The following is a 121,896-nucleotide window of genomic DNA, read 5'->3' on the forward strand; positions in this document are numbered from 1 at the left end:
AAAGACACGATAAGAAATAATGGTATCAGCTTCAACACAAATTGTAAAAATGTAGAATTGTAGCAAAACAAAGATAAACATTTAGGCAGTGGCTCCTTAGCCAGTAACCGGTCAAATAGTCCCAGGGGCTATTTAGCCGGTAACCTATTATTTAACATTGAGGGAATAGGGGATTTTCTAAACTATTCAACCAATCTTATCGAAATTTGATGTGTTATTGCCAATTGATAGATTTTAACATTAGGTGAATAGGGATTTAATGACTATTATTTATATAGGCTATTTGACCGGTTACCTGCTAAGGAGCCACTGCCAAACATTTAAGTACGTTTTGTATGAATGCGTGGCGTGTTTACAAATTTTTACATACATTTTTATTTTTATGTAAAATAGCACATACTATCATGTGTCAATGTCACTATGGGGAGCTCAATCGTAGACATGAGTTTTACAACAAATTTGCACAAACATTAATTGTATCCTATTGCGCCTTGAAGCGACAGGTAAACTTCTAACAGAACCAAAAAGACGGACAATCCGAAACCAAGAACAGCAAGAATCACAGTTTTTGTAGCCTGTCAAATATTGCTCAGCTTCTATTAGGACTCCTTTCGTGGATCATTATTATTGAGCGATCTTTATTAGTACCGGTTGTCAAGACAAGCAAGATGAGCTTAGAAAAACAAGATGGGCAAAATGAACGTTAACTTTCTAGCAATGATACGTGTCTTCCAATAAAAGAATGAGGTTAAAAGACGTACTTGTAATTAAGACATGGTAGCGCAAGAGTGTAGACCAAGGCAAACAGAGCAATGGCAAAACAATAACTCCATATATCATCAATTCTAATGTCATAAAGCCTATTGTGGTGCTTTTAGAAAAAGAAAAGCTACAAATTAATTAGATGCATAGAAGTGCCATTGGATCAAGATCTATATTTTGCAAGACAAACATATATGAAATGGGGCACAAAATATTTTTAATACAGTTTCAACACACCTTGGGTCAAAGTGTAAAATTTGAACTATTGGCTAGGTACAGTCAGTACAAAAGTAAGTGAGTACACAGCCCTGAACTGATTGTGATAGAAATAATGAAACCAGTATATATCTAGCCATGTTTCCTTCAAGCTTCATAATAAATTTGAAGAAAAACTGCCCAAGTATGTACATAATCGTGCTACTAGCCTGTTTCACTGTGAAGCGTTTGTGGTTTTTGGTGATAAGCTCCGGTATTTGTATATTGGATGGGATTATAATACATAAAAGTTCCAACCTGGGTTTCACCAGACCATAATATACTCATATACATGTAATAAAACTGCCCTGGTATTTCTTACTGGGGTTAATCAGTCTATACATTGTGGCACATTCTAAATTGCTTTTCAGTTTTGCAGCCACATTAAGGTGTTTTTTATTTTTTAATTTCCTCTCAAAAAGAGCTGCAACAGTTGCTTAAATTTATGGTGGAAAAAGATTGAAAGGCTATTATCATGTTCTCATTTTTTTATTTCACAACAACCGGGCATCTGGACAGGGTTGTGTAGTCTTTTATATCTATGGTAAATGTAAAATTTACAGCAAAAAAAAGTGAGAACTCATGCTCTTTTAGCTACTCCTACAAAGTTTTCTATGTACAAAATATTCAGACATACAACTATGATGTTCTTCCCTGAGGAGGGAATAAGTAAACTAATAAACTGTGTGTTCTTCTGTGCTTGTGTGTGACATACAGAAACTGTTAGTTGTCTGGACAAACCCACTTATTAGGACCTCGGAGGAATACAGTTCAAAACTATCCTTTGTTTTGAAGAACTAGCAGAGAAATATTTCCCAGGTAAGATTTTTTTTAAAAGCGTTGAGGACGTTCTTATGACTGAGAGACATCCATGTAAAACTGCAGCTTGACATCAGATCTGTTCTTTAAATCTGTTCAAGCAAATAATTATTAGAATTGGTTATAAATAGAAATGTGATTCAGTTAACTGGAATGCCAATATCATGCGGTGCGCGCAAGAAAGCTAGTACTGATGATAATAATGCTGCAAGTGAGAGAGCGTCAGTGTCACCATGCTAGCAGCCAATGTACAGCGTGCAGGTGTGCAAAGGTCACAGAAGTAAACACAAGGAGGTCGGGGTGTTGGGGGATGTATGGCGGGGCTAGCCTTGCTCATCTCCTGCCTCGGCACCTACATGGAGTGGAGCCAAAGTATCTCCATTGCAGCGAGAGGTGGGCTCTGCTTCCTGTGGTTGTGGCGCTGTCTCCTCAGTGGTTTCCACAACTGGGTTGTTTATTTCCATGCCGACTTCCTGTGCTGTAGCAGCAGCAGGTGAGGCAGGGTCCGCTGTGGCCTCCGGAGGCACGCTGTCCGATACTGCGGTCGCTGTTGGACTGGAGGTCGTTGTGTTACTTTGCTCGGTTGCTCTCAGTCTCTTCATGATGGTGGTCACTCGCACAGCTTTCTGTGGGAAGAGAATTTGAAAAACAGCCCGTTTGTCAGTATTCTTACCAAAATGTGCCGTTACATTTCAAATCAAAGGATTTGATTGAAAGTAGGCACTTGGGGCTTACCTTCCATTTGGCTCGTGCAAAGTTCTTCTCTATTTGTGCACATACGTGTTCCTTTATGTTTTTATCTGAGGCTGCACCACCAGAGATCCTGTGAAATAATAATAAAATAAGGACACGGAAACCTAGAATTTCTTATTCAATTTCTCTGCTCATGTTTACAAAGAATGAGATTCATTTGGTCTACACCATCTACACCATCTACCATTCATGATTAATAGCTTCCTGGGCTGTCAGTCTCTGGTCTTGATCCACCTCCATCAGACGTGTAACCAGATTCTTTGCTGTGATGGGGAAATGAATGGAAACTTTAAAAAGTGGCTGATTCATTCCTCTGGTGGGTGTTAGGATTGATCTTGGATTTATTTCTTTTTTTTTAAATTAATTTTTACGGGACAGAATCTGTCACATTTTCATTGTGTCTCATGTCTTCACGATCAAGATACCTGAATCTGAGATCTCGTCCCAGTATGGAGAGTCAAACTCATAATCTCCGGCAAGGATCTTTCGGAATAGGTTCTTGTCATGATTTTCATAGTCGTCTTCATCACTTTCATCGTAGAAAGGTGGGTTACCTGAAAGTCTAGGTTTGAATATAGAGAAGAAATTGAAAGTCGTAAGTAGTGCCATTTGCATTTTAATAAAAACATTATCTATGATTAGCAGTAAACCAGTTGAGTTTGTAGCTTGTCAGCCCTATATATTGAAAAGATAAGCGGCTGGATGGTGAGCGAATGAATATAGAATACTTATCATGGTATCGAACCTTTACATTTTGCAGCACCGAACAGTCTCTCACACATAATTTATGAATGTCAATACTCACAGGATGTACATTATGACACCTGTTGCCCAGCAGTCTACAGGTCGACCGTATCGCTGTCTGCCGACGACCTCAGGAGCTGCAGAAGAATAACGAAACGGGATTACCTATTGCTGTTAAAAGGAAAAAAATATTCGCACTGTTTTGTTTGGCTCTTTAAAAATCTCACCTAAATATTCAGGTGTCCCACAGGGGTCTTTGATTAATCCATTTTCCAACTTGGCAAGATGGAAGTCACTGATGACTATTTTAGAGTGCTTCAAGCGATTGTAGTAAACCAGGTTCTCCAACTATAACAGATTCACACTTTTAGAGTCATTTTTAAAGTAGTAGTCATTCACAAACACATAAGCCAATAGCAACCCGGACTGTTTTTTTCCGAAAGGACGACTATTTGAAGTATCAGACCCCAGCTTTATTTGTAATGCTGGCATTAGTGTGGGTTATTCTGGGCTCTAGTCGAGAAATGCAATCTGCTTACAAACAAACCACACATTTCTTAAACAGCACCAGAAAAAAATCAATTCCTCGAAATTTGTTGGCTGCTTATATTAATAGCGATAGAGAGATGTGTTTTACCTTGAGATTTCTGTGCACAATATGCAGAGAGTGGAGGTACGCAACAGCTTCCAAGACCTGGCGCACCACATTGCTTGTGTCCCGCTCTGAGTAATAGCCTTGATCCAAGATCCAGTCAAATACTTCTCTACCTGTTGCGCTGACGGAAGAGATGCATTCTCTTAAATGGAGCACATTTATGACAGGCATGTATAGATTTTGTGATATCACCATAAACAATGGGAAATTCTAAGATGAATAAAGGGGCTACCTAGGAGTTCAGAAGGACAAAAGACACTACAATTCTCACTTACAGTTCAAGAAAAAGGAAATATTCCTTTTTTGTTTCAAAGACATCCACCAGCTGGAGAATATTAGAATGTTTCACCCTGAAGGGATTAGGAATCAGAGTGAAAAATTAGATACTGTTGGAAGTTTTAATCTTTCACTCATTGATACCATACAAACTGTAATTAAATAATGTTTCTTTCACAAAACTCAATGCAAAGAAACTAATCGGCATGATTAAAAAGCTCTTGCATGTCAGGAGCACAATTGTGGTTTCACCTAATGATTAAAAATATTAGATTAAGATTTGGATGTGAGACTCTTTGGCTCACTCATTCAATGTTCCAGCTTTTAGTCTTGAATATCAAAAAACATCCACTACTTACACCATAGTCAAAGCTTAATTACACAACAAGATCAAGTGTTTAAAAAAAGTACAGCCTAAGCAGCGATAATGAATACAAAACAGCAGTTAGTAAAAATATAATTCAAAATTAAGTGAACAATAAAATGTATATACTACTCACATCTTCAAAATGAGGATTTCATTTTTTGCAGCTTTGCGGACTTTTCTTCCGTCCTTTTTCATGAACCTTTTACATGTGTACATTCTTGTTGAATTTTTGTCCTTAGCCCTGAATAGCTCACAAAACTCCTCCCTGAAAACAGTTTATATGTGAGAAGAATGAATAGTAGTACCACTAAAGATTAAAACCCATGAACTGGTCTTAAATGTAAAAAAATATATATATTTGACTTATCCTGCATGCAAAGATGCTTGATTAGTGAATGAAAGAAAATCTAGGTAAAATTCATTTTGGTTCGTCTTAAAATTTTAATCCAAGATCCCAAATTTTTTGTGAGTAGTGGACAATCATGCTGTGTTTTTTTAATGATAATTTACTGAAAATGTCCTTAAGACTTCATTTGTGACTCTTGTTTAAGGTTACATATATATATATATATATATATTAAAGCAGTGGTCCCCAACCACCGGTCCGTGAACCTAGTGCCGGTCCATCAGATTAAAAAATGTCAACGTTTTCAATCTCAACCTACTTGAAATGTTGTTATAATAATAATAGATAATTGGTATTATGCTTGGGACTTTTTTTTTTTTGCTGTCGTGGGTGTCATACGTGCACCGACCCCACCCCAACACAATTTTAGCGGTCCGCGGTGAGAAAAAGGTTGGGTTTGACCACGGAATTAAAGAATATATTACATACATATATTGTGTATATATATATATATATATATATATATATATATATATATATATATATATATATATGTATATATATATATATATATATATATATATATATATATATATATATATATATATATTAATGTACTCACGATTTAACAATTTGACCCATGTCATATTTGTCCGTTACATCTGAAGGACTGTGATAATCCTTCTTTTCGCCAATTGTTAAACAGCCAAAGGGCATGGCCACACCTGACCTGTATGGACAAATAAAGACGGGAGAAAATAATGATTCAAAAACGTGCATAGTCTTTTCTCATCAGCAGCAAGCGGCATGTACACTGTACTTTCTGCATGTGGGTGACCTTTCCTGGCTCTGCATCTTTTCGTGTCACTTTCACTATAGCGGCCATGTGATGAACGCTTTTGCTCAGCAAAGTTGCATAAAAAGAGCAAACGAGTATTTTTGTAATGTTCCTGACAGAGGATGCAAGCAAAAAAAACAGTAAACTTTAACAGTGCACGGATAGTATTTTTTTGAAAAGATCAAATATAAAGCAAAATGATGCTTTGTAAAAAAAAAAAAAAAGGTCAAGTCTATTAAAAGAGAAGTTTAGACATAAATAAAGTTCAGTCCGAAATGAATTTGTCCCTTTCATGATGGAAGTCAGCATAAGCTAGATTCTCGGATGACTGACTATGACATGTAATGAAACAAAACCAAGTTGTTACCTGTTATTTGTGTGGTTGATATCTTTTAAAAATTATGTGTCTATAATCTGGCATGAGGCAGAAGTCTGCAAACGGTCTTAATGTTGTCGTGAAAGGCCTTATTATGAAGAAAAGGGGAAAAAGGTTTATAACACTAATGGCACCATTTGTTCTAACCACTCTCAGCTCCCTTTGAGCATTATTACTACTCATTCTGTTATTATTTTTTTGGGGTGGACTGTGACCAATCAATTACTGGCAGCACTTCATTACTCATTTATGTAACCTTGCTACTACTGTAGATCTGAGTGCAGTATTTTTAAAAAATCATGTGTTCAATTGTTATAAAGATGTTGCTATAGGTCCTTGTAACCTTTCAAACTAAATTTATGACTTTGGAGAAGCAGAATATAATACAGTATGTCAAGGTTAACGTTGTTTTCTTGTACTTGATCAGAGTATTTACTCTACTTGGAATTATTTTTCTTCCTGCAAATATTGAACTACATCTTCAGCAGTCATTTAATATCATTGCAGTTCTTCAACTAAGGACATCAAATTATTAGCTGGATGCAATGCATCAACATCAGGAAGTTTATGAAAACATTAATTGAATGTTCATCTTTCAAAGCTCATCCCTTTCTTTACAGTCCTCTTAGCTCAGCAACTCACTGAACTGCTGACTACTCCAAGCCAGTGCTGATTTAGTGAGGTGAAGTTAAACATTGCTGAGCCTCAGCATTTACAAACATCATTTTATAGAAAGCTTCGCTCGCAAACAAGATGAAAAGCCTTTTTATCCGTGTTTACAATAGCAAAGGAAACAAAACATTTTAGCCGTAAAAGTTCAAATTAAAACTCCTCAAAGTAATCCTGACATTTTGCTTCAGTCCGTTTTTTTTGCCTTTTAAGCCAAAGGTTGAGTTTTTGCTGTGTAATAGCACAAAGACAAGAACAATACAAGTTGAATTTTTATACATAAATGCAGTGGCGGTCCGTGCATTTCCTAGTGACGCCTTCAGCAAAAACTATTTTATGGCTATAAAACCTCTACTGCAGCTACAACTGCGAAACATAAAAAATAATCAATAATAACCTCATACAATTGAAATATTATTTAGGAATATAGCCATATTTTACTCACCAAAAATCCTTTTTAACTGTACACAATATCCATCCTCCTTTCTTTCTTCCTTCTTTTCTATCGCCATCGAAGCTAATGCTGAAAGTCGAGCCTGTCCTGTCGTATTTCTGGCATGCGTTTTTATTCGTTTTAGTGCTGAAAATGTTTGTTCCCGGTTGTGACAGGCTTGCTTTGGAGTTGTCCGACCTTTCTTAATGACGTCCAGCTTTTTTTCTGGAAAAGTCAATCTTGAAAATGGCTTTAAATCAACACAACAATATATTTGCTTGTGCAGCTCGCTCCAGATACAGTTTGGTAACTCTGGCTAGTCCACTCTATCACTAGCCAATCATAGTTGGTGAAAGCGATGACGTATCCCTACGCCTGCGAGAAGGCAATGACGTATCCCTACGCCTGCGAGAAGGCATTGTGGTGTTGCCAACCCGAAATCTGATTGGTTAAAGCAACAGTCTTATTGACGCTTGTTTAATGCAGCAGAGCCTGCAGAACTGATTGTGAAGGCCTTGAGGCAGATTTCTGACCCTGGCAACAAATAATGGCTGAAATGTGATTGGTTAAATGCTTCAATATGAAAACACACATCTGGAAGCAGTGCGACCAGGGGGGAAAGCAATGAAAGGAAGCTAACAGACAATTTGGAATTATTTAATAAGTATTCATGGACAAAATATAATTAAAATCAGTCTGTGATTCAGATATTTCTTAGGCCAGCAGAGAAGGCCTTGAAGGCCCTGACGGCACACCACTGCATAAATGGCTTCCAAAACTAGACTTCTTTTTCACTAGCCACATCGTTCTGCTTCGGCGCAGAGAATCAAAAGCACAATGCCGATAGATGCAAACAATTTAAATCATATTTATGTAATTGCAAAGCCAGTGAACAGCAACTCAAGAGTCAGCTGGCAATAAATCACAGATAGAACAGCATGCACAAATTCAGCTCAAAACCGCTTTAACCCTGAGAAACAACTGATGGTATTTTGTAGTCTTACACAAATACATCTTGAAAACCAAGTTCTATGGTTTTGTTCCATCAATTATTAAACTGATTTATTATGCTGACGCTGCTTATGATGCTTGCATTGGTTTGCCAGTGGCAATGTTTCTTTTCATGCATTTACATTCTGGAATACAATTTGTATAATTGTACTTCCTTTAACCTCTAAGCATCTAGGCTCTTGGGCTTAAATTTCAAGATAAATTTACAGTAGTGAGCGGGACAACCTGGACTGCCTCTTAATTACATTGTATGTACTGTATAGACAAAAATTCACATGCTTTTTTTTCATCAGAAAAGCAGACGCACCAGCACGGGAACTCACGCTCAAAGCTGTTAGATTCGAACCTGCATCTCTTTTCCTGTGAGGAAGACTTACTAATAAATTTTCCTCTTTGCTATCTGTGTTTAAAATCATTTGGAACGTATACATGTATTGAAAGGCGCCCTCAAATGTTGCCAAATATGAGTTGTGAATATAATAGAGCACAAAGGGAAGATAATAAGGTAAAACTAATGACATCAAAAGTACACAAAACTCCACCATGTTGAATGCTTTTGAAATTTTTATAACCTCAGGCTCCAGTGGAATTGATTGTGTATGACACCCAACTCCACTGATTATCATGACATTAGAAATTAGACGTGAGTGGAAAAACCATGTTACACCATTTGATTCTAAAATAATTTCCTCAAATGCCGTGATAACCAGCACGAGACCTTATTCCGCATTGTGTCTCTGCGTAGGTGGTAAGATGCATAATCAAATTAAATTAAATGCCAAGCATGTTATCCCAAGTTTATTCCTCTCTTTTCAGTCCTTATCTAGAACGCCTGCCACCTCTGACTTTAATATTCTCTGATCTAAAGCTTCTTTCTCCAACAGCAAAGAAAGGGAATCGATTAAGAAGTGAAACTAATGAAATTATCGGTTGTTGTACTTGTGCTCCCTTGTATATTTTGATATACGTACTATTCTCCACATCTTTTATTATTGTAATGTACAGTTTTTCCCTGTCATATTGGTGAATGTTACTGCACAGAGTGAATTTTACACTAAAATTTGATATATATTGATATCAGCGGCGGTCCGTGCGTTTTCTAGCGAAGCCTTCAGCGAATCAATCCAACCCTCCAAAACTATTTTATGGCTATAAAACCTCTGCTGCAGCTACAGCTGCGACACATAAAAAATAATCAATAATAATCTCATACAATTGAAATATTATTTAGGAATATAGCTATATTTTACTCACCAAAAATCCTTCTTAACTGTACACAATATCCATCCTCCTTTCTTCCTTCTTTTCTATCGCCATTGAAGCTAATGCTGAAAGTCGAGCCTGTCCTGTCGTATTTCTGGCATACGTTTTATTCGATTTAGTGCTGAAAATGTTCATTCCCGGTTGTGACAGATTTGCTTGCTTTGGAGTTTTCCAACCTTTCTTAATGATGTCCAGCTTTTTTTTCTTGAAAAGTCTGTCTTGAAAATGGCTTTAAATCAACACAACAATATATTTGCTTGTGCAGCTCGCTCCAGATACAGTTTGGTATCACTAGCCAATAATAGTTGGTGAAAGCGATGACGTATCCCAACTCGAAATTTGATTGTTTAAAGCAACAGTCTTATCGACGCTTATTTAATGCAGCAGGGCCTGCAGAACTGATTGTGAAGGCCTTGAGGCAGATTTCTGACCCTGGCAAAAAATAATGGCTGAAATGTGATTGGTTAAATGCTTCATTATGAAAACACACATCTGGAAGCAGTGCAACCAGGGGGAAAAACAATGAAAGGAAGTTAACAGACAATTTAGAATTATTTAATATATAATAGTATTCATGGACAAAATATGATTAACATCAGTCTGTGATTCAGATATTTCTTAGGCCAGCAGAAAAGGCCTTGAAGGCCCTGACGGCACACCACTGATTGATTATATATATATATATATTTTTTTTCATAGTGATCATCCAGCATGCATTTTTATTATAAAGAGAGAGCATAACTTGTTTGTGGGTTTGCATCTGTGCAGAAAAACAGTTGTTGGTGACCTCGCAGATGGCTTACCAAGCGTTTGATTCAGAAAACCATGTGACTAAAAAGTTCACGTCTAGTACAAATGCCACATCTGAGCCCCGTCACCATGGTGACGCGGGTGAATTAGCAGCAAGAGAATGCCGCCATCCACCAGGGACAACATATTCTTTGATATGAACAAACTTGCCCTGCTGCTATCCACTCATGTAACTGGGGTTAGCCCTTGTCTTGATGTCCTACTGTGACCAAAAAGCTATTAGGGTTGGTGAGAAGTTCTCCACATGGCCTTGACAAGCCCTAAAAAATGGATTGTCCACACGAAAACAACTAACAAAATGATACTGTTCAATCTCCTACAAGACACATGACAAAAGCCCCCTGGTGAAAAATCACAAACATAAAGAAACTAAATTGCCATGTCATCTCAAGTTTGTTCTGAGGAGATTTTAAATAATAATTTCCTATTATCTGAGACAAGTTTTCAAAAGGTTCATACTCTCAAGAAGAAATATTTGGGAAAATGTGTTACACTAAGAAATGTTGACCCCCAAAAGAATGAAGTCGTATTTCTTTTTTTCAAAGGCTTCATATCAGTTTATGCCTAATGCGTTTCAAAAATCACATTACAGTCTTGCTTCCACTTAAAGTATAACTGGTCCTCTTCTGTGACAACCCTGGCGAAAAAGAAACGCAACACTGCGGGCAAAACACAGCCAATTTTAACTAATTGAATCAACGAAAGCAAACAAGTTGCTGTAACACAATGTGTGCAGGCTAAACTGGAAACGTAACACTAAAAGCCCATGGGGTCGGTCCTCTGATGCGTGCTTGGCCTTTCTCATATAAACTAATGGAGCTCGAAGAGTAGACTCGGCACGCTACAAAAATCTTCTATCGACCAAAAGGCTCAACTCGAGCTTCTTTTCCTCCCACGTCAATGAGAAAATGTAATCTCAGAGGCCTTTGGCCAGTCAATAGTAGCAGTCTGTACCTAAATATACTTCCTTCTGTTTTTCTGCCTCTTGTCGGCAATGATGCAGTTAATCTGTTTTGTTGTAATGCGGTGTGTGCGGTTGTTCAATGAGTAAAATAATGCTGTAACACACTGAGAGAACAAGCCATCTTCAAAGAAACATGGCAGGAGGTCGGTTTGCTGGTCGGATGCTTGAGCGTCCACCTCAAACAAGTTGGTACGGGAATCCCGCACTTTGCTTAACTGGAATGTCGGAATGCTTTTGAACTGGAAGTCTCGCGTAACTCTTTACATCAGGGGTGTCAGACTCGGGTTGGTTCGCGGGCCGCTTTAACGTCAACTTGATTTCACGTGGGCCGGACCATTTTAGATATAATATTTAGATTTTTTTCATTAATGGATTAAAAGAACAGGATTAAAAACCCTGAATATTCCGTTTTTTATAGATCTAAAACAATGTTTATTTTAGCTTTTTTTAATATATTTTTAGATATTACAAAATGATTTTTGAACGAAAAACAGAAAAAAATGATTAAAAAATTACAAATATTGATTTAAAAGGGGGGAAATCAGGAAATTTAACATATAAATCTATACTCTTCATTTTAATTTGATCCTAAAACAGAAAGTCGGCACTCATGATTTACTTTCCCAGGCCACACAAAATGATGCGGCGGGCCAGATTTGGCCCCCGGGCCGCCACTTTGACACGTGCTTTAAATGATTTATTGAAACCCAATTTTATAATTGTATGAGATCTGGTTGTCATTGTGTAATCCCACTCATCAAAACTACACCGCGTAGAATCGGCTTGTGTATTACTGTAGTGATATAGTAGTAATTCAAAACAAGCTTGGCTATTTAGCTTAACGTAAAATTGGAATCGGTTCCTCTTCACACCTCAGTCGCTAATCTGACCATTCTCTGTATAGATGTTGTTGGTTGCCATGGTTACAAAATCCTTGCGTGTAGTATGGCAGTACTGTACTGTTACTGCACCATGCAATTGAAATGCAGGGGAGTGGGTTCATGTTTAATGCTGCAGAAATGTAGGGCACACTTATAGTTCTTGTTTATTGTTTGACGGTCCAATTGGAGACAAAACAATGAGGTCCATCCCTTAATCATTTATCAAACTTATTCCCTACTCACTATTTGCGCCAAAGCAGCACTAAGTTGGATTTGTTCTAGAACACTGTTTCACTTACTGACGGAGGTAATTACTGTACTATAGTTATCCAAATATGGATTTCGGATCAGTTGACTGTACTAAAAAAATCTTCAAAGTATTTCTTTGTTCCCTTTTAAGGCAGTGTTGCTTTGACAATGCCGATTTGGAGCGAGAATACTAACTTCTGAGAACAGCAATTAAGAGTAGTATATCATTTTCAAGAATAACCCAGAGTCCAGCTAATAAGGACTACAATGATCATTATTCCCAATTTAGAGATAAAATTAAATCCACTGCAACCCATTTTCACAATCTCTGAATTTATAGAGGAACATGCCAACAGTCTCAGTGTAAATCAACGGTAAGGTGAAATATTAATAAATTTTCATTTAGAATTCCCCTTCAAATATTCTATTTGCGGATATACTAGAATGGCCCTTTGAAGCTCTGTGATACGATTTGAGGATAGACAATCCCTTCCAGTTGATTGCTTGACATTTACAGTTAATGGTACTTAAAATCAATGAGATGCACTTAATAAATCCATCTCAATTTGTGATTGGTGTGCAATGTATGTGTAATAAAAAGAACAAGCAGTGAATTGCCATTTATTTAAACAATTCTTGATTAAGAAAACGATTTTTCTAGCCAGTCTGTAAACGGTACTCGGTCGATTGGTCGCCGGTCTTTTGGTCGCCGATCTTTTGGTCGCCGGTCTTTTGGTCGCCCGGAAGGTAAGTGATAATTACCATTTAAATCGTTGCTCAAATTCCCTAAATACAAACTACGAATTACTATTTAGTCATACTTAATGCCCTAGTAATTATTAGGCTAAAGAAAAGCTCCAAATTTCCCGCACTTTTATTGTTTTTTGTTAGAGAACTTGTTAAGACCCTGACTGACGTACCTTCTTAAAGACAATGCATGTACATACAAAGTCTTATACACTCACACGTCGGCTCAGTGAAACTGCTCATGGCCATGATTGACTTTTATTGATGTGTAGACCGTGTTGTTTTACCTTGTTTTGTCGCCGGTCTTTTGGTCGTCGGTCTTTTGGTCGCCGGTCTTTTGGTCGCCCGTTTTCGCGGTCGGGGCGACCAAAAGACCGGCGACCAATCGACCGCACACGTTGTAAACAGTTGGCAAGATTGTTGCCACCGGTAGGCATAAGTCTCAGTCTTCAAGCTAATGTATACATTTTAAATCAAGAATCCTTATATGTGTAGTTGAGAACTACAATGACAAGCCTACTCAAATTAAAATGTTTTCTTAATAAAAAAATACTTGTCGAATTATATACAGAGAATAAAAGTCCACACGCTCCCATTCAAATAAAAGTTTTTTTTGGTGTAATTAAAAAATGAGACCAATATGTACTTTTAAAAAATGATACTCATAAATGCTACTTACAGTATGAATGGTACAACATATAATTCCAAAATCATAACTTTAAAAAACTCATGACTAGGATATGATTGAACAAAATAAATTAAAATAAAACAAATAAAAAATAAAATGAAAGTCATTAGCCCACAACACAGCCCCCCATGCTGAAAAAAAGGCTTTTTATATCCACTGCAATTGTCCTGTAATAAATGTGAGTCAATTTTCCAAAGCCTCTTGACAAAACAGAAGTGTGATGCAAACTGTTCCATCTGTTTTATATCCCGCCTACTTTATTTGTTTGGATATTGTAATTCTCTGCTTTCGGTTTGGGGGTGCCCGAAAATGAGCAGCAAACCACTCAGGTGACACATTTCCAAATCCTTGTTATAAATGTTATTGTCATCCATCTGTTGAGCAAGATATTTTTCACTCCCACCTACGTGTCCAATAGTCATTGTTTTGTGCACAAATCTTTGGCTCGTCCTTCCAAAAATGTTTAATTTGAAAAAACAATAATACATTCGCTTGCTTCATATTGAATTGACTGAGTAAAAATGTTACAACAACAATGTTGAAATGAGGAATAACGTTTTGTCCAGAAACACAAAAAGAGAATGCAAGTTCTATGATTGGTACTTTGCATGAAAATATGTGTGCATGAACAGCTCTATAAAAGAAACCTGACTGCAAGAATCTCTTATCAGTAATGTCCGTCAAACACCACTGCCACAAATAATCGATTGAGTCTATCATAGTATTTATAGATGTATTTTTTTTCTAAATCAATGCAGTAGGAAAGGAGGTCACGTATGGACAACCTCATGTCATCTGTCTATGATCTGCTTATATTTTCTCAAACCAAACATGTGACGAATAGAAACCAGTTTCTTTTTCCGTCATTGCGCAGGTGTCAAAGCTGCGGCCCGGGGGCCAAATCTGGCCCGCCGCATCATTTTGTGTGGCCCCAGAAAGTAAATCATGAGTGCCGACTTTCTGTTTTAGGATCAAATTAAAATGATAGATATAGATGTATATAACATTTCCTGATTTTCCCCCTTTTAAATCAATAATTGAATTGTTTTTAAACCATTTTTTCGTTGTGTTTTTAGTTCAAAAATCATTTTGTAAAATATAAAAATATATAAAAATATTTTCTGTTTTCCACTTTAATATGGAACATAATGATTAAAAGAGATTTGCCTTTACTAAGAAAAAAAAGTTCAAATAAACATTGTTTTAGATCTATAAAAAAATGGAATAGTTAGGGCTTTTGATCCAGTTCTTTTCATCCATTTTTAAAAAAAATTCTAAATATTATATCTAAAATGGTCCGGCCCACATCAAATCGAGTTGACGTTAATGCGGCCCGCGAACCAACAAGAGTCTGACACCCTTGCTCTATGGCAATAAATTTAGCCAAGAAACAAACAATTAGCCGGTCAGTAACAAATCAAATAGCAATAAAAACTCAAATGTCACTTTTTTATGTTTGTTTGTTATCTCGTTTTTAAGGCTGTGCTTTGTACATTTTATTTTGAATATTTGTTCCCTCCACCAGTCAGTAAAAAAAATGACAAAAATACAATCTCAACTTTAAAAATTATATTAATTTGGATAATCAGACAGTTTTATCATATTTGGTGTCTGCCTGGCATCATAGCTGCAATAACGGAGTGTATTGAGTATGCTGCACTATTCCTTCAGTGCTCACAGGTTGGCAATAGTTTACTGCAATATACTTAATGGCTGAAGACTCACTAAGGAAACATTCCATTTTTAATAAGTATATGAATATTAAAATCCATTCAGCATCGCCAGTTAAATATATACACATTTTAAACAGGGGTTAGACAGTGTGGTGCAACTGTATGTATAATAATGAAAATACCAAGTTTAGAATACGTTCACTGGCATCATAATCTTTGGATTTACTCTTTGATTAGTCATTTTGAAGTCTGCTGCCTCATTTGCAAAGCAATCCAACCAATTGAATCATGCAATCTATCATGCCAAAAGTGCAAAGAATTAAAGAGCACTTGAAATAGATATTTCTCCCTATGCATCCAATTTCATTCGAATTACTATATAGGCCATAAGCATAGATAGACCTCTGATAGGGCTCAGAAAATCTTGACATCTAGGCTCCATTGGGACTGCCTCATCTAAATAGGCCGTATATTACCGTACATCGATGAATCAAACTCCCTGTGGAAATGTTTCTATAATGTTCATGTATAGAGGATTTAATCAGAGAGAACGAAAGTTACAAAGACAGAAAAAGAAAATGATGTTTTTGTTTTAAAGAAATGTGGGATGTTGCATGGTTACAGTGTAAAGAAGCCATTGTAAGAATGTGCAATGTCCCCAAGCTAATACTCCAGAGAACATGAACGAGTCAGACAGATTAGTGTCAGTGTGGCACAGGCAGGAATAGTTTAAAAAGAATGTTTTTTAAAAATGTGTCAGCTCCCGCATAGCGACGGTAGGAGCATTACATTTACTCTAATAAACTCACATCTACTCATAGCACAACGCTTCCCAAAACTAAATTATGTAAACTTCATCAATTCCAGTCCTTTCAAAACACTACTTCCAAAAATGTTTGTATCAAAGAAAAAAAAGAAAAAAATGAGATTTTTGTAAATGATCTTTTAGAAGAAATATTTAAACAGCGTGGCCACAACCAAACTGAACAGCACACTAAATAATAGCGATTTACTATAGGAAATGTAGAAAAAAGAATTTACAGCGCCCTGTCACTGTCTCCCTTCTCACTAATGATGAATTAGACGAAATTTACTCACGTCTATTACTCAATTCATTTGGAGCAACTGAATTGCAGCATCAGCATCACCATGAAAAAGCAGCTCATGTGGAAGAATTTGTAAGTAACATACATGTGTGTGTCAATCTTATTGCAATCACAAACTTGTGTCTTGGTTTTATTCCAATTTACATTTTTCCAACGAGACTCAACAAATTCCCATAATTTCCTCATAATAAACTGGTAGTATAAAACAACTTACCTCAACACCAAATTCCGTCTTGAAATGACCTCCAGCAAAAAGTTGAATTTCTCCTCGCGATGTAGCTTTCTTGACGCTACACGCGTGTATCTTGCGGTGCGCGCAAAGTTGAGTGGAAGCAAAAATCTGCTCTAGCAGTGGAGTGTATAGTGCACCATCAGTTGTGCCACTGTGCGTCGAGCAGGCTGGAGGAGGAGGAGGAGGAGGAAGAGGAGGAGGAAGAGGAGGAGGGCACGCGCACACGCAAAGCTACGTCATCTTTCCAGTTTCTTTTCACCACCCCAATAGTTTCATCACCAAAAAATGATGCATGGTAAAGGTTGACATGGTTTTCAAGTTCTCCGCGGGGTGCTGGAGCCTATCCCAGGTGACATCGGGCACCAGGCGGGGGACACCCTGAATCGGTGGCCAGCCAATCACAGGGCACGAGGAGACGGAACATGCATAGTTAAAACCTACCTGGGTGCAAACCCTCGACCCCAGAACTGTGAGGCCGACACACTAACCACTCGTTTACTAACCACCCTGTTAACTAACATTTTTAAAAATACAAACAAGTAATGCAGTATTCTGCAAATGAATGATAACATTTTGCAATTGGGAATAAAAGTGTAGTGCCACTATGCGTCAAGCTTGTTGATCATTTGACCCTTTTGTGCTTATTTGTTTCCATTTTTTCTAAACTTAAGTAAATATTTTCATTTTATTTTGCTTTCTCCACTGATTTCCCTGACAGTTGAAACTTTTTCCCTCTTTTCCTAACTCAAGGGTTTCAGACTCGGGTTGGTCCATGGACCGTATTAACGTCAACTTGATTTCATGTGGGCCGGACCATTTTAAATATAATATTTAGATATTGTTTTAAAAATTGGATTAAAATAACTAAATCAAAAGCCCTAAATATTCCATTTTTTATAGATCTAAAAAAAGTGTTTATTTGAGCTTTTTTTCTTAGTAAGGGAAAATCTCTTTTAATCATTATGTTCCATATTAAAGTGGAAAACAAAAAATATTTTTATATATTTTTCGATTTTACAAAATGATTTTTGAACTAAAAACACAAAGAAAAAAAATGGATTAAAAATTGCAATTATTGATTTAAAAGGGGGAAAATCAGGAAATATAAAATACATCTATAATCTTCATTTTAATTTGATCCTAAAACAGAAAGTCGGCACTCGTGTTTTACTTTCCCGGGCCACACAAAATGATGCGGCGGGCCAGATTTGGCCCCCGGGCCGCCACTTTGACACCTGTGTCCTAACTGCAATATATTATATGAAAAAAAAATCCTGCTGATTCCTCCCCCGCATGCGTTCAAATTGGTTGAAGATTTTTAATAAGCCACTCAAATGAGTATCCACTGAAGACACATTGCAGTTACACCTTAACTACTGGAATTAACATTTTTTACAAACATGTTAATTCTTGTTAGGCTTCTGATAAGTCTAAAGAAGTTCTTTGGGGTTGTGTTTTATTTTTATGTTTTGTTTTTCATAAATTTACCAACTTGATGAACTTGATCAACAGACTATAATTGTTAACCTGCTTTTCGGCATCTGTTGCAAAGAAATTTGAAAATGCTTTTTTAATATCCAGTGATGATTATTGAGTCCCTTAAGTAATTTATTTTCTTTTTTCAAATGAGGTTTCAGCTCTCTGAAAAACGTTTTGTTACACATTTAATGGTACGGCATTGTAACTGTAGGCTGTATAATAACATTTATATCAATTTATATCATATTGGCCAGGCTGAATTCTTAAAATAACAATTTGAAGAAAGGTGAAATAATGCTAAATTGTTCAAAAGTTGGCATAGCTTCATAGCGTGTCTGATAGGTTTAGAGCTCATAGTGAGTCATTCTATTTCCTATCATGATTACATCGGTGTGTCAATGATGCAAAGCTTCATTCTCTCTCTCTCTCTTTCTCTTTTTCTCACAGCTGTCATTTCTTAATTCTGCAATAAAGATAGCATCTGGCAATATATTAACAATACGGCGATTCCATAGGGCGATTCACTGGTTCTGCTCATGGAAGCAGACTTCCTTGAGTCAGAGGCAACACTAAGTCGGATTTGATGGTCTTGGTTCAGCAGGAATAGTACCAGTTAGGTCACGGTGATTCTCAACTAATTATTGGAGACATCCTGCTCTCCTTCCACTGCTTCCTGCCACAGTTTTGCTCGCAAGCCTTGTACTTCTAGTCACAGAGCGACCTGCTGTTTTCTCTGCATGTGCCTGATATCACAACGGCAGCCTTGGCCCTGTAGTACCACAGTGTTCATGTTGCCGTTGCTATAGCAACGGATGCTCGGAAGCTTTATTTCTCTTCTTTGCGTGCATATTGAGACATTGATGAGGAAAATCTAGAATTTTGAATCCGTCACCGGCAAGATAACTCCCGTAGAACGTACCATCCTGTTATTATACCTGGTCATGGAAATAAACAGGAACACAAAAAAAGCGATGCAATGTTTTTAATGCGAGTCTCATTGTTGGTAATCATGCGTGACTGATGTTTCTTCTTGCAGAAAAAGTGTGGCATAGCACGATCGCCGCAAACAAGCTCTTCAACAGGATGTGAAATCACAAAGGACACAGCATGATGTGATATCTCCCTCTTCAGAGGGAGGTACTGCATGCTGACACTTTAGAAATGCTTTCAAAGGTCACAGCTGAAGGCATTATGCACTGTAAAGTAAATGTGTGTGTTGCAGGTGATTTGCTTACGGCTATGATACAGTTGACGTCAAATTTCCGCATTTTACGGACTATAAGTCGCACATTTGAGTTTGGCTGGGCCTGTGAATATTTTCAAGTGTGACTTATGTATGTGTGACTTATATATATATATATATATATATATATATATATATATATATATATATATATATATTAGAATATTAAAATAAAATGACATATATATATGTCATTTTATTTGTTTCATTCTAACCTTCTTATATTGTGATTTATGGGTTATATTTATCAAAAAACTGCTAGTACGTAACATTAACAGATGCGTTTTGGTCTCTTGTTCCCTACTTTACTATTACTTTAATGCATAATGTTGTACTACATTGCAACTTGTTTGTTTTTTTCCCGTTCATTGTGCATTCTTTTGTTGATGCGTCTTATACTCAGATGCGACTAACAGTCCAAAAAATACGGTACTAATCGTTCTATTTTCTATAAAAATCCCTGGAAACTAAGAGAAGCCAAAGAAGTGTGGTTATCACAATAAGTCAACTATTATAATGTTCATAAATATCCTGTCATTTTACACAAATGACACAAAACTTTCCTGTCCTCAGCCATATCATGACCACAGATTATAAAAATCATGTGTTTTAAATCAATGCTTTCTCATGATATAAACCTGAATACATTTTAAATAACCTGGGGGAAAAGAATTGTAACTTGCGGAAATCCATTGTATGTGTATTTTCAATAAAGAATATCAAGATTAGTCCTCCTACTGTTTATCAGGTAAGCATTTCCATGCCAGGCCTTGGGATGTTTCCAGTGCAGGCATGCATCCAAGTCAAAGGGCTGTCCAAAATTCAAATGTCTTCATGCCTAATTATCTATGGCAAGTGTGTGTATGAAGACTTGCCAAAATGATCCAGGCTAATTCTGTCATCCTTAAAATAAAACAACGTTTTTTTTGTTTGTTTGTCTGAATTCTTTTTGTTTATTTTTTTCCAAATAGAAAAAAGTCCATTCAGTTTGCCTTAATGAAGATAAAATACCAACAAGCAATGAACTTTCTTGGCATTCTAGCTTTGTTTATTTTACTCGTGCAAGAACACTATGTTACATTTTCGCTTGACCTTGTAAGGCTAAGGGAATAATAAGGGGAAAGAAAAATGGCAAAGTATTTTTGGTGTGTGAAAAATAGCTACTAGTGGGTCGGGAAAAGTCTCTAAATATAGCCTCAAAGTCTCTATATTGGCAACACTGGCACAGAGAATTTGGTGCAATTGTATTGTTTGGCTTCCACTTATAAGAGGCTTCATCCTTTGGCTGAAACACATTTTGAGTTTTTTCCTCACATCTCATTAAAGAACAAACCATTAGTGAATTGACATTTTACAGTGAGGGCCATAAATACTGCAACACTGGCATAATTCTTGTCCTTCTGGCACTAAGCACAACACAATTGAATTGAAATATAACTAATGAGACTGCTTTAACTGCAACTGTCAGCTTTAATTTTAGAGTATTTGTTCAATCCAGATGAAAAACAGTTTGAATTATGCAAATGATTTATTTGACCAAAAGTCAAGGTACAGTCAGCAGTTCCGCTGTTCCATGCCCAATCCGACATTTATGACTGTAAAATGAACTGGCTAACCACTGTGTATGAAAAAAGTGACTACCTTCAAAAGCAGCGATATTTTTAAAGAATATTTAAATTGTGGTTTTCTAGTTTCTAAATGTGCCAGCAAAATTACTAAACATTGATTGTATAAGGAATTTCTCTTTCAGTCGTTTCTGTGACGAGCGATCGCAAACTTTTTCTTACTACCAACATTTATATCATTTCATAATGACATAACTCTAATGCACATGTGTCAAAGTGGCGGCCCACGGGCCAAATCTGACCCGCCGCATCATTTTGTGTGGCCCGGGAAAGTAAATCATGAGTGCCGACTTTCTGTTTTAGGATCAAATTAAAATGAAGAGTATGGATGTATATTAAATTTCCTGATTTTCCCCCTTTTAAATCAATAATTGTAATTTTGTAATCATTTTTTTCTCTGTTTTTCGTTCAAAAATCATTTTGTAAAATCTAAAAATATATAAATAAAAAAAGCTAAAATATACATTGTTTTATATCTATAAAAAACTGAATATTCAGGTCTTTTAATCCGGTTCTTTTAATCCATTTATTTAAAAAAATCTAAATATTATATAAAATGGTCCGGCCCACGTGAAATCAAGTTGACGTTAAAGCGGCCCGCGAACCAACCCGAGTCTGACACCCCTGCTCTAATGAAACTGCCATTTTCACTCATTTTGCAGCAAAGCATTTGTAATAGTATCCTAAAAAATCTGCTAAGCTCCAGTACAAGTCACCAGCAGCTCTTCATGCAGCGCTCTTCAGCTCCATCTGTCAGACTGACATCACACCAATGGATCGGACATATACCCACAATGTGATTATCCTGTTGTGCAGGCGGAAGTGCGATGGCACTGTGCCACCTTGGCAAATCATTACGGCATTAATATGCACTTGGGGTGGATTGCATTAACTAGCAAATCAACAATTGAAACAATCACCAACAAAAGATCAACATTGTTTCATTTGTTTTTAAAAAAGTGTATGTGCATACATTTAAATGAATAACTACTAAATGATGTACTTTACAACAAACAGAGCCTGATGTCAACAGGATGGCTTTTAAGGAGATATTGGTGATGATTCCTACACACGGTATGTACAACTGTGAGGCTCAAAAACCAGGTCACCCATGTGGTAACGGCTGTTCCTTATTGCCATCCTCCTCATATACAGCTCCGGGCAGGAGAAGCATGTGTCAAAGAGTCTTCATGGCAGCATGCGTGCATTGAGTTGTTGTGAAGCAAAAAGGAAATGGCAGTTTATCCTACGGTCTCCCAGGTTGAGCTTTGGGTGAAGTTTTCCTCGAGCTTGATGTCGTTCTCACAGCTGTGAACCCATTTGACATCAGATCAGTCATGCCATGGTGTGCTTCTCAGTCTGCTTCTCTGGTGTAGATAGAGATAATCGGACAATATGAGGCGGATGATTTGATGTGGAGAGCCTTGCGGATTTACACTACAGGAATCAGGGGAATAAATTAAATTTGACCTATTGTGGTCCTGCCGCAGGTCATGCCAGCGTGAAGGAAGAAACGGGGAGTCGAATACCCGAAGATAAATAGTAAATGAAAAAAAAAAATAGAATTTAATCTGATTTCCTAGTCTCAAAGTTACCTTTTCAATGTAACTGTGGCAACACTCTTGTTTGTAAGGTAAATAAACCTCTCTATTTTCCCATCAGCACTTTCCATCTGTAAAGGGAGTGATATGTTTAGAGCAGGACACCATATGTCAACTCTGCATTCAGTACACACGGCAATCACATGATTGACTCCACATGAGCCATTCCGACATAAATCCATATAAAGGCCACTAAAATAGGAACATTTGCCCAGTGTATTGGCAGGAAATACAAAAGCTACTTGGGTCTCATTTGTGCACATCTCTGTTCTCAAAATGTATGTAGATATAATATTACTATATATTTAAAGTTATATACAGCCTGCATCCTGAATGAGTTGCCAGCCAATCGCAGGGCACAATTAGACATACAACTATTCACGTTTACAATAATACCTAAGGACAATTTTGAGTAATCCCAAATTTCACAAGAAAATAATATTTATTCATATATAAGCCACAGGTATACTAAAGGAAATTCTCAATGCAAATTTGGATAATAAATTTTTAATGCATTTTAATCAGGTTTTTTTAATGAACTCTTTCATGATCCTTCGATGATAGATGTGCAATCATGTGACTCTTAAAATATAAAGAAAACTCTTTAAATGAGTTTATCATTAGCAGACTTTCGATCCATTTGAACTGGGAAGTATTCAATCTTGACGACAAAAATGGACCATTACGTCACATTTTCTCTTTAAAAAAGTACAGTTTCATGAATTACATAACTTTGTGAATTGAATCCATTCAGTGAAATGTGTTTGCAGGTTTTTATAGATAAACTAATGTGCGTAACCATGGTAACCGGGTATCCGGAGATGACAGGGTGTTGATGTGGCGACTAAAGCAGCCTGATTGTGTAATCCTCTAAGCTTATATTTATGAGGCACGCTTAACATCTTCATACCTGATGTGACTGAGCGCGTGATTTTAGGTAGATGAAGAATATGACTAAAACATTCATTTAACAGAGACGATTAGATAAGCAGTGATGCATTTACTGTTAGTGTACAGATTGTACTCGCCACTTTATTTGCTGATATATATGTCACAAATTTATGTGTGCATGTGTGTGTTATGAGCTGTTGGCAGTGGTGGGTGGGTGCAACAAAATAACACGGATGCCACTTTAACATGCAGTGTTTTGTTATTTGTGCTCATCCTTTCTCTTCCCCTATTTGTAGAAAAATGATTTTCTCTCCATCGCATAATCACTTCTTGTTAGAAACAGGGCATGTATCAAAGTTAGGTTTTTTAATCAATACAAATTTGGCCCTGTGTAATGGACTCCAATTCAGAGCCTGACAGTACATGTCTCACTTTTACAATGTTTCGTACTAGTCATCATTTCTGCATAGGATGGACCCGATCGGAACATTCACCTTGAAATTGAAATTTAGTGTATAAAAATAGGTAATTGGATTGGATTGGATAACTTTATTCATCCCGTATTCGGGAAATTTCATTGCGACAGTAGCAAAAAAGGGCATAGTTATAAGTTAGACAGTACAGTCGCAAAGGCCACAGAACAACAAAGCAAAAGCACAAAGTAAAAAGCAAATCAAAGTAAATGGGATCATTAAGAATCACCAAATCAAATCATTAAGACAGAAAAGCAGCAAAAACACAAAACGAGCAAGAATGGACGGAGCTACCGCCACCGGCTGCCACTTGAACGGCGCCATTTTGGTTGCGGTAGCAAAAACGGATACAGACTCAAAAGACGTAAAGTTGGACAAAAACTGGATGTGTGACTTCAGCCACAGGAAAGAGTAAACCAAAAAGATTCACACATGCCGAGTGAGATTATTGCTGGCGCTGTATTTGGCCACCCACTGTGCCTGGTAGGTGCATTTAAAATCCAATCTAAGACACAAATTCACAACCGTTTGTATGATTACCAATACCTCAGCATGAATGTTCTCTAAATTGATGGCCTTGTCTTGACCAGTAATTTATACTTCTGCATGATATTCTCTATGTAAAAGATTAGTGGGTTGCTCTTCCACTAGCTCTATTAACTGCACTCTGAAAATGTCGATTACAGAGTGTTGCACACAACAAGCACATGCAATTTTCTATCATATTCCCATAGGGCCGAGGGGAAAAATGATTTATTTTAAGTGAACAAGCAGCTATTCATTCTCCGTTCATCTCAAAATGGTTATACTGGAAATGGATTTATCTATCTATGATTGCACATCTCCAGAAGCAGACCAAAGCAGACCACTGTGATGAGGTGTGTCAAGTGTCAATGCTTCAGCTTTATTGGACTGTTAATCCCAAGCATATTGGTCTCAGATGTCAGCAGCCATTCAAGAAAAAAATAAATAAAAAGCTGCACGCCTTGTCGTCCAATGCAAAAGGACTATTCATTGTATCATACTAGAATAAAAAAATACTCGTCATGTGTTGTAATGAAAAAAAATATTGATACCCCCAAAATGAATACTTTTTAACTTCATTGAAATAACCATGAACATTATTGATGAATTGTATTCACAACTTTAAACAAAAAAAAACTACCAAACAAATATTTTTGCATAGGCAGATTTCAAAATATGACATGCTTGTGGCAATAAATGAATCATCTCTAAATTGTATTCAAACCAACCTTCCAGTGTTATGGAGGAAAACTCTCTTGAGACAACAAGAATACCAAATAACTTGGAAATGCCTCGGGTTAAGCCCATCCCTACAGAGCCCCTCTGAGAATCAGACCTATTGGGAACAGAGAAATAGCACAGTGGGTAATATTTCAAGTGTGTTCTCCCTTTACCTTGCAAAAATTAACATTTCCAGATTTTGTTATGTTGGCTTTGTGTTAAACTAGAATGTAGCCTACAATAGCACATTTTAATGGATTAAAATAGCCTTAAATAGAGATTTTCTTTTCGGAATGAATGTAATAAAATACGACTGCACTACACCTGTCCAATTGACGCATGCAACATTTGTATACTATACAGTACCTTATATGGCTTTATGATTCCTGGTAACTAGGAGGATTTAGCTTCAGAAAATAATATAACCATTTTCAAATAATCAAAAGTGTTAGTGTTATGACCTACTTAACTCTGATTTTGTGCCCACTGGACACAAATTGTTTATGCTTAAGTGTGTCCAGCTGCAGCAATTGGAGCTTGCTGGAAATAGACTGTCTCTTAGAATATATAAACTTATAAAATATAAGTTAATTTCAAAACTTGCTGACTTTGGGCAAGTCAATTTCAACTACTACATCAATTTAATGGAATATTCATTTTGAAGTGATTAAAACTGGGTCCAAAACATTCCTTCCCTTGATGCTAATGTAGATATAGACTGCATACAAAAACAGACACCAACTATGTGGGAAAAAAAGCGACTACACCTGACCATTATTCATTTTTCCCAAAAAGTAGATAAGAAATATAGTATACATATCCTCCGGCAGGCTTCCACTTTGGTTCCTAGGAGGACGTCTGTGAGCTTGGACTCCAGGGTCATGCCACCATGTGCTTAGAACACGCAAGATGCTCCATTGAATTGAGAGACTTGAGAAATTGAGAATATGCGGAAACACATTGTAACACTGAGCTTGACGATGAATTAAACTCGCAAACCCCCACACAGTGTCTGCATCACAAGCAGCTGGTAGGTGGTGGGTCGTGTGCTTGTGGGTAGAAGAGCAGAGGGTTTCCATTGACTGGGAAGGAAGATCGTCTGATATTGCACAGACAAAAGTTTCCACATGAAAAGAATACGCTGTCAGAAAATGACTCATTCCTTACAACAGACTTAGATGTGATTGTTATTTACCGTAGTACTCACAATAGATATTTTTATCAAACGTTCCTTCCGCACATGTGCATTAACATCCCCCTGAAATAGCAAAAGCAATTTATTAAATATATATACACATTAAAAAGCTCTTAATTTGAACTATTTGGATACTTTTCGTGGTTTACGTCATGAAATTGTGCGTAAGAGCGCACGTTTGTTGCGATCAATGAAAACAAAGGGAATCCATCTTTAAATTCTTGGCAGTTTCCAACAGCGTCCTCAATCCAAAATTCACAAAAGCACCATTTACTTACTGTCAAATCCAATCCCTTTTTTTTCCTTTTCAGGTTTGTGTACGAAAAGTCCTTTTTTTGAAGCTATTGTACTATATTTGAACCAATTCAACAATGGTGCAATCGACCAAATCCTCTTTTCACAGTTTGGGCGTTTGATATAGCAGCATTATGCTAAGCCAATTGTGGGGAAAAATAAATTTTAAATCTTTCCCTTCTCTGCAAGCTTAATCGGTGCAAAATATTAGTCCGTTCTAATTATAAATATGTTTACAAGGACAGACAAAATGCTATTTTTGCGGTCGTAAAAAGAATAAAAGTGTTGATTGGGTTGATAGGCTTAAAAATTACCATTGGGATCATGTTTCTCAGCAATATGAGCGCAACTTAATTCATCTGACTGCACAGTAGAGTGAAAAAGAAGGGAATGGAAGTCAATATCCTGAAAAAAAAATACAACATTTAAGTCACAGGCTTGTGAACATTTTCATGGCAACATAAATATGTCAGGAGGGTCACAAGTGCCCCAGGGTTAGGGTGCGCACTCAGGTGGGTGGCTTGAATGATGGCTTGGTAGGCAAGCCTGTAGAGTGGCACTGATTGTGGCACTAATGCTTTTCAGGAAGAGGAGAGCTACTATGAGGACTCTCCATCGTACTTCTGTCAGGGTCGTGATCAATCAGGTTTGCACATAATTGCATAAGACACCACTCGGCAAAAAAAAAATGCTGTGCTTTTTAACTTTGACCAAGGACATGAGGTCAGTGGAATATGGAAAGCCAAAGACTCACTTGTGTCCTAAAAATGTATAAATATATATGTGAAACAACAACACTCATATTATATATTTTTTCTCATTAGCAGCAAATGGGATGTTGTATGACCCCTATTGCAATTGCATCACTTAATAGGTTACATTATTTATGAACTATTTATGCAGCCTAGTATAGTTTTAAAAAAGTGCTTCAATCTATTTTTTTCCTTTCACAAATTGCATCCCCATATCTGTTTCATATTGAATATGTGAATAAAGTTACGTAATATTCCATCAGGGTCTTTGGAGAACAGCTTTGAGGGGTGTGAGTTACATGAATAAAATATAAATTGTGTATGTCTTCTTTTTCAAGTAATACACATTTAAACAGAACAATCAATTACTTCAAAGAATAACTGGATGAATAAAATTGTACCCAATGTGGATTTCATTTTTCTGTTTAGCAATGAAAAGTTAAAGTTTTGAATTGTAAATAATTGCCCACTCTTGAATGTTAATAGAAAGTCAATTTTAAGGTTATTATGGTCTATATCACAGGTGTCAAAGTGGTGGCCCGGGGGCCAAATCTGGCCCTCCGCATCATTTTGTGCAGCCCGCGAAAGTAAATCATTAGTGCCGACTTTCTGTTTTAGGATCAGATTAAAATGAAGAGTATAGATGTATATTAAATTTCTTGATTTCCCCCCTTTTAAATCAATAATTGTAATTTTTAAACAGTTTTTTTCTGTTTTTAGTTAAAAAATAATTTTGTAAAATCTAAAAATATATTTAAAAAGCTAAAATAAACATTGTTTTAGATCTATAAAAAACTGAATATTCAGGGATTTTAATCCATGTATTAAAAAAATCTAAATATTATATCTAAAATGGTCTGGCCTACATAAAACCGAGTTGACATTAATGCGGCCCGCGAACCAACCCAAGTCTGACACCCTTGGTCTATATCGTACTGAAATAGTTGTCATACAGTTAAAGTACAGTATTTACTCAGTTAATATGACTAACTAGAGTCAAGGTCATTACTGCAGTGACCCTAGGAGAAATACATTTTGTTAGTTCAAGGGTCAACAAAAAAAGATTCTCCACAATCCACTCACTTTATTTCAGACTTTTATTGGACGAGAGTTCGCAATTAGAGTGGACACCCAACTTGTGTGTGTCCCCTGGGAGCCGCCGAAGGGAACTCCCACTCAGCCATTAATGTTTAAACTACGCTGACCGAGTTGAATAATTCAATGAATCACTCATCCAGTGCAGGTAAGCAACTCCCAATTGGTTTGCTCCTCCGGTTCTGGTCAACATGACTTATAAAGGGACAGTTGCAGCACTCGGGGCTGAACGGACTGTAGCCCTATTGCAATACAGTACATAAATATCATGTTGGAGCCGAAGGCTCATTAATCATCTTTTAGTGACCCCCAAGTTGACCGTGATGATTTATCAAATTAAGAAGACATACCCGAACCGGGGCTGCTACAGTAGAGCGTGTGTTTTAAAGTATATGAAACATTTGCTTCATTATTTTAAAGCATCACACGTTATTCTGCATGTGGCCTTTGGTCAAGGACGGACATTTCAACACTTATTTCTTAGCTTTAAACCCTGCAGTGCTCTATATTTAGATATTACCACACCGTTTTTCACCCATGAATTTAATTTTTGGGGCCTGCAGATATAAACTAGCTAGCTGGATGCTTAGGTTCAACCAGAATATTAAATATGATGTGCAGGTTTGGTTTTAGTTTGGTTGGACCTTTTTACGGACAATAAAAACAAGAACGATAATGAAATTCTGCTGTTGTTTAGATGTGGATGCTTTTTACAATGTAATGTTTGACATCTTTGTGTTATTTTGGGGGGCAAATCAAACAATATTTTTGTATCTTGCCTCAGGTACTGCGGTATCTTCACTCTTCACATTGATTATAATCTCTAAATCATCCTTGTTGCATTTCTCACAGGCACTAGGTATGTTTTTGTCAAAATATTTTTGGCCCTTCAAATCGGGTACGTTTTAATTAATCTGTTTCAATGTGCCACTTATGTGAAGCAAAGCACGGATTTACTGCCGCATCCTACACATTCTTGTTGTGAAAACAAGAGTTACCCTGGCAACAAGCATATCACAATGAGTGCACAATAGGAGACAAACAAACTCTACCTCGCAATCTCGGACTGTGATATTTTTATATAATCAAGGACATTTACTGCACAGCCTGTCTTCTCAACAGTAGGCCTACTCTTGAAATGCTTTTTTTCTCTTTTAATAAGCTTCTTGTTCGCTTTGTTGGCCGCTATAGTACCAGTTTAGTTAGATAGGTTAAAAAATGGATAAACCCAGTAAAGAAAAAACAGGGGTAATTGTATATTTCTATGGGCCACCAAAAGATGTCACATTTAAATGAAATTTACAACTCCAAGCTGTAACTAAGTAATCAACACATGGTTGCAGCTGGTTTTATGAGAGTAACAATATGTAAAATGATTGTCATAAACCTGCCATATGGTGCTGCATAATGTGTCCTGACTATTCTGCGCTGTTTCTTTTTCTCTAATTTTTTTATACATTGGGAAAAATTTGTTAGTACATTAGTAGTAATTAAGTTCTTGGTTTTGAATTAGAGTTTCAAATGATGGTTTATAACCCAGTTTGGAGTTCAAACTAGGTTTTTAAGACAGGGATAGGGTTCTGAATTTGAGTGTCAAACTAGGGTTTCAATTTATCTTTACGTCTATTCTCTGCTGATTGGAGATTTATTTTTTCATTTCTATTAACACGCTATCCAATTAAGTCGTGTGCGGTCGATTGGTCGCCGGTCTTTTGGTCGCCGTCTTTTGGTCGCCGGTCTTTTGGTCGCGGTCTTTTGGTCGCCCCGACCGCGACAACGGGCGACCAAAAGACCGGCGACCAAAAGACCGGCGACCAAAAGACCGACGACCAAAAGACCGGCGACAAAACAAGGTAAAACAACACGGTCTACGCATCAATAAAAGCCAACAATGGCCATGAGCAGTTTCACTGAGCCGACGTGTGAGTCTATAAGAATTTGTATGTACATGCGTTGTCCCTTTAAGAAGCTACGTCAGTCAGGGTCTTAACAAGTTCTCCAACAAAAAACAATAAAAGTCCGGGAAATTTGGAGCTTTTCTTTAGCCTAATAATTACTAGGTCATTAAGTATGACTTAATAGTAATTCGCAGTTTGTATTTAGGGAATTTGAGCAACTATTTAAATGGTAATTATCACTTACCTTCCGGGCGACCAAAAGATCGGCGACCAAAAGACCGGCGACCAATCGACAGTGTACCAATTAAGTAGTATTAGACCATGAGGTTTAAGATCCTAATTTTCTTTCACACCAGGCATATGGTCACAAATCAATTCCTGGAAAAGCCTGCCAGAGGAGCGTTAAATGTGCTGAATTGTGCTTCAGAATGAGCTACTAGTATTAAATTGTGGTTTAGAATATTTAAGTCTACTTAAATTCATGATGTTTCCCTCGTATAACCTGAATGCGCCACACGTAATTAAACAAAAAGCAATTTTCACTAACGAGCATAAAACTATTTTACTGGCAGGCAGTAAAGTGGGCTTCACTTACTGCAAGCAAATACATGCATTAGACCAATTGGGCCAACAGGTTTCAGGGTGGAACTGTTTTATTTTTTTATTTTTGCTGACCCGTGTCTCTTGTTTCATACATTTTAATGATCATGTTGGAAGACAGTTAGAGGTTTTTAATCATTTCATAGCCTTAAAATACTTTGGACACCCAAGCACTCATATTAGACTCCAACACCATGCAAAAGATTATTTTCTCATTAATTTGCTGCCCTATTTCACTTTAGATGAATAAAATCTGACAAAGATGCTGAAATTGTGATCACCCCGCATTTTAAAATCATTTTAAAGATGTCCCTGTATCCCATTTGTGAATTTAAACACTAGGTTTTTTGTGCAGTTTGATTGTTAGAAAAATATTTTTCAATTTCCCCCCCAAAAAAGCCAAAGCAAAAGTGCATCTGATTTTCATCTATGTTAATATCACTTAATATCATGAAGTGATTTTGTTTCTTTCTAAACATTTGTGGGCTATTAAATCAGTTAAATGCTCAAACTATATAGAGAGCTGAATACTCCTGACCAGTTTTCTATAGTATGTTAAATAATTCACTTGACATGAGTTTGTTGTGCGATCCTCCCCCGGTGGTTTTTTTTTTGGTATGTTGTAATTATTATGCTAATTACCACTGCAGGGTTTAAAAGAGCATCAGGTTTTCATTAGATTTTAAGATGAGTGCTAATTTACCCAGTCGTGTGTGTGAATGCACCAATGGCTGGCGTGGGTGGAAACTGCTGCCACGACAAAGACAAGAACACTGCACGCACTTTAGGACTAGGTCGGTTTTAAAGACTGGAGCTCCTCCCCCTGAGACTCAAAATACGCAAATTACTATAAATCCTAGCTAGTATGTCATCTCATGTTTTGGACTCTGTTAGACCTGTGGCTTATAGTTAGATGTGTCTTATGTTGATTTTGTGTGTGTCCCCCTCCTCTCTTTAATTGAATTTGGTCGGTGCGGCTTATAGTCTGTAAAACGTGCATGTATTGGTGCTCCTGTCATTATGACATCGCTTTTTGTTTCATATAAGTTGCCAGTTGTTTGGTACTTTTTGAAAAAAAACTTAGAAATTTGTTCTACCTTTGTTTGTTGGGTTTTTTTTTTAGCTTTTGGCCCCGATTACTCACGCTCGGTGGAGCCATAATAGAATTACTGTCATATTCGGCTTTTTTCTTTGCTTGTCCTTTGTGCTTTGCTTCTTATTCCCCAAAAGTACAGTGCTGTGTATTTTCAGTTTCTTCTCAGATTCTGCATTCTGTGATTATCATTTTTCCTTTTTTGTAATATCCACCTTCAATCTTGCCTTGTTTCCCCAAATCCTTACATTTTGGGACCAAAAACTCCACAATATCGCTCATTGGTAAATAAAATGATCTATCACTCACAGTTACAGCAAGCTGCAATGGTATTTCCTGCCACATGCAACATAGTCTATTAAGGTTTCACATAGAAAATATGCTACTATATATAATTGTATAATTGTAGTAATTGTGATATTGTACATACATAACAGAAATGTGCATACCAGTGGTGTGCCGTCAGGGCCTTCAACGCCTTCTCTGCTGGCCTAAGAAATATCTGAATCACAGACTAATGTTAATTATATTTTGTCCATGAATACTTATTAAATAATTCCAAATTGTCTGTCAGCTTCCTTTCATTGCTTCCCCCCTCCTTGCACTGCTTCCAGATGCGTGTTTTCATATTGAAGCATTTAACCAATCACATTTCAGCCATTATTTGTTGCCAGGATCAGAAATCTGCCTCAAGGCCTTCACAATCAGTTCTGCAGGCTCTGCTGCATTAAACAAGCGTCGATAATACTGTTGCTTCAACCAATCAGAATTCAATTTGGTGACACCAAGGCCTTCTCGCAGGCGTAGGGATACGTCATTTCCTTCTCGCAGGCGTAGGGATACGCCATCGCTTTCGCCAACTATGATTCGCCAGTGATAGAGTGGACTAGGCAGAGCTACCAAACTGTATCTGGAGCGAGCTACACAAGCAAATATATTGATGTGTTGATTTAATAGCGGTTTTGTCAACCTCCAATGGCTGAAGGAGGAGAAGAAATGGATTTGTTAGCAGATTTACTGGCAAAGCCATTTTCAAGACGGACTTTTCAAGAAAATAAAGTTGGACATCATTAAGAAAGGTCGGACACCTCCAAAGCAAGCAAGCCTGTCGCAACCGGGAACAAACATTTTCAGCACTAAATCGAATAAAAACGTATGCCAGAAATACGACAGGACAGGCTCGACTTTCAGCATTAGCTTCGATGGCGATAGAAAAGAAGGAGGAAAGAAAGGAGGATGCATATTGTGTACAGTTAAAAAGGATTTTTGGTGAGTAAAATATGGCTTTATTCCTAAATAATATTTCAATTGTATGAGGTTATTATTGATGATTTTTTATGTGTCGCAGCTGTTGCTGCAGTAGAGGTTTTATAGCCATAAAATAGTTTTTGAGGGTTGGATTGATTCCGATAGCTGAAGGCGCTACTAGAAAATGCATGGACCGCCACTGGTGCATACATATTTTACTGTATATGTTAAAATAAAGCAACTTTTTCACATTATTGTTTGTGGAAATTGAGTATGGCCATGATATGCCAATTTCTCTGGAAGTTCTTTCTCTTTTTCTTGTGTCATCTTTTCAGGCTATCCGGTGAATGCGTCTCCTGAGGGAGAAAAACCTGCAAGACATTATTGTGGCGATATTGCATGGGGGCACAAATGTGTGAAGTGAAACTGCAGTTAAAAGCCCAGTGTTGTCCTGGATGTCCAAATTGGTTTTATCACCTTTGGTTTATCAACAATAGCACATCACAGCAAGTTGAAGACCCCAATTTAATGATAGTGTCTCTTTCTGTTGTTTAAAGCAGAAAGGTGTAATCTCACTGAATTACGAGCCTTTTAAATGTGTTCATAAATACATTCATTAAAGTATCTGCTCCAGTTGGCTTTCACGTAACTGGAACGGAGTGTTTCAAACCACTGAGACTACTCCTGTTGCTGGCAACAACATTAGGATCGGCATTACAATCTAATGTGATCTAAAAATTCTGCCTTTGATGAGATCAGTTTAACTTGCCACTGCCAGAACGAGCATTCATTTTTCAACAAATTTCAAACACACTCAATAAACAAATGGTTAGTGTGGCTGGAGTGATGTGAAATGTGCCATTGCATCATTCTGAAAGGTTTTGAGAGAGTCTACTGAAATCAGAACCCTTCTGCCAGGAGATATTTTTTTCTCTACAAAAAATGACGGCAAAGGTGCTCACATCTAAGTAAACAAAAGCAAATGGGTATTCAAAATATGCCATCTCTTCATGTGCCACCTGACAGCTTGACCATGATCCAATAACAAGAGAAAAAAAATCCTGCAGGAAAATGGACAGTAAGCAAACAGGCTTGTAAAGAATTGTGATTCAAACCAGCAGGAGGGTCGGACAGTGTGATGTGTTTATGGTCATTTTTAATTGTGAGCGAAAGCATGAGATTACTCCGATTAATCGCATTTTGACAATAACTCATTTTTGTTCAATCAAATTCTATCTCAGCGTTATGACGTGAACTTACCCAGCCTTGGTCAATTTCAAAATACTAGTATTTGGAAAAATAATCTTGAAAAAATTAAAAAATGTTTTCCTTGCTAAACCCCAAAGATTAAATCAATGAAGGTCTTTCAAAGGGAAATCATGTCAAAAATGAAGCAAAAGATAGAAAAAGTGGGGGCTTGTTGTGAACACCTTATGTAATTGTCACATCGCCATGCCACTCCACAGATGGTTGAGGAGAGGTGGGCAGTAACAACAGCACTTTTTTTTACACATTGCGGCAGTAAGAGCACTTATCCCTCTCGGTAAACCCACACTCTGACAGGAGGCTGAGATACTTGACAAGCAGTACCAATGCCACACACTGTACTATTATTAAAAATGGATGCTGATAGATACGAGAACATCAGCGAGAAGATCCTGTGACGTGTTCGGCCCAAACGTCAGATAGTTGTCATTGGAGATGTCACTTATTGGTAGAATATTGATTATGATGAGTGAGGAGCGCTTGCTGAGAGACCGGCTGATCCCTGAATAGATATATACATGTATGTATACAAAATGAACGCTTTCCTTTGGGTGTGTACAGCCTCTGCATATCAAGGACACATATTAAGGAGAATATAGTTTGAATGGGCTGTGGCTTGACTCTGTTTGTGTCTGGCATTTCGCCCCCGGTTTATAAAAGTTGCTGACTCAGTTCAGTACATTACCAGGAAAAGGTATAGTACTGTATGTAGTCTAACTCAAAGAAGACAGACAGTCTACTTGAGATATGTGGTAGAGCCACAATAAAACCCAGAAAAAGAAAAAAAACAGACGTAATTTATAATCCCAGAAAACATGCTGTTTTGGACATGGAAACACTGCTGATATTTTAGTCTTCAAATCAGCTCTAAAGGCCACCATGCACTGCCACCACTCAACAACAATGGGCACATTTTACACTCCCGGCGGCTCTGAAATGGCTTTGCATTCACTCTCACACTCTCTCAAAACAGATTTAATGACACTGGCTCTCATTAATTTGACGATGAGCCGATCAGTCCCTGTACAATCAAAGCAGGTGCTTAGATTTGCGTCTCCGGCATTAAGTTGAATAAGTCGCACTGTAGTGTAAGTCTGAGAGTTAGTTGGGGTGTTGGTTTGTTTTGTTATGATTTTTTTGCCTGTGTGTCCTGTCCGAGTGATTGCCCATTGTATTCACCTGTCATTTCTCCCCCCTGCTTGCTCTCTCTTGTGTTACCCAGGTGTTCCTAATTGTAATCAACCCCTTTCTGTCTATTTAAACCCTGCGTGTTTGTAAGTCAGTGTCAGATCGTCAACTGTGTTTACGTCACGCCAAGTTATCATGCCTTGTTCCATGTATCTCGTCTCCCCATGTCTTCCCATCAAGTTTTATTTTGTTATTTGATTCCAAGTCATTGTTATTTTCTTGATACCCCTGCCACGTTTTGATAAAAGCTTTGTTAGAGCACACCATTTACTCGTCCTTTGACGGCTTCCCTGCATTTGGGTACAACTACTGCTTGCCGTGACAGTAAGTTGCATTTTTTTAGGGGGGTTTCTTTTTTTTTCGTTTTAATTTATCAGAAACCATGAACAAACATTGTAAAAATTAATAGTAAAATAGGGACCAACAGAAAAAATATGCACCTGTTAATGTAACATCTCATTTTGTGAACCGCTTCATCCTTACTAGGGTCATGGGGGGTGCTGGAGCCTACCCCAGTTGACTCCGGGCCAGAGACAGGGACACCCTAAATCGGTGGCCAGCCAGTCGCAGGGCACAAGGAGAAAAACAACCATGCACACTCACACCCATATCTAGGGGCTATTTAGAGTGTCCACTCAGCCTACTATACATGTTTCTGGAATGTGGGAGGAAACCAGAGTACCGGGAGGAAACCCACGCAGGCCTGGGGAAAACATGCCAACTCCACACAGGTGGACCGACCTGTATTTGAACCCAGGACCCCAGAGCTGTGAGGCCAACGCGCTAACCACTCGCCCTACCGGGCCACTTAATGTAACATATTAACATTTTTTTTTATCCCGTGTATAGCCTATAGAAAACGACATGACCTGTTGGCAGTCAGAGTACAGGACTTATAATAAGCCTCAAAAAGTGCAACTTTAAGTCTGGAAAATAAAGTTTTCAAATTGCGTTAGCCTTACACAAAACATTTACTGCCATTTCCTCTCTTGGCCATCTAATCCTGATGAGAAGTCATGTAATATTTGAGTCATTATAAATTTTCTTCCGTGATGAATATTGATAAGATACTGATTTGAATTGGGTTAAATAAAGTTTCCCCTTTGTTTAATCAAGGTAAGGAAACTTTGAGTGCATTACAATATGATGAAGTGAACTTTGGCCAGAGTTGGCTGACATTTTGCATAAAACATAGCATAATGCTCAAACAAAAGTCACTTAGGGACAATCATTTGGACATGAAGAAAGCTAAGCAAAACAATGTACAGGGTTGATAAGAGAAAAAGTATACGTGAAAAGTCCCCCGGCCAAATAAATGTTGGAGAATTTGTCACTGCACTTGGAACATATTGAATTAATGATATTACGCCCAAAGCTGGAAGTTTTTTTTTCCTTTTTCTTACTATCTTGGGAGCTGCAAAAGAAAGATCCAATTCTTGTCTATTCGGGGAGAAGGAACAATAAAACTTGGATTATCACTCGCACGCACTGAAAGTTAAGCGAATCCCATGCTGTGATTTTTTTTTTTTAGCATCAGTGCCTGTTGTCTCATTCACATTTCAAACAGTTCAAACATGCAAATTATTTTCATTACTCGTTATGCCATTTAATTATTATGGCCTTTGGTTAGAACACACATGATGCAACTCTTTACCAAATATAATACCTTTAGTACTCCTCCCATATAATACAAAAAGATGAGATTTTATACCAAATGTATTACATTAACAACATCTCTGCATGAGACATTTTGTCAGAACCCATCTGCAAGTCTGACTATTTTTAAAAGGCTCGGGGCAGGAATTAATTGGTCTGCAGTAGTAGGCAAAAATTGTGAAGCAATGGCAGTATCCAATTGCCTCAAATTGAAAAGATTAAGATAACACCATTTTGTTTAACATCGAGTACCTAAATTGCACTAAGAGGCAAACAGTGTGATCAAGCAGAAAAACAACAATAGCAATCATTATACTCTTTTTGGAGGGAATAGGAGGTCTTTGAGTGAATCATTTTTAGATTCTAATTAATATATGGGCGGCTCGGTGGATGAGTGGTTAGCGCGTCACCCTCACAGTGGGAGACCTAGGTTCAAATCCAGGTTGGTCCACCTGTGTGGAGTTTGCATGTTCTCCCCGGGCCTGCGTGGGTTTTCTCCGGGTACTCCGGCTTCCTCCCACATTCCAAAAACATCCATGGTAGGCTGATTGGACACTCTAAATTGCCCCTAGGTATGAGTGTGAGCCTGATTGGTTGTTTGTCTCCTTGTGCCCTGCGATTGACTGGCCAACAATTCAGGGTGTCCTCCGCCTCTGGCCCGCAGTCAGCTGGGATAGGCTCCAGCACCCCCTGCGACCCTAGTGAGGATAAAGTGCTTCAGAAAATGAGATGAGATGATCAATGTTCCCTCTAAGCTGCGTGCGTGCGCAATTGCGCACTACTCTCGTCTTCCCTGCGCACAGCAAATCATATGGAGCGCACAACATAAAATCCCAATTTTTATTTTTTATTTTTTAGCTGTGAGGCCGACGCGCGAACCACTCATCCGCCGGGCCGCCCATTCATAGATATTAATCATTACATTTTATTATTAGTAAATAATTTATGTGTAGTAGACATGCACCTGCTTATGGCAGGTGTGATACTGGTGTGTGCCCATAGCGAGCAATGATGATGTTGCTCACACCGGTATTCAGTGTGCTCAGGGAGGTTGTCTTTCTACCCAGACAAACAAAAAATTAGAGGGAACATTGGAGATGATTAATATATTGCATGTTATGGGTAAGTGGGGAAGTTGTGGAGTTCAATTCTTGACAATAGTAACGTTCTAAACAGAAACCACATGATGTACACTCTAATTATTTTTTATTTTGTGATTTGTACATCACATTTCCTTACTTGCCACATTCATTTCCAATATCTTAGGTATATATTATTCATACCACCTATCTTAGAATACAGTGTTATGCAAAAGTCACCATTTCATCCTATAAAAAATCTGCTAGTAATGCAAGAAAATAGACATATAGAAAAAAAAGGAGGTGATATTATGTGCACGAGATTGCCATCAAAAGACTTAACAAAAAGACCTTTTGGTGAACTCGACTGGAGGAAGACGCTTTGAGATGCTCACACAGTTGGGTGCAGCAGTCATTTCAAGTTTTGGAAATTTAGCTCCTAATGGCATAGTGGAGTATGTCTGTATTTCAGCAAAAGTCAAAGATTGTGGCATCTATTCTAGCTTCACATTTCCCCCATCAAAGGTGCCACAAGTAATTGGCAAGAAAATGCCTGATGTTTATCTCCCTCTAGTTTTCTTTGTCAGTTATGGGCATGCAGAGTAGCACAGGGAATCAGTGCCATGCTGGTGGGGGAGGTGTTTCAGAAAATGACAGAAAATGAGTGCTTGTCAACTCACTGCTTAATTTTGTCTTTTAATTAATTTATGTTACGTTTGTTAAATCCCCAGGATAAAATGCATGAGTAAAGTATAAGGTTCTTAAATGGTGTATCTTCAGGTCTGCTTATAATTACCTATGCATTGTTTACAATAATGGTACAATAATCAGTTTTAAATTACATTTAGCTCGTCGGCCTCACAGTTATGGGGTCCAGGGTTCGATCCCATGTCGGTCCTCACTGTGTGAAATTTGCATGTTCTTCCCGGGCTTGTGTGGGTTTTCTCCAGGTACTCCGGTTGGAGTCTCCCTGCGCCTTGCGATTGGCTGGCCACCAATTCAGAGTGTTTGCTCGGTTAGGCACCAGCATCCCCCCGCGACCCTTATGAGGATAAGCGCTTCGGAAAATGAATGAATGTTTCATCCTTCGCGCTAGGGGCCAATAACGTACTTAACGCAATCATGACCTCTAGTGGTCAATTTAATACTACACGTGAGGTCAAGGCAACACCCAAAGGATTCATAACATAACACATTTATGAACAAATAAATATTTTTTTAATTTAGTACACTATCTCAAGGACATATGTCATTATTAACAACATTAGATTCATTCTTACAGACATTGTAGTAGGTACACAGCATAATTTTTTTAAAATCATTTTTTAAAGGCTGAACTCTGGATCAGCCGAGTGATTTATTACTTTATGCAAGTATATACCTATATGTGATGACTAGTAAGTGCTTCAGTACAGAATAAAATAAAATAGTTGCTATACAATGTTGTGTATTTTTGTACCACAAAAGCTACTAAGGACTGCATACTGTACTGGATGTTGAACAATACACAAAACAGGATTTGCAGTTCACCAAGCTATAGTCCTTTACTATAGATGGAAGTGTGTTATGAAAGTCTTGCTGTACCACAAACGCAAGGTTTTGCAAACCTGTAATTTCAGCCAATGTAAGGTCCATTTCTAGGGATTGGATCAGGAAGAGACAGAGCCCGAGTCACTCTCAGCGTCCGTGGTGTCTCCACATTCATCGGCAGACTCGGTGAGCGCAGGGTAGGGCCTGGGCTGGTCCAGGTTGACATATGTGACATTCAGACTGATGTAATGTTCTCCCTCCAGACTTAAGAGGATGGTGGTAACCGCCGACACCAAAGTAGCAAAGTTAGGCCTCAATTCTGGATCAGGATCCCAGCACTCGAGCATAATGCTATACCTGAGGTCGGACGTGAAACAAAATGAATGGCTCATCTATTCTTAGCTAAAACATGCAACGGGATTTGTCATTAGAATATTTTGTAGACCAAAACGTGAAAACGGTAACATTTCTCCAGTCTCTGTGTGTGTCTAATATACATATTAACTACAAAACTTGCTGAATTGCCAAGTAGTTGACCAGTTATAGATTTCCCACTATTACTGAGTCACCATATATATAGCAAACTATGCTTTTTCTTTTGTGTGCATGAAAAGATTTTTTTTTAAGTATTATTGGGGAAAAGCCATGCATTACAGCAAGAGTGTCAGACTCGGGTTGGTTCTCGGGCCGCTTTAACGTCAACTTGATTTCACGTGGGCCGGACCATTTTTGATATAATATTTAGATTTTTTTAATAAATGGATTAAAAGAACTGGATTAAAATCCCTGAATATTCCGTTTTTTATAGATCTAAAACAATGTTTATTTTAGCTTTTTTAAAATATATTTTTAGATTTTACAAAATGATTTTTGAACTAAAAACACAGAGAAAATGGATTAAAAAATTACAATTATTGATTTTAAAGGAGGAAAATCAGGAAATTTAATGTACATCTATACTCTTCATTTTAATTTCATCCTAAAACAGAAAGTCGGCACTCATGATTTACTTTCCCGGGCCACCTAAAATGATGTGACGGGCCAGATTTGGCCCTTGGGCCGCCACTTTGACACATGCATTACAGAATAGCAGTCCTTTTTATGTAATACTTACAAAGGGGCAGGACAATACTGGGGCTGGGGCAGCCGCCTGCCTTTCAATAAGTAGTGTGTTATATCATAAGGGTCCACTTCTGGGTAAGGGCTTGCTCCTCTGGTCAGCATCTCCCACATCAGCACACCAAAGGACCACTGCTCAGGCACCAAGTGTCACAAAATATCAGGGAATTCTCAGCCAAGCATGTTATTTAAATCACATATCACACTTTTCTATCCTGGTCATGTTTGTCATTTTTTGCTTACCACGTCAGACTTTGACGTGAACTTCTGCGTCCGTAGACTCTCAATAGCCATCCATTTGACGGGCAATTTAGCCTTCCTGTGGTCTTGAATACTGTAGTACTCCTTGTCAAAAACATCTCTTGCCATGCCGAAATCTGCCACCTTGACTGTGTAAGACTCGTCCAGCCTAAGAGAAAAGGAAAAAATATGCCATCTGGTTTAGTCAGCAGGTTTGTGGAGAAATTTATCTTCACAGATCTTTCCCTCACATGCAGTTGCGTGCAGCCAGGTCTCTGTGGACAAACTTTTTCTGAGCCAAATACTCCATCCCCTTGGCAACTTGTAGTCCAAAGCCTATAAGATCCTTCACGGTCGGGTTCTGAATTCAAAAAGGAAAAACACATAGTAGTCACACTGAATAAAAACAGGTGCAGGTCTTGTATTGATGGCATTCGGAATATCCACAGTTGGACATCACACCCTCTTCTCGCAGCGTATAAAGTGGCGCAGGTCTCCATGTTTCATGTATGGCAGAACTACCAGTGGGAGACCTTCTTGAGGTAGAAGGATGCCCAGCAGAGAGAGGACATTGATGTGATGGAATCCCTTCATTAAAATGCCTTCTTTCAGAAACTGTTCCACCTCCTCTACATCTGTTATTCCTAATGAAAGGCAATATTTTTCAAGATTCGCCATCACTTACTTGAAATTTCAGTTTGCAGCCATCACAGAGAAACACAACTTACTATTCAAAGACTTGACAGCACAATGTATTTCTCTGTTGCTATGGTCAGTGAAGTAGCCATGATAGACTGTTCCAAAATGACCTACAAAAAACAAAAGGCACAAGGAGAGAAATGTCTTCTCCCAATAGACTGTACAAAATACAGTGTTTTACCTTTCCCAATGATCCGATGGTGTTGTACGAGGAGCATTTCGGCAGGAATAAGAACATCTTTAACCTCTTCTAACAACTGTGGCCTAAAACTGGAAATGGAAATTTTCTCTGCAGCCATAAGAGGAGTGAGAGTAACGTCTATATTGCTTGCAGCGTAAGCCAGGCCGGGGAAGGCCACAAGCCCTGCAGTAGGAGTTGGGGGACTCATGGACACTACTAAGAAATAGAGAAAAGTTTATTTAAAAATAGCATCTGTAGTCACACAACCAAATTATCAGCATGCGTATAAAAGGAAGACAGAATGTCACCTCTCCTGTAGTCCCCAACCGGGGATAATTCTACATTATTTGTCGCCGAACGACTAACACTGTGGGTCAAACGAGTCTCCACCATGGAAGCTGAAAAACAGGACAAATCGTTTTAATGATCAACCGCCGGAGAAGTGTACAGACAAATATAGACAATGAGACACCAAGGATGTTCTGCTTGAAAGACTACTATATTCAACAACATTTTGAGGCAGTAGCCCTTGCATAAACAGGTCTGATCAAGGTCCGTGTAACCCACCTTTCTTTTTCTTCCTCAAGTGCTTCATGACCACAAAGGCCAGCACTGCCCCGGCCACCAGAGCAGCGAGGATCCCCAGCACAATCCCCACCATGTAGTGGTTGCTCACCCTTATAACGGTGCCCACGTTGTGGACTTGGCCGTTAATGGAGATCTAGAAAGTCAAACATTTTGAAGAAGCTGTTTTTAGTAACATGTCCATAAAAGAGGAGTTTTTAACTAATTGTCAGCCATTTAAAATGTTTCTTAACCAGAAAAGTAGGCAGTGAATTCTATTTTTGAGGAGTGCGATAGACATCAGCACCTTATTAACAGTCAATTTTTTTAAAATTGTGTTTTTAGAGTAGATGCCACTTCATTGGAGACATTTCAAGTACTAAATGAAAGCTCCCAGAATGACCAAAAAATGCCTGATTCGCTCTTCAGTTCACTATTTAATATGTTTTGTTTTAGATAATGGACAATCTTATAATTTCAGCTTGTGACTGCTTGTGGTATTTTTTCAGTGACTTCATGAAATCTTACAATATGACGTTTTGAAATCTTTGACTTGACTTGATTTAATAAACATTTGTGTTTTGCACTGCAATTATAATCACTGCATCATTTGGCATCATCGAGTTAATTATTAAACAGTAATACACCATCAGAAAAAGCCTCCGACTAACCTTCACAGGTAGTCCCTCACTTGGGATGGTTATATTTTTGGGTATCCTGCAGGTGATCTCATTATCCAGGACTTTAGCATCACAATCCACACCTGCTACTGTCATAATGATGGTCATACAGGAGCTAACCAAGTTTAGTTTCTGATGCTAAAGACAGTAAAGAAAGTCCAAATACATTACGATTGGAAAATCAGCCTATTGACGGAGAGCCATTCATTCTTACATGCAGAGAAACTTCATCAAATCCAGGGTATAAATGCAGCTCATGTCCTTCTGTTTCAAAGGGGATCGGCTTGGCGTAAGGGTGATAGGAGAACTCTTTGTTCCAAAGTCCCACCGCTCCGTCCATATCGAAGGAAAGCTCTCCTTCCTCGGTCTCATCTCTTGGAAATACAGGAGTGATGCATTGCATCCTTTTGGACATGGCCTTGCCAATGCACTCCTGCAAAAAATAAAATACAAAAATTATATATATATATGATCATATTTGAAAGGGTATTAGCACTCGGGGATGAATGAGTGATGTTTGCAAACATCCTAAAATCATTTTTCTGTGGAAAAAAAATCTCCAAAGTTTTGAGCATTTGAAATTGCTAGATTAATAGGAGTTTGATGTTTTCCCTTGAATAGTGTGAAAGCATTCAAGGACAAATCCGAAGTGTATTTATATTCATGAACCCTTTATCAGTACCCTTGTCGCAGGCTTCAGGTGGCTCTCATTGGGTTTAAAGTGGATGATGGTACGATAAACAGAATCCAGATTTTCACCTTCTATCAAAATATTTGATCCCCTAGAGTTCATACACAGACACATGTAGACATTATTATCTTTCAATACACTTAAGCCATACTGGAGTCTATTTTTTGCTATTTGAAAAGCCTACCTGTCAAAGCTACAGTCAGGCAGTACGGCTGTGATCTTGGGGTTTTCTTTGTAGTAAAAAACTTTGGTTGTTAGAACGGGAGACTTGTCGATGAAAACATTGAGAGGTACATCCTGCACCTCTGAGACGGGCTGGGACAAACAGATGATGGAGGACATAATGCCTTTAGGCTTAGTGACGCTGGGGGAAAAAGGATATATTTGACATAGATAGATTTTTAATAAGAATGTTTTCTATAAATAGTAGTATAATAATATTTACCAAAAAATATCCCTTTCATAGCCCTAATTGGCTGACAAAAATGACTTTGGTTGCCTTGCTCTAGGTATTTTTGGAAGAACTTTTTTTTTTTTTACAAATCCCTCAATCAAATGCAGCAATATGTCAATCTGTAAATGATTACAAATAAGTGGGCAAGATAAAAACCTTTGTATCGGACAAGGGACATCATTGAGCGTGACTTTCCTTGTCCGTCCAGCATCCAAGTGAGCTCCAGTCACTGTGATTAATGTGCCCCCGATAAGAGGGCCGTAGTTGGGCTGAATCTCTGTGATGTTGGGTATCTGTAGGAAAATTTATCAGTCAAGACCAAAAATATTTGAAAATATCCTCAGGGCCTCACACCCTAATAGTTGAAATTACCAGAAATGTAAAGCCGGGCATTCCTGCCTTCCCGTCAATCGCATAACGTCCCTCTACCTTCACGCCTCCCTCACTCTCATGCACTTCCGCTGTAACGTTGACTGGTTTTGACAGGTCAGTGGCCCCAGAGCGAATCTTACACACCAGGCTAAAAAAGAAATAGCGCATATTTTGATTACTATGTCCTTAAAGTCAGAATGGCAGGGGATAAAGCAAATAAAGTGTGTGATTTAGTCCTTAAAGTCAGAATGGCAGAGGATAAAGCAAATATAGTGTGTGATTTAGGGGAATCTCTATTACTACAATCGTAATCAAACTTGACTCACTGAGTGTTGTTACTCTTGAAAGGAATAACGGTGCATGATGCCTGTCCCAGTTTAACCTGGTGGGTTCGTGACGTAATGGCAGGTCTTAGGGGTGACTGGAACTCGCTTCCACAGATGGTAAACTCTGTTTGACCATCAGGGGGAGCAGTCCGTGGAAAGAACTGCGTCAATAAAGCAGAATTTATAGCGCTACTTTTATATGTAATTCCTATTGGTTTTGAAATGTGCTACTATTTTAAACTAGCAGTCGAAATAAGATTCACCCCGGTGATCTGTGGTGGGCAAGACTCATTCCTCCAGGCACTTGAGCACTCGCTTTCCCATGAACACACTCCTGAGCACCAGCCACATTCCATGAACTTGGGGGCTGTCAGGCACATGGCACAAGTCAGGAAATGTTGGCATCCCGGTCCTCTCTGTGGGACCTGAAACATCTGGATGAGAGACAAACGATTTGTGGCAATTACAGTATTCGTCGTTTCTGAAAAGGATGAATCCGCTTCTTTCAAATGCATTCCAAAACACCTTATTGACAGCTTTTTAAGTCAGATATTGTGAATTTCATCCTAAATTCACCATTATTACTAAAATGGCAGAGTGATTACTTAAGGTCGCTGCCTTGCATTGCTGTCACTTGCTCATGTCTGCCAATACACTGCTTATAAAGATATATATTACCTTGTCTCCAATCACGAAAAGGAGATACTCTGATGAGTAGACTGCAGCAATAGATGAGATCCTTTGGTTCTCCACCAAAGAATAATTAGCGAAGATAATTGGATTCAACCTTGTCAGCACAAGCTACAATCATAATCCAAAATAATGTCAATACAAACAATTCTGTCAATAAAAACACTGGGAAAAAGGAAATGCATATCAATGTTAAACATACCTGCAACAGTCGACCTGTGGACGTACCAATATGGGCAACAGTCTTGTTGTCGATTGTGGTCACGAGCAGTGAGGTGAGAAGAACATTTGTCATCTGTCGATTGAGGAGGTCCACTCTGTAGTAGGGCTGGGAAACCATGGTTGGGTGGTCTCTGCAAGTGGCGTTGTTTTCCATGCTCTAAGAAAAAGGCCAGACGCAGCAGACCATTGAGAACGGACAATTATAAGAACCAAGCCTTGATCAATCCAAGAGTTACAGATTGATCTATCCCACAGGTGTCAAAGCGGCGGCCTGTGGGCCAAATCTGGCCCACCGCATCATTTTGTGTGGCCCGAGAAAGTAAATGATGAGTGCCAACTTTTTGTTTTATGCTGAAATTCAAATGAAGATTGTAGATTATTTCCTGTATTTCCTCATTTTAAATCAATAATTGCACAAATTTGTACTAATTTGAATGTCCAAAAATGATCTATCGATTAGCACGATCGAGAAAGCTGTCAATTTATTAATCGATTAATTTTGGCAGCCTAGTTGGAAGACATAATGGCCCTCTAGATGTAATCGAAACTACCATGTGGCCCGCGACAAAAAATGAGTTTGACACCCCTGATCTATCCTGTTCAGGATTGCAGAGTACATGACACTACCCTGAAGATTATTTGACTTTCAAATTTTGCACTTTAGTAAGAGATGCATTGCTTATTTATGCGGGCACAAACATCCAACGCTCAATTACCTAAACATGTAAAATATAACTACATGACAAAAGGTGTCTGAATGAATCCTCATTTCCTTTTGGAATATGAACATAGTAGACGCAACCACAGAAGCATTCTTGCAAGAATTTACAAACTGACGCATGTGGAAATAGCATACAACAAATATGTTTTTATAATATAATCATCCCATCATTTATTAGCGCATGATTAATAACGATGTACTGCAAGGGAGACAGAAAGATTACACTGCAGCTATTTAGGCAGAGCAGCATATCGTACTATTTAGGAGTACATTCTTATCTACAGGCTATTAGGGCAAAAACATCTAGGTGAGTACAAGATAGGTAAATAAAACAAGTTAAAAATGAACTACGACTGCCTAAAGTCAGCAAGGAAACATAGAAGCACAACCAAAGAGAATGCAAATATTATTTTCTCACGCTACTTAAAGTGTGATTAATCATTACAAGTATTTCACTTCTATGAGACCTGGAAGATTTATTTGTAGAATTGGCCCATTACATAGTTATTTATCACATTTGGTCCAATTGCATCAACCAACCACTCCTGACTACCCAGACCCAAACAGATGATTAAAGTGTAACTTATTCATCATTGCAAAATAGCATATATTTCCTTTTGAAAAAGTATTTATATTAAGAAAAGAATGTTAAATGAAAGAATTATGAGGGGGGAAGGAAATGAAGTCATTTAGCTCTGCAAACGCAACATGTGGGTCATTGTAATAGCATTTCTTACCTCGTGAGGACAACTTTCACATTGCTGGAAATGACAAAGCCCCCTGGAGAGTTGCTCTGGTCCAGACTCACAGCAGTCGTCCACCCCGTCAGCGATGGCCTCATTCACATTGTCCATGGGGAAGGCGCACACGGCGGAATCATGCTCCGTCACTCCATTGTCGTCCACCACGGCAAAGACGCCGTAGAGGATGTCATCCTCCTCCTCCGCCCCCAATTCTTCGGCAAGCTCCCTTCCAGCTTTGCCAAAATGTGCTGCCTGAACTACATTGTAGACCACATCCTTGTAGGGTTCGCTAGCCACGTTCCTCTTCCGTCGTTTAGGTTCAAAACGACACTCTAGAATGACTTCGCGATAGCGTTTCATCTCCCATTCATTCCGTGGAAGGCGGCCGAGGCGCGTTTGAAAAGGAGATGATTCTTGGTCCGGGCTCTCTCTCTGCACTGAGACAAAGTACACAAACTCCTGTGTGAAAAAGCTGTAGACGTACTCGACGTGGTAAGTCCTTCTCAGCCCAGGAAGGACGGTCAGGCCACGAACATCGCTGTAGAAGCCGTCTTCCGTCGCCAATGGTCGACGGATGGATATAGACTTTCTTCCATAGCGCTGAGTTACGCTTTCATTAACAGTGGCGGCAACAAAGAAGTAGACCGTCTGACCCTCCTCCACCATGGTGACTTTGGTACCAAGAGAACTGGCGACACAGTCAGGACAGTAGGCAGCGGAGTTGGCATCGGCTCGAAACAAACACTTGGAAATAGACGGTGGCTCTCCGTTGCTGTTGAGTTGATGGAAATAACACACACCGTACTGCGAACTTCCGCAGGAATACAAGTACATGAAGAGGGTGTCGAACAACAACACCTGATTGTTTGTGTCCTCCAGGAAGTTGGGATCTTTATCAATTTGACACAGATCGCACACCTGACACTCTGGACTTCCCACCGGCCCGGTGCGGAGTGCCCAGGTCTTTTCCAAGCTTCGGTTGACAGCCTCGATCACATTTTGCGAGGCTACGTAAACTTCCTGGTACAATGAGTTGTTGACAATGTTCTGGATAGGACCATAGGCTTGGAAGAAGGGCATGGTGTAAACCAGGGAGAAGTTGACAGGGTTTGGGGCCAGTGACGGACAGTTGGCCAGGGCAAACGCTAGCAGAGTCTGAAGCCAGACGCATGTCCCCCACTGGGGGGTCCAGCTGGCCATCACCGCTTGGGAAGCGCAGGGACCAACAGCACACAGGCTCACCTCCAGGTTCCAGACCAACTCATCTTTAACACCAGCCCAGCATATCTGGAGGAAACAATTGTCATAAATATGGTATACACCAAGGGTGTCGAACTCGGGCACATTAACGTCACCTCGATTTCACGTGGGCCGGACTTTTTATTTATATATATATATATATATATATATATATATATATATATATATATATATATATATATATATATATATATATATATATATATATATATATATATATATATATATATATATAAAATCAGATTAAAAGAAATGGATCAAAAGCCCTAAATATTCCGTTTTTAATAGATATAAAACTGTTTATTGAGCTTTTTTTTCATTTCAAAAGGGAACTATTTTTTTTCATCATGTTCAATATTAAAATGGTAAACAGAAAATATTTGTGTACATTTCTTTTTTAGATTTTACAATGCTTTTTGAACTATAAACACAAAATTGGATTACAAAATTGCAATTATTGATTTAAAAAAGGGAAAAATTAGGAAATATAATATACACCTATAATCATTGGAATTTGATCCTAAAACAGAAAGTCGGCATTCATGATATACTTTCTTGGGCCACATAAAATGATGCGGCGGGCCACATTTGGCCCCCGGGCTGCTACTTTGACACCTGTGGTATACACTGTTTATCTTGCCATCAAGCCCCAATATGTCATTTTTGTACAATGAATTATGTTCAGGATCACGCCAAAATTTGCTGGAAGTCACGATAAATAATCTTGTTCACAGTTCCCTACCCTCAGCAACCTGTACTAGCATGGCTCTCTGTTGTATTATGTAAATATTACCTCACGCAGCGGTGTAGTAAATCAGGCATATAGTACTGTACTTTTGTCATCAGTAGATTGCCTGTCATAACCTGTGGTTTCTGTTTCCTAAAAGAAAAATTAATGTTGCTCATTTTATCTCTTATAATCAGTAAAACGCAGTGGCAATAAAGTATTCCTATCCATAGTGACAATGTAGGTTTTCATATTTGTATTTTACATATTTTGGAACACAAGGCAGTTTTTGAAACATCTCAACTATGAGCCCACTTTACTTTGTTAATCATTAACTTAGTGCATCACACTTAGGCTGTACTCAAAGACCCAGGCATGTCTAGTTGGCATTCATGTCACAAACGTTCCGTGCCTCGTGAGGGAAATGATGTCCACGGGCTGATGCTCTGACAAAAGTCACGTTCAAATTGCCTGTTTAATCATGTCCCAGCATTTCATCAAAGAAAAGCAAAGTAAAAGCAAAGTATACTTTATTCCACCTTCAATTTTGAAAAGTGAGTCAATTAAATTGTGTTCAAAGTTAATAAGACGCCTGATGGTGTAGAGCAGGGGTGTCAGACTCGGGTTGGTTCGCGGGCCGCTTTAACGTCAACTTGATTTCACGTGGGCCGGACAATTTTAGATATAATATTTAGATTTTTTTATATAAAGGGATTAAAAGAACTGGATTAAAAGCCCTGACTATTCAGTTTTTTTATAGATCTAAAACAATGTTTATTTTAGCTTTTTATTAAATATATTTTTAGATTTTACAAAATGATTTTTGAACTAAAAACTGAAAAAAAAAAAAAAAAATTACAATTATTTATTTAAAAGGGGAAAAAATCTGGAAATGTAATATACATCTATACTCTTCATTTTAATTTGATCCTAAAAGAGAAAGTCGGCACTCATGATTTACTTTCCCGGGCCACACAAAATGATGCAGCGGGCCAGATTTGGCCCCCGGGCCGCCACTCTGACACATGTGGTGTAGAGATTCACTCGCCTGACTTTGATGCGGGCAGGCGCACGTTCGATTCCCGTTGGTGGTGGTGTGATTGCAAGTGCGGATGGTCGTCTGCCTCTCTGTGTGCCCTGTAGCTGACTGGCGACCAATCTAGGGTGAAGTCTGCCTTTGGCCCAAAGTCAGCTGGGATAGGCTCCGGCAACCCCCGCAACCCTTTCAAGGATGCGCAGTACAGAAGGTGAATGAATGCATGAATGTTAATAATTCATGGAGTGCTACTGATGTTACTCCCATTACATTTTAACAAGTAAAAGTGAAGTCAACGCTATGTGACTGAAAGTCGAGGGCTGATAGAAGTTGATTGTAAGGCAAAGAATATTGTTAGAATCTGCAGTTAAATAAATGAATGACGCTGAATTTCCAATCTGATAATTCTTTTTAAAATATTATTTAGAGGCCAGATTGAAGGTTTTACTAGAGGGTTATTACCTGATAAAGAGAGTCTAGGGAACCATAGACTTGTCTAAATATCACATCACTTTTAAGATAAGATTTGGACATTTGCAAACACAATGGAACACAAATGAGTCTGTTTCCCCTGTCATCATTTGTGCTATCCTACAAATGAATTTTCCATTAGAGGGCTTCTTGTTGGGTTGTTGATTAAACAAAAGCGGATCACAAGTCTCCATCAATCAATAGCGAGGTATCCGCAAGGATTTCAGGAGAAAAGCTAATGTGGCAAAAGCCATTATATATTCAATGTGAAATGACAACTTGGATATTGATTACAAACCACCAAAAGATGCACTCAGCTATTTATGAGAAATATTATACATATTAGATTCTAATTGTATTATATATAATAATTGAACAGAAACTATACATTTGTTTACTTTACACTACCACTCTAGTTTAAGTTTCCCGCATCACGTGACCACAATTATTAGTCCTTGCAATACGTTATTCATATTACATTAGCGTAGCTAAACTAGACTTAAACCGTGCTTATGTATCATTCTAAAACGTCTTACACACAATAAGCAACATCAAAAAATGTCCTCAATCATTGAAATACATTTTGATCGTTTGACTCACCTGTACGGTTCGTCAATTTGAATCCTGTTCAACCGTTCTGTCACCGCAAATGATCGATTCCCCTGACTTCGGATTTGATGTATATCTGTTGGTCGTCAGGTACTGTATACGATACTTGGACGAGGATTCGGGGATAGTTTGAATTTGTGTCATCGCACCTCTTCTCGAGGTTTCCTGCTACTTGCTCCTCCTTGCCACGCCTCGCACTTTTGGCACATGCCGGCCAGTGGTGACCAAAAAGAAAGTACTATACTAGTAGTATACAGTGTATACTTACTTTGTGCCGTTTAGTAAGGAAATAATACATTTCTACATGATAACATTCATTCATTTATTTATTTTATTTGCAGAGGCGGTCCTAGCTACTTTTGCGCCATGGACGGAAATATAAGCCCCCCAGTCAAATTGTCAGCGTCATACAGCCACATCTACAGATTATTGAATTTAGTGTATACTGATTGGGCACACCGCCCATCTTGCAGAAAATTTTAGACTTTTAAGTGCGCCCTATGTGAATAAATATGTGCCACGTTGCATTTGTATGGTTTTTTTTTAATCGCTTAATAAGGGAAATTGCAATCATTAATAAGGGGACCAAGGTTGACACATGAAATACAATACATTGACAAACAGAGATCTAAAATTAACCAGGAATTTCAGTGTTTTCATATTTTAATAGTTTTATTAATATGGAGTTTGTTTTTTTCTATACTGTACAACAACCTTGTCTTTAAAATGCAGAGACAGAAAGTGGGACACCTCACCAATGGATTAATTTACAGAAATATAAACTTATTAAAGCATTTAATACATAAGTCCAGTCGTATATGAATTAAAACACACACAATTATGACATCCTCACAAAAAAAGAGGAGACTTCATACAAACCACAACCGTAATCTGTGACATTTCTCTTTGGTGTGTTTTTATGCTTGTGGCTACAGTAAAGTTGAATTACCATAAATGTCCCTGCAATTAATGTTCGTCAAGTGCAGAAAAATACCACAAATGTAGTTACTCATAACTTTACTCCATGGCTCTTTAGCTTAATTCCAGTTATTGCTGTTGTTTAACCCAAAGGTCCATTAAATTAAAAACGATTTAACACCCTATAAATGTCACCTGGCATATGTAATCAGTGCTGCTTTTAGCTGCAACCATTCCCAACCAAAGTAAATGTAAAAACAAAACCTGAATTTTACATTTGTACTATGCCTGCCTTAACCATTAGTTATAGCCTACATTCAGGCACAATTCCAATTTAACATGTTCAGGATCTTTGCAGGGACACGTCAATAAGTTAGATGACTCAGAATAAAAAGACGATCCTCTTCTTTCCGGATCCACTTGAGTAGTTTGTTGACACCAGAAACAGCCAACGCCTTTGTGCCCAGGGGACTGAGGCACATGTAAAGTTCAAAGCCGCTGGTCACCTGCCGGTTTGGGGAGGGCAAGATTGTTGGCTATTTGCCGGAGTGATTCACACAAAATCCCATTTCCACTCTAATCTATTGGTTAAAAGGCTGCAATTATCTGACACACAGACACTTACTTACCCATGCCATCATGTTTTCAGTTTCACCACAGCGGTAGAAAGAGCGTGAAGGTCTGGTTGGATGGTGCACATAGGTGTGCAAGTCCTGGTACAAACCCATAAGCCTCTCCTGCTCTTCATCTGACTGGTACACTAAAGGAAACTCTGGACTGCAAGCAGAAAAAAAACTATTACTTTTTGTTATTGTTATTGAATCTTAAATAAATGAACGATAAGAGGGGAGGGTTTTTGATAGCCTTTGCAAGTTATTGTGGTTTTCCACACTTCTGTGCTTTTAGTGGTTCCCATAAAAAGACCATTTGTTGCACTTGAGCAGGATGCTTAAAAACATTAGGAATTCATAAATACTATAATGAAGGTTTATATATATATATATTTATAGCAACTCCTTTTTTTAACCATTTGCAACTGCTGGTTTGAAACGTTAAAGTTGATCTTGATTTCTTTTTTACTTTTACTATATGCAGTGAACTTTTTTCATGTTAAGGACTATGCATGTCAATACCTTGATTTTGACCAATGATCATACCAATTAAGGCATTATTCTGAAAAAGATATATGATGGCTTTCAAGATTTTAAGGATCCGCAGGAACCCTTTTCCCCCCAAGAAACATCACTACACACCCGTGGCGGGCCACCATGGCCTTCAAGGCCTTCTCTGGTGGCTTAAGAAATATCTGAATCGTACATTATATTTTGTCCATCAATACTTATTAAATAATTCCAAATTGTCTGTTAGCTTCCTTTGATTGCTTTTCCCCCTGGTTGCACTACTTCCAGTTGTGTGTTTTCATATTGAAGCCTTTAACCAATCACATTTCAGCCATTATTTCTTGCCAGGTTCAGAAATCTGCCCCAAGACCCTCACAATCAGTTCTGCAGGCTCTGCTGCATTAAACAAGCGTCGATAAGACTGTTGCTTTAACCAATCAGATTTCGAGTTGGCAACACCACAATGCCTTGTCGCAGGCGTAGGGATACGTCATCGCTTTCGCCAACTATGATTGGCTACTGATTAGCCAGAGTTACCAAACTGTATTTGGAGCGAGCTGCACAAGCAAATATATTGTTGTGTTGATTTAAAGCCATTTTCAAGATGGACTATGCCAGAAATACAACAGGACAGGCTCGACTTTCTGCATTAGCTTCGATGGCGATAGAAAATAAGGAAGAAAGAAAGGAGGATGGATATTGTGTACAGTTAAAAAGGATTTTTGGTGAGTAAAATATGGCTATATTCCTAAATAATATTTCAATTGGGGGCCTGGTTCTGATATCTGAAAAGCTCCAGTGTTTGTATTTAAGCTCCAGTGTTTATATCTAATCACTAAATGCTGCTAGGAAGTGGATTTTACCCCATTTTAGTACAATTTTTGCCGTTTCGCCATTGACGTACATCGCTGTCTTTTCCTGGGAAAATCACCCCTGCCCCGGTTGTAATGTCTGAAAAGCTCCAGTATTTGTATTTAATCATTAAATGCTGCTAGGAAGTGGATTTTACCCGTTGAAGGCGCTACGAGAAAATGCACGAACCGCCACTGCTACACACCTGGTATACAACCCAGAGCTCTTGGATTTGTACAGGAAGTGCCTGAGTTCAGGGATCCCAACTTGATCCACAGAATAGCTGCGAGAGTTCAACGCCTCCTTCAGGGCTCGATAGGCACTGCGCTTACTCAGCCTCTCGAGAAACTTTTGCTTACAATCAGACATGTTAAAAAAGTCCTCTCGATCAGTTGAAATCAGAATAAGGCACAGCTCCGACGTGGGTTCCAAATAGGAAATGTGAGCATGGAAAAATCCTGCGGTATTGAACTTTGGCAGACAGATGGGGGTCCAGCCTTCACCCTCTCGAAACGACGTCGAGGAGCCGACCAGGTTGAAGACCAAGTGCAAGTCTATGTGGTGCAGAAACTGGTCCTTTTTCCTGACCAGTGTGACCAGGCGGTCTCCTGCCAGCAGAATGGAAAAGACCAGGTTTTTGGATTTAGCTGCTTGGAGGCTTGACGAAATGACATCCCTGGAGGAGCTGGCGAGAGGCAGGCAGGTGACGGCGCTGAGCAGTAGGCCGGGGTCGCGGTCCAGCCGATGCAGAAGGTTGTCGGTGAGATACTCGGAGCCAGCCAGAAGGCGCCGTAAGTCGTAATTTTGCTTGTGCTGGAAGATGTGGTTGAGCTGGGTGAGGGTGAGCAGGCTCACAATCTGATAGTAGACATACTGCAGCTCCCTCAGTAGCTCTTTTTCTGACTGAGACGTACGGGACACACCCACCAGGACAAGCGGTCTTTTGGTCAGGAAAACCACTTTACAGCCATCTGATGAGAGATCACATGGACACAGTTTGGATGGTGTGAACCTGAATAAATTTAAGAGTAAAACATTTTGGAGATAAAAAAAAATGATGTTCTGTCCATTATGTGGACTCCTAATGAGCCAGATTTGGGCCTGCAGAGCTGCCAACTTCTCCGGAATTTCAACTGCCCAGTAAACCGAATGAATCCGGTAACACGAGGGCGTTGTGAATCATCCGAGTTACAAGTTCTATCAAATAATTCGTCTTGTGTGACTTCAGCGTGGGAATGGATTAGGAATCGATCGCATAGGTAGCCTCTATGACTTTAGCGTTTTTGTTTTTTTTCATAATGGAAGTAAGTATTATTAAGGCTCACTAAACCACCAGTCTTTTGTTTTGAAACAAACCCTTTTTTCCGGGGTTGTTCTAAAGCAAGGGTGTCAGACTCGGGTTGGTTTGCGGGCCGCTTTAACGTCAACTTGATTTCACGTGGGCCGGACCATTTTAGATATAATATTTAGGTTTTTTTTAATAAATGGATTTAAAAAACTGGATTATAAGCCCTGAATATTCATTTATTTTTAGATCTAAAACAATGTTTATTTTAGCTTTTTTATATATATTTTTAGATTTTAAAAAATGATTTTTGAACTAAAAACACAGAAAAAAAGATTAAAAAATTACAATTATTTATTCAAAAGGGGGAAAATCAGGAAATGTAATATACATTTATACTCTTCATTTTAATTTGATCCTAAAACAGAAAGTCGGCACTCATGATTTACTTTCCCGGGCCACTCAAAATGATGCGGCGGGCCAGATTTGGCCCCCGGGCCGCCACTTTGACACGTGCTCTAAAGGAAGTGGATGACACAGCACTGGTGAATCTAATCAATATGGCGGCTCGGGATAAGCAAAAATGGATGACCAATGCAGCATAAATATTCATTAATGAGTCTTATAATCGTGTCCCCCTTATGTATGAAAATAAACTTGTACATTGATGGAAACGCCTTTAGTCCGAACGATATGGTATTCCTCATCTCAAGGGAACCATAACAGAGAATAATTTAGAAGAGCTTGGTTCCCGTGTTACCCTTCAAGTGCATTCCTACCTGCGTGGATGGAACGGATGATGTTGTTCTCGGCCTCAACAAAAGACACGAGGGCCATCATGACACCCATGGTGCTGGACAGAGCCTCCTCTGTCCCATAACGCGTGTAAATTGGCTTTCCCGCCTCGCTGAGAACAAACATGTGCTTTTTGTGGCTCCTCCATGCATTGCTGCACACATCTTCATCTTTGTTTCTGCAGTCCGTGGTGATATCGTCTTTCTCCCCTTTTTTGCCTTCCACCAACTCGCTAATATCATCCACACTCTCTTGGCTTTTGAGCAATTCTGCCTCCTCTTCAGCCTCAGTGTTTAGATACTCACAGGACTGCGCAAGGACAAACATGGAGCTTTTCTGACCAGCACCTGTGTAAAGCAAAGTCATGCTTATTTACTGTCATGTATTAAACTGAATACAAGGTTGAATATAAGAATCACATCAAGCTTGAGGATAATTCACTATGTTTTTAAAAAATTTAATGTCAGCGGTCACTTTAAGGGAAAGTGAGGGTTAGCCCTTTCACCAAATCTATCATTAATAGGCAGATTTTAAATCAGTGTTAAATAATTGTTTATTTTTGCATAGGAGGTTCTAAATTAGTTTTCAGACTATGGACTAATTCAAATATATTGACGAATCAAAGATTTGACATTAAATTTGACAGATTTAAATTTGTGCATTATTAGCGAACAATGCCTGTTACGTTTTAAGCAATGGTTGTCACAAACACCATATTATTCAACAAAAAGCCAAAAATGATAGCTTACTTTCTAACAAGACTGAAAAAGACAAGCGTTACTATAATTTGTAGAAGGTTAATCAGTGACAATGTCACTTAGTATGCATGTTTTGTCGCACAGAACAACGCGTACTTTTCCCCCCAACCAACACTTGTTAAAATAGGAAAAGCACTGTTGGAACATTGAATACTAACATGAACTAATGATGACTTTGTTCCATTAATGTCTCCCATAAGTGTGTCAGAGACTGAGCATGCATAATAAGATCCAGGAAAACACAACTGAATGCGATAAATATTAGAATACATAGTAACATTAGGGAGTGTCTAGTTTTACAAGTGATATCAAATCCAGAAATAAGGTGTAATTGTCCCTTATGCCTAAATATCAAATTGTCTCTGAGCATCTTTCTCTACACCACAGGTGTCAAAGTGGCGGCCCGGGGGCCAAATCTGGCCCGCCGTATCATTTTGTGCGGCCCGAGAAAATGAATCATGAGTGCCGACTTTCTGTTTTAGGATCAAATTAAAATGTAGAGTATAGATGTAGTATATTAAATGTCCTGATTTTCCCCCTTTTAAATCAATAATTGTAATTTTTTAATCATTTTTTTCTGTGTTTAAGTTCAAAAATCCTTTTGTAAAATCTAAAAATATATAACAAAAAGCTAAAATAAACATTGTTTTAGACCTATAAAAAAACTGAATATTCAGGGCTTTTAATCCAGTTCTTTTAATCCATTTATTTTTTTAAAAATCTAAATATTATATCTGAAATGGTCCGGCCCACATGAAGCCCAGTTGACGTTAATGTGGCCCGCGAACCAACCCGAGTCTGACACCCTTGCTCTACACTGAATTCATTAAGTTGAAATAGTACTCCAACTAGAGGAATTAATGAATTGCAAAATGAAAGATGGCATCAGAGGCTCACCTGGTTCTGTTCCTTCCACCAGACCTGGTGTGGGACTGTCAGATCTCTCCGTAATAAGATGGTGCACAGGTGTCAGGGCACCATTCTCCCATGGCACAGTCGGTTTTACGCGTTTCTCATCCATCGCTATTGTGGAGAGCATGGACACGCACCTTGAAGACAGCACATCCAAGAAACTACATTGACGAGAATATCTTGATTGATCTTACAATTGGCAAATCATACTATATGTACTTGTGATTTGGTTCTCCTGTCCAATCCAAAATTATGAGATGTCTGCTTCTACAAATAAGCATCTTTACTTGGAATAACAAAAGTCCTATTTGAACGTTTTGAGAAAACAATATTGTTTATTTTTATTGAAAGAGTAAATGTATTATACAAAAAGTATTCTAGTCTTGGTACAAAGGCAATGAGGTAGGATGAAGCCGCATATATTTCAATTTGGCCTAAATATTATTATTTAGATAATTATGCCATTGGGCTAACGATCAGCAGCAAAGCTGTATGATTTCCTTGGACTTGTATTTTCACAATAACGCTCAAAATGACGATGACATCACAGCCTCACAAAGTTATCACAGCAAATTAATTTATAACACTGGGTAATGTACAACAACGTCAATACTGTGGGTCTACTTGCGTCATCAATTAGTTACAATACAGGAAACGCATAAGCTTTTTCAAATTTAAACTGAGTTTGTTATTTATACAAGAAAAACGTCAGATTCGCGGTGGAAGGAACACACTTGACTCGATCATTTGACATCTGATTTAAGATTTGATCGGCGAGGTTAGCACGAAATCTGCATGCTAACTCCTACTAGTGTCGCTGTATTCATATCGCCCCCCCAAAAGAAACATGAACTTGAATTTTAATAACTACCTTTCATTCCCAGAATTGTCTTCATCTAAGGCACCATCTGTCTTCAACTTGATTTTGTTGGAATCGTCTCCTCAGCTGATTCCTGCATGTCAAACGTAAACATTGGGCCGATCTCATTTGCAACATTGAAATATTCCTTCTCAGCGAAACGAGATCTACCCATTATGACAAGGAGGATGCGGAAGTGTGAATTGTGGGACATGAAAATCTCTTCTTTGCGAATATTTACAAAAATAATTCCCGCAGTGCATTCCAACTAGGGAAAACAATAAGAATTTAATTTAAATTCCGAATGAATAATAGAGGATGACACGTACTCCATACAAAGAATAGCACACACCGGTTGAACTTACTTGTTGACAGCCCCTGAACGCACCATAATGGGCGGGGCTACGTTGTATTTGAACGTAGAGCAGCCTCGAGCAAGGAGCAAATGTGCGCTAAATTCGGTTGTCGGAAATTTCAGTTGCCCAAACTGAACTGAATTGAGCCCTTATGAAACATCAAATAACACTTTACATATCACATATGGATTTTGTTTAATACAACGTATGAAGCATTACTACAGCGTCATCTTTTGGTAGGTATATCAACTCGTGTTTAGGTTGAAACACTGTTAGCTAGCACTTGAAGTAGCTCATGTAGTACGTGCGTACATATTAGTAAAAAACTGCATTTTTATTGTGCTAACTTTGTTTTTGACTTGCGTTACAGGGTGGTCTTCAAGAAAATAAGATGCCTATCCGAGCATATTGTATAATTTGCTGCGATTTCTTTGATCACTTCAAAGATGTTGCTGCTATCCCTTGTGGACACACTTTTCACAATGACTGGTAACTTGATCTAACATTATGATTGAGTGTTTTCATTTGTTATTATTAATTTTATTTCTCTCACTTTCTAGCCTTACTCGTTGGTTTCAAACAGGTCCTACAAAAACATGCCCACAATGTCGGCAGCAGGTGATTTACTCAATACTTTTTGTCATTTACACACACTTTGCTGCAAAGGTTGATATTAATAAATAATATTTTCCTTCTATATGTAGGTTAGCACTCGGCACATCATCACCAAGCTCTTCTTTGACATGGGAGGAGAAGAACCGCCATCTGCAGACCCAGAAAGCATGGCGGTACCAATGATACAGAAAGAATTCCTCCAAGATTTCCTCCAAAACATTGACATTTAATCTGTGTTTTCCTCAGAATGAGCTCAATAGGTTGAGGGCCCTTTTAAACGCCAAAGGTGACAATAAAACATTGACTAGTAATCAATAATTATTTCCAGCGAATTAAACATCTTTGATCTCTTTCAGACAAAGACTGTCGAAGCAAACAGAAAAAAGTGGATGAATTGAAAGACTCTGTGGACACACAGAAGAGAGACTTGGACAATATGCGAAAAGAGGTTTTAGAGAAGGACAAGCTGTGTTCTGCACTCAGAGTATGTGTATAAATGTGTTTTAATTTTTTTGACTGTCCACATTTTTTTAAATGTTACTTTTATGCCCTCAAAGACACAAATGACTTTTCTGGAGACTCGACGTGATGATGCTCAGGCGGCCAAGGACGAGGCCCGAAGACTGAGGACCAAAATAAAAACCTTTGAAAGGTAACTACACTTCAGCTCTATTCAAATTGAGTCGTAATTCAAGAACCTTCTTAGTAAACTTGTTCTTTGATGTTTGTGTACTATGAAATTTGGCGCTTACAATGCTGGGGTGTCCCCAGTCTGGATGTTTTGTTACAGGGTCAAAGAGTAGAGGTGGAGTCGATGATTACAGATATGGGTGTCAGCCCGTCTGCTGTAGAGCAGCTGTCAATCTACTGCATCTCTCTTAAAAAGTACGTAGGACGAAGACTGACTTATTTTTAGATGTCTTCAACTGGAGCTTAACTTGGATTTATGCTTCAGGTCCGAATGCTCAATTTCATTGTATTTGGTTTCCCTCCATTCTCATTGACTTGTACATTTTAAATGTGGCCGATCTGGTTTGTACACAACCCCAAAATGTATCAAGCCATAAGCATGCTCAAATTGTCCATTTTAAGTCAACAGAAATGATAGAAATATTTAATGTTGTATCCTGCATACCTGATTTGGGCTGGAAATCCAACGTTTCTTTTCTCTCGAACACACACCTTAAATGTAGAAGGTTCAAACCATAATACAGTAATCCCTCTATTCTCGCGGTTAATGTAGACCAGACATGGCCGCGATAAACGAAAAACCGTGAAGTAGGGTCACCCCTATTTAAAAATAATAATAATATATATATTTTACTTCAGTGCTGAGTCCTAGTAGCAAACGAAGGACAAGTGAGTGGGTTCCGCTTGCGAGTTTCAGCGTGGATTTTCACATTTTTATGGACTTAAAAAAAAAATTCCCCCAGAAAAAAATCTGCGATGTAGTGAAGCCGCGATATTCGAGGGATTACTGTGTTGACAAATTAACATAGACGAACTTCATACTTGGAATAAGACTAATTCCATCCTGCCTTATTTGAACAATCTCCCTCAAGCCAGAGTGTAAATCCAACATAATTCTCCATTATAAATACTTGTCTTTTTCTGCACATTTACTGCAAGACTTTTGTTTTAGAGAGTATGATACCTTAAAGGGGAGCTTAAAGTCTTCTGGCGATGTGTGTGAACGGCTTAGGAGAGAAGTGCTCAGCGCCAACAACAAGGTTACAACAATTTAGTCAGTGAGTCATGAAAAGAGATTACTAGTTATCATATTTTTTCTTTTTCCATTTAGGTCCAAAAAGCTTCTGTTGAAGCAAGCCAAACAAAAGAGGACATGAAGTCTCTGCAGAAAGATCTTGCCAATGCTGACAAAGAGATATCTGTAAGGCACAGCCATAAAATTATTACAGTGGTACCTCGAGATACGACCTTAATGTGTATGTCGATTTACTCGTATCTCAAATGAACTAAAAACAAATTAATTAGTTCCAACCCTCTGGAAAAAGAAAAAAAAAAACAGGATATTGGATTGGAAAAACATTTATTTGTTCTAATTCACCATCTATTAACAGAGTAGCAAATAACTAGTGGTTTAATAGTACTAAAATGTGTTCAATAGTACTAAAATTACCATATTTTCACGACTATTCGGCGCATTGTATTTTAAGCCGCAGTGTCAGTAACGAGTGCTATTTATGTATTTTAGACACACAAAGCACGCACCGTTTCATTACACGCATATATATTATATATGGATGAACATCGAAACGCAATAGCGCTGGCTACCGGAAGCAGCCTATTTCCGGGTTCCGGTGCGCAGTGACTGCTGGGAAATATAGTTCTTGCACGCTACACCCACACGCTAAAAACATGTTTTAAAAAGGCAACGGAAGCAAAACTGAGTTCGGTTGTACTTTATTTAGACATTTACTCACTCACGTCATCATCACCCACAAATCCCTCAAAGTCCTCATTTTCTGTTTCCGAATTAAACAATTGCCCAAACGAGCCTTCCAAAAAGCCGGTTCCCCTCTCTTCGTTCTCAGAGTCACCGTCATTTCCATCAATCCATTCACAAATCGTAGCGTAAGAAGCCCGGCGCTGCCTGCCACTTTTCGTGAAGCCAGACATGGCATATATATATTATTTATGGATGATTATCGAACCGTAATAGCGCTGTCTACGAAAGCAGCCATAGACACTATTTCCGGTGCACAGTGACTGCTGGGAAATATAGTTCTTGCACGCTACACCCACACGCTAAAAACATGTTTTGAAAAGGCAACGGAAGCAAGACTGAGTTCGGTTGTACTTTATTTAGCCATTTTACAATGTACTCACGTCATCATCACCCACAAAACCATCAAAGTCCTCATTATCTGTGTCCGAATTGAACATTTGTCCATCGAAAACGCTGAGTTTAATACGTTCGTCCAGGCGGCCACAATTCATTCCCAAATGGTAGCTAGCGTAACTATTCCAAGGCTGTCTTCCATGCTTCGCAGCTGTGTTGATGGCGATCGCCAGGCCACAATTCGTTCACAAATAGTAGCTAGCGTAACTAGTATTCCAAGACTGTCTTCCATGCTTCGCAGCTGTGTTGATGGCGATCGCCAGGCCACAATTCGTTCACAAATAGTAGCTAGCTAGTATTGATGCCGATCGGCAGGGCACAATCCATTGGGTGTATTGACAAAAAAACTACATATCCCAGCAGTCACTGCGCAGTACTTTATCTACAGGAAAATAGCAGAGTCTGGGGCTGCTTGCCATAGTTGTCCTATCGACGGATGTATTTTATTTTATCGTGATAACAATTTTAGTATTGGTCCATCTATAAAGCGCACTGGATTATAAGGTGCCCTGTCTATTTTGGTGAACATTTCAGACTTTTATGTGCGCCTAATAGTCGTGAAAATACGGTAGACGGATTTTGCGGAGAGGAGAGAGAGACTTTTTGCATGCCAACGCACTCGTAACATAACAAACAAATTTAAATGAATTTGGATTACGATACAGACAAACTCAAAATAAATGTAATCTAACCTTACACCAAACTTAATTCTAATTTTGTTTTACATTTTTATACCTTTCTTCTCCCGGGTCAACTCTATTTTCCCCCCTATTGAGGGTTGTTTGCTTTTGTCTTGCCTTCAAAATATTCCGAAAATGATGCTCACAAATGTCGTCACAACAGGATAACGCACGACCACTTGCCAACAAGAAGTAGTATATACTCCTCTCCACCATTCTGCACTGACTAACGGGGGGAAAAACACTGAAAAAATTGAACGCTGCGCCCAGTGCTCGTAGAAACATTACACGTGGGAGTTGTGACGGGAAAGACAGTGCCCATGATGTTCTTATGAGCAGCCTCTCGTTTCCTCTGTATGCTCGTATATCAAAATTTGTCTCAAATCTCAAGATAAATATTTGCTCAAAATTTTACTCGTATCTCAAATCGTATGTCGAGTTATTACTGTATTACAATCCGGCATTAGAAGACTCGTGTTTATATGCCTGCATCTCCGTCTTTCTGCAGAGTTTGAAAAAGAAGGTTGAATTTCTTCAGAAATCTCTGAGCACTCCAACTAGAACGAACGAGGTGCTTAAACGGCTCGTTTTTGAGAGGTACAGTGTTCCCATTCCATCGCCGCGCCGTACATTTCAAGTTGAAGTTTAATTATTTTTTTCATTTATTTTTGGGACTCATTTGTTTTTTCGCTTTACCCTGTCAGCCCTGCTCCGGTGGTGCTGAAACCCCACCTCCACCGGCCCGTCGGTGGCGACGATGACATGGATCTCAATTTAACCTATGAAGTAAATACACCTGATGATACGGCCAAGAGACCAGTAAAAGTTCTGAGCAAAAAGACGCGCGTTGACCAGCCGTATGTATTTGTACATATTTTGGGGTTTGGTCTTGGATTCACAGCTAAGTAACAGACTTGAATTGAAGTTGAAAATGCCTGATTTTGCCAGGTTGTCAGTTTCCATACAGAACGAGAAGGCTTCAACGTCAAGCAAGGTAACTTCAAGTAATGCTTCATAATTCTTAGAAATTCAGTGTTTTTTTTTACTTTTAAGATTTTTTTTCTGCCAGACCCAAAAGGAAGATTCAGATATGGATCCTTTTTTAAAGAGCTCACTCCTATTCAGAAAAAAGACTTTTGGCAGCATGCTGGAGCCTCAGAGAGAGTTTGGCACTGTACGTACCAAAGGACTTTTCATTTCAACGTTTTTGAGTCTAATTGGGATGGTGTAGTCGTTTGATCCGTTGCTTCTGATTTCAGGTGAAAAGTGGTTATGATGGATTAGGAGGTCGAACAAAATTCATCCAACCTGTATCCTTCATAATCGTCAAATTTCTTCATGTCATCATTTATTGGATTGGATTGGATAACTTTATTCATCCCGTATTCGGGAAATTTCATTGTGACAGTAGCAAGAACAGGCGTAGTTATAAGTTAAACAGTACAGTCACAAAGGCCGCAGAACAACAAAGCAAAAGCACAAAGTACAAAGCAAATCAAAGTAAATGGGAGCTTGTTTTAGTTTTGTCTTTGAGCTTTAAAGCGTTTAGTTTAGTTCTTTGCAATCAGCTTTCATCTCGATAAATACCATTTTGTTACAAAAGGTTTTTATTACTGAAATTCACTGTAAATGTAAAAAAAATGTTATTCTATAACCGCACCAAATTGGTGGATAACTAATTCTAAAATTCCATGTGGACGAAAAAAGTTTTTATTCAACGTCCTTCCATTAATTTATAAGGGGAAATGTGTAATACATTTCATTATTAAAAGTAAAGGCTACTTTGATTTGTGTTTTAACAAAGACTATGATTAGACAACTGATTCTTGTAGTGTGTCACACAGTGGATGGTTTGAGCACCACAGCATAGCATGGATATCTCAAATGATGAAGTGGAGAAGAAGAGATGATAAATGGTAATGTTCCTTAACCCAACACTACACTTTAGTCACCATTAGCAGAGATTCGCCCTCTCGTGAAAATGAGAAGAAAAAAAGTGAGCAAACCTCCGCCCAAGAAGATATTGTGCATGACAATGGACTGCTTTCTTGAGTGACCAATCTCATGAAAGAATGCAACAGTTCCATGAAATGACATGATTTCCCCTCATTTTGAACAAGTGCAACCTTTAAACTTTAAAAGTAGTGGTTTTACTACCCAATTGATTTTTTTTTTTGTAAATGCACATTTATTTTTTGTATGTGTTGTCTATTAAAGAATGTGTTTATTAAACGAGATCATGCGATTCACAAAGGTTAACTTGTAGATCTCCTTTGATTTAACATGTATTAATTGTCAACAGTGGTGGACCATCAGGGCCTTCAAGGGCTTTCTCTGCTGGCGTAAAAAATATCTGAATCACAGACTGATGTTAATTACATTTATAATTACAATTAAATAATCCTGGACTTTCGCAAACAGTACAGATCTGGCCCCACTCCTCATAAATGGAGTATGTGTAGACAGGGTCCAGTCCTTCAAATTCCTGGGGGTCCACGTCACGGACAAGCTCTCCTGGTCTACCAGTGGTGAAGACGGCCCAGAAACTACTCCATTTCCTGAGGGTACTCGGAAGGAACAACTTGGACACTGAGCTTCTGGTAACCTTCTATACAGCCACTGTGGAGAGCATCCTGGCATACTGCATTACAGTGTGGTATGCTGGAAGCACAGCAGCAGACAAAAAGGCCATGCAGAGAGTGATTAACACTGCCCAGAAGATCGTCGGCTGCTCTCTGCCCTCACTGGAAGACATTGCCTGCCCTCGTTACCTCAGCAGAGCCGGGAACATTGTCGGGGACCCATACCACCCTGGTCACAACCTGTTCCACCTGCTGCCCTCTGGCAGACGCTACAGGTCTCAAAAAGTACGGACAAATAGGCTTAAGGATAGTTTTTTTCCCACAGCCATCAGGACTCTGAACTTGCGGTAGCACGACACACAATCCCTTCTGTGTAATAACTTCGGGGTGAGGTAACATGAAGGATGTTGGGCGGTGATCTGCCTCCTACTGGCTGACTGAAGGTAAGTGAGGAGACAGTGAGAGGTGAGTGATCTGTTTTTTTTCCTTTGTTGGCATCTGCGAGGCAAACTTTTTTTGCAGTCGCCGGGATTTGGTTGCGCTCGGGGGGTGATGCAATGTATCCATCACAGCAGAATGCCAACGAGTCTGAAATTATCACTTATTTGGGCCTTTTGCCGGGAAAGCGCACCTTGTGGAGAAGCACTACCAATTAAGACTTTCAGTATTAGCTTCGATGACGATAGAAAACAAGGAGCAAAGAAAGGATGGCTTTTGTGTACAAATATAAACGATTTTTGGGGTGAGTGAAATGTGGCTATATTCCTAAATAATATTTAAATTATGTGAAGTTATTATTGGTGCTTTTTATGTGTCGCAGCTGTAGCTGCAGTAAAGGTTTTATAGCCATAAAATATTTGAGGGTTGGATTGATTCAGACGTAGCAATACTGAAGGTGTACATGTAAATGCACAAAAAATACTACATTGCTTTCATTATAACGTATTTCTAATACACGGTATTATGAAAACAATGTATTTTGGGGGTTTCTAATTTTAATAGGCACGGCCGAGGTCAGAGTTCAAATCGCCGCCACTATTCTTCAAAATGGCAGATGAGACAGGAGCCAGTATGCCAGCTGACTGCAGAGCAGCTCAGAAGTGAAGATTTACCAAAGAAAGACCTGATAAAGTTCTTACAGGACAATGCACCACATTCGGTACGTTGTCATTTGAAGATTTCGAGGCCACAGTTCTCATTTTAAGAGTGCTTTTTGACGGGAGCATGCTTCGATCGCGTGCTATAGCCCCACGTGGATGGAGATCGAAAAATGTTTGCAAACAAATTGGCTACATTGCGTTACTTCTAGTTCTTTATGTTTAAAAAGAAATCATTCCATTGTGTATTTCAGTTCCTCAACGAGCAGAGACTGCTGGGAAAACGTCAAGAATGTGGCCAAAACAACAAAAAGGAGCAACTTGTCGACGCCTATAACGAGCCGTTTGTCATCAACGTGAGTCATTTTTTTAATAGTTTCCCTTATCAATACTACTGCGATAATTAAATGTCAGTGTTCAGTGTTCAAGGCATTGCTCAATTAGCGTGTTTTTCATTATAATACATTCAAATTTTGAATGAAATGATTTTTAATAATTTATGTATCGCAGCTGTAGCTGCAGTTAAGGTTTTAAAGCCATAAAATAGTTATTGAGGGTTGGATTGATTAAGGCGTAGCACGGCCTGCCACAATTCTCAAATTGTTTATTGAGGTAATGAAAAGGATAGATATAACTTCCAATCACATCATTTCAGAAGTCACTGTGGTCCAGTGGCAAAGACAATGGGTCAGAACTTCAGGTGGGCTCAAGTTCAAATCAGGAGTGAGTTCAATTCCACTCTTTGCAATTCTCAAATTGTTTATTGAGGTAATGAAAAGGATAGATATAACTTCCAATCACATCTTTTCACAAGTCACTGTGGTCCAGTGGCAAAGACAATGGGTCAGAACTTCAGGTGGGCTCAAGTTCAAATCAGGAGTGAGTTCAATTCCACTCTTTGCAATTCTCAAATTGTTTGTTTAGGTAATGAAAAGGATAAATATAACTTCCAATCATGTATAGGCGGGCCGCCTCGTGGTGTAGTGGGTAAGTCACCTGCCTACGACGTGGGTGTCGAGGGTTCACGTCCCGGTGTCGCCAGTCAACGACTGTATGGTGTCGGCAGTCGGCCGCAGGCCGACTGTCGAACACCACCAGGGATCCCCCCTCCCAACTGTCTTCCGGTCCTTCGGCTGACCGGAAATATTGTTTTGCTGAAAAAAATGACTAAGTCTTTATTTGAATGAAAAAAGGATTACCCATTTACTGAACTACTAGTGTAGTGATTAGTCAAACGAGAGCGGGATTCGAACCCCCATTTCCCACATGGCAGTCAAATCCACTAACTTGAGGTCTGTCTGACCCATTGTCTTTGCCACTGGACCACAGTGACTTCTGAAATGAGATGATTGGAAGTTATATTTATCATTTTCATCACCTCAATAAACAATTTGAGAGTTGCAAAGAGTGGACTTGAACTCACTCCAGATATGAACTTAACTTCAATTTCAACCCATTGTCTTTGCCACTGGACCACAGTGACTTCTGAAATGAGATGATTGGAAGTTATATTTATCATTTTCATCACCTCAATAAACAATTTGAGATTTGCAAAGAGTGGACTTGAACTCACTCCAGATTTGAACTTGTGTCCAACTCCAATTTCAACCCATTGTTCTTGCCACTGGACCACAGTGTCTTCTGAAATGATGTGATTGGAAGTTATATTTATCCTTTTCATTACCTCGATAAACAATTTGAGAATTGCGTCGACAATGGGCATAACCATGCCCATATTGTCGCCATATTGAATGTGGAAAAAATGGTGGCTTGCTTACGAGGTATTCAGCTGCTCGGCCGCGCAAATTATTATTGATGCTTTTTTTATTTTATGTGTCGCAGCTGTAGCTGCAGTTAAGGTTTTAAAGCCATAAAATAGTTATTGAGGGTTGGATTGATTAAGGCGTAGCACGGCCTGCCACTGGTTTTCAACTGTAAACCAAGTCCAAGAATAAAGCTGTATTTTTTTCTCTGCTCTTGTTTGTTTTGTGCTTTCTCCAGCAGAGGGCGACAAAACTTTCCTTAATATGGGGAGCGCAGAAGGCTCAATTTTGGGAAGCTTTTTCTGGTTAAAATATGTTCAGTGTGTGAGCATCATAACGACAAAAAAGTAACAATTTCTCGTCATTTCCTTTGACAAAAGCTAGTGTTATGTGTGAAGAACTCGGTAACAAAACGTTTTTGCTTGAACAAGTTCAAATACTTTGTTTCAATGACAGACAGTTTGAATCACAAATGCACAATGTTTTTTTCCAAACAACATTCAGAGTAAATAGTGGTATAAAAAAAAATCACTCCAGGGCCAAAATTACAGCACAAATCCATGCAGTGCTTTTGAATCCAGTACATAATATTCATAATCAGGTACACATCGTCCTGTGGATGAAAGTTCTTGTTTTTCCTTGGCAATGTGTCCCAAGGTAACTTTGCATTAAGTGTGCATCCTTGAATGGCAGTAAAATAATAAATAAGCATGCCTTATACCACTTGGCTTTTTTTTTCTTCACAAAAAGTTGGGCTTGGCATTAGGGTGAAATTTCAGGATGGCTAAGAATTGACTTTTCCCCTTGTTTGATTTTTGCTGACAATTTATTAAAAGTGCCTTTCTATTCCGGGCAAAGGATCAAACACTGCACTGTGAAGGAAACCACCACTGAGACTTACATGTTGTCAGTAGTTGGCACAGCGATAAAAATGAAGAGATGTCCTTTTAAAAATAAACCACTTTTGAAGTCTGCATTTAGAGAAAAGTCAAGTCATGCAAAATGTATTGAAAAACTGAATCGTTGGACTTGTGTGTTTGCAAGTAAAGAGGTCAAAACAAGTTGACACCCATTATGAGGCTTAGAGTGCATAAGTTCATCCTGAAAGTTCACCTTAAAGCCAAATTTCTTCTGTCTGCAGTGTACAAAATAAAAAAGTGTTATTTCAAGTTCCTCTGCAATGTTTTCAGCCAAGTTCTTGAGAGGATTGTTTTAAGTTTTGTCATTTCCTTCAAGGTGAGCTCTCGTTTTTCTTTTTGTTCATCAGCTCAGAGTTAAATAGCGACAAGGGAAATCAGGATCATCGCTGGTGTCGTACCGAGAGGAAAGATCACTCGCCGACTGGTCGAGATAAATGTTGTTGTTTTTTTTCTTTGCCTACCTTTCTAAATCATGTCAATAAGAGCGCTTGTGATGTCATGTGTTGGATTGTTTTTCTTTGGAGTCATCACTGCGATCGGTCTGGCTCAATCTTTGACTCGCCGTTCTGTTTGTCATTGGATTTTTGCGAGAGGTGCGTAGAGACCGTCGCCGCCTGCACCACGGCTTTGAAGCTGCGCTTCCGCTTCTGCACGTTCTGCTCCGGGTGGAAGATGATGACGTAGACTTTGGGGACATAGAGCATGCCGAGAGACACCGTGGCGCTCAGGCTCATGGATACTGTCAAAGTAGTGGTCTGGATGAACATCTGGAAAAGAACCAGGGACAGGTTAAAAAAAAAACTATATATTGTATATATAGATACATATAGATATATATATATCTATATGTATCTATACATATAGATTGGATTGGATAACTTTATTCATCCCGTATTCGGGAAATTTCGTTGTCACAGTAGCAAGAGGGTGATGTATATCTATATGTATCTATACGTAGATATATAGATTTTTTAACCTATATATATATATATATATACATACATATATACACATACACACATATATATACATATATATATACATACATATACATATATATATATACATACATATACATATATATACATATATATACATACATATATACGTATATATACATATATATACATATATATACATATACACATACATATATATATACACATATACATATATATATATATATACACATCTATACATATATATATATACATAACATATACATATATATACACATATATATACATATACACACACATATATATACATACATATATACATATACACATATTGAGCAAAAGAGGTTTTCCAATTTGCCGATTTTGAGCGACATCCACTCTCAGGCCAACAGCAATAATGAAAGTTGACTTCCCCTGAGATGGACTCCACTGAATTATGAACTCATTATTCAGGCAAAATGTGCTGCGTATAAATAAAACAACACATGTGACATCAATAAGATATATTTATGGCATAAATAAGTCATAAATTGTATGCACACGTCTTCAGAACTATTTCTGGTTTAATATCCGTTACTTTATCAGATCATCCATGCTTTTTATCAGTCAAACTCAATGCCCCCCCCCCCCCCCCCCCCACACACACACACACATACACACACGCACCCTACCCTCCTGCTTCTAACATATGGATGAGAATCATTTGCTTATTGCCTAAGGCAAGCTGTTAGAAAGCCTCAGAAATGGTGAATGGTGCCTACGTGTATAACCGCAGGAGTGCAGACAGGTAGAAGCCTCCACTTTTCTACATGTTGGGAGGATAAATACTTTGAGACATACAAAAGTCTATATTTAGAACCCTTTTTTGAGTGATGATTTATTGAAATGGTGTTGAACCAAAAGGGCTCGTGTCCATCTCTCGGTTCATGTGACCTATTTTCCTCCTCTACTCCTTTCCTTATTTCTCTTTATTCCTATTTAGAGGAGATGAAAAGATTCTGAAAGCACTGCAGGCTTCAATTGTTTCGGCCTCGCTGGTTTATAATGCATTGCGCCATTATTCAAAGCATATGTGATTTTTTTTTTCAGTATTTTTCCAACATTGCGTTCATTGGGACAAAAGAAATTGCCTTTAAGGTAGAGGAAATAAGACTATTTCAGTAGGAGGAGGGAGGGAGGATATTTTCTAAGTGTAACAGGAAGCATTCCTTAAACCAACAGCGTGTGGAATCTTTTATATTTTTCCTCGCTTCCATCATTCATTTTACTGTATTTTTTTTTATTTAGAAATAAGTAAACCTGGATAATTAAAAAAATACAAGTAGAGGGACACTGCATTTTTGTACAATGTAGGGGTAAATGGCAGTTTATGGGTTTTTACAGTGGACATATTTTTAGACATATTTATCGAGTAAAGTCTGCAGGAAAATATGCAGCATGATCAACAGCATGAAGATCTTTTCAGCCATTCAGCATAATATATTCTGCTTTTTGACATTTTAATATGTGTTGTTGGCCCAGAGGAGGGAGGATCTAACATTTTTAGTAGTGATTTGTGTTCCTTTTATAGGTGTTTTAGTGGGTTGAGCTAGTGGCATTACGATGGTTTTTAACGAAGTAACATGCTCATTTCTGTAGTCTCCCACTTTTTGACAGTGAGATGGAGCCAGTCAGTTATCAATACGATATTTTCTGCAATGCTATGTTAATGAATGGGCACCACTTTACATATCATCCGCCATATATTTTATTTAATACCGTCTTGCTTCAAATAATAGCTGCCAAAAATGTTTATAGCTGTGTTAAATTACTACAAGTTTGATTTGACTGCAGTACTGATTACGAGTGAATGTTAAGGTGGAAAAAACCCAAGGCTTAAACACAATTAAAATGATCGGTGCTTATTCAGAACCTTTTTAAAATGTTATCCAAACACGCTAGATTAGTAGATGGACTTTGGTGACCCCAAATGAGATAAGTCCAAATGACAGTACCAGTATTCTTTCCGCTAATTCCCCTCGGGGGTCAGACGCGCAACGCTAAACTGTTAAGCGGAATATGGCATGAAAGTTTGATTACATCAAGTGCCATAAAAAATCGGTTCGAGGGCCCATTCAGTGCTGTTTGCAGCTTAAATTTGAATTGGAATTAATGAATGAGTTAAATCCCTTGTATTAGTGTGAGGATTAAACTGTTGATTACAGTATATATTCAATAAAAAGATGCAAACTGTATCTATCTACTGTATATTTGGGGGGAATTTTTTCCCTTTACTGTACAACTAGGCTCTTAGTCATGGGGTCTATTTTCATTTTTCTTTACCATTCCAACCACAATTATGTTTATCACGAGCCATTCCCGAACACTGCACAACGTCATTTATGCTCACTAATGAATTTGCGTAAACATCAATGAAGGAAAGTATTGCTACTGTTCTTCCCATTGCTAAATTTATGTGATATGATGTTGTTGCACTTTACCACGGTAGGATATTAATATGCACTATCCAAATGTATTTTGTTTCCTTTTATAAAAGGGGTTCAACTTTTACTTCTAATATTTGGCAATTCGGCTCCTTTTGACCTTGCAAAATGATTAAACACAGTATATAAATGAAGTAGTAATAAATAGTAAGTATCATGTACAAAGTAAGGAGTATGATTAAACAAATTTACGTATACGCAGTAGTTTGAGCTTGCCATATATTAAGACTACATTAAATGTCAAAGACTCCCGAGCTGGCGTCTACCTGGATTTAATACAAAGCGTCGTAACGTTCATTTTAGGGTAGCGGAACATAATGCTGGGAACGTACCTTCTCAGTAGATTGCGCGGTGCCAAAGAAGATGGGTACAAAGGCCAGCCAGATAATACAGGTGGTGTACATGGTGAAGCCGATGGGCTTGGCCTCATTGAAGGTCTCGGGAACTCCTCTGCTCTTGATGGCGTAAACCGTGCAGGTGATCATCAGAACGATACTGTAGCTCAGACACAGGATGAGGGACAGATCGGACATGTCGCACTTGAGGACCCCTCGGGCTAACTCGGGATTCGGAGGCTTCTGCTCTTCGTAGTCGATGATGGTATGCGGGGGCATCACGCCGAACCAAATAAACACGCCGAGCACCTGAAAGACAGCAGCGCCGCGAGATGATTCTTCGCTGAAATGTTAGCGACCCTACACAAATTGCCGCACGTCTACCTGCACGGAGATGAGAATGAAGGTGATAATAAGCTGAGAAGTGGGACTGATGAACTTGGGGGGCGTGACCGACTTCTTCCCTTGTTCGAAAATGCGGTAGATCCGATTGGTTTTGGTCAGCATGGCGGCGTAACTGATGCACATGCCGAGCCCCAGGAGCAGCCGGCGGATGGCGCAAACGCCGATGCTGGGCTCGGCGATCATGAGGAAGGTGATCAGGTAAATGAGAAAGATGCCCGTCAGTAGCACGTAGCTGAGCTCTCTGCCAGAGGCTCGGACGATGGGGGTGTCATTGAACCGGACGAATGTGGCAATGACCCCCGTGGTGGCCAGGATGCCCAGGATTGCCAGGAAGACCGGGATGATGGCCCAGGGAGAACTCCACTCCAGCTTGATGATGGGCGTGGGCCTGCAACCGGTGCGGTTTTTGAGGGGTCTCATGTCGTAGGGGCACATGTCGCAGCTGAACTCGTCCAGGAGATACTGGTAGCCATCGCAGAGCTCGCAGTGCCAGCAGCAGGGAACGCCCTTGACCATTTTTTTGCGCTCGCCGGACTCGCACGGGAAGCTGCACACCGAATCGGGGATGTTGCGGTGTCCGCCTGACCACTGCATCTCCTCTGGCTAGGAGAGAAGTACGATTTTAGTATTCTGCTTGACATGTTATGGCTGCCAATCATACAATGTGACAGAATTTGTCAAATCGGCTAATAGCATTTGATTGTCCAAACAATTAACAGCATATCATCTTGAAATCAGCCTGCCCAAGATGGCGCCGTTCACGCGGCAGCCAGTGGCAGTAGCTCTGTCCACTCTTATATTTTTCGTGTTTTACAGCCCTTCTATCTTTTTTTTTAATTACATTTTAATATTTCTTAATACATTCCTTTTTACTTTACTTTGTACTTTATACTTTTTACTTTAATGTTTTTACAACTTTCCTTGTTCTGTTAGCCTGGCTTCTTTCCGCTACTTCTTTTTTTGGAACCATTCAGCCATGCCTACGCTGTCATACACATGGGACTAGCTGTTATAACACGCAGCAGAAGGAGCAACACCTCAATACCGCTGGAAATTCGGAGCTGGACAAAAGTGCCGGGAGAAGAAGCAACGCTTCTGACCAACCATTCCGGGATGAGATGGAAGAGCTGTCGGCGCTTACCAGGCCGGAAACGGAGTCGAGGAGTTCTACTCTGCTACTGTTGTCTTCAGCTCCAGACTACTGAGGAACAATGTGGATAAGCTTGGAAGAGTGACTCTGCATATTCTCTACCTCGGCCACAGTCTGCAGAAGTTCCCCATCTTGTGGAAGACTTGTGGTTCCAGTTTTTGTCCAACTTTACAACGTCTTTTTGAGTCTGTATCCGTCTTTGCTACCGCAACCAAGATGGCGCCGTTCAAGTGGCAGCCGGTGGCGGTAGCTCCGTCCACTCTTGCTCGTTTTTGTGTTTTTGCTGCTTTTCTGTCTTAATGATTTGATTTGGTGATTCTTTATGATCCCATTCACTTTGATTTGCTTTGTACTTTGTGCTTTTGCTTTGTTGTTCTGTCTAATCACCCTCTTGCTACTGTCACAATGAAATTTCCCGAATACGGGATGAATAAAGTTGTCCAAGTGCAATCCAAATTCATATCATCTTTGATTTACACTTTTGCTATCCATGTATACAAAGTGCAGGTCTAAATTTAAACGTTTCATTCTTTGGGGCATTACTTCTCTGCAAACCCAACTAGCAAAAGATAATCATCTCTCAATAAGTATGTTCTTGTTGTGAAAAAAACAAAACAAATATTTACATTTAGTCGGAGGTGGTTTGTCCATTGACCAATGTCTTTATATCCAGGATTACTGACATTGGAAAGCTGGTACTGGAAGATGTCATAGCGACCGGGCGCGTCTCCATTTTCGTTGAACATCACGCCCGTTCCCGCACTGCCTGTTGGAGGGAAATAGCATTTTATCAGATACTATGTAATGTACAAACTCGCAAAAGATACACCCACGTGCTACTGAATAAGCTAATGCTGGCTTTTTGTGCCATATTGTGAAAGCTAAGTGCACGATGTGCTTTATTGAAGGCTTTCGTGCACTTCAACAGCCTTTCTTTGTATACTTTGCTCCGTTGCCCTAACGTGATTGGATGTTCCCTTCAGTTAGTTGCCTGTAGGCGAACAATAAAGAAAAAAAACCATTCATACATGCCAAGGTCATCCCGCAAGAAACGAGCAGTACAGACGCTTTCATGAAATACGTTTTTCCTTTTGCAAAACTGTGACTCTTTACTTGAAAACGGTTGAAAAGCATCGAACATGGAGGCCGCCGCAGGGACGTACAGTGTTCTTGTTGAGTTCTATACATTATCAGATACATCTCAAGGTCCACTGACTTCCTTTTGCTAACTGTTTTCCCTTATTATTGCTCCATCCTAAGACCAATCATTTGTTTGTGAGCATTACACAAGAAGAGTCAGAAAAAAAAGTACCGTTGAAATTGACGGATCGAATGTATTGGAGGAGCATGCGTCCCTCCACGGGGTCCATCTTGTCGCAAACGCCCATGGAGCCGGGGCACAGGTCCAGGTGCATGCTGTGCAAGGCATGAGCCATGGCGTACACGGCATCGATCACAAACTGTACTTTCCCCTCCTGCTCGTACTGAGAATCTCGACTTATTCTTTCCTCACCTAGAAAAACCACAGGCAAAAGTGTTCCTCAAAAAGCGACATTTGAAATTCTCAGACTTAAAACTCACCAGTACATTTCCTTCTGTCGGCTTCGTATTTAATGCCCGGCCGTGTCAGTTTGCACTTGAAGTCATCCTCCCAAAATTCGGCAAACCAAATGTTTCTTCTGTTGTTTTCCAGGGATCTTGAGGTGAAGTACTCATCAAATCCTTAAGGGATTTGAAAAGTTCATATTCAATGTGAAAAATAAAATATATGTAAACTCCAATCTTTTAATAGTGATTTCAGTGTACAGTGGTACCTCGTCATACGACCGCTTGTCATACAAAATTCTCGTCTTACGGCGGAAATTTCGATCGAATAATTCGCCCGTCATGCGATCAAAATTTCGTGATGCGACCAAGCCAGGTCTTTTTTGCATATCTTTCGTGTATAACAATATTTACGAGCACGGAACGATTAATTCGGACGAGTTTCTCCTAAGACCAGGAAACGCACAACGCGCATGCGCAGGCAAAAAGAGGGCTTTCTGGGTAATGAAGTATACTCGTGCACACAACACCCATAGGCAATGGCAACCTTTCTCAGAATAAAACTTCATTACCCACAATCAATACGTGGGTAAGCTCAACTATTGTATTTCCTGTTATTCTTTCTAAGGAAAGAAGCTCCCGCGATCGTTCTTTAAAGACTATTTCTCGTTGGCAAGTGGTCGTGCGTTATCCTATTGTGAGGACATTTGTGTGAATCATTTTGGGAATATTTTGAAGGCAATACAACAGCAAACAGCCCATCGATAGCGAACGTGAGCGTGGAGGCGTGGCAAACCGCCAACCCGGAAAACGAAGGTAACAAAAGATTACAACAAAATTAGAATTCAGTTTTGTGTAAAGTTACATTAAACGTATGTTTGAGTGTCTGTATATATTAATCCAAGTTAATTTAAATTTGTTTGTTCCGTTTACGAGTGCGTTGTCGTGGAAAAAAAACGGATTAAGCTCGTATCTCGAGGTACCACTGTATTATTACCATATCGTTAAAAATATTGCTATTTTGATTTAAAAAATATTTTATATAGTATATATACACATACATATACACATTTTGTATATATACATATATATATGTATATACGTACAGTGGTACCTCGAGATACGAGCTTAATCCGTTCCGTGACTGAGCTCGTATGACAAGTTACTCGTAACTCGAGGTAAAGTTTCCCATTGAAATGAATGGGAAACAAATTAATTCGTTCCAACTCTCTGAAAAAAACACCAGAAACAGGATATTGGATTGAAAAAAAAGTTTTATTTCTTATAATTCGCCATATATTGACAAAGTAATAAATAACGAGTGGTTTAATAGAAATAAAGTGTTTAATCTAACTAAAATTGGGCAGATTTCGCCGAGGGGAGAGGGGCACAAAAGGGGCGGGGGGCTTCGTTTTTTTTCTTCCACAAAACGCACTCGTAAACGGAACAAACACTCCACCCTCACGTTCGCTATCGATGGGCTGTTTGCTGTCGTACTATTCCCTTCAAAATATTCCGAAAATGATGCACACAAATGTCCTCACAATCGAATAACGCACGACGAGCAGCAGTCTTTTATCAGCGATCGCGCCGCTGCTCATGTTGTTGTTGTTGTTGGGCCACCTCAGGCGCTTGAGGATTACCCTCAGCAGCGCTAGAGCTGTCACTGGAACGCGGATTAGTTCATCCAGGGGGTAGCCGGAGGTGTGGGGCAGTGCGAATATCTCCGGCTGGATGAAAAACGTAGGGCGCCACGTTCCTGGGTGGCAGCTCTGGGTGGTTTTGTTGGATTCGCATGGAAGCTTCGGGGCCGCTGGCTAGCGGCTCCTTTTAGCTTGTAGCATCTGTGTTCGCATCCCCTCGAACGGCGCCTAATGCCATTGCCTGTCGGCGTTGTGCGCACGAGTATACTTCATTACCCAGAAAGCCCTCTTTTCACCGCGCATGCGCGTTGTGCGTTTCCTGGTCTGAATAGCTCATCCGGTGCTCGTAAATATTGTTATACACGAAAGATATGCCAAAAAAAATGCCATGGCAACCTGGCTTGGTCGCATCACGAAACTTTGACCGCATCACGGGCGAATTATTCGATCGAAATTTCCCCCGTAAGACGAGCATTCCGTATGACGAACGGTCGTATGACGAGGTACCACTGTATATATATATATGTATGTGTGTATATATGTATATACGTATATATATATATATATATATATATATATATACACACACATGTATATATGTATGTGTATATATATGTACATATATATATATATATATATAAATTAATTGCAGCAATAACTATTTTTTTCAGTTGATTTCTTTATATATATATATATATATATATATATTTTTTTTTTTAAGAAATCAACTGAAAAAAATAGTTATTGCTGATATATATATATATATATATATATATAAAGAAATTAACTGAAAAAAATAGTTATTGCTGCAATTAATTTTTGATTTTATAGCTGGGACAGGCTCCAGCACACAAATGAATATTAGCTAAATTATTCATTTTAATTTGACGGTATTTGCTTTATGTCATTTTATCGATGCTGTGTGCTATATTTCAGATATTCACTTTTAGTTTCAATAAAGAGTGCATATTTCTGTCTTTCACATACCATCAATGGAGGCTCTTTTTGGCAAGATAGTAACAGCCCCCTCCGCCACCTCCTCCTGGTCTTGGATGGGAGAGTTCTTGGCCCCCCAGCTGTCGGAGCCAACAAATAGAAAGTGCCCGGTCAAATTGGCCTTTTTGGCAGCTTGTAAAACTCGCCTGGAAACAAACAAAAACAAAACCAGATTGGATGGCATTTCTAATTCCTTTGTTCAATTTATGGGACCATAAAGCACAAGCAAATCCAGTACATCTTCAATAATATGTTGCTTAGAAAAAAATATATAAACTTAAATATAACTTTATCTGCCTCACTTCTCATTCCAATTAGCCCATTACTTTGCAATCTGAATTAATCAGACACCGTGACATTTTCCTTTGCGCCATAAAAATGAAAGATTTAATTAAGATACATTTTGTAAGTAATTGCTTCAGGGCTAATCAAACCCATTATCTTCATACTAATGCAGTAGCCAATCCAAATCCCTTGAGTTCTCCTCTGTCGTGATTTGATTCTGAAATATATATTTTTTTCACTTCAAATGATGCTTTCACTGATTGTTTCAATTCAATTTATTCCCACCCATAATTATTATCAATACTGAAGTCCTACATTTCATAACGCTGTATAACCAATTCCCTTGATCTTTTAAAAGTAGGCATTTCATCAGTTTATCAAACCCATCTTTCAAATGCATCTGCACTGGACCATATGTCACCATGAAGATGAATAATATTTCCACTGAACTCACTTGATGTCGTCCTCATTGGCAAAGATGATGACTCCGCGAGCGTTCGATGTCTCCATCAGTCTTTTGATGATCTTTTCAAACTCCCCTGGTCTGGGCTCTCTGGGAATTTTGATTGACTGTGCAATACACAGCCCCCCTATGTTGCACAGACAAAATGTTATGAAATACCCAAGTGTGTGTGCATAAACATATATACACACAGTGTATTCCTTTATTATTTTTTCCAGTATACTGTCAAAAGTCAAGTTTGAAATTATTAAGACCGCATCACTATGAATTGCCTTGACAGACAAAAAATATATATAAAAAAATACAGTATACATATTTAGAGCACTTTAAGACAACTCCTTTTCTTTTCAAATCAAACCTTACTTTTTATTAGATCATATGTTTTTATAATGTGATATGTACCTCTTTAAACATAAACCTAGACTATAAAATGTTATGGCATTAACTGCAAACTGTTTTCCACTCGTGACTGTCTAAAAATATAGACTTAACATTTGCTATATATTTTGTTATTCAGGTATGGTTTTTACTCGGATGCTCTCACTCACTGAACAAAACATTTTTCTTAAGTGAAAAAAAAGCTCTATAAAAATATGTGTCAAAGTGGCAGCCCGGGGGCCAAATCTGGCCCACCGCATCATTTTGTGTGGCCCGGGAAAGTAAATCATGAGTGGCGACTTTCTGTTTTAGGATCAAATTAAAATGAAGAGTATAGATGTATATTACATTTCCTGATTTTCCCCCTTTTAAATCAATAATTGTAATTTTTTAATCCATTTTTTCTGTGTTTTTAATTCAAAAATCATTTTGTGAAATCTAAAAATATATATAAAAAAGCTAAAATAAACATTGTTTTAGATCTATAAAAACTGAATATTCAGGGCTCTTTTAATCCATTTATGAAAAAAATCTAAATATTATATCTAAAATGATACGGCCCACATGAAATCGAGTTGACGTTAACGCGGCCCGCGAACCAACCCGAGTCTGACACCCCTGCAGTAAGCCATATGTAATATTCACAACAAACTGGGGTGCTCAAGCCAGCACAGCCGAGTACAAGGCAAAAATAATGTTTTTTTTTACTACGCGTGGTTGGTTGAGTGCACGCGCGTGTATGTTTAGATATCAGGTATCTGAACTCTGATAACATCTCAGGAGCTGGGGGCTTTGCCCTGTGTGCTGAATATTGAATTAATATTAATGTGACTGCAGTGCAGACTCAAAAACACAACCTGCTTCTCTGGAGATCTGGAGGAAAGCATCAACTCCACTCTCTCCGTAGTTGCCCTCCGACGCCAACGTTGAGACGTAGTTCCAACCCATGGCTTTAACGATGTCCACCATGGCCTGGGCCTGGTAAGAATCAGGTGGTACCACGCGGGAGAAGAACTCGTACCGACTATTGTCACTCAATTCCGGCGCAGTGGAGGCATAGCTGATTTGGGGGATCTGGAACACACAAAATAAGATGCTGTTATCTTGTTCTGAAAGGGGTACCCCAGGGATCCATTTTAGAACAACTTTTGTTCTACTGTATGCCTAGAATGTTTGTCTGAATGTTTACATATTAAACATTGTCTTTTTAACCCAACATTAGGAGTTTTGATTAGAGATAAAACTAATTTCTAAAATAGTTAAAATGATTACATATGAACAATTTAGTTTGTAATCCAAAGTGACCTTTTTTATCTCTTTCATTGTGCATTATTTGGCTAGAGCGACAGTACTCAGGTGCGATTTATTGTCCGAAAAAACACACAAATTGATTCATGTGACGTCTTACCGAAAGATGACGGATACAGACTCAAAAGACGTAAAGTTGGACAAAAACTAGAACCACACAGGAAGTCTTCCACAAGATGGGGAACTTCTGCAGACTGTGACCAAGGTAGAGAATATGCAGTTTGTTTTGTGCAATCAATTGTATCTATAAATTAAGTGTCAAGGTCTTAAGGAAAACATGTTTGTGATGTACCTACTTTTATTTAAATAATTTTCCAGACTATAAATCGCACTATCCCCCCAAAAATGCAATTTGTAATCCAAAGTGACCTTTTTTATCTCTTTCATTGTGCATTATTTGGCTAGAGTGACAGTACTCAGGTGCGATTTATTGTCCGAAAAAACACACAAATTGATTTGTGTGACGTCTTACCGAAAGATGACAGACGACAAGGGATTAACATCCCAAAAGTGGACTATTATAGTGAGCATTTATCCCTTCATAACACTCACAAACTACACCATTGTACCGTGTGACCTGCCTTCGTTTGCGCTTAGGCAATGTAGGCATTTTAAAATACAGATGGTCCGAACCACAGCTGTAAAAGCATTCTTCGAATGGGAAAGTACACGAAAAGATTAATTCCAAGGTGTACTGCGTCTTTAATGATGTCATTTATGAGGACAGTTTGAAAAATTAAGCTTGCTAATGCCAGTGCCTATGTGTGGCTTAACCGTGGCCCCTCTGGAGCCAAATTTAAAAAAAAAGGTAGACACAAGGGGTTGCAAAGGGGGAAGAAGAGAGGAGCGGGAGAACCATTTCACAGATTATCTGCAAGGATTAGAGGGGTTTTAGTCAAATTACGTTAAGCACAGAGGGAGAGACAGAGATGAAGGGACTAGAAAAAGGTTAGCATTTCTCAGTTGTAAGCCATACAATAATTTAATTCTGCAGTGCAGTTTGCTGCTTTACGTTTAACCCCGCCGAGCGCAAGTTTACTGGCAGTAATCCATCCACTTCATTGGGGCTGACCTTTCAAAGGAAAACTGTTCAAGCATCGTGGTATAGTATCACAATATTGACACCCATTACCAAGTTGCTATATTTTAACGCGAGTATAGACTTTTCATTCCTTGTTGCAAAAGAATGCAGTATTTTTAATCAATACCTTCCTCCCGCCATTATTCTGAAACAGTTTAACCTTGCTTTCTTCTGTTTTTTTTTCATTTCATTTTCTGAGCTACTTTATCCTCACTAGGATCGCGAAGGGTGCCGGAGCCTATCCCAGCTGAGGCGGGGGACACCCTGAATAGGTTGCCAGCCAATATCAGGGGATAAGGAGTCAAACAACCATTCACACTCACACTCATACCTAGGGGCAATTTAGAGTGTCCAATCAGCCAACCATGCATGTCTATGGAATGTGGGAGGAAACCGAAGTACCCGGAGAAAACCCACGCAGGCAGGAGAACATGCAAACTCCACACAGGTGGACTGACCTGCTTACAGAAAAAATAATAGTCAGCAACATTCCGAACCATCACTTCCTACTAGCGCGTAACAAACAAATCCCAGCTAAATACATGTACGCATGGAGCACCATATTAACTGGGGTACGGCAAGATAAGTTTTTGTGTGAATGGTTATTGTACCACTAATTGGCACAAGTGTAGCGGAGGGTGCTGAAGCCCATCCCAGCTAAATACAGGCACCAGGTGGGGGCATCCCGTAGTGGTGCCAGCCAATCCCAGGGCAAAAGTAGATGGACAACCATTCACACTCACACCTAGGTTCAATTTCATACAAGTCAGTTTATACGTGTTTCCCGTATGTGATACGTTTTTTTGATCATTTCGAAATGTGTACACAGTATACAACTTTAAGGAGTTTTTTTTTATACAAGCGATCTTGTTTTACCCAATCCGGATCATCTCGGTAACTGGTAGCAGACGCAATTGTTGACTGTTAATATTGTCATGCTTTAAGCATGCCCATTCCCCTTTCACACATCCGCCTTTTCACTACATAATTTTAGCGCGTGAGCAAGCAATGTACCGCCGGTCAAGCTATCAGCGCCATACAACGACATCTACAGAATCTTGAATTTAGCGCATACTGATTGTGCACCCCGTCCACTTTGGAACATTTTTTTTAGACTTTTTTATTGCTTAATAAGGGGAATTGCAATCATTAATAAGGGGAGCATTGGTCGAGGTTGACAGGTATGCAATTTAGAATGTTCAACCAGCCTAATATACATGTTTATTGGGGGTGGGAGCGGAGTACCCAGAGAAAGCCCACACAGTGTATGCAATGGAGAGCATGGCACATATGGAGAGTCGGCAGAAACGCACCATTTAGCTAAATCTACTCCTCTCCTGCAAGACTACAAGTTGCTGTTATCCTGGAAGCAATGCCATCCTCTGGCCTGATGCTCTATTTTCAGCCCAGGGTCCTGAGCTGCTGAGAGGGGCTTAGTGAAGGTTGGGATCTATAATTCTGTAGTTAACATCTGCCCCGTGCGCAAGCTGCTGCTGCTGCTCCTTGGCGCCCAGAGAGCAGCGTCCTCATAAAGAATGCAAGCAGACCTCAGGAAAAAAGACATTCGAAAGGCACTCCATCCTTCAGCCTGGCAGAACTTTCCTCATTAGAAATGCAGTTTTTCCATCTCTTGGCATTTCTGGATTTGCAGCCTCAGTGCGGCTGTAATTCGATGATAACATGGCATCATGTGGGATTTAGATTTTGTGTCCTAACCTTGCTATGAGCAGTGTAATCATCACAGGTCAATCTACGGCACTAAGACAAAAAAAAGCTATGTAGCATAATAACCGGCGAGGGTCAACATCAACAGTACAGGTTAAATTTCAATGTTGGATTTTACTAGACTCTACTGTACTATACTGATGAACTCATTTTCTTTGAGAGGGATATGTGTAGTACCTCATTTCTCATTTGATCAAAATGGACAACACAAACTTTCTTCTTTGGAAACCTATTCAAATCTCATCCTTATGTTAACTTGCCACCTTAGCTCCACAGACTACGTGTTATGGTAGTTAGCAGAAGAGGGACATTGATCTCAAAAACATCCATAGACCATTTCAAATGGGGAGGGAAGATTGATTAGATTAGATTAAGACCAACCGTATGTATACATGTACATGTATATTTATGTATATACATGTATGTATATGTATGTACATATATTTCAGCAATACGCTTATTTATTTATTGATGTTTATGTATTTAAACATTTATTTATTTATTAACTTATTTATTACCTATTTATTTATGTCTAAAATGTATTTTCCTGTGTCTGTACTCTCACCCCCTTGCTACTGTTACAGTGAAATTTCCCAAATACAGGATTTTAAAGTTTTCTAATCTAATCATTTTAAATGGATTGGACGTCTATTGCCGTTAAGTGTTAGCAGAAGAAAATGTCATTATACAATTCCCAGATTAAAATGCACTAGAGCCACACTTGTCTTTATTCTTTTTTTTTCTTCAAGTGTAGCAATTGGTGTTGTTGTTTTGTTTTTTTCAAAATAGTGAGAGATAGTGCAGCAATTGGCATTGTTTATTTCTGTTTTTTTTTTCAAAATAGTGAGAGGTGTTAATGTTATAGAGAAGAAAAGTGTCTTACCGAAAAGAGCCTGAGCACATTGGCCACCATGATGGAGACCGAACTGCCCGAGGCGCCGATCACGCCGACCACCCTCTCCGGTTTGGGGATGATCGGGGGCTCTCCATTGGAGCAGCGCACATCGGACGTATCCTTTTGAATGAGGGCTTGGACAAACGTCAGCGACTGCTCCAGTGCGTAGGTGTCTCTGGAGCAGGTGTCCAGTATTCGGGCTCCCAGTGTAATATTGGGCAACAGATCTGGGTCGCTGTTGATCTGGTCTAGGGCGTACAGCATGGCTTCCAGTCGATGGATTCCCTTTTCCCTCTTAATATCGCCGCAGGCCACTCCTACCGGTCCCCGTGAATGGACTGGGAAAAGCCCCCCCAGCGTGATGTCGCCCTCAATTTTCAGGGACTGAGGCTGGATGCCTCGTTGGGCCCGGGAAGCAGGAAGACTCCCCAAAAGGAGCATGCAGAGTAATCCGGACGCTTTTCTGAGCCAGCTGCGGCGATAGGACCACAGGGCCTCCTCTGATGACATGGTGCCGACCAGCAGAGCTACTCGGAGCGTCGCACCTGTTCTTCTACCTTGCACACCTGTTGGGATATTCACATCATCGTCTCGTCCGATTCATCGGCTGTGCTGACTTTACACTTTCTGCGCCAGTTGGACAATGTCCCGCCTCATCGCTTAACACGCTGGATTTTTCTTGTTTAGTTGTCCCACATGGATGATTGTTTATTATTTGTTTACATGAGTATAATCCCCAGTGGTATCTAGATATATGCTCATATAGTAAAGAGACTCCCTAGACACTTCATTATCTACTGAAATCTAAAACTCGATATCGCAGTATCATCATTTGGATTTTTACGATCGTTGACACTGCCAGAGAGGAAATAATGTAACGAGCTTATTATTTTAGGTGTATGTGGTGCATTCCTTTTATAACTGCTCTGTGTTACGGAAAAAATGCTACAATAGTAAAAGGTTGTTTGATTAATTCTTATTTTTACTTGTATTGGTACAAATTATAAATGCAGTTTTTATGATTTTAGTGTATACCTGGTAACTCGTGTTTTATACCACAGCAAAATAGCTGCAATAATAAACATTGTTTGATTTATTTTTTCTTGTATTGATATAAATTACAAATGCAGTTTTTAATGAGGTTGTTAGCTGATCTCATTAGCATGCAAGGATGTGCTAATGTAGGGTCTAACAGTGAGGTGTTCATTCCTAGATGAGCTAGTTGTGACTTAATCACACCGTTTGTTAATTGTAACTTAATTGCATACGTCCAATATGTTTAATGATAGACATAAGATGGTTCAATCCTAATTTTCAAAGAGTCTGTAAGGGCAGTATGTGTGCATCTTGCATGGGCACTTGAAGGGTAAAATTCTCTTTTATCACCAGCAACTAAGAGCACATCATGGAAAACATTATAAATTTTGCAAACATCTTATGAAATGTTTCTATGCTGCATGGAAATAGAAAAGCTGTCCAAGATTAAAATGCATATTTTCTCAAATACGTCCATTTTTTTCCTCCAAAGAACATTTACAACCACATTAACATATTCATTCTAAGGTATCACCTGACCTGCGAAAATTGGATTTCCCCAAAGTGGAGCACATTTTTCAACAGGAGAGTACTGAAAATATAAAATATTCATGTGAAAACTTGAGCAATGTGAAATTCCAACAAATAAACATCACTCACCTGTTCATTCTTCATAGGCCAATCCTGATTTTATCCCTCACTCGCGCCCATTCCATGTTTTCTCCAACGTGGTATTTCGTCTCAGAGATAACACTTTCCTCTCGACACCAAAGACAGATGCTTTATCATCTCGAGCACACTCTAAAAACTTATAATTCATTCATTAAGCCTAAAAAGAAACCTAGCCTTTAGGGTAAGGTCTCGTGGCAGAGTTGAGGAAAAAGCGTGGGAGAGATTGGATAAAAATAAATAAATAAATTAAAAAGGGGGAATATCACAGCAGTGAGATTCTACAAATCACTGCTAAATCCCTTAAAAGCTCTCTGACACTCTGGCTGGTTCTTTTTCCTTCTGTGCGCGTCTCTGAGCGCCTGCTCCGCCCACCTCCTCTATTCGACTCACTCGCTCTGCTCAACCCTCTCTTCGCTCGGTCTCTCGAAGCACTAATGGTCACAGATTGGGATTATCATGCAGGCGACTGTGAAGAAGCCACGAGGTGGACTAGCCCACTTTTTTTTCCCATATAGCTGAACCAAATACAGGACTGCCCCCCCACGCCCCAACTATGATGGACCTGGGTCACGTTGAGAGATTAGATGAGTGATTTGATTCATGCTCTCACACATTCCCTATCGGTCAATATTTGCACTTGGAGAAAAGAATATATTTTGCTAGGTTGCAGCAGGTTTAGTCGTGGCTATATGTTCAAGCTAATGTTTTGACCGGACTTTTTTTTTTAAATAACTTTTTGTTATTAATTGCTATACAGTGGTACCTTGACATACGAGCAATGTTCCTTCTAAACTGCACGCGTGCGCAATTGCGCACTACTCTCGTCTTCTCCACGCAGCAGCAATCATATGGCACGCACAAAATAAAATCCAAACTTTTTTTTCCCCTCTTTCCTCATGATGATCATGTCGTTCATGCGGCAGCCAGTGGCAGTAGCTCTGTCCACTCTTATGTTTTTCGTGATTTACAGCCCTTCTATCTTTTTTTTAACTACATTTTAAGATTTCTTAATACATTCCTTTTTACTTTACTGTGCAAATAGAAGAACAAGCGGCGAAATCAGGTGAGAACTGTCTAAATCTGCTGTGTGGTCATGTGGTTGTGTGCGTGTGTGCGTGCGCGTGTCTAGTACGTGTGATCGTTTGTCTTCAACCTACACAATGGACTATAAATGGAAATTAGCCCTCGGCTACAATCTTACATATATATGTCAATTAACATAAGTATGAAGTTACTTTGTCAATATATGGCGAATTAGAACAAATAAAACAGTTTTTCCAATACATTATCCTGTTTTTGGTGTTTTTTTCAGAGGGTTGGAACGAATTAATTTGTTTTTAGTTCATTTCAATGGGGAACGTTTGCTCGAGTTACGAGAAGCTCGACATACCAGCTCAGTCCCGGAAGGGATTAAGATCGCATGTCGAGGTACCACTGTACATACTTTAAGATGTTTTATTTTCATATTTAGAATCCTGCATTCAGCATTCTTGGACTAAAGCAGGTCTGCGCTCAAAACTGAGAAAACATTATAATAAAAGGTCATATGTTGTTCAAACATAAAACATGTTTATTTGAGTGCAGAATGAGCTTTGAGTACTAAATTGATTTACACGTAGTTTTATGTCCAGTTTGATTTTTTTTCCTAGCGTGACATACAACAAGAAGCACAATAATCGTCTTAAAATGTAATATAGGGATCAAATTGTATAAAAAGCGTGTAACATTGTTACATCACTGCAGCGCAAGTTTCTTCATAAACCGAGGAACCCTGCAATGCTCATGTAAGAATCTGTCACAAATTACCCTAAGAAGATGGACTTCTCCAGTCCATCCTCCGCCTTTGTATACTCCAGGTAAGATTTGAAGTATTGGCTTTTGTACCGTGGGCTGTTCCGGATATACTCCAGGTAGTCTGGGGTGCCAGGGCAGATGACATTATCGGCCAGAAGGATGCTACCTTTCCTAAGGAGACCGCACTCCTGATGAAACAGTGTCAAAGTTATTTTTAAGCAGAGTACCAATTTTACAACAGCGTCGAATATGAAAGGAGAAAACATGCCTCCATCAGTTTGGTGTCGAGTAGGTAACGATTCTTCCAATGATCCAAGAAAACCAAGTCGAATGTTTTTACTCCAAATTGCTCCTTTAATTTTGGAATCCACTGGCCAGATTCTCCTTCAATTAAATGTACCTGTAGAATGACACAATTAACCAATCTTATCGCTTCATTTCAAACTACCGTATTTTCACGACTATAAGGCGCACATAATTTCTTAAATATTCTCCAAAATAGACAGGGCGCCTTATAATCCAGTACGCTTTATATATGGACCAATACTAAAATTGTTATCACGATAAAATAAAATAAATCAGTCGATAGGGTACACCATACTCTACAGCTCTCACAACTACGGCAAGCAGGCCCCGACTCTACTATTTTCCCCGTAGAAAAAGTACTGCGCAGTGACTGCTGGGATATGTAGTTCTTTTGTCAATACACCCAATGGATTGTGGCCTGTATACATCGACATCAACACAGCTTTACGAAGCATGGAAAGCAGCGTTGGAATAGTTACGCTAGCTACTAGCTAGCTACTATTTGCGAATGGATTGTGGCCGCCTGGACGAACGTATAAAACTCAGCGTTTTCAATGACTCATTTGGACAATTGTTCAATTCGGACACAGAAAATGAGGACTTTGATGGATTTGTGGGTGATGATGACGTGAGTACATTGTAAAATGGCTAAATAAAGTACAACCGAACTCAGTTTTGCTTCCGTTGCCTTTTTAAAAACGTGTTTTTAGCGTGTGGGTGTAGCGTGTATGTTTAAGCCGGTGTATGTTTTGCCATGCCTGGCTGCGTCTATAAAAACGGTGCGTCCTTTGTGTGTGTAAAATACAGAAATAGCACTCATTGAAACTGCGGCTAAAATTATGATGCGCCGTATAGTCGTGAAAATACGGTATTCAAATGTTTACCTTATCAGCAACACCGGCCCATGAAATGACTTGGCGAGCAATAGCGGCATAGTCCGGGTTAAATTCAAGTGTGATGAGTTTGGCGTGAGGCGGGAGCAAACTAGCGATGCGAACTGTGGAGTAGCCGCAGTAGGTGCCCAGCTCAAGCACACAAACAGGATTGGCCTCGGACACCACTGAGTCAAGAATGCAACCTGTGGAAAATGGCCAAAAACATTGTTATTCCCATCTGGGTTAGACAAGATAGAAATTGTAACATGAACCTGCAAAAAGCAACTAAGAACAAATACTTTATAACTGCATACTATGCTCAAGTACAGTTTTCCAGTGATTTAAGAAGTTAGATTTCTTCTGACTTTAATTTGCACATCTTGCATTTCAAAACATACTATTATATATATTTTGTTATTCAGGTCATACCTGTCAACCTCTGCCGATAACTGCCCTTATAAATGATTATGATTCCCCTTACAAACCCCAAAAAAACCTTACAAACACCGTACGACTCGTACGGTGTTTGTAAGTTTTTTTGGGGAGTTTGTAAGGGGAATCACAATCATTTATAAGGGCAGTTATCGGCAGAGGTTGACAGGTATGAGGTATTAATTACTTCTCTACCTTTCTCGTTGCCTACGTTCATAGCCCACTCATTGTGGTTGCAGAATTCATCAATGGCTTTGACCACGCTGCGAGGGTCCCCTCTGGTGGCATTTTTCTGTACTGCAGCCAGCAGCCGCTAGAGGGAAATCAAACTCAGTTGTTAAAAAAATGTAATACTGCATGTCCATTTGTTCTGTTGTTACTCTATACAAGGCAAATTTAGGTCTGCATTAACTTAACATCCAAATACAGTAATATACTATAAATAATATATCTTATAAAGCGTTTATTTTCATACATACAGTGCATCAATGCACTGAATTTGCTATTGGTTCCATTTCTTTTATATTGGAATTGATGTTTTATTTAAGAATATATGTATTATTTATGTTCTGATTTATGGGTTTGATGCACTGTACAAGCACTATGCTAAACATAATATGTTTGAGGTCTTTAGTCACAACCAGAATTCATACATTAGGCACAATTGATTAATTATTAAGTGTCAATTTTGGGAGGTGTCAATCCAACATATGAGAATCATTTCAATGAGAATCTTTCAAAAATAGATAAGGTGTTGTTAATATGAGGAAAAAATGATTAGACAAAATATTTTAGTGCTGCATGTATTGTCTGCAGACTCTTTAAAATGGTTAATCATTTTGTGGGAAGCTGCAATGAATAGTTAAACATTAAACAAATCTAATAAATCTTATGTTTATGGATTAGTGGTTGACAGAAATGCCTCACAATCAACTGTTCCTGGTTCACATCTTTGGACTTTGCATACTCTTACTATGCAAAACTCCAAAACAAAGCAGGGTAAGTTTACTTGAGGTTCTAACTAGTCCATGGGTGTGAATACGAGTGTGACGGGAAATATTTGCCCTGCGATTAATTCTTAACAAGTCACATGTAGGCCTTGCCGTTCGGCAAGAGTCAGCGCCAAATATATTAAGCCTAACTATTGTGTTACACCAAATTACAGATCTTCATATGGATATTTTGGGAGGAACTTCTATTTTGAAAAAGGGCAAAAACAGCAGCCTGTCACACACAACTTAGCAATACAAAACCAGTACAGTGAACTCACACCTGTGGACGTGTTGACCGGGTGAGCGTGTCCAATAGCCTCTCCACAATGACATCATGCCAAATGAGCGCTAGGCCTCCATGATACTGCACAGCACTGGGGATCACCCATCGATATAAAGCGTACAGTAGAACTGCTGCACCAGTGCAGTAGACAAGCACACACCACATCCTACAACAAAAAAGGAGAGAGAATAAAAGTCATTTCAACAGGTTGGAAAACATAGCACAGAACAGCTGCAGATTTTTTTTTTCGCCAACCGATCAAACACTGACAGTTTAACCCAAGGGTGTCAGACTCGGGTTGGTTCGTGGGCCGCATTAACGTCAACTCGGTCGGTTTCATGTGGGCCGGACCATTTTAGATATAATATTTAGATTTTTTTTATAAATGGATTAAAAGAACTGGATTAAAAGCCCTGAATATTCAGTTTTTTATGGATCTAAAACAATGTTTATTTTAGCTTTTTTTAAAATATATTTTTAGATTTTACAAAATGATTTTTGAACTAAAAACACAGCAAAAATTACAATTATTGATTTAAAAGGGGGAAAATCAGGAAATTTCATATACATCTATACTCTTCATTTTAATTTGATCCTAAAACAGAAAGTCGGCACTCATGATTTACTTTCTCGGGCCACACAAAATGATGCGGCGGGCCAGATTTGGCCCCCAGGCCGCAGCTTTGACACCAGTGGTTTAACCAATGAGGTTACTGCTGAAACAAGGAGCACCTGACTGCAATCCACTGATTGTACTTGTAACATACCGGATTTGTGGAAAGATTTCCTCTTATGGGTTAGAAGTTCTTGAGGTGAGATCTTTAGCCTGAGCCCAACCCAACCCGACCAGAAATTCGGGCCTAAAACGTCAATCATTACTTCGGGTTCGAGTCGGGCTTCTCGCTCGCTGAAAAAAAAGTATACTAAAACGATGTGTAGATACTAAACTAAGGAATACTTGTTATAAAATAAATGTAATTGCAATTGGAACCGCAGAGCCAGAGCATGCTCTGCACCCTTCACATGAACGCTGCCCTCTTAATAACCTTCCCAAGTCCGCGTCTATTTTGACCCAATATGGAGCAAGAAGTTAAGGATAAACTAAAGACAGGAGAACTGAAAATACAAACACGCACCGGTAAGATGAGTTGTGGAAAAGCTTCAAATTGATTGTTAAATATGCTCGAGAAACGTGCGTTGGCTTCGCTGAATGTAGCCAATGTGGCGCTTTGCTTTCATAGAGCAAAAAGACTGGCACTTCAACACTGAGCAGGCATTTAAATAGTTGAAATCGTCAAACATCTATATTAGGGGTGTCAGACTCGACTTGGTTCGCGGGCCGCTTTAACGTCAACGTGGGCCGGACCATTTTAGATATAATATTTAGGTTTTTTTTGTTTTTTTTTATGGATTAAAAGCCCTGAATATTCAGTTTTTTATAAATCTAAAACAATGTTTATTTTAGCTTTTTTATATATATTTTTAGATTTTACACAATGATTTTTGAACTAAAAACACAGAAAAAAATGGATTAAAAAGGACAATTATTGATTTAAATGGGAAAATCAAGAAATTTCATATACATCTATACTCTTCATTTTAATTTGATCGAAAACAGAAAGTCGGCACTCATGATTTACTTTCCCGGGCCACACAAAATGATGCGGCGGGCCAGATTTGGCCCCCGGGCCGCCACTTTGACACATGTGATCTATATTATCATATAAAATATATAAATGTTTATGCAGTCTTGTTTAACTTAAATTTCATTCCAAAAGACAGGCTTTAATCTGTTCTCATAAATCATGGCAATCATGTGAAATTTCAGGTTTGCTTCGGGCTCGTTCCTGCAAATCAAGTTCATTCGCCGGGCTCGGGTCAGGCCGGGTCAGGCTAGATTTTTTCAGCCCGATTTAGTTGGAACAGAAACCTGCACCCATTGCGGCCCTTGGTGGAAGTTTGCCAACACCCTTGGCTAAATAAACAGGAACACCAGACTGCAAATGACAGCCTGCAATCATACATCTGCATACAGATCAGTGGAAAGCTCTCATATGCATATCTACCTGTCCCTTTGTACTACATTAATGACATGGGTGTTTACTATGCCGTGATGCCTGCCCATGTCTTTCTGCCACAGGCAGTGTGATGGATATCATTTAATATCAAGTGCAATAAAAAAAGAGTGCACACAGCCTGCATAGCTGTATTTTGACCAGAGATTCCAATCTAAATTAACTAGAATTCATTTTTGGATGAAAACAGGGGGGAAAGGGGAAAAAAAACATCAGCAGCAAATCCAAAGCTTCTTTTGTGAGAATATGGCAATGAACAGTTGCTTACTCCCCACAAGAATGCAACAGAGAAAAGCCAGCCATAGTTGAGCTAATTCCTTTTGATTTGAGTTGCATGGCAACTGGCTGCGGGTTAGGAGCTGTGTCACAAAAAGACACACAACTAAGACTTTAACCTTTACATGTGCAGAGAGTTTCTCATAGCGAGAAATGCAACTTGACATGAAAATGCAGTACAAGCTTGCATTTGAATTTTTCACTGCTCAAGCCCCTAACAGAGAGCTTTCGCAAGGAAAGACACAAAAGCCCAACAAGTGTGTTGTTGCACTTTTTGGCGTTTGTTTTGACATGCACAAAATTGCAAAATATACAAGGAAGCCACGTGTCATTAGTGCGTTTTGGAGGTCGTAAAAACAGTCGTGATTTTCATTCCACAACAAACAAAACAGGCAAAATAGCTTTTTTAAATCAAATCAAAACCATACTCACGTTTGATAGCGTGTGTCTCCTAAGCAGTCGCGAAGAAACTTGCAAAAGTCATTAAAACCGAGACATGGCGAGCTATATTTGCTTTTAACTCCTCCCACTTATTCTCCGCCCTCCCTTCTACCTCAGCTCCGTATAAGCATACAGACTCCACAAAAACTCGCTTAAAACTCTCCCTCCCTCAACACAAGTGCATTTATTAACCATTTCTATGTCATGATACAAGATGTCACAGGACTGACTGCTCATCTGCCTGTTTTTTTTATTTTTGGAGTTATGTAAAAAAAAATTCTCTTTTTGGAGTTGCACCTGAATGTAACACACCACAGTGTGTTCCCTGATGCTCGCTGCATTGAGTCAAGTGTTTACCTTAACATCTGAAGTTATCAACCGTCGTGGTGAGTTTACTTTCATTCGGCGGCTGATTGGTTAACGCGTTGGCCTCACAGTGGGAGACGTGGGTTCAAATCCAGGTCGGTCCACCTGTGTGGAGTTTGCATGTTCTCCCTGGGTCTGTGTGGGTTTTCAATGGGTACTCTAGTTTCCTCCAGTTGTTTGTCTCCTTGTGCCCTGCGATTGGCTGGCCACCTATTCAAGGTGTCCCCCGACTCTGACCCGAAGTCAGCTGGGAAAGGCTCCTGCAACCCCCGCGACCCTAGTGAGGTTAAACCGGTTCAGAAAATGACATGGGATGAGAAAACTGAGGAAAAATATTGTGTTATTCTGACCATAAGCGGAACAGCAAGCACGGGACAGACTAATCTCATCTCAAACAGCCTACCATGCATGTTTTTGGAACGTGGGAGGAAGCCGAAGTACCTGGAGAAAACCCACACATGCCCAGGGAGAACATGCAAACTCCACACTGGTGGACCAACCAGGATTTAAACCCAGGTCTCCCACTGTGAGGCCGGCGCGCTAACCACACAGCCGCCGGGCCACCCTGGAACAGACTGAGAAATTAAATAAATGCTACTAATTACAGAGGAGATTCAATTTGGCCATTAGGGTAGGACAAGGGTTGGTATAGTATTTTCAAGCATTCATTTCTCTTATTTTCATTTATTTATTTAGATGTCCAATGTCAACATCACAAATAAGTAAACAAGCAGAGGGGTAAACAGACCCGAACTTTGCCCCAGCGATGCCAGCACCGGACTCGTTTAATATAGCTTCCTGTGGACAGAAGAATAGACTCAAGATGAGATCCACGGGTGCTTCAGACATTGAGCCGCTGTGGCCCTTTTTCCCGGTTGAAGGTGCAACATGGTCAAGAGGAACGAGCTGAACCGGATCGCTTCTTCCCGTGGCCACTCGTACTTGTCCAGCAGAATTTCTAACAAGCTCCACGGCTTCAGCCGAGAGATGCGCCTCAGTTGTCCTGGACGGAATCCAAAATAGAATGATTGCTTCACTCCTTTTGGCTGTCAATACTATAAATCTCAAAATAAAGAATACCACTACTACATAACTGGTCCAGTAAATACTACCTTTGTGATTGAAGAATCTTTTGGATTTTTTCCCTGAGAGTGCAAACTGGGATGGAAGCGGTCCCAGCAGCTCGATAATGTGTGCAATATGATCTGAAATGGAATTGGAGAAAAAAAATCAAATAGAATGGATGAATATTGTCTTATTTTCATTGGGTTTTTTTTGCAAAGATAACAATTCCAACCAACCTTCTTCACGGGAGAATGAGGCCCCGGACTGTGGGTCAAACAAATAGTCACCTGTTGCCAACTCAAAAGCCTACAATCCAAAAAAAAGCAGGCACATCAAGTCATGTGGGGATGAAAATAACCTGGTTTGACTTCTTACCATGCAGGCAGTGCTCCAAATATCGGCGGGGGTGCTGTAGTCAGCGCCGATTAGAACCTCCACAGAGCGGTATTGACATGTCTGGATGTCCTCGGTAAAGTGTTTGTGCTGCAAGATCACCACATGGAGTTAAATAAAAAACCACTACATCATAAACATAATTTTGCAAATTTAAATGTCATTGTGGGCGGGCCGGCAGCTGAGTGGTTAGCGCGGCGGCCTCACAGTGGGGCAAATCCAGGTCGGTCCACCTGCGTGGAGTTTGCATGTTCCCCCCGGGCCTACGTGGGTTTTCTCTGGATGCTCCGGTTTCCTCCCACATTCCAAAGACATGCATGCTAGGCTGATTGGACACTCTAAATTGGCCCTAGGTGCGAGTGTTGAGCATGAATGGTTGTTTGTCTCTTTGTGCCCTGCGATTGGCTGGCCACCAATTCAGGGTGTCCCCCGCCTCTGACCCGGAGTCAGCTGGGATAGGCTCCAGCACCCCCCACGACCCTAGTGAGGATAAAGTGGTTCAGAAAATGAGAAGATAAGATGTCATTGTTTGATTACTTACCACCCAGCATGCATTGCCAAGATCAGCAATCTTAATGAATAGCTTGTCAGCATTTTGTGGCAACAGAAGGTCGAGAGGATCATCATAGTCACTGATTCCTTGAAAAAAGAATAAGAAGACATCTATTAAAAAAAGACTTTGTTGTGACTCGATTTATAATCTTTGCATTCAGCTGTGTTTTCTTTCATCGGGATTTCTGTTGAACAGTGTTCTTCATATAATAAAGTTCTTCAAAACTATAACCACGAACGTATTGTTTATCCTAATCGTGTGTAAATACTGTGAGCTCTGGTGGTCGGAATGGAATGCCTCGAAATATAATTAATTGAGGATTAGAATACCTCAAATTTTATAATCACTTGGTATTAAATTCTCTGGTCTAAGCTGAAAACATGTCCCTTTGTGGAGTAGAGCTTGGATAGCACTTGGACTGGTGCGTTCAAGTTCTCCACGATCATGTTCATAAAATGTGTTTGAGTACTTTAAGTTCTGTGTTCTTTAAATTTGAGAAGAAATGCATGACATTAATGCCATCTTTGTTGAATTTCTATATTGAAAATACTATAAGTACTGTAAAGACTGACCATGAGGGGAGGATTGTTTGTCAGACATCTGATGTAACAATCGACACCTGGAGAAATCTGGTGTTGAAATGGAAACATTTTTGGAAATGTCTGGTAATGATGAAGCAAAGTCTCTGCAGGTGAGCAAAGGTGAGTACTGCCCGTCAGACAAGAGCAAGGTCCGTCTCCTTAATGTCAGGTCAGAAGCCGGATGCGATGATTGACAAGTGGCGGAAAACACGCTTGACGGAGTCGTAACATCGGGGGGGCCATCGCAACAATGCTTTTGACTATGGTCAGCTGCATTCTTCTTGGCTCGCTGCTTCCTCTCTGTCCATATTAGTCGTTTGAGATGTGACCGAGAGGCTTTGCTAGACTGCAGATGGAAAGAATGGAAGAAATAGCTCACAATAACATAAATATCTTTAAACCTGCAATGTTGAGTTTCAAGTTGTTCTGATAAAAAAAATATAAAATTCATCAAAACTACAGGAATGTAGCCTGGAATATCTCAGTGTCGAACTATCTGGACTTTTCAAAGAACATAACCTTACCCAATTCCCGATGTTGAAAACCCCTGTCAATCTTCCCACTAAATTGGACAAAGTCTGGGTAGATCCAAAACAAATTACAATTATAATACTTCAAGTATAGTAGCACAGGATTGACAAATGCATTTGTTGAATGAATGAAAACATACACACCTTTTTTTGTTTGGCTGTTGAAGGAATGAAAAAGGAAAAATGAATATACCATATTGTGATGCACAGTTAATAGTAGTAGAATCAATTTTAACAATGATTCAAGGATTATGATGCTTTTGATCAGGGGTGTCAAACCCAGTTTGGTTGGCGGGCCACATTCATGGTGACCAGATCTCAAGTGGACCAGACCATTTTAGATATAATATTTAGATTTTTTTTTAATAAATGGATTGAAGAATTGGATTAAAAGCCCTGAATATTCAGTTTTCTTATAGATCTAAAACAATGTTTATTTTAGCTTTTTTTTATATATATATTTAGATTTTACAAAATGATTTTTGAACTAAAAACAGAAAAAAATGATTAAAATTTTACAATTATTGGTTTAAAAGGGGGAAAATCAGGAAATGTAATATACATCTATACTCTTCATTTTAATTTGATCCTAAAACAGAAAGTCGGCACTCATCATTTACTTTCGGGCCACACAAAATGATGCGGAGGGCCAGATTTGGCCCCCGGGTCGCCACTTTGACACGTGCTTTAGATCAACATGTACTGAGCAAAAATGTCAAATTTAGCAAGCCGGAAGTTCTCTCATTTTCTGAACCGCTTTATCCTCACTAGGGTCGCGGAGGGTGCTGGAGCCTATCCCAGCTGACTTTGGGCCAGAGGCGGGGGACACCCTGAATTGGAGGCCAGCCAATCGCAGGGCACAAGGAGACAAACAACCATTCATGCTCACATTCATACCTAAGGGCAATTTAGAGTGTCCAATCAGCCTACCATGCATGGCCGTAAATTGTATTTGTAAAATTTCAATAATGTGTCATTCAAATTTTCATTCTACCTATTTTTTCAAAGATGGAGAGGGCTACTACCCACCAAGAAAAACACAAATACTAACTTGGTTGGCTGGTCAATGCAATGGAATCGGGCAGTTGCCATAGTTTGGTGTCGGCTGCCAGTTTCTGAACATACTCTTCATCTACTCGCAGGAGAATGTTTTCTGGCTTGATATCTGTGTGTATGATCTTGCACTTGGCGTGCAGATATTCCAACCCCTGCAGAACCTAAAGTTTGGACAATCAAAGGTGACAGAATTAAATGATGAATTGAAGACATCAAGGACGCATTATGTGTGGTCACCTGTGTGATAATGGTTTTGACACAAGGAAGTGGAAGACCAGTGTAGTTGGATTTGATGATCCATCTCAAGAGCTGATGACCCAACACTTCCAATACCATGCAAACATCTGGTAAGCAGTTCAGGATGTTTTTTGGTACCAGACAGCATTTATATAATCAGGTTGAGAAGGGCTGAGATTTGTTTAATTGGATACGAACTCCGTTTACTCCAGAAATCCTGAAGTCATCAATCAGATGAACAATTCTCTCACGTTGGGGATCTCTGGGGTCACTGTCCCTCACCTGATGACCAAAAAAAGACTCAACTCAAAGATATATCCCTTAACACGGGGGTGCCAAACTCATTTTTTGTCTCGGTCTGCGTCGTAGTTTTGCTTTCATCCGGAGAGCCGTTCTAATTCGGCTGCCAAAATTAATTGATGAATGAATTGACAGCTTTTCCATTTTTGGACATTAAAATTAATACAAATATTCTATTTGCACCTCTTAATAGCAAATATTCTATTGTAGTGGATTTTTTAAATTAATTTAAAAAAATTAAAAATGAGGGCAAATATTAAATCTATCATATGTTTTAACCTTTTGTTTTTAACTTAACAAGGAAGAGTGAATATTTCATTTTTAAAAATTTGTTTACAGTGAAAAATAAAAGGGGAAAGAGGAAACATTTTAGATATAATATTTAGATATTTAAAAAAAAGATTGAAAGAACTGGATCAAAAGCTTTAAATATTGAGTTTGTTGTAGATCTAAAACAGAAAAAAATATGCTGATTGAACTAGAAACAACAGAGAAAGTGTACAATTTACAAAATACAATTTTGGATTAAAAAATTGCAGTTATTGATTTAAAAAGGGGAAAAACAGGAAATATTCCCTATACATCTATTGTCTTCATTTGAATTTACTCATAAAACAGAAGGTCGGCACTCATGATTTACTTTCTCGGGCCACACAAAATGATGCGGCGGGCCAAATTTGGCCCTCAGGCTGCCACTTTGAATTAACGCATGCCGGAAGCAGTACCACTGACACGTTTAAGAAGTTTGATCTCATCCAACGCTGTCTCTGTATACATCAGAGCGCTCTTCACCACCTTCAGCGCAACAAAACTCCTTGTCCTGCGTGAAAATACACAAATGCCAGTTTTAATTTGGCATTTGACATGTCAATTTGTGCTCCAATTATCTTATCTCATCTCCTTTTCTGAACCGCTTTATCCTCATTAGGATCGTGGGGGGTGCTATCCCAGCTGACCGGGGACACCCTGAATCGGTGGGCAGCCGATCGCAGGGCACAAGGAGACAAACAACCATCCTCATACATAGGGGCAATTTACAGTGTCCAATCAGCCTACTATGCATGTTTTGGGAATGTGGGAGGAAACCGGAGTACCCGGAGGAAACCCACACAGGCCCAGAGAGAACATGCAAACTCCACACAGATGGACATGACCTGGATTTTAACCCAGGACCCCAGATCTGTGAGGCCGACGCACTCAGGGCCGCCCACTCCAATTGTTACTACCCTAACGTCAAAGTTAATTTCCCTGCATTTTCATGAATCCCACAAGAGTCCCCCACCTCCCCCAATTAAACTTCCCATGGAAAGGTACCTGAAACTGACTGAAAATTGTCCCCCCCTTTACAAAAGTCCTAAAATCCATACTTACAGCATATCCCAGCAGAGCCACACGGTGGAAAAGTGACCCCATCCCAACTTTTTGACCACCTGGTATCGATCCTCAAAAATCTCTCCAATTTCAACAGGATGATAACCCCCTGCAACAACATATGCTTAGTAATCAAACTCGTGGGTAGCCCAGGTTTGGTGTTGCAATGTTGTCGTCAACCTTTGCCGTAATCTGCCGGGTTCTCCTGTTCGTCGTATGATCCCTCGAGTTCAGGTGGGGCTGGGTGTGTTTCGACCAGGGGAGACTGGGAAGGAACTGGGCGGGGTGAGACGGAGGTCTCGGAGTCACCGTGACCAGTTAAGTGTAAATATTGAGCAGGAAAATTGGGAGGAACCAGGGCAGAGAAAGCAGCAGCGTAGGATGACGATGCCATTTTCAACAAGAGCCTGTTAAATTCAGATGACACAGACACTCAGTCAGCAGAGAGATGCATTGCACATGTAATATAATCCCAAATAAAAATGGTTGCGTAGCTAGAAATGTCAATTCATAGAGTAAAGGACAGAAAGTATTTTTGTTCGGTGATGCGTCGTCGTTTTGAGTTGCTACGATATTTTTTCATGAGCGTATTTTACAATGTTGTAACTTGTCTGTGTTGCTAGTTGGGTTGTTATGACATTTCGGAGGGGCCATGCAGTGAATGCTCATGTTTATTTATAGACAGACAAATAGCAATTCACATTTCTAACTGAAAATAAACTGATTCCACTACTACATGCAAAGGACATTTTTATGAATACATTCAAACACAACACCTTTGTGTATAATTGATCTGCTACATCGAACGGGCACTTGCTCGTGACATTTCATTCCATGTGGTAGCTACTATCAAAAGAAACAAGGTACTATTGGAAGAAAAATTAGTTTATTTATTTATTTATTTTAAGTCCCCTGTTAATAAATAATATTGTCACTCAAACTTTTACATACTATATGTTTTCTCCTACAACACAATGAAATTGGTTCTTGAAAATTCTGGTTAATTTCTTTGAGAATGAAGCATTTGAAGGGCCTCCAAGATACTATTCAGTTCTTTTGGAATAGTCAGCTATACAGAGGAAATGTTCTTACCTGCTGGTTTTATTCTATACTATGATATCCGTAGCAAAGAAAATGAAAGTGCAGCCTCTAAACTTGTACTAAACTACTACTCTGTCCCACCGTCTGGTGGGCCTGCCAACACTCAGTCCAAGAATAGCTGACCACTTGACGTGTATGTTGTGTTCCCAGTATGGCTGCTGCTACAAATTGGAGTACTACTTGTGAGTCGACTATAGTACTGGACACAGGATTGGATAGATCTGAACATGTTCAAACAGGATCAAGCAATAGGACAATTGTGCAAAAGTATACGGAAAAAAGAAACCTGTTCTTAAAAAGATTTGTTTGAGATTAGAGAATTATAAAACAAAAATGACACTCCAGTATTTTTCATGTGTGTAGCACTCAACTCCAATAACAAGTAATAGCATCCACTAGATGTCCCTAGTGGTCTCAAAACCAGATTTACGAGGTACTAGAGCAGGGGTGTCAGACTCTGGTTGCTTCGCGGGCCGCGTTAACGTCAACTCGATTTCATGTGAGCCGGACTATTTTAGATGTAATGTTTAGATTTTTTTTATACATGGATTAAAAGAACTGGATTAAAAGCCCTGAATATTCAGTTTTTATAGATCTAAAACAATGTTTATTTTAGCTTTTTATATATATATTTTGATTTTACAAAATGATTTTTGAACTAAAAAGAGAAAAAAATGGATTAAAAAATTACAATGATTGATTTAAAAGGGGGAAAATCAGGAAATTTAATATACATCTATACTCTTCATTTTAATTTGATCCTAAAACAGAAAGTCGGCACTCATGATTTACTTTCCCGGGCCACACAAAATGATGCGGCGGGCCAGATTTGGCCCCCGGGCCACCACTTTGACACGTGTACTAGAGCATCAATGAACCTTCTTTCTTTTTCCATTTTAACCCTTTCATGAAGCAGTTTTTTAACCTTAAATGTTTTATTACATCCCACAGCAAAGTGTAATAACCTGAACAAAAGAAGAATATAGACATAAATTCAAGTTTGCTCTGTGTGAATTTTGCTTTGTCAAACTCAACAGTAAATCTTAGTTTTTTTTTATACTCTGTCAACTTTTGTTTGATTTTTACAATTTCATAGAGGTCATATTTAAACAAACTCGTATTTGATCGGTTGCATATTCATTAGAATTTACAGCGATACCGTGTTGCAATCTTTTGGACAATTACAATAAAGTTGCACGAGTCTGATTTAGAGAAGGTCAGAGGAACTCTAGTTAGTCCACTTGAACAAAAAAACATGATATACTTGATATACTCAACCTCAGATGCAAAACAGCTGTTTGCAACATGAAACTTTATTTTAGTAGAATGAATGCACAATTTCATACTCACATGTACATATAGCATAAGGGGACGGCTACTAAGCCTGGTTGGGTTCAGAGACCTGCTAATAAAGGGTGGCAGAATAGTGGTCTTAAATATATCTTTAGAAAAAGAAAAAAAGAGGCTTGAATATTAGCAAGTCATATGCCGAATGTAATGGTTCTACGTAACACATTAATTCCTGCACTGACTGATGAGCACAAGCTACAGTAGATTGCTACAAAGTCTTCAAGTTTAGGAATATAATACAGTATAGGTAAATTTTGCTTTAGAGCTAAATTCAAAGCGTTTCTAAGAAAAATACATTTTGATTCCCAGTGCACAGACATTTGGTCTTTTCAGAAAACTGTATCGCTGTGTACTACATTGTAACTTGAAATCCACAGGGTGCTACAGTTTGTACCAGAGTAGGAAATAGTATGAACGAACATACAGTATCAAACCAGAAATACATTCAAATGATTCCCAACAGCATACATGGTAACTAATAAATCAAAAAGATATATAGTATGCTTGGTTTTGTTTACATCAAACCAATATCAATGTCATCCTATACTCACATTTTCTGAGGTTTACGTTGCAGAATGTTTGTAGCTTTCACTTTGATTAACAACTAAGAAATACGCGTAATTGAGTATAATCTGTATTTTCTTTTTTCAGACAACATCAAGAGGTGATTTGTTGAAATGCTAAAGTCATTGCATATACAAATCAGCAGTGATCAACTTTTGATGAAGACATTTAGTGTGAGGCCCGCTCACTCAGTCACTCCGAACAAAAGCAGCCCTATTCTCTTCGTACCTTCTGCCTCTTTTAAAACGTAGGGGAGGGGGCTTGTTAGTTCAAATTTAATAAGGAAAAACTGTTGTTAGTAAAGGAATAAAACATCCCCTTAAAACCTCTTGGCACAATTCAATCTATTTACACATTCAGGCTCACGATAGCCGTCATGTCTCGTGGTGACAAATCAAAGAGAATTTAAGGCTTAAGATGTCCATAAAGTGCTCCGTATGACAGCCACATCCGATTTTAACCTATGAAAAGGAACAAAATTCTTTATCAATCAGTTCAGGTGCTACTGGAATGCAGTTGATCTCACATCAAAGCATCCCATCAACTGTAGAAATCAAAATCAAGAACATGTTATTGTTGGGAAGAAAATCCCCAAATTTTAGTGACATCATGAACTGTTTTGAACTGCACAATTCAATTCAAGCAGTAGATGCTTAATATGAGCAATAGAGGCCGTGAGAAAGCACTTTAAAGTCAGCTAACCAACATTTAGTTTTGTTCCAATAAAAAACATGGAGGCACTCCCATCTGCTACTCTGGTAAACTTCAGTTCGTGGCCCATTTCATGTATCGTATATAACCAAATAGGAATGGCTATAAAATAAATAAGAGATGAAGATTGAGGGATTTTTTTTCCAATAGTTCACAGACACATTCACTGGCATGTAAGTATAACACGCATGGTAAATGAGCAATATATTATCTCTTCAATAAAACTTTTTTTTATATCTCAGAAGATACAAAATAGTGATTTAATCTCGTAAAAAAGTATACCTTGGGAGACTTCTCGGTCATGATTGAGGACATTGTGAATTAGTATGGAGGTACTATTAAGTAGGCGGCCCGGTGAAGCGAGTGGTTAGCGCGTCGGCCTCACAACTCTGGGGTCCTGGGTTCAAATCCAGGTCATGTCCATCTGTGTGGAGCTTGCATGTTCTCCCCGGGCCTGAGTGGGTTTCCTCCGGGTACTCCGGTTTCCTCCCACATTCCAAAAACATGCATGGTAGGCTGATTGGATACTCTAAATTGCCCCTAGGTATGGGTGTGAGTGTGCATGGTTGTCCGTCTTCTTGTGCCCTGCGATCGGCTGGCCACCGATTCAGGGTGTCCCCCGCCTCTGGCCAGGAGAGAGCTGGGATTGACTCCAGCACCCCCTGCGACCCTAATGAGGATAAAGCGGTTCAGAAAATGAGATGAGATGAGATGAGATACTATTAAGTAGCAGGGCAGGACTATATTCTTGTTAAATGTGGACTGAACAAAGCTTTTCACATTGTACAGCTACATTCTGTCATTAGTTGGTCGTTTTTTCTGCTGAGGTTGCCATGCTTTGTTTCCCCCTTTTAAGCCATGTTGTACACTAAAGTGGTCATTTCTGAGGCTCACTGCTTGGGATTTTGCATTTTCAGTGTGTCGGTCTGCTTCAAACAAGGGTGCCTGGGTCTTTGTTGGGTTCCTTCGATGCTCCTTCCTGCGCCTGGGTTTGAGAGGTCTCCTGATAGAGAGAGAGCTCCATTGACCTGTCGGAGAAGCAACACGCATCAAAACTCTACAAAGAGAATGAAAGATGTACAGTGGGGCAAATAAGTATTTAGTCAACCATCAATTGTACAAGTTATCCTATTTGGAAATAAATTCTTTAAAAATCAAACCATGTGATTTTCAGGTTTTTTTTTCCACATTCTGTCTCTCATGGTTGAGGTTTACCCATGTTGACAATTACAGGCCTCTCTAATATTTTCAAGTAGGAGAACTTGCACAATTGGTAGTTGACTAAATACTTATTTGCCCCACTGTATTTGTTTGCTCAATACGGGTGGTTTGTTTTGCAATGGAGTGTCTCCGAGTGAATGTTAAATGAGATAACAAATACAAAAATAATGTAATGCAGGAGGCAAAAGCAATCAATGAACACGATTGATCAACATTCAAATTTGACAATGTCACATGTTGTATAAAACACTAGGACAAAGTAGTTTTTTAGCAAATTTACCAGTCCTGAAGCCAGATTTAAAAATAAATTTTAAAAAAAGTGAGCAAAGAGAATGCTTAAACTAGTTGGGGGTTTTTTTTGAAAGATTTTTTTTAATATCGTTTGTTCGTAGATGATGAGAAAGTAATGCAATTAGACGTTTATCCGCAGCCTCGTCGTGGAAAGATAGCAATACTGACTGACCTGCCGTGCAGAGGATGCCCATGGAAGCTGGCTGACGTGGGCATTTGAGGTCTGTGGAGGTTGCTTGCTTCACCTTGAACAGACTGGGCCTGGCATGCCAGAGGGTGGGGATGCGACAGACGTGAAACCCCTGCTTCGTGGCTTTTGGGAGGGTATCCGAGGGCGTTCCGAAAGTACCAGTCCCTCAGTCCCTCCAGAGCCAGGGCTTTGTGGAGACTGCGTGTTGAGTCCTCAGGGGTCGGAAGGGAGAATTGCGGAGGTCTTCGAGCGAAAGCGGGGCCAGAGAGTTCGCTTTGGTAGGGGAGCAGGTTGGGAATGGAAGATGTAGTGCTTCCTGAGGCGGGAAGGTGGGACTCGTACGCGGAAAGTAAGACGTTATCCTGGGGGTGTTGCTGCAATGGGATGAAGGGTCCACAAGATTTGGTTCTAGTGACTTTGACTCTGCGCATGTCGGCTTGAGAACCTCGGCCGACCATGGGGCTGTAAGGGGGAACGGCGCTCGGGAGGTGCACCTGGGAATGCGAGAAACCATTAGGGTGAGAGGCCACTCCTCCGCTAGCTGAGCTGTGAGAGGCTAAATCCTGCCAGATCCTGCCTGTGGATTGGAAGAGGTTGTGCTGCACTTGCATCCTTTGCTGTTTCCCCCAGATGTAGTCCATCAAAAGCTCGTTGTAGCCCACCCCAGCCCCTCTGCCCCCCATGGACAAGCGCATTTTGGCCTGTTCCCCAGATTCGTTCAAGTGTTTCTCAGGGCTACTCAGGTGGATGTGTCGTAGTTTCCCGTCCGTTAGCGTTTCTGAGCTCTTGTAGGGCCCCCCTTTGGGGTGCATGCCATTTCTGGGAGCCGGATCGTCGGGAAGGCTGGAGCGATCCAGCAGCGCCTCCGAGCTGTTACTGCGTCTGGCTCTAGTGTTGTAAAGGCAGCTTCTACGGTCCGAGCCCTCCTGGGCCAGCGGTATCATGTAGGGAACGTCTAGACTCCCCGACCACTGCTTCAATCCGTTGATCCCTGACACATCAGACCTAAAATATTGACGCAGAATTTAAAAAAAAAACAATGTGGAGTGTTTTGGCCCCTAAAAAGGGAATTTGTTCACCAGCACCTGAAGATAGCCTGTGTACGGCCTGGTATTCAACCTCTTGAGAAAAGGCTGAATACACAAACACATTTAGTAGAAATCACTATGAGGAGGGAGTCCTACAGCTAAGATTATTACATTTACATTTGTTAATCTGCATTTACATCTGAATGCAACTTCTAAATGTAAATGCTTATCATTTGACCCTGGCTTGTTACATTTATGAGCACTTGGCTGCAGCCTTCCTTAAAGACTAAAAAGGGCTTAAGCCCCAGCTGGTGGTTAAGTCCTACCAAATGAATATGAAAGGAAACATTACCTCACATGAACACTGATTGGTGCAGTTCGGGCCAGAAGTGGTGTAGCCGGAACACTTCTGCCTTCAATATGAGACGCACTTCTTGGTAAAGAGTGAGTTGGACTGTGAAAGGTAAAATAAAAATAGGCGTTCTAAAGTGAAGAACGGATTAAAAATACAACACGGTTATGCAAAGGTACCTGACAGAACTTGTGACAGAATTGCGACGTGTTCTCATTTCATAGTAAACTTCTACCGGGGAGAGTTTTCTGCTGATTCTCTGGTCAGGGCTGCCTACAGTAAGACGAGAATGGGACTGAGAACGTTGATCTGCGGCTACGCTGGGAGACGATTCTAGGCAGGGAAACAAGAAATAATGTTATCAGGTAAAAATATATATATATTTTGTCATTAAACCTTTAACCTGATATGTTTAAATTCATGAAAATACATATAACGTATTTTGCGGACTATAAGTCGCACTTTTTTTTTTTGAGTTTGTCTGGGCCTGTGACTAATAATCAAGTGTGACTTATGTATGTTTTTTTCCTCTGACCACAACACCCTGATTATTTAAAAATTATTATTTTAGGCTATAGATATCTGGAAAACCTGTTGTGTTAACAGATACCTATTTAGCCCGTTTTTCTCTATGTCCATATTGTTACTTTAACGTAGGATTTTTCTTGGTTTCTGATCAAATAAATGCCCCCCAAAAAAGTGTGACTTATTTTTTTTCCTTTTCATTGTGCCTTATTTAGCTGGTGCGACTTATATTCTGGAAAATACGTTAATAATATAACAATTACGAAATTACCATTGTCGTGTGATGTTGAATCTGACATGGAGCTCGTGCTCTCTGACGTGACACCGTCCTCTGGGGGGAAAAAAGTTTTAAACTCTTTTAAACCCTTCATGCAAGGATGAATTGAACTTTAAAAAGATTGTAAACAACTCCTGTACAGTATTCCCTCAATTATCGTTAAATATTAAAATTTGTATTTTTTTTCCAAGTTCATAAAAATTTGAAAATCCACACTGAAGCTCACAAGCGGAAGCCACTCCCGTCTTCCGCTTGCTACTGAGACTCAGCACTGAAAAAATAAAAAAAATTAAAAACGGTAGTTATGATAGGTGTGATCCTACTTCACGATTTTTCGATTATCGCGGCCATGTCTAGTCTACATTTACCGCGATATTCGAGGGATTACTGTATGTTGCTATCAAACATCAAGGGGAGTGGATGTTGACCCATATCACGTTACATTTATATTTATATTCGAGGGAGTACTGTAAACGACTTGAGAGTTGCTCAACGAATTTAAGCAAGGAAATCACACATTTCCTAGACTTTAATGACTTTCAATTTCTAGACTTTAGGTAGCGGTGTCACTACCTGTGTGGCAGCCTCGATGAACTGTCCTCTTGTTGTTTGGGAAGTTTCTTTCTGAATCGGTGTGTCTGCACAGGGTTCCAGTAAAGATTGCTTTCATCTGCTTTCTTTGGGCAACTTCATCCTGTCACCAAACATATGTTAGACCAGTCTAAATTAGTGGTCTCCAAACTATTCCACAAAGGGCCGCAGTGGGTGCGGGTTTTCATTCCAACCAAGAAAGAGGACACCTTTTTTTTCACCAATCTGGTGTCCTTTAAGTGCAATCAGGTGCTTCTTGTTTTCTGCAGAAATTTAATTGGTCAAAATGTCTGTGCTGGATCGGTTGGAACAAAAACCTGCACCCACAGCGGCCCTCGAGGACCGGTTTGGAGACCCCTGGTCTAAATGTCAACATTGCTACCACACAATGAATATTTCGAGGGGGTTACTTACTTCTGTCCTGCAGCCGGGAGGCATGCCAACTTTGCGCTGCACTGCTGGGGGTTTCTCACCCGTCTCTAGGGGGAAAGCTTGAGGCAATTTCCCAGTCAGTTCCTGCAGAGAAAATCAATTAGCTGAAATCCCCCTCACAGGCCTAGAAGGTCCCAAGATTTTATAAAAGGACAGCACTTAAGAGATTACTTTAAGTTGCTATAAAACTATCCTTTAAATGCTCTGAACAGTTATGGCAGAACTAATGCTTTAGCTATAAATTACATATATGACACCAACCGTGAACAGTGCAGAATCTTCTAATTAGCAATACCAGCAACACGACAGAATCTAAAATTAGTGAACTCACAAAAAAGCACATGGATGTGTCAAATAGCCGTAAATACACACAACTTCCGTCTCTGAACCTCAATCATCTTAAAGCCTGGCTGTTAGACGAACAAAATTGTGATCACGACACGGTCTAAAATTGTGCTACGTGTGTGTGTGTGTGTGTGTACCTACACAAGGGACTAAAGATGGAAATTAGCTGGCAGCTACAATCTTACATATATATATATATATATATATATATATATATATATATATATATATATATATATATATATATATATATATATATATGTTCATTAACATGAATATAAATATGTTCATTAATATGTGCTGTCCATTATCAAATAAATCAATCAATCAACAACAACAATAGGCTGGACAGCTGTTAGCATTATATACTGTATGTGATGACAGCTATCAGAGGAAAATTGGTATCTGCGCTTAACAAGACAAACACGGTTGTCACTACACATTAGCTCAGTGCACATTTACATAATTCAAGATTGTTTGTTTTTAACGACGGCATGTTAAGGGGGAACAGGACAACATAACCACACTCTTTTTATTGTTTTTCATACTGTTAGGTTCTGGAAATCCTTTACTGGGGGCACACATTTTTGCACATATATCCTAAAGTGACAAACAAGAGTGGATTAAAAATATCATATATACTAATAAGTGTGAGTAAAATATCCTTTTTATCTTTTGAAGGTGTCAATATTTTTACAACTGACTACATTTTACCTGTTCAGGGCACTTTTTCTGTAACCATCTACCTCATATTTTAAGTTGAAAAACAGTGAACAAAAATGATCATACATATAATACGATTGTAGTTGCAGAGCAATGAGTGGTTCAGATCTGGACATGGCAGGAGTACTCACTGCTTCTTGAAAACAAACAAGTTTGAGCTCCTCTATGCGGGTGTTAAGGAGAGCCTCCAGGGCCTGCTTCCTCTCTTGCAGGACTGCAACCCGCTCTGCCTGCAGCTTGCTGTCGTGGCACACTTGAACATCTACGCAACACATGACGCACAGGCAAGTGAGAATGTTGCAATTAGAAGTGACTTCTTTTTCTTTGTTTAAATCCCAAACAAGGTACTGCGTCGGGCTGAAGTGTTGATTTACGCCCTTTCACAAAAGGTGTATATTAGAGGTGTCTGCTCCCAGTCACAGACATGCATACACACTCGGTGGTGATAAGATTATCTGACAGCTGTGGTGTCAGAGTGTGAACAAAAGGTTTCACACATGCAGATGGAGTTCCACTTGGTCATCATTCCGCAGACACAAACACTTTTGTTTTCATTCAGTTGGACGGGTGGGGAAAAACATGGTGAAAATTCCTCCAGGCCATTGTAGGCTTGTCAAGACACGAAGGTGTGAGTATTTACGACAGAGTCTGGGGGACTCTTTCCAAGTCATTACTCACCTGGAGCTCCCACCAAACCCATGGATGTAATCAGATGGCCTTTGACCTCCATGTGATTTAATTGTGGGTCTTGACAATTCACGCTCCCAGCCACACCTTCAGCTAATGAAAAGAAAACTGGCTTTTAATTGTAAAAGCAGCTGAAGTCCAGATGTGCACTTTTTTTCGCCCACTGACCTTGTTGAGTCAGCCATGTGCTTTCTTGAGGTGTTAGGTCAGTGATCAGTAGGGGAGTGACTTTTGGTGTCCCCTCGTTCAGATGTAGCGTCAGGAGATTGCAATTTGGCTTTGGAGCTAAAGAATCCTTCACAAGAGAAAAAATATCATCAACTTTTTGCACCAGTGAATCGTAATATAACGAACAAATTTAAATGAACTTGGATTACGATGCAGACACACTCCAAAATAAGTTTAATCTAACCTTACACTAAACTTAATTCTAATTTTGTTGTACATTTTTATACCTTTTGTTCTTCAGGCCGGGTTGGCTGTTTGTCCCGCCTCCACCCTGACTTTAACTATCGATGGGCTGTTTGCTTTTGTATTCCCTTCAAAATATTCCGAAAATGATCCACACAAATGTCCTCACAATAGGATAACGCACGACCACTTGCCAACGAGAAATAATATATACACCGAGTTCTAGCGATCGCTACGCCATTTGCGCTGTGACGGAAAAAAAACCCTGAAAAAAATGCAACTCTGCCCAGTGCTCGTAGATATCTGTTATACATGAAAGAGATGCGGCAAAAAAGACAGTGCGCTACAATGATAAACAGCCTCTCATGTCTTGGCCACCTGGCTTTCTCGTATCTCAAAATTTGTCTCGAGTCGAGAGATAATTATTTGCTCGAAATTTTACTCGTATCTCGAAATGCTCGTATGTCGGGGTGCTTGTATGTCGAGGTACCACTGTTCTAATTTGTCGCACAATACAAACATATATTGATGAGAATCTAACCCAGTTAACCTTTTTAACTCCTTTAGATCCAGACTACTGAGGGACTGTGCGGATCAGCTGGGAAGAGTGATTCTGCATATTTTCATCCTTAGCCTCAGTCTGCAGAAAGTCCCAACCTTGTTGGGCTTCCAGTGTGTGGTTCCAGTTTTATCTAGGTCTACATTGTCATTTCATGTGTCTGTGCTTGCTACTGCTACAAACTGAATTTCCCGAATACGGGACGAATAAAGGTTAATCTAACCTAACCTAAATTAAAATATCACACACCCTTCACAAAAAAAGTTCGAGATTTGAATACTAATGAATCGTGCTGGCTTGTTCAAAATTTATTTTAAAAAGGGACCACGCGCCTCTGTTATATGCTAAAGCAAAAATATTTTTTAAGTTTTAAAAGTTTTTTTTTAGCCTCAAGGAAAACTGTGAAGAGTCTAAAATTACCTCGTGAATTAATTAACAACCTATTAATTTGCAAAGCGGAGGTGAAACAGGAGAAGTAATATTAATAATGCATTCCGACAAATCCCATTGTGTGTGCAAAAATAGTAAATGCCTGAAGTGTTCAAAGAATTGAGGGTGTATGCTACCATTACAGATTACCAAATGCATGGATGTTTAGGTCACATAAAGCTTCCTTTAAAAAAAAAGAAATAAAATGACATTTTCATTGAAAATGTGCTTAACAAGAGACAAACGATTGTCTGGAGTTCTCATTTCTTCACATAGCAGAGGCTTATTACCATCAAAGCCTCATCCAAAAATAGTCTGGGAGCTTTCTTACCCAAATCCTCTCGCTCGACAGTGCTCACAAATCATGACCACAAACAAGCACCTTGCTGTCTGTTGGCCAATCGACTAAATAATTACACGACTCTATTTAGCCCGCGGATCTGGATGGCTATCCTTCAAGCTGAACCGAAAACAACCTCCACAAAGCTTTCTTCTGCCAGTATCCCATTTTTAAAAGGAGAAACAACATTTGTCTGTCAAGCTCACTGGATGCAAAAGCAGCTTTTTGAGTGAAGCAAGAAGATGTAATGTTCTGTTTTTATGTCTTAAACAACAATGATTGAGGCAGGCTTTGTGTGGACAAATAGTTGAAATACTTCCTCTGAGTTTACACTGGCTTCTCTCCTGGTACTGAACTAGTAACTGTTGTGTGTTCTTGTCTTATACATGTGAAAAGCAACAACATACTAGACCTCTTATTGACAGACATGTTGCCTCACATGAAGTCAGATTTGAGCTATTCTTGCAGTATAGAACGGTAAAGAAAGTCTTTGATCGTGACTGCGGTGTGACACTATGTCAAGATGAGCTTCTGGGTGGTTGCCAAATGATGTTGTCGGGAAGTTGCTTTTTTCATGTTTTGTTGGGGTTTTTGTGGCTGGGTGTTTTTTTTCCTTGTGGTCCTGTCCACGTGATTGTATGAGTTTCACCTGCAGTGTTCTTTCTGGCTCTCCTTCCCTTGTGCAACACAGGTCACTAGGGTCACGGGGGGTGCTGGAGCCCATCCCAGCTGACTTCGGGCCAGAGGTGGTGGACACCCTGAATTGGTGGCCAGCCAATCGCAGGGCCCAAAGAGACAAACAACCATTCACGCTCACACTCAATTTATAGTGTCCAATCAGTCAACCATGCCTGTCTTTGGAATGTGAGAGTAAACCGTAGTACCCGCAGAAAACCCACGCAGGCCCGGGATTTGAACTCAGGTCCCCCACTGTGAGGCCGACGTGCTAACCACTCAGCCGCCTGGCCGCCTGCTTTATAATAATTGATCACAGAAACTTTACAATAATGAGGTTGGACAAATAAACACAACATGACGGAATAATATTTATATTTAACCTCCTAAGACCCAAACTCTTGCAAGGTATGCATTTTTAATTTCTCTGATATTTAGGCTAATTGGGACCTGATGAGTATAAAAACAAAGAAGGATCTTTTTACATGATGTAGTCCACATCATAAGTGGAGGCCAGTCCCTTGTAGTCCAAAATTTAACATGTAGTCTTGTGAAAACCAAAAATGTGAGTAAGGCTCAACCGCATCAGAAATAACAGCTTTTACACAAATTAAGCCCTGATTGCTGAGAAATCACCCGCATGGAAACAGCGTTTGTCCTTGGAGGACAAATGGTTGTAAAATAACTAATGTGCTGTAATGACCAGTGCACACTTAGCAAAAGGAGACTTTTTAATCACGTGTTTCATCAAAGAAGGAAAGGATTAGAAAAGAACCACTGAAATAAGAGACACAAATGTGCCCCGTCAAATTGTATTAAAAGTATCTCCCAGACTGCGGAAAAAGTACAGCTATCCTACAGAAAGCAACAACGGCTACCGTCCGACAAACACACCTGAAGATTAACAGTGGAAGTGCAGGACAAAATGTTCGAACATCTGGTCCGCAGATGTATGCCGAGATACAGGTATAACAACATGGGACTTCATCGCATTCCAATGGAACAGCCTGCAGGAGTGCTAGGAGGGGGGATCAGATAAACTGGGAGCCGCATCAAAGGGAGGATCGAGAAAGATATGAACACTGGAGATATGAATGTGAGGCGATTACCGAACACGTGTTTGGTTTTGCGTGGACTGGAGTGAGGGAATGGAGGTGCTATAGAGGGTTGTGTAGGGGGGAGGCTATGTTGGTTAAAACATGAGCTGTGCGACGCAAGTGAGCTTCCTCTGTGCAGCTCGCATCACACGAATGCAAATCAACAAGGAGTTTAACATTCAGGTCTGCAGAGCTAAGCACGGAGGCCTCCAAACATAGCTCTAAATCTGACAACTTTCACGATGCAAGACGCTCTACTTCAATATTTCATGTGAGCATCTCTATTTCTCCCTTGCCACAATCAAAGTATATTTTAAAAAGGAATCTGAATCGAAGATCGGGGGGAAGCTCTCATTGACAATTATGTGTGATACGCTACCTGTAATCAATTCAAATTGTGAATCCAGAAATACTGACTAGATTTTTGGTCCCCTTTTTTGACTGTGTCACCCCAGGGTTTAGAACAGTGTGAAGGAATGAGTTTGATGTGGAAGAATGTGGGCTTTGACCTCAACCCCGTCAAACTACCAAAGAGATTGTGAATCAGGGGCTCTTGTTCAACATCGGTGACATTTGACCTCTCTCAGTGTTTTTCTGGATGAATGAACAATACAAAATGAAGGAACATGAACAGCCTTCTGCTATTGTCAAAACTGTGTTTATCATCGGGACATCTCGTCCCTGCAAGACTGCAAACCATTGTACCGTATTTATTCCAATATAACCCGCACACGTGTATAACGCACTCCCATAATTTGTGACTAAAAATTGGTATAATTTTTTCTCAGCTCACACCAAGGATTGCTCGGGTACTAATAACTGGCAAATGCTGAACACGTATTTCCATGACAAAACATTTATTCACAACTGGAAACCTGGTTAAACAAACTACCAGAATGAATACAATTCTCAAATGGAATTAACAATATTAAATCCTTAAAGTCTAATTCATCGTCATAATATTTAAAATTCATCATCATCAGGCTCACCAAACAAGTGATTCCATTCTTTTTGAGTTCAAAGACGGGTTGCACGTCTCCCACTGTAACGGCTGCCGAGGGGGCTTTTTCACCGGCGGAGGGCCGTGTTTCAACAGGATTCGTGTATAACGTGCACCCAAACTTTGCTTCAGTTTTTTGGTACAAACTGTCGCACGTTATACCCCAATAACAGACAGTAATTGGAGCTGGACCCGCGTCACGTTTGTCAGTTAATTGTTACTCCTGCCAACAAAGAGACGTTAAAGCAGATGACGTGTAAAACAGCAGCTGAGACATCATCTCACACTCACTGTTCACAGGTGAGCCCAGACGAGTTCTCATGTTGACACAGCTGCTACTGTTGTGAACATACACATACTACTAAAACAGAGAAGGGTTAAACTCACAGCTAAAATGAGAGGAAACGCCTCCTTCTCATCCGACTGTTTCAGGCTGCAGATGTGACAAATGACGATAACGTCGCAACCGTGAACTCACATCCACCCCAACAGGCCTCCTTTATTTGATAAGCAGAAGACATGTGACTTCGGCCTGCACAGTCATGCCGGTCAGCAATTTAAATTAACAAGAAGCACCAGCCTACTAATGTGGTCTGGCGGGCATTAAAAGTATACAATGACAGCCTAATAGTCCAATTTAGAAATTGAACTTTTACATTTTCTGGAAGGTTAAGCTGAAACGTCGCTAAAATCTAAACATCATCGTGTTTAACAACATCAGTGTACCTTGCTGAACTCTTTAAGCCCGCATCAAAGCATTCAATAAAAGGGAATCCGAGAGGATTTCCCCAAGAGCAGCAGATGGGTTTTTTTTCTCTTTTCATCATGAATACAAGCCAGGTGTAGAAGGTGGAAAATCTCCATTTATACTCGAATTAACATCTACCAAGACCTATCTTAGTCAGAGCAGTTCCAGACAATAGTGCAAAAATCCCTGAGGCCACTCAAAAACTGTTGGAGAATCGTCAGTATGAGTCTTACAACCAACTGAATCAACCATCAAAATACCCTTGCAAATGATCAGGACAGCTATAAAAATAAAATCCTGCAATGTCAAGATCCATGAGGATCTCCAAGGAGTCCTCAGCCATCCCAGAAACAGACTGCAGCCTTTAGGGAAACAATGAAAATTGCTCAGGGCAACTATAGAAAGACTAAAAACTGGTTTCTTTCCCCAGGACATCGAGTATTTCATCTCTCAAAGCGCATTCGTTTTGGAGAAGAATGTTCTTCAAGTCTATGTACAGGATACTGGGCACTCCAGCACATACCAACTTTTGAACATTTCATTGTTTTATTGAGCAATCTATCAGCATAAACAAGAACGCTTGGCATTGAATGAGCAATCCTTATGCAGGCTCCATCTCATCTTTGGCTTTGTCACTCACCTTTTTTTACCCCCCCAAAATCTTGATATCCACCTAGATTCTGCTAAGCCAAGGTGCTCGGGTAATAAAGAAAGGAATGTGGCTCAAACTTTGGAGAGGATTATTCTGACACATTTTTCAAGTGCTCTATAACACCTAGAAAAATCCCTGTGTATAGTTTAGGTTTCTGTTTTAATGTGTCTGTAGTTCAGAGTGGCATCTAAGTTTCTTTTTCACGCCACTTTGTCTAAAAAAATAGTTAACAACTACACCCTGTGCATTTGTATAGGCTCTCAAGCTGCATGCAGCTCTCTGCCTCTTATCATATTTTGTATATACTGTGGCTCACAGCCTCATTTCATGTTTCTCTTATTTTGATTCTATCTTAAAACAATCTAACTCATCAGGGCCCATTAAAAAACAAGTAATAATTAAGGGGAAGAAAGTGTTATGGTGAATAATATGCTTTTAATTGTGTGTTTTTATGTGTCTGTGTCTGCCTGTTTTGGGCCATGATGCGGCTCTTTGACTATTTCAATTTTTTGCTTTTTTTATCTAAATTGTCCACCCCCTCATATATGGGTACAACCATAAGCAGTTTTGATCTAATTCACGAAGAAATATGGGTGATGACTTCACCATTGGAAATGTGCTCAGAGACTAGGAGACCCTGCTCAGAGACTGAGAACCCATATTCCCAAGGCTTATTATCTTATTTTTGGAATCAATGCTTGCAACAAAAAAGTGTCTGACTACTACATCCAGAAACAGATGCTAAAATGTTTTTTAGCCAGGCGTAAAGTCACCCTGACTGAACCTGTGTTATGAAAATGTAACGTGATCTGGGTCAACATCCACTCACCTTGATGTTTGATAGCAACAAACAGTAATCCCTCGAATATTGCGGTAAATGTAGACTAGACATGGCCGCGATAATTGAAAAATCACAAAGTTTATTGTAACTTTTTTTTGTTCAGTGCTGAGTCCTAGTAGTTTCAGCATGGGTTTTCACATTTTTATCTTTCTCTCATTCTCTGAACCACCTTATCCTCACTAGGGTCGCCAGAGGGGTGCTGGAGCCAATCCCAGCTCTCTCCGTGCCAGAGGCAGGAATTGGTGGCCAGCCAATCGCAGGGCACAAGGAGACAAACAACCATCCTCATACCTGGGGGCAATTTAGAGTGTCCAATCAGCCTACCATGCATGTCTTCGGAATGTGGGAGGAAATTAGAGTACCCGGAGAAAACACACGCAGGAAAACATGCAAACTCCACACAGGTGGACAGACCTGGATTTGAACCCAGGTCCCCCATTGTGAGGCCAACACACTCATCCAGCGGGCCGCCTGGGTTTTCATATTTTTATGAACTTCAAAAAAATAAATAAATCTTTTTTTCCCCTTCAGTACTGAGTCCTAGTAGCAAGAGTAGCTTCTGCTTACGAGTTTCAGCGTGGATTTTCACATTTTTATGAAGTTTAAATTTTAAAAAACTTTTTTTCCTTCAGTGCGGAGTCCTAGTAGCAAGAGTGGCTTCTGCTTACAAGTTTCAGTGTGGGGTTTCACATTTTTATGAACTTAAAAAAAAAAACATTGCCGGTAAAAAAATCGCAAAGAAGTGAATTTGCGATAAGTGAGGTTGTGATGATCGAGGGAAGACTGTACTAAGTGTTGTAAGCACATGGGTGGACATGAGACCAGGGGTGGGCAAACTGGTCCTCGAGGGCCGCTGTGGGTGCAAGTTTTTGTTGTCACCGATCCAGCAGAGACACTTTAACCAATGAGATTTCTGCAGAAAACAAGAAAAACCTGACTGCAACCCACTGATTGCATTCATAAGACACCAGATTGGTGAAAAGGTGTCCTCTTTATGGGTTGGAATGAAAACCTCCACCCACTGCGGCCCTTTGTGGTATAGTTTGCCCACCCCTGCACTAGACACAAACATGGCAGCATGTGTTAAAGACATCAAGATGAAAAACACTAAATCAAACAAACTAGTAAGTCTCTTTGGGAAAGGTGTGTCGGCCCATTAGATAAATTCAACAACAAAGCTGATTATGCGGCCCGGTGACGCGAGTGGTTAGCGCGTTGGCCTCACAGCTCTGGGGTCCTGGGTTCAAATCCAGATTGGTCCATCAGTGTGGAGTTTGCATGTTCTCCCCGGGCCTGCGTGGGTTTCCTCTGGGTCATCCGGTTTCCTCCCACATTCCAAAAACATACATGGTAGGCTGTTTGAACACTTTAAATTGCCCCTAGATATCATTTTGCGTGTGCATGGTTGTCCGTCTCCATGTGCCCTGCGATCGGCTGGCCACCGATTCAGGGTGTCCCCCGCCTCTGGCCCAGAGTCAGCTGGGATAGACTCCAGCACCCCGTGTGACCCTAATGGGGATAAAGCGGTTCAGAAAATAAGATGAGAGATGAGAAGATGATTACTTTCGAGGGGGCTGTTTTGCAAACACAGCAAAAGGGACACCACCAGAGAATCCCCTGCAGGCATTGGCTGACCCTCACATTTTTTTTTCCAAAACCTGACAGACATCCCTTGTTGAGGAATCTGTTAATGATAGGCCTCCAACCTGCTGCATGGGAAAACATTATTTATAGAAGGCAGGCATGAACATCTATGGAGTCCATTGGCAGAAACGTCTGTATTTCGCGTCATAACAATTCGGCGTGACGCGTCTATTTCTCGTGTGATGCCGCACGCTTTAATTCGTGACATGTGTTGCTGCAAAGACAGTCATAGTGACCATGTGTTAGCAAGGTATGACATTAGCCAAACGTTCATTTTATTGTAATGTGCATCACGTTGCTGCTAAAGTGGTGTATCGGGCGAGTGAGACAAGCATCTGCATAGCCGCAGAACACTATCATTCACGCTATTAAAAAAAACGTTGTATATTATATACTTCCCCTCTGGATATTGCAGATAACACCATTAATTTTAATCTCAAACACGGTGGTGAGATAAGTGTTCCACTTAGGAGAAGAAGCCCTTCTTACCGGAGAGCATGACCGATGTCCTCAGAGGTCTCAGTGGTCCTCAAGCCGGAAACAAGAACCGTTTTGCTAGGTGACACGAAAGCCTCTTTCCTCCACGGTGCGACGGACCTTTTACGAAAACGGAACACGTGGCCTAATAACCCCTTCGTTCATGGCAGCCCGAATTTGAAATGACGCGAGCAGTTGACGAGCGGACGGAATCGAACGCGGAGCGGTTCGCATCCCAGCTGAGCCGAATTGACTGGAGCTACCTCGGGAAAGCAGAGCGCTAAGCCCCGCCCACATGCAGCGCCCACCCCGACACAGAAGAGAAATCTGACACTTTTACCCATAATAAAAATATATATATATATCCATAGGTATATACTATTATTATATATTATATACCTATATATATACTTTTTTGTTATGAATATTTACTAGTATATATATAAATACATAATAAAAAAGTATATACATAAGTATATACTATTATTATATATTATATACCTATATATATATATATATATACTTTTTTGGTTATGAATATTTACTAGTATATATATATGTACTAGTAAATATTCATAACCAAAAAAGTATATATATATATATATAGGTATATAATAATAGTATATACCTATGTATATACTTTTTTTATTATGTATAAATTTATATACTCATAACTATATATATACACATATATATGTATATATATAGTTACGAGTATATATATACATTTATACATGATAAAAAAGTATATACATAGGTATATACTATTATATATATATATATATATATATATATATATATA

The 121,896-nt window shown here is 39.3% G+C and overlaps 8 protein-coding genes and 2 long non-coding RNA genes across 16 annotated transcripts; 3 read left to right on the forward strand and 7 right to left on the reverse strand.

Annotated features, from left to right (window-relative positions):
- Positions 1-1,444: 1,444 nt before the first annotated feature.
- Positions 1,445-17,075, reverse strand: camkvb (CaM kinase-like vesicle-associated b). The gene is made up of 11 exons (XM_077602653.1): positions 16,900-17,075; positions 5,600-5,707; positions 4,765-4,896; positions 4,264-4,338; positions 3,971-4,109; positions 3,561-3,681; positions 3,395-3,470; positions 3,015-3,151; positions 2,774-2,852; positions 2,572-2,659; positions 1,445-2,462 (listed from the first exon to the last, which is right to left on the reverse strand). Exons 2-11 carry the CDS (start codon positions 5,692-5,694, stop codon positions 2,160-2,162), a joined length of 1,245 nt encoding a protein of 414 aa, XP_077458779.1. The 5' UTR covers positions 5,695-5,707; positions 16,900-17,075; the 3' UTR covers positions 1,445-2,159.
- A 19,144-nt stretch (positions 17,076-36,219) lies between these two features.
- Positions 36,220-66,442, forward strand: traip (TRAF-interacting protein). 2 transcript variants are annotated; one of them, XM_077602950.1, is made up of 16 exons: positions 36,220-36,427; positions 60,400-60,518; positions 60,590-60,647; positions 60,734-60,817; positions 60,891-60,930; positions 61,001-61,128; positions 61,202-61,296; positions 61,416-61,529; positions 62,287-62,374; positions 62,446-62,535; positions 64,696-64,784; positions 64,892-65,044; positions 65,136-65,181; positions 65,257-65,361; positions 65,447-65,497; positions 66,136-66,442. In XM_077602950.1, the coding sequence occupies exons 2-16, from the start codon at positions 60,421-60,423 to the stop codon at positions 66,241-66,243; spliced, it is 1,347 nt and encodes a 448-aa protein (XP_077459076.1). In that variant the 5' UTR covers positions 36,220-36,427; positions 60,400-60,420; the 3' UTR covers positions 66,244-66,442. The 2 variants fall into 2 exon arrangements, with proteins under 2 accessions (XP_077459076.1, XP_077459075.1); XM_077602949.1 differs by lacking the exon at positions 36,220-36,427 and adding an exon at positions 60,060-60,265.
- Positions 40,183-52,316, reverse strand: mst1rb (macrophage stimulating 1 receptor b). 4 transcript variants are annotated; one of them, XM_077602946.1, is made up of 22 exons: positions 52,165-52,316; positions 51,106-51,279; positions 48,065-49,357; positions 46,587-46,763; positions 46,373-46,495; positions 45,958-46,128; positions 45,695-45,855; positions 45,369-45,516; positions 45,153-45,289; positions 44,727-44,906; positions 44,534-44,633; positions 44,066-44,284; positions 43,843-43,989; positions 43,175-43,328; positions 42,916-43,005; positions 42,608-42,820; positions 42,456-42,536; positions 42,190-42,371; positions 41,979-42,088; positions 41,731-41,896; positions 41,483-41,619; positions 40,183-40,725 (listed from the first exon to the last, which is right to left on the reverse strand). In XM_077602946.1, exons 3-22 carry the CDS (start codon positions 49,268-49,270, stop codon positions 40,488-40,490), a joined length of 4,140 nt encoding a protein of 1,379 aa, XP_077459072.1. In that variant the 5' UTR covers positions 49,271-49,357; positions 51,106-51,279; positions 52,165-52,316; the 3' UTR covers positions 40,183-40,487. The 4 variants fall into 4 exon arrangements, with proteins under 4 accessions (XP_077459072.1, XP_077459070.1, XP_077459071.1 ...); XM_077602944.1 differs by having other exon boundaries at positions 42,608-42,823; XM_077602945.1 differs by lacking the exon at positions 51,106-51,279 and having other exon boundaries at positions 42,608-42,823.
- Positions 52,827-59,996, reverse strand: mon1a (MON1 secretory trafficking family member A). The gene is made up of 7 exons (XM_077602948.1): positions 59,845-59,996; positions 59,686-59,767; positions 58,800-58,951; positions 57,129-57,491; positions 55,270-56,035; positions 53,721-53,868; positions 52,827-53,597 (listed from the first exon to the last, which is right to left on the reverse strand). The coding sequence occupies exons 3-7, from the start codon at positions 58,939-58,941 to the stop codon at positions 53,457-53,459; spliced, it is 1,560 nt and encodes a 519-aa protein (XP_077459074.1). The 5' UTR covers positions 58,942-58,951; positions 59,686-59,767; positions 59,845-59,996; the 3' UTR covers positions 52,827-53,456.
- A 2,350-nt stretch (positions 66,443-68,792) lies between the features above and the next one.
- Positions 68,793-88,421, reverse strand: grm6b (glutamate receptor, metabotropic 6b). 2 transcript variants are annotated; one of them, XM_077601923.1, is made up of 13 exons: positions 87,896-88,421; positions 87,776-87,827; positions 86,189-86,766; positions 82,049-82,265; positions 80,805-80,940; positions 80,057-80,211; positions 77,463-77,603; positions 77,194-77,394; positions 76,508-76,647; positions 74,711-75,334; positions 74,324-74,635; positions 69,440-71,316; positions 68,793-69,201 (listed from the first exon to the last, which is right to left on the reverse strand). In XM_077601923.1, the coding sequence occupies exons 1-12, from the start codon at positions 87,908-87,910 to the stop codon at positions 71,077-71,079; spliced, it is 2,811 nt and encodes a 936-aa protein (XP_077458049.1). In that variant the 5' UTR covers positions 87,911-88,421; the 3' UTR covers positions 68,793-69,201; positions 69,440-71,076. The 2 variants fall into 2 exon arrangements, with proteins under 2 accessions (XP_077458049.1, XP_077458050.1); XM_077601924.1 differs by lacking the exon at positions 87,776-87,827.
- A 1,035-nt stretch (positions 88,422-89,456) lies between these two features.
- On the reverse strand, positions 89,457-95,523 carry comtb (catechol-O-methyltransferase b). The gene is made up of 6 exons (XM_077601926.1): positions 95,373-95,523; positions 92,587-92,755; positions 91,510-91,627; positions 90,892-91,085; positions 89,970-90,101; positions 89,457-89,889 (listed from the first exon to the last, which is right to left on the reverse strand). Exons 2-6 carry the CDS (start codon positions 92,752-92,754, stop codon positions 89,710-89,712), a joined length of 792 nt encoding a protein of 263 aa, XP_077458052.1. The 5' UTR covers position 92,755; positions 95,373-95,523; the 3' UTR covers positions 89,457-89,709.
- Positions 95,500-97,988, forward strand: LOC144075148 (uncharacterized). The gene is made up of 2 exons (XR_013300486.1): positions 95,500-95,767; positions 96,444-97,988. It is a non-coding gene; the product is annotated as an uncharacterized LOC144075148 (long non-coding RNA).
- On the reverse strand, positions 95,887-103,083 carry LOC144075147 (SRSF protein kinase 3-like). The gene is given in 15 exon segments (XM_077601927.1): positions 95,887-96,750; positions 96,860-96,952; positions 97,049-97,118; positions 97,188-97,295; positions 97,747-97,844; positions 98,331-98,685; positions 98,864-98,917; positions 99,014-99,027; positions 99,909-100,086; positions 100,163-100,269; positions 100,357-100,444; positions 101,195-101,282; positions 101,834-101,942; positions 102,014-102,240; positions 102,926-103,083. Coding segments are annotated over 14 exon segments (1,761 nt in total). The 5' UTR covers positions 102,228-102,240; positions 102,926-103,083; the 3' UTR covers positions 95,887-96,565.
- Positions 100,164-113,858, forward strand: LOC144075149 (uncharacterized). Of its 2 annotated transcripts, XR_013300487.1 has the most exons (4): positions 100,164-100,272; positions 108,866-109,006; positions 111,618-111,818; positions 113,200-113,858. It is a non-coding gene; the product is annotated as an uncharacterized LOC144075149 (long non-coding RNA). The 2 variants fall into 2 exon arrangements; XR_013300488.1 differs by lacking the exons at positions 100,164-100,272; positions 108,866-109,006 and adding an exon at positions 111,146-111,461.
- On the reverse strand, positions 104,228-121,369 carry ccdc120b (coiled-coil domain containing 120b). The gene is made up of 11 exons (XM_077601925.1): positions 121,107-121,369; positions 112,390-112,516; positions 112,213-112,314; positions 111,666-111,796; positions 110,449-110,550; positions 110,017-110,137; positions 109,438-109,497; positions 108,821-108,974; positions 108,642-108,743; positions 107,244-108,266; positions 104,228-106,587 (listed from the first exon to the last, which is right to left on the reverse strand). Exons 3-11 carry the CDS (start codon positions 112,262-112,264, stop codon positions 106,491-106,493), a joined length of 1,842 nt encoding a protein of 613 aa, XP_077458051.1. The 5' UTR covers positions 112,265-112,314; positions 112,390-112,516; positions 121,107-121,369; the 3' UTR covers positions 104,228-106,490.
- Positions 121,370-121,896: the final 527 nt, after the last annotated feature.

Source organism: Stigmatopora argus, chromosome 6, assembly GCF_051989625.1.
Source record: "Stigmatopora argus isolate UIUO_Sarg chromosome 6, RoL_Sarg_1.0, whole genome shotgun sequence".
Classification (NCBI taxonomy): Eukaryota; Metazoa; Chordata; class Actinopteri; order Syngnathiformes; family Syngnathidae; genus Stigmatopora; species Stigmatopora argus.

Bases quoted from the DNA above. Each gene is read 5' to 3' on its own strand.
- camkvb (XM_077602653.1), bottom strand. From the start codon at position 5,694: ATGCCCTTTGGCTGTTTAACAATTGGCGAAAAGAAGGATTATCACAGT. The intron at 4,897-5,599 runs GTGAGTACATTA...AACTGTTTTCAG, and splicing joins ATGGGTCAAATTGTTAAATC to GGAGGAGTTTTGTGAGCTAT. The intron at 2,660-2,773 runs GTAGATGGTGTA...ATTATTTCACAG, and splicing joins GAAGCTATTAATCATGAATG to GATCTCTGGTGGTGCAGCCT.
- mst1rb (XM_077602945.1), bottom strand. From the start codon at position 49,270: ATGGCCAGCTGGACCCCCCAGTGGGGGACATGCGTCTGGCTTCAGACT. The intron at 46,129-46,372 runs GTAATATATATC...TCTCTCATCCAG, and splicing joins TTTTCGTGATTGGAGACAAG to ATGTTTCAGGTCCCACAGAG. The intron at 43,990-44,065 runs GTAAGAATGAAT...TACTGTCTTTAG, and splicing joins TTGATGAAGTTTCTCTGCAT to CATCAGAAACTAAACTTGGT.
- mon1a (XM_077602948.1), bottom strand. From the start codon at position 58,941: ATGCTCTCCACAATAGCGATGGATGAGAAACGCGTAAAACCGACTGTG. The intron at 56,036-57,128 runs GTAGGAATGCAC...ATCTCTCATCAG, and splicing joins CATCCGTTCCATCCACGCAG to ATGGCTGTAAAGTGGTTTTC. The intron at 53,598-53,720 runs GTAAGTAAGTGT...CCAAACCGGCAG, and splicing joins CTGAAAACATGATGGCATGG to GTGACCAGCGGCTTTGAACT.
- traip (XM_077602950.1), top strand. From the start codon at position 60,421: ATGCCTATCCGAGCATATTGTATAATTTGCTGCGATTTCTTTGATCAC. The intron at 60,818-60,890 runs GTACCAATGATA...TGTTTTCCTCAG, and splicing joins CAGACCCAGAAAGCATGGCG to AATGAGCTCAATAGGTTGAG. The intron at 62,536-64,695 runs GTAAGGCACAGC...GTCTTTCTGCAG, and splicing joins ATGCTGACAAAGAGATATCT to AGTTTGAAAAAGAAGGTTGA.
- grm6b (XM_077601923.1), bottom strand. The intron at 86,767-87,775 runs GTCAGGTGATAC...ATATCCCAACAG, and splicing joins GGGAAATCCAATTTTCGCAG to GTGTGCAAGGTAGAAGAACA. The intron at 80,941-82,048 runs GTTGTGTTTTTG...TGTGCAACATAG, and splicing joins CCAGATCTCCAGAGAAGCAG to GGGGGCTGTGTATTGCACAG.
- comtb (XM_077601926.1), bottom strand. From the start codon at position 92,754: ATGTGGTGTGTGCTTGTCTACTGCACTGGTGCAGCAGTTCTACTGTAC. The intron at 91,628-92,586 runs GTGTGAGTTCAC...ATTTCCCTCTAG, and splicing joins CCCGGTCAACACGTCCACAG to CGGCTGCTGGCTGCAGTACA. The intron at 89,890-89,969 runs GCATGTTTTCTC...CTGTTTCATCAG, and splicing joins TCGACACCAAACTGATGGAG to GAGTGCGGTCTCCTTAGGAA.
- ccdc120b (XM_077601925.1), bottom strand. From the start codon at position 112,264: ATGGAGGTCAAAGGCCATCTGATTACATCCATGGGTTTGGTGGGAGCT. The intron at 109,498-110,016 runs GTAGTGACACCG...TTTTCCCCCCAG, and splicing joins TCATCGAGGCTGCCACACAG to AGGACGGTGTCACGTCAGAG. The intron at 106,588-107,243 runs GTCAGTCAGTAT...CTTCTCCGACAG, and splicing joins GGGCATCCTCTGCACGGCAG to GTCAATGGAGCTCTCTCTCT.